This window comes from Aricia agestis, chromosome 2 (assembly GCF_905147365.1).
Source record: "Aricia agestis chromosome 2, ilAriAges1.1, whole genome shotgun sequence".
Taxonomy (NCBI): domain Eukaryota; kingdom Metazoa; phylum Arthropoda; class Insecta; order Lepidoptera; family Lycaenidae; genus Aricia; species Aricia agestis.
This window is the reverse complement of record NC_056407.1, coordinates 1,399,600-1,535,877: the sequence shown is the minus strand read 5'-3', so window position 1 is coordinate 1,535,877 and position 136,278 is coordinate 1,399,600. Positions and strand designations below refer to the sequence as shown.

At 36.3% G+C, this 136,278-nt stretch overlaps 3 protein-coding genes across 3 annotated transcripts in view; 1 reads left to right on the top strand and 2 right to left on the bottom strand.

Moving 5' to 3' along the window:
- Nucleotides 1-15,350: 15,350 nt before the first annotated feature.
- LOC121739157 (vesicular glutamate transporter 1) lies at nucleotides 15,351-87,027 on the top strand. Its single transcript, XM_042131504.1, has 13 exons — nucleotides 15,351-15,491; nucleotides 31,958-32,112; nucleotides 34,247-34,341; nucleotides 71,093-71,205; nucleotides 72,481-72,620; nucleotides 72,953-73,207; nucleotides 77,445-77,638; nucleotides 78,044-78,206; nucleotides 78,585-78,692; nucleotides 78,950-79,135; nucleotides 83,215-83,400; nucleotides 85,308-85,484; nucleotides 86,265-87,027. Exons 3-13 carry the CDS (start codon nucleotides 34,274-34,276, stop codon nucleotides 86,442-86,444), a joined length of 1,770 nt encoding a protein of 589 aa, XP_041987438.1. The 5' UTR covers nucleotides 15,351-15,491; nucleotides 31,958-32,112; nucleotides 34,247-34,273; the 3' UTR covers nucleotides 86,445-87,027.
- An 11,178-nt stretch (nucleotides 87,028-98,205) lies between these two features.
- LOC121736065 (phospholipase A1 member A) lies at nucleotides 98,206-117,266 on the bottom strand. The gene is made up of 7 exons (XM_042127114.1): nucleotides 117,198-117,266; nucleotides 105,309-105,450; nucleotides 102,854-103,079; nucleotides 102,135-102,315; nucleotides 101,576-101,767; nucleotides 99,996-100,164; nucleotides 98,206-98,317 (listed from the first exon to the last, which is right to left on the bottom strand). The coding sequence occupies exons 1-7, from the start codon at nucleotides 117,253-117,255 to the stop codon at nucleotides 98,206-98,208; spliced, it is 1,080 nt and encodes a 359-aa protein (XP_041983048.1). The 5' UTR covers nucleotides 117,256-117,266.
- A 12,502-nt stretch (nucleotides 117,267-129,768) lies between these two features.
- LOC121739741 (cadherin-related tumor suppressor) overlaps nucleotides 129,769-136,278 on the bottom strand; it is a 19,724-nt gene continuing 13,214 nt past the window's right edge. Inside the window, exons 8-11 of the mRNA XM_042132290.1 lie at nucleotides 135,529-135,777; nucleotides 135,257-135,448; nucleotides 130,149-130,317; nucleotides 129,769-129,857 (exon numbers count right to left, since the gene is read on the bottom strand). Coding sequence (XP_041988224.1) covers nucleotides 129,779-129,857; nucleotides 130,149-130,317; nucleotides 135,257-135,448; nucleotides 135,529-135,777 — 689 coding nt within the window. The 3' untranslated portion in view covers nucleotides 129,769-129,778. The remainder of the gene's footprint in view (nucleotides 129,858-130,148; nucleotides 130,318-135,256; nucleotides 135,449-135,528; nucleotides 135,778-136,278) is intronic.

Sequence of the window (136,278 nt, the reverse complement as noted above, 5' to 3'; positions counted from 1 at the left end):
GGCTGTCTAACACTGAAATATTTGTTCAAATTGGACCAGCAGTTCTTGAGATTAGAGCGTTCAAACAAACTCTTCCGCTTTATAATATTATATGATGAGATTAGTTAGGGTCTAATCACACAGAACACTTATTCAGCTTTGTTCAGCTTTAATACGATACACTGTAGCACTACTTTGATAATATTAGAAATGAAATTAGAAAATACAATACAACAAAGTTTTCGTTAGAAGCTTATCTTCAGTTTTGTTTTCAATTTTTCGTAGTGCTAACTGGTAAAAATAAATGAATTATAGATAGGTACTGCTACTTCATGTTATCTACGTATGAAATCGTTGTTAATTTATTACGCCTATCTAAATAACGGAGAGGAAGTCTCCGTATTTAGATAGGCGTATCTTTAATACAAATATGTAGCGTTTATTCAATTTAATATTTTTGTCCTAATGGTCGACATTATCTGAATCTGGAAACATTTCATCGATAATAGAAAAGACAGCTGTTGTACATCACTAGTATTAGTTCCAAATACTCCCACTACTGCTATCAGCGCCAATATGGTGACATGATGGCGACTTTCAAACGTCATTTTTACGTCAAATTTAGTTCCTCACCCTATTAATGTGCTGAGCAACCATACGGACATATTATTCCATGCTCTACAGTTTTTAAAAAGTGGTTATCTCGCTTTGAAAATATTGCATAACGGCCGTTCCCAATATTTGATCTATCTCTGGTTTTGCCCTACTAGAGATAGGAATAGCTCACAATTGACATAAAATATATGTCTCTAATGTCTAATGTGAGCTATTCCTATCTCTAGTAGGGCAAAACCAGAGATAGCTCAAATATTGGGAACGGCCGTTAATCAGCTACAAGTGATGCATATATGCCTTGTTTTTGAATTAGAAAGCAAAAATTGGATGATTTTTGGTTTTTAGTCCATTTTCATCATTTGACGGTAATCTGGTCAAATCCGGTCCGGATTGAAAATGACGCCGGATTGCAATCCCTAGATACACGCAGCTCGTCCAATAGTATCGGTTTTAGCGCGAAGCAGTACGCAATATGCGGCCGCGGCATTAAAATAAGCCAAATATCTTTTTGTAACTTTGGAGTTTGCAAGTATGAAAGTAGATTTAATTTCGTTTGTCTAGTATGTAGGTCGTAGACGCTTAGTCTCATCGCAGTTTCCTAGATGGCGCTGCAGACGCGAATAACACTGACCTCTATAATACACTGGACAGGCTATGCCGTACAAAATGACAGCTATTTCTTATGCCGATTTGAAGCGCCGCGGTGAGCGTACTGTGAACTAATTTATATAGAAAATGACAACCGCCATTTCCAAAATAGTAGTTCCAAGTACACTCACTGCTGCTTTCACATAGCAATCAGCGCCAATATGGCGACTTTCAAATACGCATTTTTTTTTTTATGAAATACAAAAGGCAAACGGATCACCTGATGGAAAGCAACTTCCGTCGCCCATGGACACTCGCAGCATCAGAAGAGCTGCAGGTGCGTTGCCGGCCTTTTAAGAGGGAATAGGGTAATAGGGGAGGGTAGGGATGGGAAGGGAATTGGGGAGGGTAGGGAGGGAATAGGGTAGGGGATTGGTCCTCCGGTAAACTCACTCACTCGGCGAAACACAGCGCTAGCGCTGTTTCACGCCGGTTTTCTGTGAGAAAGTGGTATTTCTCCGGTCGAGCCGACCCATTCGTGCCGAAGCATGGCTCTCCCACGTATAAATATTTTATTGATAGAGGTCAGTGCGCGAATCAGAAACGAATACGCGGATTCTTGTAAATGCTATTGTATTCTATTGTTGTCGCGATCACCGGTGCTCTTATGGGGCTTGAAGGAAACTTGTTAAAATGTAGTGTTCGCGAATAATAAATAAATAATCGGCTAAGTGCAAGTTGGACTCGCGCACGAAGGGTTCCGTGTCATTAATCATTATAGAGCAAAAATAGTAAAAAATTGTGTTTTTTGTATGGGAGACCCCCTTTATTATTTATTTTATTCAAATTTTATTATTAATTATTAAAATAATAAATAAATAAATAAAGTACACATATAGTTAAGGCCTTGGTGAAAATTCCAAGTGCCTACCTGTTGCCGTTATTGATAAAGAGCAAAAAAAGCCAAAAAATCACGTTTATTGTATGGGGCCCGCGCGGCGCAAGTGTGATATGACGTCACAAGCAGTCACGAGACTGTTAGCGGGACTCGATATTTTTCGAAACTTTGAATGCCTATAAAATTAAAATTACTAGATATTTTTGACTATAACAAAGCTAGTGTACCTGTATACATACAGGCTTTACTGTGACAAAATTTCAAGCACTTTGGCATACCTAGTAACATTCTCCATTATTATGATTTAGTTTTGTTATTAGCCTGTGTACCCAAAGCAAAATATACACACTACTTTTAAAATAAAATTAATCTCAATGGGGAGTTAGCCACTAGGTAAGAGAACGTGGATACAATGAAAAACCCAGCTCTAATGTAGTTTTGATGTTATCGGAGCGCTCGCTGTACAGAAATTAATGGTGTGACCGCCTGACGTATGGCCAGTGCAGCTGGGGTCAGACGATTGATTTTGGTGACATTTTTTACCGCTAATAGACTGGATCCTGGGAGCGAGTGTTTCGCTGACTGGATTGGTTGACACAGTGCGAGCAGCTGCGGTGACAGCAGGCATATAAAACTGTGCCTGTGTACTCGGCTCGACTCGCCTTCTACCGTAACCTATAATGTACAGCTGCAAAATTCGTTAATAACCCGGAAACCGTACGTATTACCGGGATAATAATATTATAATAAAAGTACTGCATTGTGTTAGTGTAAACACCGTTATCCTTGAAACCATAAAGAAATATAAAAACTCTTTATTCAAACAAACAAGACAAATCAATTTACACAAGTTATAAAAATAATTTGAATTGGCGGCCTTACTCACGGAGCTTTTATAGGGAAGGGTAGGGAAGGAATAGGAGCGGGTAGGGAAGGGAAAAGGGTTGGGGATTGGGCCTCCGGTAAACTCACTCACTCGGCGAAACACAGCGCAAGCGCTGTTTCACGCCGGTTTTCTGTGAGACCGTGGTATTTCTCCGGTTGAGCCGGCCCATTCGTGCCGAAGCATGGCTCTCCCACGGTAAAAATGAGCAATTAATTGAAAATATGGAACACATTGCTCCATATTTTCAATTAATTGCTCATATTTAATGAAATTCTAAAAACTGAGAATATTCCGGAACAATGGTTGTCCTCTACCATCACGCTGATACGAAAGGCGCTAAGGATGACGTAAACAACTACAGGCCAATCAGCCTTATGTCAAACATCTAAAATTTTCGCCAAAGTAATACTCAATCGAATAAGTTATAAGCAGTAAATTGGACGAAAACCAACCTCGAGAGCAAGCCGGGTTCAGGAACAATTATTCAACAGTAGATCATGTCCACGCGTGGTTAAACTTTCGAGAAATGCAGAGAATATAATTTCCCACTGTATTGCAGCTTTGTAAAGATTACTGTAAATCTTTCGATTCACTTGAACATGAAATGATATGGAGAGCCCTTAATAACCAAAGAATCGAAAACAAGTATAAGTACTAGAATACTTAGGAATATATACGAAAACAGCGCAGCAAAGGTAAAGCGAAAAGAGATTAAGATTAGAAGAGGCGTTCGACAGGGTGACCCTATCTCTCCCAAGCTGTTCAGTGCTGTTCTGGAAGAAATATTCCGAAAAATCGAGTGGAAAGAAAAAGGATTGACTATAAATGGCGAAAAGTTAACCCACCTTAGATTTGCTGATGATTTCAAGATTTCAAGATTTTTCTTAGATAAAAATGTTGTTTGTCTTATCAAAATGAAGCTACTCACAAAAAATTAGCTTGATACCTAGTAATAAAAAAATATGTTCTAGGGCTCCCGTACTAAGTATATAACTTGTTTTGCTTATAAATCGGAAACTAATTAACGTATCTAAGTCAGAGTAGACAGAATTATATCTAAGTTGTTCTTTCACTAGTATTTTTTATTTTTGACAGAGAATATGGAGTGCTAATAATAAAAATTAGGTGACATTCTTTTCCGCTATTCTAGATAAAGAAGCGATAAAGAATACGTCTTGGCTACAGGCTCTGTCGAGGAAGTAACGGGCGGCGGGGAAACTCATTGTTTTCGTCGGGCTATTCAATATAGCGAGATCGCGATAACGTTGTCACGGGATACAAGTTAACTGACTTTTTGTTTACTTAACGGATCTTTGCATTATAGATTGTTTAATTAAGTCTTGCTTAAAATCTTCGTTCAAGCACAAAATATATAATAGTACAAGGTTCAAGTTAGCCCTTTCAAATAATTTTCCCCGTTTTTTCCACATTTTCCTCTATTTCTTCGCTCCTATTAGTCTTAGCGTGATAAAATATAGCCTATAGCCTTCCTCGATAAATGGGCTATCTAACACTGAAAAAATCATCAAAATCCGTTTCGTAGTTTTAAGTATTAAAGGGAACAAAGGGACATGAAGGAAAAAAGCGACTTTGTTTTATAATATGTATAGAGATATACTCGTAGAAGTATCACAATATAATAAACTTTCGCCACAACTCAAAAATATCACATGACTTTTATACTCACCATGACTTGTATTAAAATTAGCACAGCGGTTTAAGCATACAGTGGTAAGTGACAGACAGAACTTTCGCATTACTATTAGTTTAGTATAGCGCTTACTAAAACAGAAGACCAACAAAATTACATTCCAACTTTGTGTTATAAAAAAAGTTTTAAATATCACAAAACAGCGTCAAGAATCCGACACTTCTCATTTTTATTGGCTCGTTCCCTTTGTAACGCTACCCGGCGAAATTTATTTCAATTTAAAGGGACCTTAAGTGACTTTTTCGCGATTTTTCCACTACTACTTTTTCACTTGCGAAGTAAGTCGTTAATTAAAACCTATCTTTGTTCCCGGTCTCCCCTTAATGAAGTACGCGATATGTTCACCTTACTGCTATGAGAATAAGGTTCACAAGGTAGTCCCAGGGGACAGTGGGCCCAAACGCGTCGACCTGTTAATAGGCGTTTAGATACGATATTGTCAACAGACTGAGGCCGTTTGTCCACTGTCGCCATCACCGGGACGTCAACAGACAAAAATTCAAATAAATTGCCATTTTATTACCTAGGCTACCTAGGTTTCATTTTGCACTACAAAGCAGCGGCGGCATGGGTCCCTAGACCAATATGTCGGTAGAAAATGAAACCTATATAGGCCTAAGGCTCAGCGCAGAGAGAACGGAGAGTAGCGGCGAGGATTTTACTAATCCACTTAAAAATAAACTTTAAATTTATTAAACTAAAGTGTGATAAATGATTCCCGCGCATCCTTGAGGATGCGCAAGCATTTTTTGTAAGGTTCCAGCACTTATGCACTTAAGTTTAATAATTTTGAAGTCTATTTTCAAGTGTGTTAATAATCCTCGAATTATCCTGCGTACATTTATCGATAATCCTCCTTAATGACGACCTCTGTGGCTCAATTGGTTGAGTGTGTGGCAGCTCAAACCGGGGGTCGCGGGTTCGAATCCCGCCGACGGAACAAAAAGTTTTCAATGGTCTGGGTGTGTATTAAATATGTGTATGATATAATAAAAATCTTAAATATATGTATAGTATAATAGTATTAAATATAATATTTCCGGGGCCAGACTGACGTGGTGTGAAGCGTCCATAGATATTATTTTTATTATTATTATTAATCCTCTCCGCTGCGCTCCGTTCTGTCTGCGCTGAGCCATAGGCTCTAGCTGGTTTCATTTTCTACCGACACAGAAACCGTTTCTAGCGACCCATGCCGTTGCTGCTTTGTAGTGACGCAGAGCATAATGAATAGGTAATAAAATGGACATTTAAATTTGACAAGTAGATAAGAATTCTCGTCGGTGACGTCCATGTAACACCTGCAGTGGGAAAACGCCCTGTGCGTTGACTTTGTACCGTGTTTAATGGAAACCCTGATGAATACGTAATGATTATGGGTAAGGATACAATTTAATTTACGGAGAAACACTTGGTTAACGTTACTGTAGCCCAGGGGTCGGCAAGTAATTTTAAGTGGGGCCCGGATACTGTGGGATTTTTTTTACGAGGTCCAGAAAAAACCTCACTTGTCCTATGTAGCGTAAAAATATTATTTTAATTAATAAAGGTATTACGTATACCTTATCTATGTATTCATTGGTACCACATTGGTACTTGGTATAAATACATTCCAATATCCGCGGTCCGCCTGTTGCCTACCGCTGCTGTAGCCAAACAAAATACTACTGAATATGTGTACCTGAAAACTGGTTCCATAAAAAACGGGTTAAAACTAAGGTTTTGAATGAAACCGAAAGAAACACATTAAATATTCACTCATAATATTATTATATAGTTAGATGAAACTAGTACTAAATGTCAAATTTATAGACAACTAAATGTTGCCCGCGACTTCGTCCGCGGCAATAATATTATAGTAGTATGTCTGCAGGCTGATATATCTCAAGCATGGCGCTAGCTGGAAAGTTGAAATTACAAAATATGTATGTATGAACAAATATAAAAATTTAAAATATATCCTCCTCCTTTATTGAAAGTCAGTTAAAAGGTAGCCTAAGTTACTCCTTATTATATACGCTATCTGCCAAAAAAAGTCCCGTTAAAATTGCCCCAGCCGTTTCAGAGATTAGCCGGAACAAACAGACAGACATACAGACAGACAAAATTTGTAAAAAGTGCTATTTTGGTATATGTACCGTATGTACATTCATATGCATGTAGTAAAAAAACGGTTCTTTCAATATTACAAACAGACACTCCAATTTTATTTATATGTATAGATTACTATTTCGTCTATTGTTTAAACCACCAAGTTCTGGAAAGTGCCAAAGAAAACTACCACTCAAAAGCATCCTAATCTGGTAGCCATTTAAGAATATTCTCGATACTCAACGTTCTAATTTACATAAAACACATTACGAGAATGTTAATCCTCGACATCAGCGTAAACAATAATCCCTGAATTAATCAAAGTCTGAAATGATTTCAATATTGACGTAACTCCGGGCGGGGGCGCGTGTTTGCTGACAAACAGGCAAACAGCAATATCCGTCGGCCCGCGGCCCTATGGTAATGAGGGCCTCGTTGATACACTTAATTGTTTTTCAGACATTGGTGGATTTTATCTTTCTTATTGCTTCTTAAATTAAAAAAAAATACAAAAAACTTGCGTTTCGCTAAAGCTGCATATTACTTAATTAGTAATTTACTAATTATTTACTTAATTAGTTAATTACTTAAATATATAGCTTTAGTTTTCCCAGGAAAAAAGAAATAATGAAAAAAAAAAACTTATGATGAACGTTACGTTGCAGAAACGTAGATGGTCGTAGTACGATCGTAGCTACCCGTAGCTTGACCGTATCAGACTAGATACGGCCGTAAAATGTAAATACTAAATTGTAATGTTTAAACAATAATTAAATCTCGACTAAATTAGAGTGTGACTCTTTCTTTGAAGCATGGCTTACGGCATAGTTTACAGTAAAATTAATTGCTCGAAACAGCCTTAGTATGTCATACCATTGAAAGCACACGTAGCTTCTATCTTATACCTTTAAACGAGCAATTCTTGTATATATATATAATTGGAATCTCGGAATTGGCTCCAACGATTTTCATGAAATTTAGTATATAGGGGGTTTCGGGGGCGATTAATCGATCTAGCTAGGAATCATTTTTAGAAAATGTCATTTTATTCGTGTTTTATCGAATACCGAGCAAAGCTCGGTCAAATAGCTAGTGAACATAAAGCGTTGCAAAACATATCATGTCTCTGCAAACGTATTATGTCCTCAATATTTAGTACGCTGTCGAGTATCGTGTAGAAGTCGTTAATCATAACTCAGAACTAAAACTTGCTCGGATAACCTTAAGCCTGTCATAAAAGTTGGGGGTAATGAAGACTTATGGGTCTGTCTGTCACTCGGGGCCTCTCGTCTCCCGGTGACGTCACCCCCTCCCCCTGTCATCGCGATTGGCTTCGTTACGTGATTAAGAGGAGATAATGCGTCAGCCTTTTGTAGAGATCTCTTCCGGGATGAAGTGTCAACTTTATGATTTTTATAGCAAGAAAATTGAATCTATTAGCTATTGTTTAGTGTAGGAAAACATCTGACATTTTCTTTTAATGCCAAGAAATATGAGTTTTTAAATAACTAGCTAAAAGCCGAGTTTTGTGAGGGCTCGCGTCGTCACACCTTGACTGACTCATGATAACACATCTCTTCATAATAAAAAACCTTGACTGACTGATGATAACACATGATCTACATTTTAATAAAAATTACTATGTTAAAGCAGAAATCAAAAGGCGTGATAGTTTTTCCGAAAAGTATACCACAAAATGTTTGGATTGTGGGATATACTAAAACTGATAAAAAATCATGCAGGGCAACAATCCTCCTGCTTAAACAGCTTAACCGATTTTAATGTCCGGCATAGAGATTGGATTTATCTGAAGGAGGATATTCTGAAGAAATTGATGTTAAATAGTGTTTATGCCATCTAAATTTACGCTTTCGATCGAATATGTATTGCTGCGTGACAAAATTGGGTGACTATTGAGTAATATTAACAATTTTAAGACATTCTTAGCATTTTGGCTCGCCCACGGCCCATTCTGTATTCTAAGAGCTTAGTAGCGACTTGTTAGTTTTTGGGAATATATACTAGGTTTTATTATCATTTCGTACCAACAAGATAAAAAAAACATAAAGCATTTTATATACGGATTACGTATATAAACACATAAACTGTTTAAGCTATCAGTTTTTCACGCTTCGAGTGTTTTAAAAGGTTTTGCGGCAAGTCAACCGGAGCTCTTTACTTCGAGTTCAGTTCATCCCCCACATATATCAGATATACCCGGGTTAGGGATGTACCCGTGTTAGGGATGTACTCGGGTTAGGGATGTACCCGGGTTTAGTCCCGGGATGTATCTGTCGCGGTTCCGCGTTAATGGGCATCAGGAACCATTCACTGCCGCCTCACGATTTACAGGTTTAGATGGTGATGGTATTGATATATCGATATGTCGATACTCGATAGTATTTGCGTTGACATTTAATCTAACTATTCAAATAAAGATGAATTTCAATTTTGTTAGTCTTGCTAAAACTTGAGAACCGCTTAAACGATTTGGCAGTCCTGAAATATTCGTGGAAATTCAGGGAAGGTTTATACGGCGAGAAATTTAGGAGCTTACGAAGTCATATCATTGTAAATAAAATGTATTAAGTTTTTAGATTATGAAAAAATATGTGGTATGTATACTGCACAGGTAATAATATCAATAATTACAATTTTCGATGAAAATAAAAATAAAACGAACATAAGTATAGACCACAGACATAAGCATATACCTACTTTGTAATACACTGCAAAACAAAGCATGAACTACTTAATCAAAAGAGACCAATAAATTTAATAAATTATGTCGAAAAAATTTATTCAATATATATTTACACATATTAAACATAATATGTGTAAATTAAAACATATAAATAAACAAGAGAAAATTACTTGAAAATATTGAGCTGTCACGTCTTATCGTACTATTATTAATTCAACATCGATATTTCATGTGTCGCATCCCTAGTCATCAGGCGGTAGTATCGGAGATTTGCGTCGTCGGCTCAGGGTGATTTCCCGCGGGGCTCGGACACCTCACTACGCTAGTGACGTGCTAATTATTTCCCCGGATTACACGCTAATGCCTCTAATAGTTTACTTGTTTATAGAAATGGGGTTTTAATTGATTTCCTTGGCCGTCTTGGGGTTTGACATTCTACAACAGGAAGAAAATGACAAAAATTTTTTGTCCTAATAGGAAATGCTTGTTAATTATTTTGCGAAGCGTTTTCTTTGTATTTACTATAGCTTTCAATTTTTAGGTAAGAGCCTCTTATTTTTTTGTTATGTTCTACCGTAAATGTGTGGTAGAAAATGTTTTTTTTGTCTTAAAAGAAAATTGCCGTTCATATTTTACTAAGCGTTTTCTTTATGTGGACTGTAGCTTTAATTTTCATTTAGTGGCTTCCTTTGCCATACTCATTGGATACCTTTTGAAATATAAAACAGTAATTGGTCTTGCGGCTTACAAAATATACAAATGAGAAATCCATCGCTCATTAGTTTGGTAATAACGCGATACAAATCAAACATCAATACGTATTCATCGCCATGGCATCATATAATCCACGGGGAACCCCCGGGGGGACGTAGGGGACGAGGGGGGGCGGAGAGGGGGAGGGGTCGAACAACGGGCTCGTTACGCCGCTTCCGCCGGATGTAGCGTCGTGATGCATTGTCGTGGCGCTGAGGGTGGACGGCGATATTTCGTCACCGTATTAATATATTCCCGGGGACATATTTTTATGAGTTTGTTAAGGCGCTTCCGCGAGGGGACTTCGGATGTCGTTAATTACAAAATGTTTTGTAAAGTACCATCGTAGAAATTGATTCACAGGCAGTTGACGGACCTACGTCATTTGGTCGGATTGTGACAATTCAATTTTAGCTGAGAGCTATCGGCTGGGTTTGACACAACGCAACCAAAATCCGTAGGTCCACCATCTGCCGATAAATTAACTTGTCTGATAGTACTTTTTTGTAAGGCTCTATAATTTATATGCGTCTGCCTGAACGCGTGGCTTTTTTTTTTTTATGAAATAAGGGGGCAAACGAGCAAACGGGTCACCTGATGGAAAGCAACTTCCGTCGCCCATGGACACTCGCAGCATCAGAAGAGCTGCAGGTGCGTTGCCGGCCTTTGAAGAGGGAATAGGGTAATAGGGGAGGGTAGGGATGGGAAGGGAAGGGAATAGGGGAGGGTAGGAAAGGGAATAGGGTAGGGGATTGGGCCTCCGGTAAACTCACTCACTCGGCGAAATACAGCGCAAGCGCTGTTTCACGCCGGTTTTCTGTGAGAACGTGGTATTTCTCCGGTCGAGCCGGCCCATTCGTACCGAAGCATGGCTCTCCCACGTATTAAACCACGTGGCTTGGTGGGCGGTGGCTACGGTACGTATGTAAATGAATCGTCACATACTATTGCTTGTGACCTCGCAGTGTGGCGGCCAAAACGCGCGTTCTTGCAGACATATAAATCCAACATTATCGAGCTTCGGCACGATTGGGCTAGCTCCGGCGTCGTTTGTGTTATATGCCGTTGCGTTTTAAGACGCAGACTTAAGAGGGGGAGGGATCTGTATATAATAATTCCAAATCCGATTAGAAATGTTTACGAAAATAATTCAGCGGAATAAAACGGTTACAATATAACAATAAATCGTATAAAATTTCCATGATCGTGTTAAAGTGAAACGTGATAAAGTTTTTCCCGACTCTAATTCCATATTTCACGAGTCAGCGTGGCGCTAAAGGGCTGACGCATTAATTAAACCGAGTCTCCTGCGCGTTGATGTAGCATAGCCGGGGACGTCGCTTCTAGACCTTACGAGCGTATTTCGGTGGCAAAATTTCGGATACCAGAAATTCTGTTGCTTTCGGTTTCATAGGAAGTTCTCACTTCATTCTTACAAACGTAACCAGTGTGAAAAAATATATATGACGCGACCGAATTCCTTTGTTCTCAAAACGCTCAAAATTGCATTCGTGTTGCCTTAAAAAAAAAAAATATTTTCTGATATAAAAATAGAAACACAAAATATGTACTGATGTATCATGAAAACATGTTTTTTCAAGTAGGATTATAAAAATGTTGGCTCTGTTGGTACAGCGTTGTAGCACCTTCATCGTGGGTATCGCAGCCAAAGACTTCTATTTAAAGAAGTCTTTGATCGCAGCCACAATAGATTTTCAATTGCTATGCGGCAGCCGGTCGTTTGATGGGTTGAAAGCAAAGTTGATGTCCTTTGAGGTTGGCAATATATCTAGTGGCCCTCATACTTTGACCATGGTTGCCACCATTACTGTGAAACTAGGTATAATCCACATAATCGATATCTGTCACGATGAATACGCGCGTCTACGTGTACATATATCTCTTGCATGTTCATCTTGGGCTAACGTAAAGAAGTCACAAAATATTTTTTGATAAAGTTTTTCTCGAATACCTGGTGAACGGTGAACTTCGTTTCACTTTTCTCCTAATATAAACCTTCCCAGGGAAGGTCAAAGGTGTTCTGATTTTAGTATTGAAATATTGAAATATTCGTGGAAGTTCAGACTTCCAAAAATATTATATAAAATCAGCTAAATCGGTTCAGCCGTCCTCGAGTTTCAGCGAGACAAAATTGAAATTCATTTTTTATAGATGTCATTGACTATGGTACGTCGATGGTCGTGGAAACCGATTTGCAAATGAATCCCGCGGCGCGGCGGTGTCGTCGACTCGGGACTCCCGCTCGGGACAACTCTTTGTTTTACCCGTGTTTTTTGCTCCACTCATTTTGTGATAACTTGCATATTTTCATGGTAATGGCAGATTAAGTTTTCAAATCGAATTGTGTGACTCCTAAATACAACGTATTATAATATTTTGAATCAGAATATCATGAAAAAGCAAAAATTAGACAAGTATTTGTAGTTAACTAGGCATATAGTCAGGTGATCATACAATAAACTGTTGTACAGTTTCCGTAACACATCTCATATCTAGTCATCATCATCATTACTTAGCGCATAATGATATCGAAGTTCGTCGTACTTTACATTTTCCGATTTTCGAATTTTTCAAATGTTGCTTAGCTAAAATTTTGTAGGTCTTCATCATCCCCTTCATGAGTGGCAAACTTCCACCGTGCCTTTTTGCCACGTACTGTAAAACTCTGGGACGAACTGTCGCCTGCAGTATTATACGACCTGCAAACCTTCAAGATGAGGGCTTCTTCCCTCTAAAAAGGCCGGTAGCTCACCTGCAGCTCTTCTAATGTTGCGAGTGTCCATTCCATCAGTTGACCCGTTTGATCGTTTGCCCCTTTGTTAAAAAAAGAGGTAGATAATGTTTATGACATCACGTAATGTATTTAAACTGTCGCGTGTGGCTAATTGTTATTTGTAACTTTACGGTGCAACTCCATTAGCTTTCAATATTATCTTTGATCGTCGCAGTCGTGTCACAGTCGTGATTTACCGGTATTTTGTGTTTCATGAAATATAATACAGCAATATTATTTTTGTTAGCACGTCATGTTTTATGATTTTATCAATGCATAAGCCGATATAGGGAACCTGCAGGACATGTGACAACACAATATCATGTTGAGTTATTATTATACAAATTTCTACCGCTAAAGTATAGGCGCGTTCCTTGTCTCAGATAGTGTACAGGATTTTTATCCCGGAAAAAATGCGCTTCCGCGCGATACACGAATTTCAGCGCAATGAATTTATGAGCAGCACTTATTTCCATAAAAAAAATCAAAGGCAAAAACATTGGTGCGCTATCTATAATTCAATATCTTCAGAGATAGAGGGCGAAACAAACTTACTCCTAGTTTATCTACCATCGAGAAAATTGATTCCTAGGTAGTTGACAGACCAACGTCATTTGTAACATTTGTTCGAATCATGTCAATTCAATGTTAAAGTTCGACAAGGCTTTAAATGGACGTGGGCGGGAGCGCTGCTGGTAAAGGAGAAATGTCAAAAATGACGTTTTTGTATGATGGCAGCGTTAGTTCCTTTTTTCGCTACGTTCATTTAAACTTTAAAGCCTTGTCGAGCTGTAATTATTGTGATCAGTCGGTTGGGCTTGACGTAACGCGAACAAACTACGTAGGTCCCCCATCTGCCTTCTCTGATAGTATTTATACGTGGGAGAGCCATGCTTCGGCACGAATGGGCCGGCTCGACCGGAGAAATACCACGTTCTCACAAAAAACCGGCGTGAAACAGCGCTTGCGCTGTGTTTCGCCGAGTGAGTGCGTTTACCGGAGGCCCAATCCCCTATTCCCTACCCTACCCTATTCCCTTCCCTTCCCATCCCTACCCTTCCCTATTCCCTCTTAAAAGGCCGGCAACGCACCTGCAGCTCTTCTGATGCTGCGAGTGTCCATGGGCGACGGAAGTTGCTTTCCATCAGGTGACCCATTTACTCGTTTGCCCCCTTATCTCATAAAAAAAAAAAAAAAAACTATCAGCAGCACATGAACTAACCGTATAAACATTTAGAAAAGCTTCACCCATAAAACAATAACAATAATTTATCATTACCAGTTGTATATCTCAACAGCACAGAGCTCGTATAGTGCCCCCGGCGCGTATCGGCTAAGCGCCTTATCTCTTCCACTCCACGGGCCACTCCAATATCAATTTATACTTAATTCCACTACACTACGCCCGATGAGTCTGCATGCGGACAAATTAACAGATATATTATACAATAATAATAAATAAATTAACAAAGATTTGTTAATTTATTTATAAAATTTAATAACATAAAAGGATAAATAATTATAAGTAGTATAAGTAGTTAAATTATAATTTGAAAGACTGTATAGCACGCCACCCAAAGAGCAAAATAAGAGAGCTTGATCACATAACATTAACATCATATTGTACCTTATTTCAGCAAATAAATTATTTATATTTCTATTTCTTAAAAGTAAGGAAACAAGTTAGCAAACTGGTGGCAAACGGTTTAAAATTTAAACAGTCACACATATATTCTTCCATACTAATATAGAAAAAGCAAAAGTGTGTTTGTTCTGTAACTTCTTCGAGTTAAAATGTTAAACTTTTTAGCTGTTTGGTGCAGAATTACTTTGAGTTTCAACTCACAAAAAAATTTTTTTAGAAGATATTTATGTGAATATATAAATAAATGTCTATGCACCGCAAATTGCAGATATCTAGTATTGCAAAAACCTATAACTATTACTTACTCAAACAAAACTATTACTCAAACGTCCCTTGTGTTTTAAAACACATTTTCCCTGGGCGGGAAAACGGTAGGGCGGCGGGGCGGGCGGGCGGTGTAAACAGCCTGCCGCGGCAGTCACGTGGAGCGCGCCGGAGGTGCATCACTCCTAGGGAGCTATCATCATCATCACTCCTATAGGCCGGCAAATTGCAAATGCGTTACTTGCAACTCTTCTGAAGTTATGAGTGTTCAGTAGTCGCTTTCGATCAGATGACCTGCTCGTTTGCAACATAATTTTAATAAAAAAATAAACAACAACAAAACAACAGCAGCAACCACAAACAACGGAAGCAACAAACAACAACAGCAACAAAAGTCCTTAAGAGTGATGCCCTCCGGTTGGAATTAGTAGAACGTATTGAATTTACACTTTAGAGAACGCAACCACTCTAAAGAATATCAATACAAAACATATCACAATAATATAACATATCTAGATCATAATCAATGTTAGTGTAAGAAAGTGTGTGCTGCCTATGTACTGGTAAGTTTACATTTATTGTTATTTATGTCTTGTTGTAGAAGGAAGTTTGTTTGCTTACAAACAACTTGAGTCTCTTATTTAAACGTATGTTTTGCTTTAAACTTTGTTCATTATGCTGCGATAAAAAGTAACTAATGTCCTTTTCGTTGTCTACTCTTTATTATGCTTTTTCAAAATGAATCCGGTGTCTTTGAGGTTTACTTGATGCAAACAAACAAATCTTTTATCTGTATAATATAAATATAGTGTAGTTAAAAGCTATTTTAATGCCTTCTTACTAAACTGGATGCTATTATTTACATTATCATTTCGGTTACAAGCTAAAAAATCGGCCAAGTGCGAGTCAGACTCGCGCACGAAGGGTTGCGTAACGTTATAGAGCAAAAATAGACCAAAAATTGTTTTTTGTATGGGATAAAAATTATATAATTTGGAAATTAATAAATATGGAATAAAATAAAAATTTAAGGGGGGCCCTTACATTTTTATTTTATTTTAATATTATTTTTAGTTATTGAAGTAGACATATAATTAAGGCTTTTGTGAAAATATCAAGTACATACCTATTGTCATTATTGATATCGAGCAAAAAAGGCCAAAAAATCACGTTTGTTGTATGGGAGCCCCCCTTAAATATTTATTTTATTTTATTTTTAGTATTTGTTGTTATAGCGGCAACAGATATACACAATCTGTGATATCAAAATTTCAGAAGTCTACCTATAGCGGTTCTTGAGATACAGCCTGGAGACAGATAGACGGACGGACGGACGGAGGGACGGACGGACGGACGGGCGAACGGACGGACGGACCGACTGACGGGCGGACAGACGGACAGACTTCGAAGTCTGAGTAATAGGGTCCCGTTTTTACCCTTTGGGTACGGAACTCTAAAAAACATTTTATGCAACGGGTGTGCTACGAGGTGCTACGCCGTAGAGCTAGTAACATTATTAAACATCATAATATTTTTTATTTAGTGTCAATTTGTTTTTAGGGTTCCATACCCAAAGGGTAAAAACGAGACCCTATTACTGAGACTTCGATGTCTGTCCGTCTATCTGTCTGTCTGTCTGTCTCCAAGCGGTAACTCAAGAACAGCTATAGCTAGACTTCTGAAATTTTCACACATTGTGTAATGTGTATATCTGTTGCCGCTATAACAACAAACACTAAAAATAAAAATAATAATTAAGGGGCTCCCATACAACAAACACATTATTTTCCGTATTTGCGCTCTATAAGGTACGGAACCCTTCGTGCGCGAGTCCGACTCGCACTTGACTGATTTTTATTAAAATTTTAATAAAACTCTGTTCCATTGCTATACCACATAACATTTATAAAATTAAAAAAAAATAGTTGAGTGCTGTTTAACCCATCAAGCCCAATAAGCTCACCGGTGAGCGAGACACAATAGAATAACAATAGATTTCCAAGAATCCACGATCGAAGGATTAATTATGTTTTGGAAAGTAGAGTTTTAGTAGAATACAGTTTGTGAGTTAAAATCTTTAGTTCTCAATATTAATGTATTAATCATTGATCTGAAAATAACGGAGCACACCGAAATACATTCCCTGCATTATGTTTCTCACTATTTTTAACATTAAGAAGAATTCCGAAATATTGCAATTAGGTGGGCTTGATTCATATATATTTTTATTAAAATTGAATTTGTGAAGTCAGAAAAAATGTTTTTATCAATGACGAGCTTTTGCCCGCGGCTTCGCTCGCGTTAATAAGTATTATTTTATACAAACTTTCATCCCCTATTTGAACCCCTTGGGGTTGGAATTTATCAAAATCCTTTCTTAGCGGATGCCTGCGTCATAACATCTATCTGCATGTCAAATTTCAGCCCGATCCGTCCAGTTGTTTGGGCTGTGCGTTGATAGATCACTATGTCAATCAGTCAGTCACCTTTGAGTTTTATAAATACAGAAGAAGATAAATGACGAAGCAGATCATATATTTTGTTTGTTTAGCATACTTCATAAGATTTAGGGCCTGTTTCACCTCAATTTGGTCAATTGCAAAATACGTGATATTGCACAATAAAATTGATCGTCTAGGAGCCCACTTAGGTTGATTTAAACATAGTACTTAAGCTTTGAACTAGTGAGGCATTTCATAAAAAAGGTAACCATTTTTATGAAATGCCTCACATGGTCACCTGATGGAAAGCATCTTCCGTTGCCCATGGACACTCGCAGCATCAGAGGAGCTGCAAGTGCGTTGCCGACCTTTTAAGAGGGAATAGGGTAATAGGGGAGGGTAGGGAAGGGAATAGGGTAGGGGATTGGGCCTCCGGTAAACTCACTTATTCGGCGAAACACAGCGCAAGCGCTGTTTTACACCGGTTTTCTGTAAGTTGTATTTCTTCGGTCGAGCCGGCCCATTCGTGCCAAAACATGGCTCTCCCACGTATACCTGACATGAATTCTGTCTATTGTGACCAATGATGAAATACTCAAACCAGATATGTTACTACCGCGCGCGTTGTGAAGATTCAAATACGGCCCAATTGGGCCGTCTGTTATTTAGTCTGCATCGAGCGCAGTCACGAACGTGCCGCGTCTTGTCTTACCTATATAAATTGAAAACATTTCGACGTTTAAAAATAGAACTGTCTCTTTTACGTAAATGGTTTTTCGTATCTTTTGTTTCACTCATCTGTTAAATTTGTCAATGTCTGCAATTTTGAATTTGAAAATTATTCGGAAGAGATTTAAGCCGGAAAATAGTATGGACGTAACATATCTGTATAAGTACAATATAATTGATTGTGACTAAAACCAGTAAAGATAAGAGAAGCTTTAAGAGATTTTTCGGTAAGTTAGTCGAAAAAAATCAGCAAGATCAAAATAATGTATTTTTATGGTAAAAAATACTCTATTCTTAACATCAAATATTAATTAATGATATTTAATTTGACTATCAGCATTAAAAATCGTTATGATTTGGTCTTACTTCAATAATAATTGCAGTTTTATAAAACGAAATTAATATTAGTATTCTGTGCCAGTAATATCTATATATTAATACGTGAGAGAAAAACTTTGTAACCCTTTTTACGAAAAATTGGGAAACGTAGGTGCGTGAAATTTCGCACAGTTATAGTTTATATGGTGAAGGAGTGCATCGAGGTAATATTATTTTAAAATAATGCTTTTATCACATATATTTTTAACAAATAAAACGTTACACACACTACGACACTACTACTAGGAAAAATGACAGATTTTTGAGTGACGAGCGTATAGATACGAATTATACTCTTTTATTTATGGTTGAAGTCTGCTGACAACAAGTTGACAAATTGAAAATAAATTATTGTTTTTTTTTATTTAATTTTAGATACTATTAGACAATGCTTAAACGGCCAGTCTGAGATCAGCTGAGTCTCAGAGACAAGAATCGAAAAAAACTATGATGAAGTCAATATTTTTTACAAAATATAGGTAGTAGTTTATTGGAAATTTTTATGTTTAAGAAATTTTAATACTGAAGAACAAATTAATGTAATAAGAAGATAGCAACAAGCCCTGACACAGTTAGGGGGATGAGAAATCAATAAAAAGAAAGGTAGTAGTCCAAATGTCGTTGCAAGTAGGGTCGAATTTCGATCATTGGGCGATCTCTAGTTTTTTTTAATCGAAATTTTGTAAAAAGCTTTAAATAGTATAAATAAAAACACTTATTTTACTAGTATAAGTAGGCATTTTGTGCAATATTTCAAGCACCAATCATCTCAAACAAAAAACATTTTACAATATTGACTTCCGACCCTTACAAATCCGATTTTTATACCCCTATCGAGATTACGATGTGCTCTCAAAGTTATAATTATCATTAAATCGGAAAGCTTTCTCGGGGGCAAGCATCCGCGCTAACGTAATAACGGGGGCCCGTCAGAGCTTGTTTGTGCCAAAACTTAATACTTATTACATTTGCGCTAATTCATTCAATTTTGAAACAATGGCGGGGGGGCGCGGCCTGTCAGGCCCCGCCCCTTACCTGCTCCGCTTCGAATAATTACGATGTAATGAGCTTATGTATATAGCTTTGATAAGTTATGTACATGGTTTTGAGCTGGCAAAGGATTCCCTTTTGGGGCTTAAGGCTTTCAATTTGTGGTGGCTCCGGTTGCGAAAATGCTTCATAATAAACATATCTTTTACGCTTTAAAATTCATTATATTTTACGATTTTTAAGATTTTAGATTCAGTACATAATATTATTCATTGGTCGAGCAAGACAAAATAAAAATCCCATTTGTTCCAACTCTAAGGGGGTTCCATTTTTCTTTAAAAACGGATTGTCATAAAAAAACTCTCACTCTCACTCATAAAAAAATGTATTTCGCCTTGATTAGAAAAACATCGGTTATTTTGATTTAAATGGTAATTTTGATTTTTTTAAACGCTAAAGATCCACTCTGATTACTTATCGCTTAGGCATCAAAACCAATTTCACGGTTTTTTTCAATAAACTGCGAATAAACATGAAATCGGAACGCAATATAGAGAGTACAGCGATCAAATAAAACAACATCTCGAGATGTTTGCCCGCGCCCGCCGCCGATCGCTCCGTGGGGACGGAGGGTTACAATATTAACGGTTTAAAAGAACAAAATACCTGGATTTGTGTCTTGAAGATTTTATTTTTTAAACGGCGTTTAGATATTGTTATTTTAAACTGTATCTCAACGCCGTTTAAATAAAAATAACCGTATTTTATTTTTTAAACGGCGTTTAGATACTGTTAAAACATTAACTTAGTTTTTTAACCCGCCGTTTGGATACTGTTAAAGGGTACAATATGGTTTTATCGGCAACTTGATGCTGTTTAAAACAAATTAATTTAAAGTGAAAAATTCGCAAATTCACGCACAGGAACTTATTGTAGGTACTACAAAAACATTCTCATTTCTGTGTCTGTAATATTTATTGTTATAATATAATGGGACTGCTTCTATACAGATTATAGTTATTAAAATAGGATCTAGAGCGCCTTATAGTATTGCAATGATCGGATTCACTGTGTTCTACTCAACCTCAACTTTAAACATTTAATTAATTATTATTGATAATTAATTAAATGTTTAAAGTTGAGGACACGTGAATGTATTGGAGTTTCTATCATGAGCAATCATATTATGTAGCCTTAATTATAGCCCCAGATAAGGTGGTAAAATCAAATTATGTTTGTCAACAACCATTTAGTTTTTTGCGAGCTTCCCCTTTGACTCATAAGTAATTTAATTACCTGAACGCCAGCATCAGTAAGTTTATAAAAATAGGGGGACACAGCAGCTATACAAGTGTTTTCGCGTGGCCAAAATCGGAACTTACGACGCCATGTTGTGAAGTGTCACTTGAGAGACAGCTGTTTCTCTCTTGCCTTTCAATGTCAAATAAATATGACTAGAGCCAGAGTTAACAGAACTAACGAATAGGTCAACTCAGAAGCTATAAGCTATTGTGCGCTTTTATAATTTTGGACGTGGCGGTAATATCGTGGACGTCCGCGGTAAAACGACAACATAGGGAAGTAAAATGTATGGAAATATATGAAGATGCTTTTAAATTTCCGTCGACGATAACCTTTTAACGTGCACGTTAGAGGACATCACGACGTCTACACTCTTTTGAACCGCACAAAACGTCCGCGGTGCGTAAAATCAAAAGGGCATATTTTAACGTACCCAACGTTTTATTGTGGAAGTCGGCTTCCACGATAACGTGACGCCCAGAATTATTAAAGCGCACATTTACCATAAAAAATATTCAATGTCCTTTCCCTTCTCTAAAAGTATCTCCACAGCAAATATAATTTAAATCGGTTAGAGATAACAGACTGACAGACAGTTCGCATTCATAATTATAGAAGGTCTACCAAATTCTGATGGCAAAAAGTGAGAAAATAAATTGAATCTAGCAATACCGGGGTAATAGGAATAAAACGTTTTGATCCTTTTTTCCTTTAGCGGCTTATTCTATGTGTGAAACATGCAAATATAAAAAATTATCCAATGATCAAGGATATTTTTTGAAAATCTGTTGTCAAAAATTACCATCAGATTCTAGTAGACCGATAGAGCCGAAGCAAAAACTCAAGGTGTCATTTAGGTGACATATTTTGCAGGTCATCGTTAATGTCATCCAATTGCCACAAAATCCTTGTAGGCCTATACCAAAAGGCTTTACCAAAAGGTACAAGTTTATCACATTTTTTATGAGAACATTTGTAGGGACAGAAAATGTAATATTTAACTCAACAAATATGTGAACCTATACCCAACGCTTGTCCAATTTTTATTACACGCGCAGAGTTATATCAAAGAGCCGAATTCAATAAACTGTCTATGAGTTTCGGTTGAGTTCACAATCTATATTAAGCGGGGTTGCCATGATACCAGTTAATAAGTCGTGTGCGAGCGAGAGGCGCGTGCGAGGGGGACGGACGACCCCAGGTGAGGCAATCGAGTGGAAAGATGCAGAGGTGTCACCCACCAGATAGTTCAGTGGGCGCTCTGTATTATTGAAATCGTGGGTGATGTGTGAAAGCTGGTTAAAAGGAAGCCCTAGCCTCAATACTAGGGCTATTATGGAGGCTTTAAAAAAGTGACGATAGAAATGGTTTTAATGTAACCCAATTTCTCTCGTAATATCGTGCGAGTGCAGCTTGCTCGTTCATGAGTTTTCTTCATGAACGAGTAAGCACTCGCACCACCACTAAAATAAAAATAATCGGCCAAGTGCGAGTCGGACTCGCGCACGAAGAGTTCCGTACCGTTATAGACGAAAAATAGGCCAAAAATTGTATTTTTGTATGGGATTTAATTTAATTTTATTTAAATATTATTATTAATTATTAAAGTAAACATATAACTAAGGCTTTTATGAAAATGTCAAGTGCCTAGCTATTGCCATTATTGATAACGAGCAAATAATCGGCCAAGTGCGAGTCTGACTCGCGCACGTAGGGTTCCGTACCATTATAGAGCAAAATTACGCCAAAAATTGTGTTTTTTGTATGGGAATTATATTAATTTAATTTCCCCTTAATTTTTTATTTTATTTTAATATTATTATTACATATTAAAGTACATATATAATTAAGGACTTTGAGAAAAATTCAAGTACCTACCTATTGTCATTATTGATAAAGAGCATAAAAGGTAAAAAAATCACGTTTATTGTATGAGAATAAATATTAATTTTATTTTGTTTTTAGTATTACTTGTTATAGCGGCAACAGATGTACATAATCTGTGGAAATTTCAGAATTCTAGCTATAGTGGTCGAAGTCTCAGTAATAGGGTCCCGTTTTTACCCTTTGGGTACGGAACCCTAAAAAAGACACCGAGTAAAAGATTTCTTGCTAGTCACTGGTCTTCGTTTTTGTAATTTTAGGTTGTGATTGAGTTGAATCAAAGTTAGAGTCATCATTGCCAGCAAAATTAATATTCTACGGACAATAAGTATAAATTCTGCTGTAATAAAATAATGTAACCTTAATTTTAATTCATCGTTATAATTTCACTTTTAATTTTGTGTCATCGTGGCACTCATGTTTTTTTAAATTTAAATATAAATGATAGCCCGTTTCATTAACACGTCAGATATTAAATAATACCTACTTGTAGTAAGTTTTAATTATATTTTAAACAGGCTTATAGTAAATGTTTACTTGTCCGATAATATACTATGTTGAGAATTGTGATGTATTAATTACTCCAATAACGGTAAGATAAATAGAAAAACAAAGGAAAAAATGTCTTAATATTTTGTCAACCGGTAAATTTTCCGATGGCAAAGAGTGTAGCTGTGCCATAGCCTACGAGACGAGCGACGCTCACATTAGAAAGGCTTATAGGTGAAAAGCCAGAAAAATATATATATTTTTATAATAATAGCATGTATATTTATTTTATCAGAGCGCCTAAACTACTTACTGAATAAAACAGAATGTCAATATAATATCTTTAAGTATACCTATGTCTTGGGTAATATTTAAGTGATTTAAGGTAACAATATAATTTTTGTAGTCGGGTAAAAGTTGCCTTGCGAGTTGTACGTGGTTTAATTTTATGACAGATTGCGACACAAGATCAACTTTTAAGCAAGTAAATTATAAAAAAAAATATTTTAAATAAGTTACAGAACAGGAAACAAAGCACTGAATCAAGTCCGAATTTGTGGATCAAATCACACAAAATATATTTTTTCACTGGGGATAATAATAATATATTATCAAGTTAGCTGTGTTAATACGAGTAAGGAACCCGAATGATTGTTTATCTTTGACTCACATACACTGAGTAATTATTACCCAAAACTTTAGCAACATAACAATCTATCTTAATGAAGTATTCAAAGCCACTTTGTTACTATTAAGCAGCTATTAAGCGTCACTTAAATAGCGTGTTACGTGATACAGACCGTGACGAGGGAGACCGGGGGCTAATGTACGTGGAGTGGCGATACGAGACGAGTGCGCTGGTCGAGAGTGCCCTCGTCTCCTCTCAAAAATCCTGTTTACAATAGATGCAAAAACGGTGTTGTGGACTGCTCAATTGGACTAGAGATGGATGTAGAATATATATAGAGAAAAAAAGATACATACAGCCGAACGTATTACCTCCTCCTTTTTGGAAGTTGGTCAAAAACAACTTACGATTGTAAATTTGAAGTACATAAAACCAAATTGTTCTTCACTGAGTGTACTGATAATGATGAACTATAGCTCGACTTGAGTTTAGACGTGGGAGAGCCATGCTTCGGCACGAATGGGCCGGCTCGACCGGATAAATACCACGTTCTCACAGAAAACCGGCGTGAAACAGCGCTTGCGCTGTGTTTCGCCGAGTGAGTGAGTTTACCGGAGGCCCAATCCCCTAACACCTACCCTATTCCCTTCCCTACCCTCAACTATTCCCTTCCCTTCCCTTCCCTTCCCTACCCTCCCGTATTACCCTATTCCCCTTAAAAGGCCGGCAACGCACTTGCAGCTCTTCTGATGCTGCGAAGTTGCTTTCCATCAGGTGACCCGTTTGCTCGTTTGCCCCCTTATTTCATTAAAAAAAAAAAAAAAAAGCTAAGAAAACTCTCAATGGTGTCAGCTTTCGAACTAGAAACACTAGATCGAAATCGGTCCAGCCGTTTGGATGCTACGATGCCACGGACATATACTTATAACACCCCTCGGGAGTGGAAAATAACCTTTATGTTTTATAGACTTTTTTCATAAGAAATCCAAGCTTGAAATAAATTAGAACAGACTGATGCTGCAGTTTCATAGTGTGGAGGCTTGTGGATGTAAAAAGACCGGAAAAACTTTAAACTTTTCTGTTTAAAGATTTCTAGCGCAAACGAGACATTAAGCCTAAAAATTACTCTGGCTGAGAGCGTACTTTATCTTTGACGGGTGCAATAATTTTCTTCATGTTATGCCCCCTACACACTGCAACGACATAACTGTACGGTTCAGTCACATTACGCCAATGAGTTTCTAAAATACTAGAGTAGCAATGTCTTACAAAAGATTCTCAGAAATGCGTAACCACTTTTTTGTTCAAAAGACAATGTCAAGTCATATATTCGTTATGTCATTATGTATGTGAGATATGCCTGCAGGCATCTTCTAAGTGGCAACGCGTTGCTACCGTAAACTTCCAATCAAGTTACGTTAGTAACATAGAATATCATTGCATTACGCAGTAAAAACATCTTTATATTTTGTACCATACTAATCGGGGCAGGTTTACAACGGCATTATGCTATCGAAGAAATTAATTCGTAAGCAGATGATGGACCTACGTAATTTGATCGCGTTATACGATAGATATATCAAGCGCAGCTGACAGATCACGACTTAATTGACATAATCCAACCAAATAGCGTAGGTCAGCAATCTACCTACTAATAAATCTCTTCCATGGTACAATGCTTTTGTAATCGTGCACCGGTTAGTGAGATATAATATGGAAAGTGATGAGGTTTTTTTGTGACCAAACTGTACAGTTTTATCGTAGTGTGTGTAGGGTTAGAGTCCCACCGCGGCCTAAAAGACCCCCTGCTGACGCAGCCGTATGAGAGAATGCATTAATCAGCGCCGAAGGGTTGTCCCGCCTAACCCGTCGCGGTTTTAGCGTTATTAAACCTAGGTACCCTGGGTAGCACTAATATGAAATTGTTTTATGAGACGAAAAATATTATGTGTTATGCCTTGTTATGCAGATTTCAAAACTTAGGATAGGCTGTAATGTACTTACTATACAATCTTCTGATATAAGAAACTTACGCCATCTTCTTGGATGCTGCTATGAAAGCAAATGTAACAACAAACCCTCAGTAGGTTTATTAATTTGAAAATATTTTATGAAACAAAAAATAATGCAGATTTTAAAGCTAATTGTTATGTATGACGGATATTTTTTTTATAAAAACGTAAGTCTTTTTGTGTATGCTGCGGCCTACCAAATGCCAAAATGGAAAAGTTAAAAGCTGTAAAATATTGAAACTTCCTAAAAGTGCAGATATTTTGTCCTTTGATATATATCTTAAAAATTGAAATTTTCTTATGTTCATAATATGACTAACAAAGGTCTATATTTACATACCATCCTCATCACCTTGATGAGTGGCAGTCTTCCACCGTGCGTTTTTCGCGTAACTTTCTGCCGTGCACTGTAAACAACAGTATTTCCGGACCTATACGACCTGCAAACCTTCAAGAAGAGAGCGTATTCCCTTTTAAAAGGCCGGCAACGCATCTGCAGCTCTTCTGATGTTGCGAGTGTCCATGGGCGATGGTAGTTGCTTACCATCAGGTGACCCGTTTGCTCGTTTGCCCCCTTATTTTATAAAAAAAATAGAACTTAACTTTTGAATGGTGTCAAAATATATAAAATTAGTACAGGTTTATTATTCCAATACTTTTAATTCAGGTATATGATGTTATATGTATAATATGAAGTTATTATGTGTTATTTTCATTAGATGATGATTTTTATGTTAATGATAAAAGTTTCTGCAAGAATATTATTATCATTATATCTAAGATTTTTTTGTTTGTCTATTTTGGTAATGGTAAATTTATAGTCCCTAGTCAACTGTTTTCCTGTTTATGAGAGGGTTTTTCTTGTGTTTTTTCTCTAATTTAAAAAACTCCAGTATTAAAGCATTTAAGGCGGGGATTAATCTCAATCCAAAACGATAACTTTGCACACAACCAAAGACCAAGCGTATTCGCATCGCAATAAGATTCATTTTAGCTTAGCATAAAACTGTAGTCACTCGAGCGGATCTTCTCTATTTTGCATGTTTTTTTAAATATCTTTGGAAATAAACATTAAAAAACAAAATTGTTCGGTTAAAGAATTTTTAATATAGATTTACTAACAATTTATTCAAATAAAATGTATAATTATCCTAGTTAATACTTATATTTCGATGAAATAGATTTTTATCGGAGGTGAGTTTGTAAATTAATTACAGCCAAAGTATTACGTTTTATTAAAATGTTTATGGTTTAAGGTATTTTAAATATTGTGCTTTATATCTTATATTTTTTAAAACTTCGTTATTAAATTGGAACTAGGTATACCGGAAGTCGCGGAATAACAAATTGGGGTTTATCCTCGCCTTAAAGCAATATTTTCTGAATCTATTATCCAAACTGAATTCTTTCAAAACGGTTTTGTATGCAAATTATATAATACTAGCTGTCCCAGCAAACGTTGTTTTGCCATATAAAGTGTTTCGCCTATAATATTTTATTGAAGTGACTAAATAAGTATGTTACCATGGCAACGTCCATCGCTATCCCGTCGCACAAACAATGGTCGCCGTCAGTCTCGAGTTGTAATAATTTACTATTATTAATTATTCAACAAATGCACTTATCAATATAAAAAGTACCCAGTAGCCGATTCTCAGACAGAATATGCATATATGGTAAAAATCAGTTAAGCCGTTTCGGACGAGTACGGTAACTTACATTGTGGCATGAGAATTTTATATATAAGAAGATTAAATTAAAACGTTACTCGAAAATGTGGCCTAGTCCCTAACTAACTAACTCCGCCTAACTCATCAACAGTATTGATAGATATCGGTATTCGAAGACAATCATCTAGTGGCATATCGTTAAGTATACAAAGAAATTACAAATGCGCATGATAGTAAAAATGAATGAATGTAAGGATGTATGGGCCATTTAAAGTTTTTACTTTATTTTTCTTTTCACATCTAGTTCATTTTAATAAAGGCAACGGTGATAAATTTTATTATTTTATTTATTCTATATCCCTACATCAAATAACTGGATTTCCCAAACCGCTTTTTTGCGCGGCAAGGCTGAAAGCTATCTTATTTTTTCAAGATATCGTTTTCATTTTTGGTTTTAAAAGTAAAACATAACGCATATAATTTGGGCCTATTTTTTTTTAATACTTAATAATTATTTTCCAAGAAAATAAACATAATTGATGGGCGATTTCCAATTTTGGTGGCTTGTCGCCGAACTATTTTACTCAATATCTAGACCGATTAACAGAAAACTTGATACTAGATTAGATTTTTATTTTTATGTAGTCGTTTTATATAGTTTACTCTTCATAATATATCAATTTTATTGTTCTAACTTCTGTAGTTGAGTTTTTATGACATAGTTTAGGTCTGTCGCGGAGAATTTTTAAATTTTGGTGGGATTTACGAAACGTTGTTTCTAAAAAATACAATTGATCCCTTAAGCATAAAAAATACGCCATTTACTTCATTCAGCCACACGCTAATCCGTTTAGAAGGTGGCTGTGGGCTGGGTCGTACCAGTTTCCAGCCAGAAATGAAAGCAAACCGTTTTATCACAAAACCCCCTATTTTCTGCAATTTTGGTGTAATTAAATTATCCTACTTGGGGCAATAATATCATGTTGTTATTTTGAATATCGGTAGAGTTTCGGTTTGTTTATAGTTAAGTTAATGTGCTATAACTTTAGTGCACGAATTTTTTTTAATGATTATTTTTGTCGCAAATTCCAATTTTGGTGGATAAGATTATTTTTACAAGATATTATGTAAAACATTATTTTTACAAGATACCATTGATTCTTGAAGCATAAAAAATACGCCATTCACCTCATTCTGTCATAAGCTAACTCGTCTAGGTGGTGGTTGTCGTACCAGTTTCCCGTAAACACCTAATCTCCAATTTTGGTGGAAACAAAAATTTCCACCAAAATTATATAAAAATGCAAGTTGTTGAAATCCACTCAAATATTGTAAAACATTTTAAAAATATTTTAATTTTATTTTAAGCACCCTGTTTTGATCAAAATAAATACATAAATATAATATTATAAAAATAATATTATCACATTCTATATTCACATCTGGATTAGTATGTCATTTCGGTGGTTAAGCTTATCATATCGGTGCACAGAAATAAAAATCGGTGCAGTGGAAACCAGAATTCAAACTGAATTTTCTCCTTAGTCTTAAATGATACGTTAATGATATTAAATTTGAGAACATTTTGTATCCTAAAGAATACATAAAATCTGAAAAGTATATAAAATATGTATAAATAAAAAAGTTCACCGATATGATAAAAAAAGGTCATTTGTTGAAATTCACCCTTGTATTTTTTATAGTTTATTAATTAAAAAAAAACATTTATTTCGGGCATCAGAGGCCCATAAAAAATACCTTAAAACTAACATACATAAATTATGAATTACCTATATAATAAATACCTTAAAACAAACATAGATATTTTATATCTTTTAAGTGAAAGATCTATACTGACGAACTTAAGGAACGAAAAAGCAACCAAGGAAAATATCATTTTCCTTAGTTACTTTTAAAGTAAAAGTTATTAATTAGAAAGATAATAATGTAATCTTACTTTTGGCTCTAATTTTTTTTTTACTTTTCATCCGAAACTGTGTTACCATGGAATGTTTTAAATCTTCCCTCACGGAGCAGGTCATGTAGATAGATATAAGAAGTCCAAACGCATCAAATTCGTTTTCAAATCAAAAGGACCTCATGTATAAAATTTTCGATTAAAAAGTGAACGGTCACAGTCATATTTGAGTTATAGCCCGGCACCGAACCCACGCCGCCCGCCGCGCTGGCCAGACACCGTAACAAATGGATATTGGGGGTATGATATTATACATCACTCTATCTTCATAATATAATATTCTCTTTGCTACTGTTTGATATTGTAATAATGAGTTCTATGTCGTTCAATTACAGTTTGGTAAACATAAAGACATGAAAAATGTTTGTGTAGTCAAATATAACCAAATAGGACCTGTGTTTTATTGTAGAGGGTACTAATAGTAGTTTATCCAGTAGATATTAACTCTATATACGAGATATATATCACTTTGAAAAAACTCGTCTCTAGGCACATTTTTTCAAATAGCTGCAATAATTATGACATTTTAAATGTTGGATACGTCTGGATCTATTAGAATTTCTCTATTTTAATGTAGGTCTCTAAATTCAAGAAAAGAGTTAATATTCTGTCTCCTCTGAATTTTGTGAATCATAAGAAATATAATAAAATCTTTGTTAATATGTAACTGGCAGATTTAATTCTCAAAGTCAAACCAAAACATGTATGTTTTTTTTGTTGTATGGATTCAATAATTAAGAGAAGCCGAATGTTATTAAAAAATAATGTAATTTACGCATAATTTTATTAGAAATTCGCTTCATAAGTCAGCACTAATAACAGTATACAAAGTGAAACGCTTAACAGTAATATAGTCAGGCGAGGGTCTGCTGGGCGGTTCATTTGTGAGCGCTGTGGCCGTGAAATGAAGTGGCAATATCAGATATGCCGCCGATATAATGTGGGGCCATGGATGTAGGCGGCAGCGGCAGCGTCGATGGCTGCGTTAAGGCGAGAGATATGAAACAGTTTGTGCATACTTACTGTAGTACGAGTATGTACTACTACTGCAGCAAAATTCATCGAAACGGTTGATAGTCAGTTCTTATTAGAAACATTTTTGCAAAAAAGTTTGTGAGCTAATTTCAAAAGTTAAAACTTTATAGGTATTTGAGGTTAAATTATATCATCCCTCCCGGTTTTTGTATCAAACCCAAACGTTAGCTTCCCAGACTGGATAAAGAGGACTGAAAATAATTAATGTAAATGACGTTACAAATACTGTGTAGGTTTTCTGTACCTTTCACATCACACGATTAACCTGACTTTCCATTTAGGATGTCTTTTCGTTGCGTTTGTTTTTGCCCCCATATCATAATGAGTCTTTAAACAGCCTAACGTAATACGAAATATTCACTTGTTTGATGGCCCCTTTAATTTGTTTTGCAAAGCAACGTTCTGTCTCAAGTAAGAGAGACAGAACGTTGCCTTATAACGTTGCGTTAAACATCACCGCTACCGCAGAAGTCCCTGGCCCCAAAATCGGAGCCTACCTCAGCCTCCACGCCGGAAATTGGATTGTGCATGACGAGGAGAAATGCCGCGACTCTCAATAATTGTTGTAATTTATCTTACCTGCCGCCATTTTAAATTTAGACATTTATCATAGTTGAGCCAGTTCGAAATTTCATTGTTTTGAATGAAATAATATATTCATATGTGGGTAATAATTGACCAAATTCAAATTTAATTTAAAATTATAAGAACAGAATAGTTGTTAGGAAAATGTAATTATTTTCCTGCAAAAAAATTTTTTTTCTTCAATTTTAAGTACTTAATTTTCAGCGGTCTCAGCGTGAAAAGGTAACAGACAGACATACAGTCAGACACAAAGTGTGTCTGACTGTATGTCTGTCTGTTACCTAGGCTTGTGATATCTGGATCTACTTTTCTAAGTACAAATATTCTTTTGTTTAGCTATCTAGGTTAGCTATGTAGAGTTAAAGAGAGTCACATCTTATATTATTTATTAGTGCCAAAGTCTGATATTATTTATTTAGCTACAATACATGAGAAGCTGCAGGCGTAAGCGAATTATCTCCTAGGAAAAAATACAATTTCTAAACAAAAAAACTTGCTAGATAGTAATTCACTAGATGAATAATTTTTTTTAAGTTAATGAAATTAAATTATATTAGGAGACAAAAGTATTTTGTTCGTATAGGAATAGTAACATTTGCTTGGTTTCATTCTCCTTCTTACAAATTTAAATTAAAATGTGAATAATTTTAATGAAATGCTTCAACATACATACATAATATATTGCTAGATATTAGTACAAATTTTAAGATATTACACAGAATACACATTTCAGCGGTACCAGAAACTCATTACAGTCCAAAATACACCCAGACCAGGTTGATGAGTCGGTATCGATTAATCCGACGATATGAACACTAGCACCAGGCCTGGGGGGGAGGCAGGGGTCCTATGTACTTTTGGACCTCCTGAAAATTTTCTGAAACGTTTCAAGTCCCGCCCCTTTGCAGGGCGCGCCGCCATTGGTCGCGGGGGCCGGGTCGCGCGCGGGGGCCGACCAATGGGCGCCGCGGCCCCGCGCAGTCGTAGCTCCAGCTGCTACGGCGCGGGGCCCCACGATCGACAGAAGCTACGCCGCTCCTGCTGCGCCTGGGGACACAAAAATGTAAGTATTTCATACTTTATCCTATACTATACTTATTTTTGTGTGTAATAAGTGAATTTTGAGTGTTTTCTTGCTATTTTTGGTAATGGTTGCCCGTGACCTATTTACGGCGTGTGTTATGTAACCGATGTGACTATAGCTATACCTACCTGGTACATATACATATATGTAGCATAATATCTATATATTATATATATGTAGATCAGCCTATTTGACTGCTTTTGCACTTGTCAAAAACTGCAATATTCATTTATCATTTTAAATAATTAATATAAATGTTAAAAGACTATTTTACCCTTAAATTATCTATAAAAATCCAGTGTTACAACTGTACTTTTCCTTATAGCGTAACCTTAATTTTTACAATTTTGTTTCTGCTTAAATTAATTTAGTATTCAGAGAAGTTTGAAAAATACAGTGATACGAAAGAAGACTAGAAACGTCTAGCTTCTTTTAAGTTTAATCTACTTTAATACTGAAAGTAACATTGAACATATTACATACCAAATCCAAGGAGCTAACCACCTTTCCCTCGCGATGGCCTATTGACAGACCTGACCCAAATGAGGAGATACCATCACCCCTCCCCCCCCGCCAGGTCACCGCAATCAATCACATACAGAGATTTAACGGGGATTTTCCTCATGCCTTAAAAGACGTTTCCACACTATTTCCTTATTACTCCTTAATAAGATCTTAATGGGATCACTATTTACTTACGGGATAAGCCATTGATTTGAAATTGTGGTGGTCCATTTTAAATCTTAACTCATCAGCAATTTTATATCTCATTTAAACGTGCTGTTCTAAGCAAATCCAGAACTAACAGTTTAAATAGGCCTACGCATACATTTAATGGGATATTTTGTTTGTCTGTGTGTAAAAATATGTGTACGTATACACTTACACAAGCATCTTCCTAAGAGATTAAATTGTCAACGTGCCGATAAGTGCCGGCTGGACGTCAAACAGATGAAAAAAATTGGTTTTGGTGTCTCCTCCACCACCACACGTCTCTTTTTACCACGCAGTGTTACTGATAGTGACATCTCGCTTGCTCAATGCTCAGGCCTTTGTTTCTCAATTCCGCTAGGTATATTAAATTTATGGTTTATTAGAAATTGCCGAAAGGCCTAAAACCTAAGGAGTTTCACAACTTTTGTTAGTCTGTCTGACGTAGATCCTATAAATGGTCGAATCTTCTAAAATATTTTTTTAAAAGCTGCCTATAATAATAATTCATCATTATCACCCTATTGTTTTATAATTCTGAGGTTAATTTTGTTTTGTAGGGGGCTTCGACATAACCACATGTGATTGTTCCAGTACCGTAGAACAATACCGAAAACATTTCATTAAAATTAAACAATTTTATTAAAGTAAAACTTCTTTAGACACGTGAGGAGTCTAATAATTTTAAAGCCGCGTCATGAAAAAGTGGGTCGAAGTGCGTCACGACTCACAAGTCGCGACACCTGCACCGTCACGTTTTTTGACAGAAGCTTTACTTCTGACACGTGTTCTCTACCCACTCTGCCCACGCTCTTTTTATCTACACCCACGCTCTTAAGTTTCCGTACCCAAAGGGTAAAAACGGGACCCTATTAATACCTCGATCGTGGGAATTGCAGACACCATAGATTTTCAATTGTTATGCGGCAGCCGGGTGCCGCTTGGGGATTGATGAGTTAATAAGAACACAATGAACACAATGATAACGCATAGAGATAAGAGTCGAGCATCCGTGGCACTCATAGAGGGTGCAGGTTCGATCCCGGGTAGAGGCGTGTACCAATGAGATATTTTCTGATCTCAAGTACATAATACTGACGCTCGTACGGTGAAGGAAAACATAGTGAGGTAACCCGCACATAGTTGGTCCCATGCGCCTAGTTTTTTATTAATAAGACTTCGATGCCTGTCCGTCTGTCTGTCTCCAGGCTTTATCTCGAAACAACCGCTATAGCTAGCTTCTAAAATTTTCACAGATTGTGTATATCTGTTGCCGCTATAACAACAAATACTAAAAACATAATAAATTAAATAGTTAAGGGGCTCCCATACAGCAAACGTGATTTTTTATTTCAGTTGATGTTGGTCGTTTCCAACTTCATAACAGCTATATTGTACACAGGTGTTGGTGAAGTGATCAGGGGCCGCCATGCAGGGGCTGCAGGCCGCCAAGGAGAAGGCCTCGGGCCTCTTCGCCAACAAGCCGCTGCTCTTCAAGTAAGTAGTAGACTAACTGATTAAGTTAATATGACCCGTAACATACAACAGTGATAATATAGGTAGCATGGAGAATTGGAGATCCATGCTAGTGTCTGTGAAATGTCTTCACATTTGAACTATGCCTTTGCGAAGACCCAAGGCTCCATAAATCGCACTGTGTGAATAGCAATAATTTGATTCGCAATATTTTTTATTTTTTAACAACTTCAGGAACTATATTTTTCTAACCTAAAACCTTAGCAGTAACTGGAACAAAGTGAAATGAATAAAATGTTAATTCTAATCTATAAAGTGAAATGAATAAATTGTAAAATACTTTCTTCGAGCATATTTAATTTATTACACGATAACGGTTCATTTTATGACAATATAAACTTTTCCTGATTTATATATTTTGTCCTATTAGGAACACAAAGTTACCCGTCCACACCTAAAATCGGCTTAGCGATTTAAGTGTGAATGGAAAATTATATTCAAAAAACTTTTTGAAAAAAGTTTTTATTTTAAAAACACCCTAAAATAAGAAAATAAATTTCTCCTTGAAATGTATTCCCGTGTCTTGGATGAGCCGCCATATTGGATGTAGAATGACAGTACATTCGTTTTCATGATACTCTCAATGAGCTCTTTCATTTGATACCCATATTGCAGAAGTGCATTAAAAATAACTATTCCCCTATCTTGGATGCGCCGCCATTTTGGATGTAGAATAAAATTACATTCGTTTTCGAGATACTCTCAAAAAGCCCTTTCATTTAATATCCATATTGTAGGACTGCATAAAAAATAACTATTTCGCCATCATGGATGGTCGGCCATATTGGATTTAGAGTGATGTCACATACCACATCGTGCATGGTCATCCAAACTAAACGCGTATGCAAAATTTCAGCTCAATCGGTTAAATATATCTACTTCAAAATTGAGTTCCAAAATTCCACCGTAACATACATACTTACATACATACAGAGCAAGTTAAATAAAAGCTTATAAAAGAAAGATACACTTTTGCATGTATGTATAACGTTAAAATTGGTAGAATAGGACTATACTAGGCATGAATATCAAGCCACTTTACTCATATCAATCACAAGTTATAATATCAACATTTCGTGAGCTGCTTCCATATGTGATTTCACGAGAGAAAATTGAAACTAAATCAATTTCAGCGAAGCGTAAGAGGAAAAACTAAGAAAAATATAGAATCAGAGCAATTTGGTAGCTGCGATCGTCAATAATATTGACAGGCGGATAATACTCGTGTAGCAACAAGAGGGATCCCCGCGCGGGACTTCCCCGCAGGGCCGCCACTTCAGGGATTATTGCTTTTGTCTTAGGGATGAGTGTTGAAGGGCTAGTGAAAGCTATGTTACACTGAGAAAATCTACGTTCGCTATGACTTAGCTTCGAAATACTATCGTCGTATAGTACCTGGCTACAATTAAATAATTTTAGTGATTAAAAAACTAAAACGAATGACTTACATGAAACATGATATTATTGTTAAAAAAATATATGTGATGAACAACATTTGAAACGAAAGTTCACACTATAAATTTAACCAATAACTTGTTTTAAACGCTAGCCCCCTTGCTAATAAAAACATTTATATAGATGATCATTTTATTAAAATTACTAATTACCAAACAAGGGCAGCTTTGCCTTTAATGTAACTTTATCTGAATCAAACAAACACATCATACCTTTCCCTTTATAAATACTTAACTTTAAGCCGCATATAAAGCGATCATTTTGCAAATTGAGTCACTATACTCACCAGCCCCGCCGTAATGCTATAAAATATGGTCTCAAATGGCGGCGATTGTGTCAGCCCTGCGAGTGCGTTTCGCTGATAGCGGCGGATTTGTGTCCTCAGCCGGACGGAGATTCGCAGACTGTTGTGGGACTCGCAATGCAGTGCGATTGTCTTATGGTATTGGTGTTTGTTTCTGTTTGGTAATTTAAAATATATTTTTTAAACCCCGAAAAAGAGGGGTATAAGTTTGACGTCTGTCTGTATGTCCGTGACATCGTAGCATCCAGGGTAGAACGATTTTGATTTTTTGTTTGAAAGCTGACATTATCGAACATGTTCATAGGTTCGTAAAATCAGCCCGCCCAGTGTTAAAAAAATTGAGTTTGATATACTGAATTTCTTTAAATCGGGGGTAGTTTTTTAATTTCTTAATTTAACGTTATTGGTTGTCATTATTTGGAAGTTTAACCGGATAGATATAAGTTAATTGTCTGTTTTTTTAGAGGACATAGTAACTGGAACTAGGACTAAGATAACACAAAAATAAATTGAATGTCTACACACTTTGCAGGAGCTACTTGTCTAATTAACCTCTAAGCGGGCCAAAACAATTGAGCTTCTTGCGGTAAAGGGGGTGCGTAGAGTAAATGTTAGCTATTTATGTGGCTAGTAGATAAACAGTGACAAGCTACTTAGAAAAACATCTGCATCATCGAAAATGTATTGAAGGCGACCGATTCGACAAAAACTCGAAGAATTGTATGTGACCGGCAACTATGACATGCAACAACACTAAAATGATTACCGATAAGCGAATTAAATTAAAATTGTTGTAGCCCGGGCATTTATAATGATTGAGTACTTAAATTATATTAATTTTATCAATTATCGATATCACTGGTAGAATTATAACTGTCTATCCAAAATAATTAAATCGAAGGTTATCATTCGATCTGGACTTAAATCATCATAGTTTTGTACCCCTAAAACAATAGCGCGTTGATGACATAGACATAATACCTGCACATAAAAATGTCCGCTGCCCCTACTCCCGAGTTTTAACGAAAGGGTTCATTATTTAGTCCGTTTAAATCGCTAAGTCCTTAAAAGACATTAGCAGGCTTTGTACCGTTATCGCAGTACACAAAAGAGATTTACCAGACGGAGGGACGGCACAATTATGGGGCTTAATGCTGCGCGGGGGATTTGATTCCTGTTGTCATATAAATATCATCTTCTGTATAGTTTTATATAACTACTTGATGGCGCCTGCTATTCCATTGAGCCAAAATTTGTTAATCGCTTAAAAACTGTACATTTTTCCGGGATAAAAAGTATCATTTGTTCTTTCCCAGGACTCAAAGAATATCCATGCCCAGCAAAATCGCTTCAGAGGTTAGGGCATGAAGTGGTAACAGACATATAGACAGACTCACATTAATTATAATATTAGTTTGGAAGTATCGATTATTATGGTGGATATACCAGGCGATGCTTAAAATCTTTTGCCGCTATGACCAGTTAAAGAAACAGCGCGATAAGGTACGAGTTTATCTTATAGCTTAGGACAATTAGAAACCGGGAGTTGACAGTATGTTTAAAATTTAAAAATAATTATTAAATTTTAAAGTATAATTGATAAAAACTCTAAAACATTACAAATAACGATAAAATAATTATTGATTTATTTTATTTTACATTGAAAAAAAAAAATGGATTTATTAACTGTAAGTGGCATGATTGGAAACGCTAATCTGAAGCAGTGACGTCATCGTTCAGTGTCAAACAAAATTGACAGTTGTCAGGTTAAACACTTACTCACTTTTGCTCTGTATACGCTTGTTTTGTTTCATGAACGATGACGTCACACGTGATCACGTGACCATAATGCCGCGTTTTAGTGACATATTTTGAATTCAGTATTTAAAATAATTTTTAACTCATTCTAGGGCATAATGATGAGTAAAATATGAATTTACAGGTATTATTGTAAACAACTGAAGTGCTTAAAACTATTTTTAAAAAGTTGTCAACTCCCGGAATGTTAGCCCAATATTTTAATCGCTAAGAACTTTGCTTTTATGGACAATAATGGCCATAATGAATTTAATCGACAACATGAAAATTCATGACCGAGCGCAGGTTATGTTGTAATGATCTCGGCTATTCCCCATTTTTATATTTCATAGAAGGCCAACGGAGCAACATAATATTATAGATGATTAGTTTATCATTTGATAATTATTAGTTTATTAATTTATTAATAAGTATGTTGTTTAAAACTCTTTATGCAAACAGCGACGGAGTTTTTAGATGATTTCGAATAAAACAATTGAAAGATGAAAACAGCATTATGAAAGTCAATTATTTTAGCGATGCTGAGTGGTCGACAAAAAGACTAATACGCAAAAACATTAATTGTCGGGTCCCAAGTGTTGGGGCAAAATGCTAATTGCGTATGGCACTCTCGCTAATTGTTTCTGCCATTTGAATATTGCGAGACAATCGCGGGACGGCCGAGCCGGGGCCCGAGCGGGGGCGAGCCGGGGCCCACCCGGTACGAGCCGGGACGAGCCGGGGCCCAAGCCAGAGCCCAATTAATTGTCCGTTGTTTTACCCCTCATCGGCGCTGATTAATACGCGCGAGTCATTTGCGCGATGATTCTTTGTTAAAAACATTTGCAGATTAAAATTTAAGCCCCGAGATTTGATTACAAAGTCGCTAATGAAATGAAAACGAGGTCATCTAGTTGTGAATGGTATTACAAATGTAGACAGTAAATCAAAACATAACAAGTCGGCCATCCTGCTAACAGTGCTCCGTAATCGTGGTATCTCATACAGTATACACCATGTGTAATTTACATGAAGACGAAAAATTAGCAATTATTATAATAATTAGCCAGCAGTTGACCAATTTGGATAGCAACATAATAATTCTCCCCACACCGGTTTCGGTGACGGTGGCCGGTTTCATTGAAACCAGGCCTGTTACACAGGAGTAATTTTTTATAGTGCCCAAGTGTGTGCGCAGTACACAAGAACACTCTCTATTCCTTTCACTCTCATAGCCCAGTGAGACGGAGGACTGACACGACCGGCGAGAGATCAGGTGCAGGACCGACTTTTTACATGCCCATCCGACGCATGGATCATCTTACTTGTCAGACAATCAGGTGATCAGCCTGCATCGTCCTATCCAAACTTGGAAATAATATGTTTCTAACGCGGAAACCGAACCCACGACCTCCGAGTCAAGAGCTACGCTCTAAACCACTAGACCACGGAGGCGTTATTTAGGCGGTAGCAACAGTTGATTGCATCATAGACTATGAAACGCTAAGTACTTAGAGCTAGAAGAGTAAGATTAAAACGAAAAGTTCATGCTGCATGTTTGTTTCTTTTTTATTTGTTATTAATTTCATAGAAACATTTCGCGTCCCTTCGTTAGAGCCTAATTAAAAACGAAGCCATGTTTCAATGGAGCTAAACTCTTTATGTTCAACACAATCGGCTATTGAAATGTTTGACAGTGCGGTGTAAGATTTCCTCTAGCGGCGGCTCGCGACTAACGAACCCCTGCGGCACTTGGTAAGATGTTGAGGCGTATACATAATGTCCTGTTAGTATGGGTTATTAATTCATAATGAAGCCTTTGAGTGACTGAAATGGACCGTCGTTGGATACATTTAATGTTTTTGAAATTGTAGAGTTTGTTGTGTTTTAAAATGTCTAGTTTGAATTATAAAAGTTATATAAGCTGCGTGCTTGACCAAAGCGAAAAGCACATTGAAACTGTTGAAAGTCATAAATCATAAACGCGCCATTCCTCGTACTATAAGTACTAGACCCGTGCAATTCATAAATTGCCGTTTTGAATAAACATGGCATCATCGTCAAACTGTAAGCAAGATTACTTTATTATAATTTTAAACTTTCATAAATGAATTTTATAAACACATCAAAAACAGATATTTGAGGAAGAACAATAGTGTTCTTCCTCAAATATCCTTATTATCTAGCTATCATCTTACCTGCTAATCGTAAATTGTGATCTATTAATTTCCCAGCCTACCTCCCAAAAAATGAGCAAAGCCAATCATCCCGAGATCGATGGTCGCCAGCGAGTCTGGCGTCGGTCGGACCGCGCGGCGCCGCGTCGGGCGCCAGGGGGCCGGAGATACACAAACTCGGCTGAGGCTGACGAAAAATAGGGGTTACTGTTTACGACCTGGGAGTCTCAGACAACAAGCTGAGCTTACAAAATTGTTGTACCAACTGTTGTAAAGCCCATATATTTTGTCATTGATGTTTTAAAGCCCAAACTATCAGGCGAGTTGCGTGTGCATGGCCAGAAAAATATCCATACTTACTTATTATTATAAATGCGAAAGTGTGTCTGTCTGTTACCACTTTTCGCCCAAACCACTGAACAGATTTTGCTGAATTTGGTATGGTCGAGATGCTTTGAGTCCCGGGAAAGGACATAAGATACATTTTATCTCGGAAAATATTACGATTCCCACGCGATATATGAATTTTTGGTACAGCGGAGTTGCGGGCGTATTTAATAGTTAGTAGTTATATAATATTTTACGATCCAGCTGGTGTCTCAGACTAGGCTGATATTAACATAGATTTCTTGATTGTTATGAAAAGGACACATATTGTTCCGTTATATTGTTTTACATGCATTGTTGCTATTATTTTATTAGGTTTAACTTTCAAACAACAGACTAGGTATATGCTTACTAGATTGTTATACTAATCTTATCTTATTTGAATTTGAAATTTGAATTTATATAAAGAGACTCATAATATTTTTCCTCAATCTACAGTAGAGCACGGAAACAGATATCGTTGTAACAAAAGATTGACAAATAGTTACAACGAAGTTTTAATTACAAAAGTCAGAATTTAATTTAAAAAGCGTGTTCATTAGGGGGGCCCTTTGAAGTGGGATTAGACCCGCCGCCGCAGATTAAATCCCGTTCTCATTATATGTACTAATTAATTGGGAATACGCCACTGGTAATTTGGGTCTTTCGTCATCGTCAACGCCCTGCCCGCTTTGAACGTCCTTTGAACGAAGACCACAAAGTTCTTAATTAAAATATCGGTCCGTTATGGAGCTGGCCGTTCCGAGTTACGTTTTGTTTTTTTTATTTAAAACAAGATTATGTATCTAAAATTTCTAAGTTTAGAAAAACATTTGTGTGATGTGATCATAGATACAGTAATGACGTTAACTACTGGATGATTGACTAGAAAACATGTTTACATACAAATACTGGATGCTTGGATAATTAACACTGATAATAAACTGCTGACCCCGTGCTTGTCCATGGTACCGACTACTAAATCAACGTCTGTCGAAATGAAGGAAAATACGCTTACTAAGCGCCGCACGTTATAAATCTGAACATTCCAGAATCCATACTAATATTATGCGAAAGTGTGTCTGTCTATTACATATTCAAGCACAAACCGCTGACCCGACTTTGCTGAAATTTGGTATTTGGATAATTTGGAACATGCGTGAGCACTGGAAAAATGTACGTTTCCCGCGCGACAAACGAATTCTGGTGCAACGGAGCTGCGAGCGTTATAGTTGTCAGTATTTTCCTTCATTTCGACAGACGTTGATTTAGTAGTCGGTACCATGGACAAGCACGGGGTCAACACTGACGGTGGCTACTGTATCACCATTCTTGGAAATGAAGGAAAATATCAATAATTTCCCCAATCGCCAATCGCGACGTGCACGCGGATGTCTGGCGCCAGACTGCTCGGAGTCTGGCGTCTGGCGATTTATTGCCGGCAGAATGTTATTCTGTATAGTTTGTGTACGCGCCAGATTTTATCATAATTTACTGGAAAGTTTTCAAGGGTAGAAAGTCAAATGTGTCATGTTTTCAAGACTATATTAGGGTATTCAATATTCATGAATATGGAAATAGAAATAGTGTATTATATTAAAAATGAGGTTATTTTGTGTCATGACTGAGAATAAATCCTAAATATTTTTTAGCTTATTTCTCCAATCAGTATGAAGTTTTATTATTTTTTTATAAAAACAATATAATTGACGTACTTGATATAAAACACTATAACGACAGTAAGCTGTATTATAATTGTAATTTTAATCTTAAACATACACGATGTTTCCAGAATGTGATTCCTCTATAAAACGCAAACAACTAATACCCTTCGCGGCAGTCGGGTAAAAGGTATAAATCCAACAGCACAAGAAACAAAGCCGCCCCACGAATAAGAGGCTGATCGTTCGATCTCGGTTGTTGGTGGACAAATATTTGCCGGCGATCGATCGCGAGCCCGCCTTCCGGCACGTCTCAAGTGCTACAAAGTGCTCGTAAGCGCGCCAGAGTGCTGGTAAGCGTGGCACATTGCACGTCAAAGTGCTGGTAAGCGCGGAAATTGATCGCTAGCAAATACTACTGTTTGTGATGTTTGCTCTTTAATAGAAAAAAAGTATGGACTGTGTTACGTACGAAAGCATTGATTTCACACATAAATTAACATTACAAAACATCCATACTAATATTATAAATGGAAAAGTGTGTCTGTCTGTTTGTCAGTCTGTCTGTATGTCTGTATATCTGTTAATACCTCTTTACGTCCCAATCGCTGAACCGATTTGGCTGAAATTTGGCATGGAGAGACTTGAGTCCTGGGAAAGGACGAAAAAGTCCTTTGTCCTAACTCCTAACAAAGGACTTTTGATCCCACAACAATGTACGGTTTTGGTAAAACGGATTTGGGGCCGTCATCAAGTTTTCTATAAGTAACTAAAAAACGAATAAAGATAGTTAAATATACTTACTTATTTTTCACGTACTCCACAGAAATTATAATCAGTTTTAAAGTACTTGGGTACATTATTTCAAACAATAAAGAGCTGATATAGAGAAATGTATACCTTGAAAAAAATTATAATATTATGTATATGAATTGCACATGACATAAATTATATTTTGTTTATACAGCAGGGTTAATGTGTGAAAAATCCGAAATTATGAGATACCGAAAATGCAAAAAATTGTTGTGAGTTTAGTTTTAATAACAAAATTAGAATAGTTGTGCCCCGTTAAAGAAGAAAATTTCAAAGTGAAATTCGAAAGGATAAATTAATTTTACTTTTATGTATACGACTTAAATAACACACATTAAATATACTATAAACACAAATAAAACACAATATTACGTGCACTTTTTCCACTATATAAGTGCACGTATTGTGTTTTATTATTGTTTAAAATGAATTTCCACCAAGAACCGACAGTACAATCAATTATATATAAATATACTATGTCACAAACAGATATCAAAATATAATAATTAGGTAAAACATGCAGACTTTTGTAAAATAATGTGCTTGCTACGAGCTATGTATGTGTGTTTGTTCTGGCGTAGACGACGGGTGTGAGTGCTACGTACTCGTGGCAGCTCGTAGCTCGCACGCTACGACGTAGAAATATAACTGGCCTAGTAAAATATTTAACTGTATATATTATTTTTAACTACCTTTATAATATCTAACTAGATAACGCCCGCGACTCCGTTGCTATCTCCTTATTCATAAATCGTTAACCGTTTAGGCTGTTTATGTATGTTTATCTATAAGACTTATTATTGATGTTTACCCATAGGCCATGGCTTATTATTATGCTAAAATGTCCGTTGAAGAATTTAAGAAACTCGTTTAGCCAATAGCCGAATGCAATAAGACAATCTAATATCGGGAATTTTAAACAACAATTGAGGTCAAGTGGAACAGAACGGGGGAGGTTGGGGGGGAAGTGGAGACTCAGTCGGGGAACTGTGCCAGCGATTGGATTTCCGCCGCCACCGGAAATACCTCTAATGCATGTCAATTGAGCAACTTCATTACGTTTCGCCGTTTACTGTGATGAAGTTAGTCATCAATCATAATGTCATTTATCCTATGGCAAAGCTGAGGGTATGATTTGGCAGTTTATGTATGTGTGTTTGTTCTAGCGTAGTGCCTAAATAAGAGATCAGATTTTAAACAATTAGCAAAGAAGTAAAAAGAGCCTACGTAGAATAGATCATAATATTTTTGAAAATTAACAGATAAAACAAATCCAGCTGCTTAAGCCTACAAATACTATACAGGGTGTAACAAAAATAAGTAATAATACTTTAAGGTGTGTACGTGTTCCTTGTAGAGTTCACTGTGAAAGTAGCAGCACTGAACAACCATTTTTTTTTCACTTTAAATATTTTTTCGTCTTTCAGCGCTGCTACTTAATAGTGAACTGCAGTGGCGAAGGGTGAATATTTTCGGAAGGAAAGCCGGAGTAAAAAATCTACTAACCTAAACGCTCAGCACTGATGTTCAACAATGTTCGAGTTTAATGTTTGATAATGATGCCTTTGAAAAATGCCTTCTGAGTTAAGTTGTATGCGTGACGACTGACGGCACATACGGACTACGGTCATTCAAAACTAAGTTTGGAAAACGAAGTTTCCTTCGACAGCAAGTAATCTGTCAGACAACAGTCTCAGCTGTACGAGTCAAAATTAACAAATCAAAATACAAATTAATTAAAATTCGCGACACTGCACTCTTCTTAACGCTAAAGCAAATAACATTCGACATTTAAACACAAAACAAACAAGTTGTTTACAAACACTCATCCGCCATTTGACTCATAACAATTTTACTTCATGAAGTTCATCTTTCTCGCTCGCACTTGTGCGTTGCTAATTACCCTTTCTCCGTAATAACTCGCCGAGTATCGGCTTATTTTCGAGTATATTCGCGCGTGCTAGAACGAGACAGAACATGACGATCAGTTCACAGGAATGAAAAGGACAGATGCGTTGTATGAAGAAATAACCCGCTAATTTATCGGCTTCTATCGGATCTCCGATAGAAGCCGATAAATTAGCGGGCCATCTGGCCTGCACGTTGCATTGCATATATAAATTTGTAGGCGATAAATTATTAATTCAAACTATTTCAAGTGAGAGAAAAATTTATTGCATATAAAATTTTGGAGGCGTTTAGTGAATTCAAAGGTTTTTTAAGTATGTAAAATATTTATTAGATAAAAATGTATTTGGCCCATAGATTCGATTTTCCAAAAGGGAAGCCGACGGGAATCGGGTTATATGGACTCTTCGCCACTGGTGAACTCTCTACAAGGAACACGTACACACCCTAAAGTATTATCACTTATTTTTGTTACACACTGTATACATGACTCAATATGTAATATTAAATTTATTTCACTAATGTTATCAAACAAATATTAAATGGTTTTATTATGATATATCTTCTTATTATGAATAATGCCACGTTCATTAATCAAATACGTTGATTAATGAGTAACACACCTCTTAGTGGATTACTTTTTAAGATCATTATGTCCCCCATAATTTTGACGCGAAAACTTTTTTATAAATGTATCCCATAACGTCTTAAACGATAATCGAATTAAAAGTTGTGAAGGAAGATTTTGATTTTGAGGGGTTTCGCCAATAATTAGACTGTTTACACAACGACGCTAATGACACCATTATCATATTAATATAGTTGCACAAGCATAGCTGTCTACAGTGTGCAAAATCAATTAAGAACTTTAGAAGACGAATATGAGTCTCTACACGTCTGTAATCTTCATTTGTCCATCATGGGCCAACGTAGAGAAGCTTCATAATAAGGCTCTTTGGTGAGGCAATAGATGCTTTCTAATGTACCTGCGAGCGCAGGCTGTCACATTCCTAAAGAACACGTTTAATAGTTGGGGAGGGGAAGAGGGGATTTCGGGAGTAGCTCTAGCGTGTCAGATTAAGCTTGTATAGGCTTTCGACATGTGTCTAGTTATCATGGTATAGAAATCAGATTTCTCTGGTGGTGGGTAAAAAATTTTTTTTGAATATTGAAATGTTGTCGGATCTGTCAGATTAAGATAGGAGATGTTTAATATACCCCAAAGAAGCTTCCATATAAAGCACTGACGATTCAAAGGTTAGGTAAGCCTGTAGGGACATTTTAAAATATAAAAAATAAAGCTTCATATTTTCTTAAATAAGCTTCGCAGATATTTTATTTTGCTCTAAACTAAACGATTTAGTCTTCGTTGTCTAAAATATATTTAAATGTTTACCTAAATAAGCAATTTTCTGGATATTTTTCTTTTTCGAAACTTTGAAATGGCTGCTGTTTCTGAACCCACCGCTAAAATAAAAAACGCTCTTATTATTTTTTTATCAGCTTTACCTAATGTACAAAACCTACTAGGTCTTCATAACGCTCGATTGACTACAAAAATAGCACCCTCCCCTCCTCTACTATAAGACTTTAACAATTTTCCGTGTAATCTTTCTAAGTTACCGTTGACAGTAGTGGCTTATTTCTCATGACGTCTCGAAAGACGTTTCAAGCTCAGCTTGCGATCGAAGTGACAATAACACAATAATATGACGACAACAGTCTCTACTTGCTCCTCGTATTATCTCGTTATATCAGTTGCGTTTCCAAGGTGTCAGTTTACCTTAAATTTGCGGTAATCAAATCAAAAGTTATGGGCTGGATGGTGATGGCGGTCTGGATTTCCATATATTTATGAGAACAAAAAATAACATGGTCACGAAACAACGAAAAATACTCAAGAATTTTTCAATACAAATAGAATTAAGAAATTTAAGGTGTTTGACCTGCAGATGTCAGAGTAGATCAGTCTGCAAGACACTTTTTCGAGGCCTTCAACATCATTATTCAGATACCTTTAAATCCTTGATAATCGAATTAAAAGTTATGGTGGAGGCTGGGTGGTGGTGGTGGTGGTGGTGGTGGTGGTTTTGGTGATAAATCACGGCTATCAGCGTCACCGTCCATTAGGCGATCAGCTGCCAACCCTTTGTCAACGCAATAAGGAAAGTGAACGCTAAGATAAGGGGGATGTGTGATTTTTCTTATATTTTAACCGACTACATTGTAACAGAGTGAAAATGTTAACCACCAGAGTTTGGTATGTATTTTTTTTTTTATTGCAGCGACCTAACAATTTTAATTGAGTGAAAAGAAAATGAAAATTTGATAATTTATAGTACATTGTGTGTTTATGTAATGTTCAATTCATATTTATATAGAGGTTATGTTGCGAATTAGGAAATCACGTTAAATCATGTTGCAATTTTGTATGCTGTTGAAAATGGAAATATAGGAAGCTGCTTTATGTTAACTTCAAGACAGTTTTCTGCACAGTACAAAAAACTCGATTTATAACTATGAGTTGGTACATAATATTATGTACTATGCATTGTATAATACATTTTAATATACATAATACAACAGTCATGAATAATTTTTACTCAAATTAAAAAAAAAGTCTTACAAAGGCAAAAGTTTCACTGGCTTTCACTCACAAGAGTCACAACAACAAATATTATTCCACTTTAAAATAAACAAAGTGGTTCATAAAATTATAGTAACGTCATTCCATTAAAAATAATCTAATGCCAAAGCTTCTTAGGGTTAAAATAAAATAAGTATGTCATTGCGTCCGCGGCATACTGACTTACTTAGCCGTAACAAGATGAAACATGCTAAACTCTATTACGGCCCCTCGTCTCCCCACAACACGCGACAACACGCGGGAACACGCGCCAATACACCCGATCCGAGTGTAGAGAAATAAAATCGATAGCCTGAGATGCATTTCATATATCAAAGACAAGATAACGCCCGCGACTCCGTTGAATAAGAATAAGAATGTTTATTTTATCACCACACAACACATGTAAATGAAACAATAATACAGCTGAAGAGCATATTTCTACAATACCTTCAGTACAAATATTGTGTGATGTCAAAATTGGCCCAGGCTCAGCTATACGCAGCAAGCTAGCTCGCTGCACTGGTATTCTGCCATGGCCAATGAGTGACTTCACCACAGAATAAGGCTTAAAGTCTATACTATACCTACTTACTCTACTAAAATTAAAATAAACAGAAAAAAAAATAAGAAAAACAAAACAATAACGAACATACAAAAAATTAAAATATTACTTTTTTTTTTTTAATTTGCATAGCCCGCTCGAAAATTTTAGAAGTAACAGGTATCATTGTAATGGGCCGATAGTTTGACATATCTGTTAAGTCTCCCTTCTTATAAATGGGCTTTACGATTGACTTCCTCATTCGACTAGGAAAGTGTCCCTGTTTAAACGACAAGTTTATTATATGGGAAAGAGGTGCACTTATGTACTTTGCCGAGAGTTTTAAGCTTGTTCTGTTGATACCATCATATCCGCTAGATTTAGTATTGCTTAGAGACATTATAATTTTGTAGATGTCATTTGGTACTAGTGGTGATAGATATATAGTATTTGGAATGTCAATGTTAGTTGTATTAATATGATTAGTCTTAGATGTGGTAATGTCATTTTTATTGAGTAAATTTTTATTGTGATTTGTATTATTATTAATGTTGGATTTTATTTGGTTTTTAATGTCAATGTAATAATTATTGAATAATTCCACGATTTCTATGGGATTTGTATGAAGTTTGTCTTTATTCATTATGGATTCAATGTTATGTTTATTATTTTTGTTATTTGCATTTTTATTAATAATTGTCCATATTGCCTTGCATTTATTTTTTGATGTCCTAATATAGTGACTGTTTTGTTTCTTTTGTGCTGTGTGTATACATTGTTTTAACATTTTAGAATAGCGAAGATATTTGTTTCTCAAATAATTTTTATGTAAGGCATCGTGAGTATACTTAAAATATAGCGTTCTCTTGGTTGTGCACGATTTTTTGATGCTTTTAGTTAACCAACGTTTGTATGTAGAACTCTTACTAAGTTTTACATTGATTTCTGGGAAACACAAGTAGTAGAACAATTTGTATAATTCATAAAAGGATTTAAATGCCTCTTCACAGTTTGTGCTATGATACACTTCTGAAAAGGTAAGTTTTGTGTCTACTGTCACTTTTAAATCTTGAAAATCGTCCGTTTCTAGGAATACAGGGCCTTAATAAAACCTTTATATCAACAACATTCTGACAATAAAGACATTTGAATATAAAATGAAAAATATTTTGTATCACGTAGGTGCTATGGCAACTTTATGCCGATAGGCGCGAGCGGCTATAGCCCGGCCGAATTTTATTTATGATTTGAATACAAAAAAAACTTCCCAAGTCTATCGTACAACTAAGATAGAATCATTTTACTGTGGGAAAACTACTATTAAAATTTCACGCAGTACCTATTAGAGCAGGTATTTTTTAAATACTTGATTCGACGCAGTATGTTTAGGTATTATTAATAATAATAATAATATTAGTTTTAAGGTGTTAGATATTTTTTAGTGTTAGATATGTTTCGGATCAGAAATTTCGGACAATGTGCGGCTGGGCTTAATCGGCATAGTCTCTTCTAACAATTATTATATCTGACTTAAATAAATATTAAATTAGTTATTATTTATGTAATTAATTATTGTTATTTTGCATATTAAATATTTCCTGTTAATGCGGTGTTGCAATAATTAGTAATATGAAAACTCGGATATCCAATACGTGATAATATGTTAGATATTTTTTAAATTTACAAAACAATATCACGGTTATAACTGATTGTTTTTGTGCCAACCCTACTTCAAAATTTCTTGCCAGAAAACAATGAATAATAAAAGTGGGACCAATCGCCAGATGATAAAATGCTAAAAATTCATATCTGGTCATTGGGCCCACTGGGCCTAAAAACCATGGTTGGGACGAAACACCAGAGTACTCGATCGGATGGTAGTTCATATGTTTCTGATCAGAAATTTGGGACAATTTGCGGCCGGCCTTAAAAATATATTTTCTATATTATACACAATCGTATAATATATTTATTTTCTTCTGTTATTTTCATGTTCTGAAAAATCCTTTCGATAACATGATAAATGGAATTATTGCGTATAATAAAAAGCTAAGACGAATGTTATTCCTTTCCTATTAGTTTCATATTATTTATCACATTAATTTCAAGCTTATTGTCATGATAGTCCATTCCATATTATGTATGTACTAGCTGATGACCCCCGCAACTCCCGAAATTTGTTAATCGCGCGGGAACCGTACATTTTTCGGGGATAAATAGTATTCTATTTTATTTTCCTGGTCTCAGAGTATTTACATATTTACATACAAAATTTCAGATAAATACATTCAGAGATTCGGGCGTGAAGGAGGACAGACTGAAAGACAGACACATTTTCCCATTTGTATATTAGTATGGATGTAGAATACATAATATAGTTTAAATATCCTATAACGATGTTAACAACAACCTCTCCCACATTCTATCGCCTGTTTGAAGCCCAGCAAGTACATCAATAGAGCTAAGCTCTCAAAGAGAAGCCTCGACAAAGGCGGAAAAGCCGAAACACATTACAGCAACAGCTGAGCTGATTCATTGGTATATATCGAGCTTTGCGTTGGTTCTGACTATTGTAAAGATGCAATTCAGATACCAATTTGGTACAATTTCAATTTTCAAGTTGAATATTCTGGATACGTTTTGTATACGAGTAATATTGATGAAGTCCCTGCTCAACTAAGAATACTATTACTAACTGCCCCTCGGAATATTCAAACACAAAATCCACACATCAAATGTAATATTATAATCTTCTCCTATTTTTGAAAGTCGGTTAAAGGTTAGCGCAACGTCTACAAAGCCAAAAGTGAAAAAAAAAATCGTGTGCAAAAAATATCTACATTCGTCATCCATATACCAGCTAATACGAGTATTATAAATGCGAAAATGGGCGTATTTTCTGTCTGTTACCTAACCGACCGACCCACTAACAACTGAAATGCTTTTGATGAAATTTAATAAGTATAGAGATACTTTGAGTCCCAGGAGAGGACATAGAATACTTTTTATCCCGGAAAAATGTACGGTTTCCTTCGAGATAAATTATTTTGGCGCAACGGGGTTGTGGGCGTCATCTCGTATTATAATATTATAACTGTGCAAAAATATATTATTTTATAAGATCAGACCAAGCATTGGTTGTCTTAAACACTGCGCGTATTTAAACCTAAGCTCGAAATGGCAATACCAGATATGCTAAATACGTCCATTCATCAGCATCAACCCCCCACTCGAGTCCTCCCAATATGCAAAATGATATTGAAACGTTGGGTATTTAAATGGGTTCCCATTTGTAGTGAACACGAAAATAGCGTGGCTCTTAGCGGCGAGGGGGCGGCGTAGAGTTTGTAAAGAGGTGGAGGTGGCAGTGCGATTGTTTTGCGTTTGAACTTTTGGGTTGGGTGATCTTATAAGTATTAATTATACATAAACTATTTGGATTTTTAGAACTTATTTACTTTATTCACATTTGGTGAGTAGGTATTGCTAGAATTAATGTTTATTTTACTGACATCTTCAATAACTACCTGAGTATTTTATAAAATGTCGAGTTCACATCTCGTCTTAGAAAAAGAGTACATACATTATTGTTTTGACCGAATTATTACAAAAACTGAAAACTACGACCTTTAAAACTGACACTACTGTAGAGGTAGTATGATGTAAAAGTATTAAGTAATTACTTTCTTTTACAGCTTATAGCAGTGTCAGAGTAGACAGAATGATAGAGTATGCCGACTTAGAACTGATGTTGAAATTTTTAAATTTGACGTATTATGACGAAAATCGTCGCTAGGGTTGTTAACTTGTTACCTACGAATTTAAAAATATGACATATTCGATGGATGTATTCCTCTTTGGTCGTATTGTTGTTTGTGTTTTGGCACATGCGATTAAAATTGTCAGAATCCAATTTTGAAATCTTTATTTTAAATATTTAAAAATAAATTATATCAGCCAGCGCGAGGCACAATCCGTTCATAATCCTAGTGAAACCCGACGAATTTGACAGATATTGAAACCTGTCCGTTTCTTTGCAGTCGAACTACTGGTAGTTATGTCTATTGTGGCAGTGTCACCGTGATACGGTCCGTCCGGAAAATTTCACGGTTTTTAATGTAGCTTTTATTTCACATCATAATTCGTAACTACCTCTAGACCTTATCTAGATCTGTATGAATCTTCTAAACTCTACAGGATATACTCATACATAGGTACGATTACTATTGTTGTTTCTCGATCCCGCGCCGCACACACAAACACTCACTCACACATACGCAGTGGAGTGTTTGCATACTCAAATGCTTACAAATCGTAAAAATGTAAATTTCATCTGACGAATCTTTATTTTTACGTCGTATTTTATTGCTGTGGTTAAGGGTGGGGTAATACCATTACGGGCTCATCATTATCAATCCGCTGAATCTTCAATCCCTTTTGGAGAAGAGATTTTTTTGCTTATCTCAAAGGATAGTTAGTAAAATTATCTCTTTTTATTTGCCTTGGTATAGGAAATATCGGATTTCTTAGAATGTTACTTGTATTTTTCTGGATAAAGTTTCCTGCTTGGATTATCGATAGACAACGTTAAAAAATCTAGTTTTTTAAAATGAAGTATATGTTGTCAAGCCCCCTTGGCTTGATAATCTTAGGGAAACGATGTATGAAAAGCGACGACTGCCAAGCACTATATTAAAGTTGCTATTACTCACATATTTCTTAAACTTTAACGACCTTAAAATAGACCAGCAATTTAAAGACATCCTCAGTACTAATAAATGTGTGAAGTTTGAAGTGGATTATCGTCTAGACTCTAGACATTAGTGATGTGCCATATGATGCGCCTTATCGACAAAAAGTTAAATAAGCGCGGAGCTAAGGCGCTGATCCCAACCATTGTGATAGCCATCAGCTAAGGCCGGGGAATCCCTGTGAAAAGACCCGGACCCATTCATGGGGCGATTTGATTTACTTAAGATCTCCTCTGATACCATCTATTAAGTGAATGGCGGACCGTCGTTTATAAAGAATGTATCATCAAATACAATCAGCGTTTAATGTATACGTTCTCGTTTTTCCTTATTAACTTCTCGAGTCTTGTTAACTTTTGATGATATTTTGTATGTTAGAATTTAGTAATTTTATTAAGTTATTGACGATAGTAAATGAATAGCAACTTTATTTTATAATATTTTCTAAAATGTTTTAATTCAGGCTGCTACCAAGCAATCTTTAATCCTACAAATCCGATGAAGCCCGTTTAATCCCTTTTAAGCTCCACTCAAAATTGTTTTTTATAGATTATATTTTCATATTATAATGTAAACTATCGAACCATTTACAAAATAAAATTCTAAAGTTTATCTTACATTACGATAAAACGTCGAATAATAAAATACTTAAAAAAACATATTTTACAAATATAAAAAATCTGGACGAAAATGTTCTATTAAAATATATAAAGCGAAGCAAAGGCGGTGTTTATAAACAGAAGCCCCAAAGTGAGTGCAAAAGTAGTTTTTTAAAAGCGTACGTGTAGGGGAGAGCGCGCGCGGTTCCGGACGAGCGGCCGACGATTTACAAAATGAGTTTGCGGTGCAACCAACCCGTGATACCCCATTGGTTACGTCTCACTTCTTTGTTAGGGATGTGCCGTGTCGATAAAATACGTGCGAATTTTATTGTGATTTTAAGTGCTTTACATTAAAGATATTGCAGTAGAATTCTTGATCAATACGGTATATTTATGAGAACATCGAGGTAAAAAGAAATAAAACGGTATAATTAAAGACATAATGGAAGAAAAATAATTTTATACAATACACATGGAATAAAACGACGTAATTTGTTGCGACTTAATTGAATCTAAAGAAACCTCAGTTCAGGCGACTTTAATGCATCCAATTCAAATGTAATATTTAGGTATAGTTTAAATTTTTTGTTTACACTAAGATTAAAATGTTTAAAAAATATCTTTGTCCCGGCTTTAATCCACAAAATATTAAGTAACCTTAAACGTACGTGTTAACCGTGATTCTCAACTTTCCACACAATAACAAATTAACAATAGTCAAATCATCGATAGAACCCCATCCCTACGTCACGGGCATTTGTCGCGGGCCGTCACCGATTCCCCGCCGCCATCACTGAAAAGTTAAAAGCATTGAAAGACGTGGGAGGGAGCGGGGCACGGGGAGGGGTGATTGTTCAGCGCCCTTTGTGCCCAGCGCCGAATGTTTTAATGTAATTGGCTTTGTTCGACTCCTATAAGTATTGGAAATGATATAGTTGACCCGACGTGGAAAATATTTGGGGACAATGATTGTTGCAAAAAATCCACAGCCGAACATAATATTATAGCCTCCTACTTTTTGGAAGTCGGTTAAAATATGACTCTATTTTCAGAGTTCAGGGTGAAGCGGGAAATATTAGAGACTATATTTTAAAGTTATATTTTTTTTTTCGGTTATTTTAAAGCGGAAACTTATTACTGATTTCGCTGTCTGTATGTTTGTGCAAGTCTTCAAATCCTACTCACACATTCGTGAAGAGGAAACTGATTCGTAAAATTAATTTGTGTGTTTTTTTTTTAATGAAATAAGGGGCAAACGAGTAACGGGTTACCTGAAGGAAAGCAACTTTCGTCGCCCATGGACACTCGCAGCATCAGAAGAGCTGCAGGTGCGTTGCCGGCCTTTTAAGAGGATATAGGGTAATAGGGGAGGCTAGGGATGGGAAGGGATTAGGGGAGGGTAGGGCAGGGAATAGGGTAGGGGATTGGGCCTCCGGTAAACTCACTCAATCGGCGAAACACAGCGCTAGCGCTGTCTTTCGCCGGTTTTCTGTGACAACGTGGTATTTTTCCGGTCGAGCCAATATTTCCTGCCCATTCCTGCCGAAGCATGGCTCTCCTACGTAAATTGTTGTGTAATAATAATACTATTTACTTTAAAACATTTTTAAATTATATCAAAGTAAAAAAATACTAAGTTATTATACGGATTCCGTAGTTTCAAAGTTTGGTGCAAAATAGGCATTCATAAAATTCTAAAATCTGTTTTTAAAATTCATTGGACAAGCTATTCTAAGAGCTATAAATCCATACTACTTACTTTCCAAATAAGATCGTCAAGTGCGAGGAATACAACGGTAAGAGGTACGAAGCCCTCCCCTCCTGTCGATCACCCCTTAATTACATTTATTGTCCCGCGTCTCATGAAATTAATTAGATTTCGCTAATTATATTATTTAATGGTTCGGAGAATGTGCTCGTTGTTATGATATGCTGCTGACTTTGTGTATCTGTAGGGTAGAGGTAAACCTATAATAGCTTTTTAAAAATAGAATTATACGTATAGCCCGCTATTTAGGGTCAAATTAAGTGTTAATATTTTTTTTTAAAGAGAATTACTATTTTATAAACAAAAATAATATCAACAGAGGTATGTGTACGTCCATTATAGATATTATTTACTACAATTGTTCACCTTACTTAATGTAAAATGTCAATTCTTTAATTAGTTTTATAATAATTATAAACACATCTTTAATTGGCTGGGGCAATTCCGTGCCACCAGATTGGTGTTTTCAATTTCTCATAAAATATTTCTAACATAAAATAAATTAGTAATACTATATTGTAAGTAACGTTGGGTCAATTTATAATATCCGGGCAGTCCACATATAAATTATTTAAATTGAAAGTTCCATTAAAAAAAATGTTCTTTAACTTACATAAACGTAGACAAATTATATCTAGCATCAAGCATGAAATAAATTTTACTTATTCAAAACAAACTAGCACAAGATCTTCCATCATATCGATACGCAATCACATAACCCATACAACTCATACAAGAAAATTCAATAAAACGATGGGAAAAGTCGTCCGCGTGATTATATTAAGTAGTGCGAGATGTTCCCCCCTATCCTCCTTCCCCCCACCCCGTAGTAAGTGAGTTGGATATAAATTGGGGCATTGTCTGTGAATCTGGAGCGCCCGGCGCCATTCCGCTACAGGGAGAAAAAAAATACGAGTTGCAAATGAAAAAGTTTTTAAAATGTAGCGCTGATATTTTAAATATTATTTATACGTGGGAGAGCCATGCTTCGGCACGAATGGGCCGGCTCGACCGGATAAATACCACGTTCTCACAGAAAACCGGCGTGAAACAGCGCTTGCGCTGTGTTTCGCCGAGTGAGTGAGTTTACCGGAGGCCCAATCCCCTAGCCCCTACCCTATTCCCTTCCCTACCCTCAACTATTCCCTTCCCTTCCCTTCCCTACCCTCCCCTATTACCCTCTTCCCTCTTAAAAGGCCGGCAACGCACTTGCAGCTCTTCTGATGCTGCGAGTGTCCATGGGCGACGGAAGTTGCTTTCCATCAGGTGACCCGTTTGCTCGTTTGCCCCCTTATTTCATAAAAAAAAAATATCTGGGAATATGAAATGGAGGATTTGGTTCCTAGCATTTTTATTCGATACAACAAGACTTACTTACTTACTTACTGCGGCGCAGCGACCCAAATTGAGTCTTGGCCTCTGACACAAGCACACGCCATTTCTTTCGATCCTGTGCGACATCTTGCCATGATTCGGCTCGTAACGCCTTCAGGTCCTTTTCTACCTCATCCCTCTAGCGGTATCTGGGACGGCCTACCGGTCGTTTGCCAGTCATTTGCCCCACATACGCTTTTTTAGCCGCTCGGTCCAGCGAACCGAGCGGCTAAAAAAGAAAAAAGAAAACAAATCTCACCGAATCCAGCGGATTCGGTGAGATTTGTATTCCCCGATAATATTGGGCGTTGCCACGAGTTCTTCAATCTCAAGGTTTTTCCGTGGCCTCCAACTGCCATCTTCATCCCTCGTCGGTCCGAGAATCTTGCGCAGTATTTTTCTCTCAGCTACTAACAGCTTTGTTTCCTCCTTTTGAGTTAGGGTCCAAGTTTCACTACCGTATAAGAGTATAGGTCGAATTACAGTTTTATATACTTAGGATCTTGGACACTAAAATTCTATGGAGTGCCGCACTACACCGAAGAGCACTTTGGATTCGGATGTCGATCTCATCTACTCTAGAATTTGTGTCGGTTATAGTGCAACCTAGGTACTTAAACTTAGCTGTTCCTGTGTATAAGATGTTATCTACTACAAGATCTTCAGGTGGTCGTCGTTTATCTTTGTATCTCCGCATGTGCAAGTATTCAGTTTTGCCATGATTGATTTTAAGTCCGTCTTTATTGGCTTCCTTCTCAAGGGTCCTTACCATATCCACGATATCAGACTTTTTCTCACTCATGAGAGCCAGATCATCTGCATAGCCTATTACTTGATGTTTTCCATTAAGCTGGACGCCCCTGTCAAGGTCTGTTACTTTCCTTATTATGTATTCTAACGCTAGGTTAAATAACATTGGTGAGAGAGCATCCCCCTGTTGTAGTCCAGTCTCTATGTTAAATAAACTCGTATATGACCTGTCTACCCGTACCACCGCATTACTCTTACTCGTAGCTGTCTTGATCAAGTTAATTAGTATCTCAGGGATTTGGAAATTCCTTAATATCGTGTATAGGGAAGCACGATCTATACTATCATATGCCTTAGCAAAATCTACAAATAGCACATGGATGTTCTGTGCATATTCCCATTTTTTCTCCATCAACTGCTTAAGTAGAAAGATCTGATCTACTGTACTACGGTTTCGCCTAAATCCGCATTGATAGTCCCCTAACAGATTCTCAGCATATGGTTCAACAAGAAATCTTATTTTTTATGTATCACTTGGAAGTTAGATAATTATTTAGTTTGTGGCTACGAATAATAAAAACTAAGGAAACCTAACTCCCATACTTCAACCGTTTTGAATTTGGTTCTTTTTCGCTTACTAAAATATTATGACAAAAGCTACAAATCTGTCTGACTTGTATAAAAACACAAAATTGTGTACCGAAAACATGCATAAAGTATGCATGTATCCGGGTAACTTTTTGTAGACTCGCGGACTAAATTTTTGACACAGTTACTCTTCCTTATTTTTATTAGGGTTCCGTACCCAAAGGGTAAAAACGGGACCCTATTACTAAGACTTCGATGTCTGTCCGTCTGTCCGTTTGTCTGTCTGTCTGTCTGTGTGTCTCCAGGCTGCAACTCAAGAACCGCTACAGCTAGACTTCTGAAATAATCTTAAATATATTAAATATTTAAGGGGGGCTCCCTTACAATAAACGTGTTTTTTTTGTTTTTTTTTTGCTCGATATCAATAATGGCAATACAATACATTGCATTGCACTTGAAATATTTACAAAATACTCAATTTTATTTGTACTTTAATAATTAATAATAAAATTTAAGTAAATGAAATAATTCAGGGGGATCCCATTCAAAAAGCACAACTTTCAGTCTATTTTTGCTCTATTGCGGTACGGAACCCTTCGTGCGCGAGTCCGACTCGCACTTAGCCGACTATGATTCCTAGGTTTATGGACTTGCAATAACAACACATATTAAAGGTTAATGGTTATACTTTTTAAATGTGTCACTTGATAATAAACAGATTCAGTTGAACTGTCAACTGTCAGTTTGACAGTAACGAGTAGCGTTGTTAACGTTATTTTGCGCTCCCGACCCCCGGCCGTATCGACGTCGTCGTTTATCTGACGTTCATTACGGGGAAATTCGTCCGCGGAATATAAGATCAATCGGCGGACCCATTCTACGATTATCGTTTATTGAATATTCATTTAGTTAATCTATTTTATTTATAGGACCTTACACGTTTAAAAGCATTTTGAGATAAGTAGCAGGACATTTAAGGACAAGTTCGTGAATTTGTTAATTTACATTGAAAATAAAATATAAACAGACTAAAATGAAGACGACTAGTTGAATATAAATATATGAAAAGCGTTTTGATGTATCTACATTAGTCTTCTAAATAAATATTTTTATACTTAGCACTAAAACATTCTAATGCCAATTTATTTTAGATCAATTTAATCGTAATATCTAAGCATACAAATAGACGTTACACATCATAAAATTAACACTAGATCTTATCAAAATAACACCTCTTGCATTTGACTATAGATTACTTTCCTATTTTTGTGTGATTGAAAAATAATTAACTCAAGTATATAACAATAAAATAATATTTCGTTTTGCAACGCTTGCGGAATGACCCTCGCAAGGAGAACAGAGGGAGCGCGTCACGCATTTCTGGCTAGTTTGATATCAGCGCCCGTGACGTCACTACCGCTCGCTCCCATTGAAGTGAATCGCGATTTCAACTCTCTCCTCTCGATATTTATCAAAAACGAAACCTCCTTTAACTCTATATGACTAAAACCCACTTTCTTCTAAAACATTGCTAAGGAAATCCATAAGTTCGGTACATTTCAGTGACTTAAAGCCTTTCGGGTTGTAATTGAGGTTAGGACGTGCGAATGTGTTAGTGGATGAGCCACAGGTTGTTTCGCGTGTGCCGCGGGAATTTCGACTCTGTGCGGACGAAATAGGGGCGAGGGAGGTTCCTACCTGTTGCGAGTCCGCGGGGAGCATGCTGTGGGAGCGGTTCAAGTAAGTGAATTTCGGGGAATCCGTGATAAATAAACTGGGTAACCCCCTTGTTAAAATGTGTGTTTGTGACGTCATTATTTCGACGTTAAATACTACTGTTAATTCAATTGACTGATGGACTGATGTAATTTGTTGATGGATTTGTTTCTATAATAAAATATATTAAATAAAGAGGTTAAAAAGAACACAAAGTGTAACAGAAATTGTGTGTCTAAAAAATAACTCTTGCAGCGCTGCTACTTTCACAATGAATTTTATATAAAGTACTCACCCCTAAATATTATCACCTGTTACAATTTGTATATTAACACATATTATTCATATTGAAATATAAATGATAATGCATTCGTATTGTTAATTGTTATGTGAATGTGAAGTAATTAAGTACCTTCAAGCGAATTTGAACTGTGTGTCCTGACAACAAGCTTCGAAACTGCGTGTGTTGTAATATTAGTACACTGATAAAAATTTTGCCACTCAGGCAATTATTGATGGCACTTTTGAACTCTAGTAACGAAAATACACTAAGGAAAATTGATATGAATGAATTGATAGGAATTTTAAGTCTCAGATGGCAGGACTCAGTCGTTTATTGGAGTTGGTCAAAGTAGATGTGTGTTTAGCCCAAAAGTTTCTGAGTAACTTGTGCAACTTTTTTTATATAAATATTTACTGACGCATTTAAGCTATGTCGAGTGATGACAACATTCTTAATTCTGAACATGAAAGCCCCAAGTCTGAATGTAAAAACGTAAAAATCGGGTATGTAGATAACTATATTACCTAAATCACCTTCTAATACATATTTACTCACTTTTTAATGTATGATTCTAGAAATTAAGTTTTTTATTATTACTTAATATTGTTTGGCATTTCCAAATACATACTCTTTTTCAATGTAAAACAAAAAAAGATAAAGAATACTCTCAATAGAGTATTATAATATCAAGAAGCTCTATGCCTTATATCTCATTATAATCCAATACAAAACTAGAGCCCAAAACAAGGAATTAGTTAAGCACATAACTTTTGACATTTAATAAAAAAATTATGCCTTCTCGTGTTTTGGACCTTAATATTTATAAAAAAAATATAATTATGTTCTGCTATAAATGCTTTTAATCATTATCTTAACATTAAAATGATGTCGGTACATCAAATCAATCTTGTTTAGCAGATAAAAAATAATATGGATAGTCTAGCAATATGATATTTAGTACATACTTATAGCTTTATTATATCAAATCAATCGGAACAGTTAAAAATGTTCCGTTGACGAAATTAATTACGTTCGTCTGGAGATCGATATCGTCGGGGGATTTGGAATATTAAATATCGGGCCTCGGTACCCCAGGGACGAGGCCAATTGTGCCATTTAGGCCGTTCTGCCTTTTGCCGTTTAGAGGTAATTTCTTTGTAAAGGTTCCGTCAGGTAGTTTAGGTTAGGCTTTTTAACATTTAAGGCCTTTTTCACCACTTACCGATAACCGTGTCACAACTTATCTGACATATTATACTCTACACTCTATCTGTCAGATAAGTTGTAGATAGCCTATCCGGCACTTATCAGCAAGTGGTGAAACAGGCCCTTAGAGTTTTGGTGAATTGCTAAAATGCTTTTGATGATCAGATGTTTCTTGAATATGACGGTTTTATTTATTGCTTAGTTGTAATGTTAAATGATATTTCATAGGCTCAAGAGCAACATATATGAATCTCTTTAACTAGTCATCAGTCAAATAAATGATTAATTATGATTAGGTTTAGTTTTGTTATATATAACCTATTATTAGCTCGTTTATCGCCTATTAGTCAAGAGTTTCCATGTTTATTTCTGTTTATCCAAAATACGTATTTGTTTTCATATTGACCAGCAATCACCACACCATAATAACAAACAACTTCTTAAAAATACGTTAGTGAAATGCGCAACATTTCTTTAAATATATAACATAAAATGTCGATAAACGTGAGCGAAGCCTTACGAGGCTCGCACAAAGTAACGATATTTCGTACAATTCCCGCCGACGCCAGGTACGAGTATATTTCATCTTATTTCTACGGTTTCGGCCTTATTACAATGACAAATTAAACGAAAATACTTTTCATAATATCTTTGAAGAAATGTTTTTGTTAACTTTATCTCTTCCATAAGCTCTAAAAAAAGTTTGCTTAAAACTTCCTTCAGGTAATCCAACACGTAATTAAAAGATTTGTACCATTGAAAAAATCTATACTAGTATTATAAATTCGAAAGTGTGTCTGTCTGTCCAGACACCTCTTCGCGCCCAAACTGCTCAATCGATTTTCTTAAAACTTGGTATGAAGATACTTTGAGTCCCAGGAAAGGACAAATGATACTTTTTATTCCGGAAAAACGTACGGTTCCCGCGCGATAAACTGATTTTGGCGCAACGAAGTTGCGGGCGTCATCTGGTAACCTATAATAGACAAAACAACATTTTCCGGGTCAGCTAGTATAACCATAAAACTTTAAATTAATTTAAATATCGGAAACACTCACAAAAACAATAGTACGGTGACGCTACGGGGGGTCTACGACCCGCTGCGGGGCGTTACGGCGTGCTACGATGTGCTACGATGTGCTACGGCGTGCTACGATGTGCTACGATGTGCTACGGCGTGCTACGATGTGATACGATCTGTCATCTGCCACGGCGTGCTACGATGTGCTACGATGTGCTACGGCGTGCTACGATGTGCTACGGCGTGTGCCGCGTGCTACGATGTGCTACGATGTGCTACGGCGTGCTACGATGTGCTACGGCGTGCTGCGGCGTGCTACGATGTGCTACGATGTGCTATGGCGTGCTAAGGCGTTCTACGATGTGCTGCGGCGTGCTACGATGTGCTGCGGCGTGCTGCGGCGTGCTACGATGTGCTACGATGTGCTACGGCGTGCTACAATGTGCTACGATGTGCTGCGGCGTGCTACGATGTGCTGCGGCGTGCTACGATGTGCTACGATGTGCTGCGGCGTGCTACGATGTGCTGCGGCGTGCTACGATGTGATGCGGCGTGCTACGATGTGCTACGGCGTGCTACGATGTGCTACGAACGAACATATTTATTATCCTTGGAACACACTACAAAAGTAGGTTATTGTTAATTTAATGTGGTTTAATTGGTCACCATGAGAAGTTTTGAAGACTATATTATGAAGATTTCAAATACCGAGACTAATAAATTTGTTTAAATTATTACTCAAGTAGATAAGTGTCTCCAAAGTATTAAACAGATTATACTATAATGTGTTATAATACAACTATTTTGAAGCAAAAATTTAATTAAAAAAGAACAACAGCATTAAAAAAAAACCTACTCTAAAACACTCTCAATAATTCTTAAAGGAATCAGTCGGAGTGTGTAAACAGCTTTACTGTTCCAATAATACATTAGCGCGAAGCCGGGGTATTTGCGTAATTGATATTTACTTGTAACCTGTATCCCGGGATTACGGGGTTCCCCTGGATCCACTCTTCAGCATTAGGGCCTTATCATACTAGCAGTTGGCGAGCGGCCAACGTAGCGGATACGTCGCGAATGCGCAATGGGATATCAGTGTTCTAACCGCGCGATTTAATCGCACACATCTTATTGCTCAAGTGTTCTATTCCACGTTTAAATTATACCACGCGATTTCAGCAATGGTAACGCGTGGTTTCTGCTCTGTCTGACTAGTGCGTAAACTAGCTGCAAACACGCCACGAAAACATACCTTATAAGTACCGTGTGTTCGTGACGTTCGTCTAAACGCGGCATATCCGCGACTTATTCGCTGTGCCCTAAATCCGCTCGCCGACAGTGTAGTAACGGCCTTATTCACCCTAATCCCGCAGTTTGAATCGCGCTCATCGTATTACCGCGTTTACTGCAAAGGGTAAATAAAACTACGGGAATCTCCCCGTAGAATCCCGCTGTTAAATAAATTAAAGCTAAAACTTAGAAAAAAGGGTATCTTTGGAACCCAAAATCAGTGCATCGATCATCGAAATACAATAATATGAATAGCGGAAGAGTCGCTTATTTGCTGAATTCCTAACACTGTGCTGTTTAGTTTTTTTTTTGTAAAATTGTTAATCGTGCAAATTAATCAATACGGAAGTGTCAAAAATAGTTCCAATAATTGACACTGAGGCGTACTTTAAGTAAGTACGGGTCGATAATGTGATTTTCGTGATCTTAGCTATGATTTTATGAGTAACTAAAAGTATGGGTGGTCCAATATATCCAATATATCCAATATATCCTACTTTATTGCATTTCAAAGGCATCAATAAACAAAAAAAAACGATTCTGCTGGCGTCGAATATTGAAATACGAATAAACAGAACGTGCTTCGAACGGAGAGTTTTTATTATGCGAGTCAATAAAAATATGATATTATTGGACAAATACCGCTGTATTTGCCTGTCTTATTCTCTTTGCCGCCTAATCTGTTGGGGACGGAGGAGCGCACGTTTCGCTACATTTATTGTTTCTTGATTTCCTCGGGATTTTACCCCCCTAGTGTTGGAATGTTGTCCTCGCGTTTTTTTGCTCCTGAAACTATCGAGATTACGAGTCATCATAACTGTCTAATTCAAATTTTTAGAACGAATTTTTTAATAGTAAGGAAGTAAAAAAATCAAAGGTATATTAAAAATACTAAGGGCTTTTTTCCAACTGCAAGAAAGTATTGCAGTTAAAACTGGACAACAAATCGTATTTAAATAACAATATACTAATTACTATTGTTTGTCTTTTTCGAGGAAGCCAAGCACAATAGACATAACTACATTGTGACAGAAGCCTCCGTCAATAAAGAACTATCATAAAAGAACTGTCACACGTCGATAAGCCGGCGCGGGACAAATTGGTTTGTTAGTTGTTACCGAAGTTTATTTGGCAGTAACAATCGCACCCTAACGCGGCTTCCTCCGATCGGCCATAAAATAAATATGGCCATAAATAAACGCAAGACGCTAACAAGCGTCTCGGGTTCCGTACCGCCATTTTTGTCATAACTCTATTACGCCAGTGTTGATATCCGAGACCCACTGATTTATTTGGACGCTTTTTCTATTTTCGTCTCATTGGAATAATTATGTTAATTAAAAAAAATAGATTTAATGTAAAGAATCTGATTAATTATAAATGAGGTTAGGTTAATTTCGATTAATAAGAAGCTGTGAGCTTGTGACGAAGTATTGCGTCTGGATTTTTAAATGTAGTAAACAATAACTTTCAATTCTTAACGTTTAATATTATAGTTGTAGGCTACGGGAGGAGGAATAATAAAATTCTGGATGTACGAGTAAAGTCACGGTATATTAACGGAAGACCACAAATATAAGTACACTTCAGATAAAACTAAAATAGACTGCCCAAAATCCGCCGACAAATCTCTTTTATATCATACCACGAAAAAACAGTTGAATTCCGAGGCGTCGCTTCGCCATAGACAAAACATAACTTAGTTTCTTTTTTACATTTCTTAAAGGTGCAGTACGGTGGAGGTCGCGTCGCCAACAATAGTCATTTTTCTAAACTTTATTAAGTTTAGTATCTATAAGTACTAATTTATTATCAAAAAACTCCAAATATAATTACCAAAATGACCCACTTTTGTTCATTGGAGTTATTCTTATAGGCTTCTTCGTGTATTGCATGTTTTATTCACTGGCGTCTCGGTGACGGGCAGGGCCGGATCTACCATATAGCTTCTTGGGTTTAAGCCTAGGGCCCCGAGAATTCAAACCCAACCCCGTGTGTGGTTAAACATGTGATTTTGGAGCCCTGCAAATCCTCTGACTTAGTCAGAGGATTTGCAGGGCTCCAAAATCACATAAACCCATTAAATTTATTTAATTTGAACTAAATAAACCCATTCAATTTATTGAATCTGCGTTTAGGTGTTGGTACTTTGAACTGACAGTTAAATCTTATAGTCCTAAGTAGTATTAGCCAAGGGCCCCCTAAACTCCTTCTCATCGGCCAGTCCCACATAACCCCGGGTTGCTTCGGCTTAACTGAGGCATATCCCAAACCCGGGGACAGGTCCCCGTGTTAAAGGTTTCTTAAATAAAAAGGGGAACCCGTAAAGGGTTTTTGAAAAAATAGACCCTTCAAACTCACGATCCGGCCCTGGCGACGGGCGCATTCCACCAACTTTTGTTCAGGCTCATTTGACGAGGAAAAAGACGTCAACTACGTACAAAGAAATTTCTGACTCCTTTGAATCTTACTTATGTCACAACTTATCGCATTCTTAAAGTTGCGAGAAAAAGTTCTTGTGAAGTCCTTTTTCTTCAGTCTTAATAAAGTCGTTATGCTAATTTATGGTATGAAGAATGCTTGAAAGGATTTATTATAAAAAATATAAGGCTAAGTATTCAATCAGTAAATAACTTTCACCTAAAGAATAAGCATATACGAGTAATTTGAGTTTTTCATACATATAATCGGTTAAGTTAATTAAAAATATAATATTACTAAGTGTCATTTTTATTCCTAAAGTCTACGAAACGGTTCTGGCGAAAATAAATGAACTGCTGAGTCAGTAGGTCGCACGTTACACCCCATACTGAAGTTATGCAGTTAGACATCACGATCGGGAAACAAATTTAGTCGACAATTGTAAATCAATTAGAGGGGGTGGATGAGAGCCCCGTCCCCCCGGCGCCCCCCCATTATCCCCCTCGGTCGACGCGGTCTGTTAAAATATATCGCTTTAAATATTTTAAACTGTTCGTGACGAAAATATCGATGTGGTAACAGAAAGAAATAAAGTCGTAACTTTGTATCCCTAAAAAAGGATTTTCAATAAAATCGATGATGAATGTAGACTTGCTATTAGCTAGGTATATAACTATATTCTTTTTATAAGTTGCAAAATGCTGATTTAAGGTTGTACTCAAAGACCAATAAACGATTTTGTGAGAAATTCTTCATTCAATTAAAGTCATTATTAATATCTGAATTAAAATGTCGTAAATCTTTCGGCGCATTTGGACAAAACTAGCTATAATTTACTAATTATATTAAATGACTGAATTTTTTTCATAGCTGATTGAAGCCATAATATCTAAGCTTCCCGTTTCAAAAACAGCTATTATTAGTTTGTTTGCATTACTAATAAACTGAATTTAACATCTAATTTTCGTAGTAAATTGTATTAGTCAATTAATGAATATAAGTTCCACCCTCGTGCTCTCGACGTCTTGCACAGGCGCCGCACTCCGCACTCCGCACTCGCCTCTCAAAACTGTTTATTACAACCTCGATGTTAATAAAGAATATATTTATTACATTTTGCAGGAAAATTTAAATTAAAATATGATCTAGATAGCATTATCGTAAAAGTTTTTATGGACGTATAAGACTAGTAGAATAAGAAAAAGAATGTAGTTTTTTTACACAAAAACACCTAGTCATAATATGTGATTAAACGAGTTTTTACTGTAATTTTACTTAGTTCTGATAATGTGACTAAATAATAACCACAATGATTGAAATATACTATACGAATCTCATCTATTATTTTAATAAATTGAGTATCAAATGAAGTAGGTGACACTTCGAATTCATAAATGAAGTGACTGCTTTAAGTGTGTTGTGGAAGTGTGGAAGTTGGGAACTCGACAAAGTGCTCCTGTAGTGCTAGCACGGCGACCAGCGGAAATGCGAAAGTATGGACAAACTGTGGAAATAAACCTAAGGTGCCGTTCCGATCTTTTTTCGTTCCGAAAAATTCAATTAAAATGACACTTTATGACAGACTATAGCCACAAACTGTGGAGATAAACTTAAGGTGCCGTTCCGATCTTTTTTAGTTCCGAATAATTCAATTAAAAAGCCACTTTATGACAGACTATAGTTCTAAAAATTCAAATAATATCCTACATTATCACATATACTATAGTGTGTCATAAAGTGGCATTTTAATTGAATTTTTCGGAACGAAAAAAGATCGGAACGGCACCTTAGGTTTATTTCCACAGTTTGTCCATACTTTCGCATTTCCGCTGGTCGCCGTGCTAACACTACTGGTCACTCTAACTTTAGCCCAAATTGACTATTACTCTGGATTAAGTCACTGAACTATAATATCTCCGATGAATATCCCTTGATAATAATTATTGTTATGAAAATCCCCTTTAGTAATAAAAAAACTTGAGAGGTGGGGACACTCTAATGGAACGAAGTTATTATCTTATGTTCAAAATACCTGTATACATACACTCAAAAAAAATATTAAAAAACGCCATCTTTTGACGCCCAGGAATACTAACAACGTGTTGCTATTGCTTTTAAAAAATGCCATCTAGTTTACGCACAGGAATACTTACTATCAGCGCCGTCTGCAACATGCAGGCCCTAATAGAAAAGTTCGAGGTCAAATCAAGGTCAAATATCGTTCTGTCTAGCCTTCAGATTTACGCCGAACGCGCGATAAGGAACTTCGTTCTAATATTTATATATGTAGAAAACAACTATAAAGGGGCTGCTTTTTTGACTCATATCTGGTATATTGGAAACGTAACATGACATACATAGACAGTGGTTCTTAAATAATTATGGGATAGGTATACAAAATCGATTTCATTATAATGGATTACGTGTAGTTATCTAAATCCTTAGGAAAGATTAATTAACTTTATTAAACTTTGACTTAAAACCTCTTAATACCAGAATTTAAATGCCAAAGTTTTGTTAACTTTGATGGTCTGCTGTAATTATTATTGATGATCAAAAGTTGATGAGATCGAAAAAACGGTGAAGAAGTATACATCTTATAATAAAAATTATACCCAATTATACAAAAAAAATGTCGTCAAACATAAGATTTTGTCGTTAAAATATAATCATTCCTACCACACAAAGCTTTAAGGTCAAGTCAGACCGCAACGTGGCGAGGCGCGGCGCGGCATAAATGTGTATGGATTTGACAGATTTAAATTGCGTGAGACGTCTTGCGAATCTGTCAAATCCATATAAATTTAGAAATACAGATGCATTTCTAAATTTGTATCGATCTACGCGTCGCTTTGCGTTCTGAATCAACCCTTAGTAGAAAACCAAGCATAATAGGGCGTCCGTATTCATAGATTATTATATTAGTTACAAGCCATTACCGATTAATGTATTCCGAAATCAAAAGCGAAGTTAGCTGCACATTAAAACTCCATTAATAGCTTCATTCACGCCATGGATGTCACCAAACTGTAATTACACCATTTTGTACGTAATGGTACCTCCGTGTTAGTAAATTCTACCTATACCACATCCTTATGACCACGGGATAGGGTTCATTTTAGGAGGGTATTTTAGTGATAAGTCTATAATAGTAGGTGTGGGCAAGGGGAGGCAGATAATCACTGTTTGGCACCCTCGCGATACGCACTGCATATTTGTCATATCAAAATATGAATTTTAAACGATTGCGATTCGGGAACTAAAAGGTTTTAAATTCGTTTTGGTGTATGGTGAAAAATTGTATATTGTATAGTATATGTATTATGTATTGCAATATATTATGGTGCGATATCAGCAACTTAAGGGTAGCAGGAATGCAATCTCAGCAGCTTCAGTGTTGTTGCAGTTTAAAATGTTAAACTTATTTTGCAACAATTTCATATAATTTTAACTGACTTCAACAAAAAAGGGTTCTATATTTCACTGCAACACTTTCCCCGCGTTCCATTTGATGTTTAAAACGATCAAAACGCTCAAAATAAATATTTTGCGCGTTTTGATCGTTTTAACATCAAATGGAACGCGGGGTTTTTTATAACATCTTACATCGTTTACATCACATCTAATTGTAAATGCGTAAACAACTGGTGATGTTCGACGCGTGGTCCAGCACTACCCCAGCGGGGGATTCCAGTTGCTTATACCGGAGGGGCCGCGTTTCCACTTGGTTATGCCTTTTATCCGACGATTCATTACCGGGAGGGGCCGCACTGATAGCCACATTTATTACTTTTGTCAGCGGAAAAATGAATTTACGCGCCAGTAACCTTGATTTTATGAATGTTAAGTATAGAACCCCGACGCTTGGAACCCCTGACAAGTTTGCAAACTTGCAATTTTTAATGGAGTCGAAGAAAGGGCCCGTGTATATATATAGAATGGTCTTAAGAATATACTTCGATTTAGATTTCTTATAATACACAACAATAATTAAATCCTTTATAATACATTGTTATATTTAGTTAATGGAATCAGGCGTTACTTTGCGGAAATCCATAGCTTAAAATTTTGTTTGTTATTATTTTTAGCAATATTCCGCGAAATAAACTTCCACATTTAAGTAAATAAGTGAGTGTACGCATAGGCATGCGTACAGCACCTCCCTCCTCCCACACTGCCTATGCGTACACTCGAATGCAAGAACCTGAAAACACCACCACTACACAAGCAATAATGTTGGCAAATCCGTGCAAGTCCCCTCACCACCATGTGGGTTGAAAACCTCGACGCGCGCTTCGCCCCAACACCGGAGCATCCTCAGGATGTGGACTCTACGAACAACATCCGTTGAGTCAATTAATATAAACAATAACTTAACGGATGTTGTGGTGTTGGTGTTTGCAGGTTCTTGCATGCGAGTGTACGCATAGGCAGTGTGGGAGGAGGGAGGTGCTGTACGCATGCTTATGCGTACACTCACTCATTTACTTAAAGGTGGAAGTTTATTTCGCGGAAATATTGCTAAAAATAATAACAAACTATTTTTTTTTAATTGTTATATTTGTTTCGATTCCAACCACACATTATTGTAACATACGTAAGATACTCGTAAAATAACACACACTTAACAATACGGCAGCTCGATTTCAAGTAGTTGGTACTTGAAAAGTCTCCATAACCCCTTATTTTCTGAATCTGCCTACATTGTCGCTAACTATGCTAAAATGGATATAATGGGGCTTATTTTTCCCCTTATAAAATGTACAAAATGCACCATTAGCTCCGTCTGAGCTGATTATCGGATACACACTAATTGATCGAGCGCAGGTGCACGCCGGCACTTAACTCTATTCCGACCTGTCAGAGCTGCGCCGTGTAATTACTACGAGATGGGACGTTTTTTGCATCGCTTTTTTGTGAGTTATTACGGGGAAATTGTCTAGAATGCAGAACTTGCGATAAAGTGCTCGTCACGAATAATTTATTCGCTAAATAGAAGAGTTCTGTGACGACACAATATCAAAAAAACTTTATCAGTTTACCAACGGGGCCAGACTGACGTGGTGTAAAGCGTCCATAGATATTATTATTCTTCCAACAATTCTGACATTCAGTTTCTTCTTTGTTGCTAGTTTTCTCTAGTCACTTTCCTACAAAGCTGTTTGTTGTCTGATAAGAAACGGACTGCACCAAATATTCTGAATGAATCTTGCATCAAACTAATAAAATTATTGGGCCACAGATAACAGACATTTTTCTCGGTCTCATAATTTACTTTTTATTGTTTCAGAAACAGCCAATATGAGAACTTCCACGTGGAGCAGAAGGGCTACGACCAGATGTACGATGGGGAGGATCTGGAGACACCACCTTCTCCAGAGAGACCACCGCCGAGGAAGATCGGTAATTCTACTTGTACCAATAAATTGATTCATAGGCGTCAGATGACAGACCTACAACATATGGTCGGGTTGTGTCAATTCAATGTTAGTTATGATGATAAGCAGCATATAATTAAGGCTGGGTTTAACATGATATCCTAAGATCCGACCGTAAAATTCTGCATGAATCGTTTTTTTCGATCAAATATATTTTAAAATAATCCTTAGAACTTATAGAATGGATTAATGTTGGGTTGCCTTGTTAAAAGTAGCCGCAAGTACCTCTAATTGAGCAAAATGAAAGCCCGTAATACAAACTTGCGTGTATTCAATAGTAAGAGAATTAAGAAGGAATGACATTGAGGAATGACATTACAATACACATAAAAATAAAAAAGCCTGTTAAATAAAAATAGCAATTTTGCGAGTTCTCGACGTCCTCAAATAATGCCAGGCATAATAATTGTAGGCCTGAACATTTGTCAAATACAAAAGTGATGGCAACCCCAGTTTGCGGCTATCGTGCAACTGGCAACCATGGATTTTCATGTACAAGATGCATAAAACTTTAATTTGGTATCAAAATTATTAAAAAAATTGATGCTTCAATTTTGATGATGAACTATGTCTGTTTACGGGCTGGCAACCCTAGGTTGCGGCTGACTTAGAGCTGGCAACCATTTATACCTTATTTTCTCACGTCATTTTCTTTCAAATGATGTAAAATTTACTGAAAAAAAAATATACATGCGAATTATGCATTTATCTGATGAATATTCAACTTAATTAGAGGTACTTGCGGCTACCATTGACAAGGCAACCCAACATTAATCCGAACGAATTCTATAAATAAAAAAACGATTCCTGCAGGATTTTATGGTCGGATCCAATACTATGAACAGACATCTGCCATGTGAATCAACATCTCAGATAGTACTTACAGAAACTAATACGATTATTATATTCATTTAGTATGGCGGCTTTTTGGACAGGTAATTTCTTGGACCTATACTGATATTTCTGACTGACTTACTTCCTGACCTACTGGTGTCAACTACATCCATTTTGTCAACTTTTTGACGCGGGAACCGTACATTTTTCCGATATCCTTTCCTGGGACTCAAAGTATCTCCATACCAAATTTCAGCAAAATCGGTTGAGCGATTCGGGTGTGAAGAGGTAACAGACAGACAGACACACTTTCATATTTATGATATTAGTATGGAAGTCTTCAAGATCTTGCTGATCCTCTTGCTGATCCCACTTCTGATGGTGACGTCACATGTGTATTGCTTAGACAAGTACGTGCGCGCGGAGTGTCCGTGCCTGAGCGTGCGGTACACGGTGGCTCTGCTGGCGTGCTTCGGCTTCAGCATCATGTTCGGCATGCGGTGCAACATGAGCATGGCCAAGCTCAAGATGACAGAGAAGCATAACGTAAGGAAATTACTTTATTAATGGGTGGTTACTCCTTAGTTCTTGCTAATAAAGATAATAGCAGTGAATTACTATACAAGGTCTGGTCGTCTTCGTCTTGCATATTAAAATTGTGATAATATGACAAATAGAAGCCTATAAAAGTTATAACGCTGCATTCATAATGTCTAGATTTGTAAGGTAGAATATCAAAAGCATTGCTTGAAAATCTTGCCTTGTATAGTTGCAACAATATTTTGCTAATCGTTCACAATACTGATTGACACAGAAACTTTATAAAACCTAAACTACGATAAAACTGACATTGACCTTAATTTTGTTCTTTCCACCAGACGTCAGTAGGAGTAGAGGAGGAAGCGCCATTCAACTGGACGGTGAGCGTGGAATCGTCCATCGACTCCTCGTACTTCGCCGGCTACCTGGTCACCCAGGTTCCTGGCGGTTTCATGGCCTCCAAGTACCCAGCCAACAAGATTTTCGGCGCCGCCATCGTCGCGTCCGCGATATTCAACATGGCCATCCCCGGTGCTATGTCAATAGGCCCAGCTGCTGTGGTCATATTGAAGATCATGCAGGGGTTGGTTGAGGTGAGTAAGACTAACGGCCACACTCAGTGATATCAGATACGAGTATGTAATGATTACTTGACATCAAATTAATTTAGAGTTTCTCAGAAAATATATGGAACTTAGGTCAAAATCAACATTACAGAGAACTGAACTGAATTTTAACATATTTTAATACTAGCTGTCCCAGCAAACGTTCATCGTTTCTTTTTCGTTCATTCGTTCAACATCATTAATTTCGCCCATATTATTTTATTGAAGTGACAAAATAAGTACGTCACCATGGCAACGTCCATCGCTATCCCGTCGCACAAAAAATGGTCGCCGTCGGTCTCGACTCTCGAGTTTTAATAATTTACTATTATTTATTGAACAAATGCACTTATTAATATAATAAGTACCCAGTAGCCGATTGTCAGACCCACTGAATATGCATATAAAATTTGGTTAAAATAAGTAAAGCCGTTTCGGAGGAGTACGCGGCCTAAAATTGTGACACGAGAATTTTATATATAAGATAATAAGTAATATAATTGCCGATTGAGCATTGAAATTATGGTACTCACAATTAGGCTCACGTCTTGTTTAAGTTAATTATGTAATATGTATTAGGAATCATAAAATCATTAACTTGTTATTTAAAGCAAACTATATAATATATTTTTTTAATAATAGATTAACGGTAGCCCTAACTGGAGCAAGGAAGCCTAGAAGTATAGTGAAAAATTATAAACTATTATTAATAGTAATATTATAATAATAATTACCTATTAGGCATATTCTCGAGCTCTACCTAAAAATTGTTTTATGTAAGTACCTACCCCGGTAGATGCGAGTTCAAAAGAAATCATATCGACTTACTGTTTGCTTTTCAAATCTTGAAATCTTGTTTTTCGTCCCGAACCGTAAGTTATCCAACCGATTATATCACAAAAGTTGTATCTGTTATCGTAATTGAAGGGTGCGAAGTGCAGAATATGTGACGTTTGAATTTCGAATGTTTCCGTGCCGGCGCATGATGAGACTTATTACATGTTCTGTCGGCCGCCCCTCTAACAATTTGAACGATGAATATTCATGTACCAAACCACCATTAAACGGATTACCAGATATTCTGTTACTGATCGTGACACTCCCAATCAGATCGTACTGTTGAATATGAATATTTTTATTAGATGATGTCCCTTTTCGGGACTTAAAGCGTTAATTTCTTTCAAATCGGTGCTGGATTTATGCGTCGAGAGTAATATTTACGTACTTAATAATTATTTAGTAGTCTGCGATTGTGTTAACATTTTTAGTGTTCCGTACCCAAAGGGTGAAAACGGGACCCTATTCATGAGACTTCGATGTCTGTCTGTCCGTCTGTCTGTCTCCAGGCTGTATCTTTTTTTAAATGTTTACAATGGTAACTTATACATAAAAAATCGCTAAACTGCACAACAGTTTGTTGGCGATAATTTCGTTGTGCTTAATAAACTTAATGTTTTTTTTTATTCTAAAATGAATAACACATTCCCAACCTCTAATAAAATAAATATCTCAAGAACCGCTATAACTAGTGCTCTGAAATTTTCACAGATTGTGTATTTCTGTTGCCGCTGTAACAACAAATACTAAAAATAAAACAAAATTACTATTTAATGGGGGCTCCTATACAACAAACGTAATTTTTTGGCCTTTTTTGCTCGTAATCAATAATGGCTACAGGTAGGCACTTGAAAATATCACAAAGCCCTTATTTATATATTGTGTACTTTAATAATTAGTAATAATATTGAAATAAAATTAAGATTTAAGGGGCTCCCATACAAAAACACAATTTTTGACCTATTTTAGCTCTATATTAACGGTACGGAACCCTTCGTGCGCGAGTGTCGTACTCGCGCACGAAGGGTTCCGTACCGTTAATATAGAGCTAAAATAGGTCAAAAATTGTGTTTTTGTATGGGAGCCCCTTAAATCTTAATTTTTTTTTTTATGAAAACTAAAACTTTTTAATATAAAAACAAAATAAAGCAACACTTTTCTTTAGATCAAACTGTAACTACACGAAATAAATCTTGAAATTACTTAGTTTTTATTAATAAAACACAATTAATACAAATTTCCAAGCGTTGTTCAGTTCACGCAGGTCTCTTGGATTTGGAACAAAAAATATTTACTTTTTTGTCATTTTTTCGAGGACACAATGTACATCGAGCAAGCTTTGGTAATTTGGCAGGGGGTTCGCTAGCTTGAACTTCTTCGGGAATATTTAGAATGGACCCTATATTTCTCGATAGTAGTCGAGGTAAATTCGACTCTAAACGCGTCGTTTCATGTGCGGCTCGCCTAGCTGTATTGCTAGTTTTTTTTTAGGAGATTGCTTCTAAATTTGTTAGCTGGCGTGTTTAGCTGTTTTACTTCTAGATAGAGAATCATATAATTAGAATCGGAAACAATATCACCTTGGTCAAAATGCACGCAGACGTAATATTCATTTTCAGAAGGTTGCTCGGCCTATAATGGCTCTGTTTCACTCTCAGCATCTTCAGCAATAGTAATTAAGTACCGCTCAAGCTCTTCATCATTACAAAATGTCATTATGAACTGAAAATAATGCATAAATAAAATACGTGAACAAAAAAATACCTACGTAAATAGTAACAGGGGTGTCGCATCACCCCACACATACCTGCAGAACGAAATTGACACGTGCTGCTTCCACCACGCAACGGCTACTGATGAATTACAGTAAAACAAAAGAATACACAAAGTGCTAGACCAAGATAGAAAATAATTTTCGAGAAATCGGCGCGTGATTGCTTGCGTGGGGTGTTGGGGCACCCCTGTTACCATCCTAGGGTTAAGTTGTAGTAATATTTCGCATTTAAGACACCTGTTAACTTTATTTTTTGCTGTTCAGTTTCTTTTAGTATAATATAATTAAATTTACGTAGGGTACCATGGGTTGTTAATCTAGGCTTGCTGTATAAAATTGAAAATCTATCAACATTTTCGTCATATATTAATCTTTTGAAGGTTTAAAAGCATTAATGTACGTTTAGATATAAGTATATATGTATATCTTGATAACATATCCGCGTCTCGCTCGGAATCGTTTTCCGATGTATAAAGCCTCTTTTGGATTAGCGGGCCCGTCGCCATGGCAACCGGTCCACTTGTAGCCGGCTTAGTCGTGAATGCCTCGGTACCCTATTAAGTCTCTCATTCAGCGAATTCTATGATCTCACGATTCAATATGATAAAAAACTATCATAAAAGATCTCAGATATATATTAAGTTACTGAGCTCGAACCCGCTTACGGAATACGGGGTTACCGGGTTTTGTGTTCTTTTGATGTAGCATTCTATCTAATACTTATTTGGCAATTATAAAAACCATCCATATAAATGCAAAAGCGTCTGGCATTTAGTCTCTTCACGCTTCAACCGATGAACCCTTTTTTAAAATATAATTTCATATGGAATTTATCCCACAAAATTTACAGTATAATGCTAAGGTTGGGTTGCACTAACTAACTTTAACTACAATGCAAAATGTCAAATCTTTGGTTAAAGGTAAAAATGGACGCCATCAAGACGCCATATTTAACCATAACCATAGATCTCGACAAGGTTTTAAATATGCACGTGGCGAAAAAGGAACTAACGCTGTCATCATACAAAAACGCCATTTTTGACAGTTCTCCTTTACCAGCTGCGCCCCCGCCCACGTTCATTTATAACCTTGTTGGACCAGCTGTCATCTGTCAATTGCTCCGGTCAAAGTTAAGGTTAAAGTTAAAGCTAAATTTAGCCTTATCTATAACCATAACTTTAACCTTAACTTTAACTTTAACCACGCCTCTGGTGCAACCCAACCTAAGTACTCACATACGGTTTCGCTCGATCGAGCAATAACGTCGAGCAAACCCGCGGCTCGGACTTTCATCCACACATTCAACATTGCTCGTTCAGTTTTACTCTAAATCGATATATTCAATTCCATCGAGCTGCCTCGATGCGAGCCCTCGAGCTGGCTCGATGCGAGCCTTCGAGCTGTCTCGATGCGAGCCTTTGAGCCGTGAGTATTGCGGTCCACACAGTAATTATTACTCGATTTGGGGTAAAACTATCGAGCAAACCCGTATGTGAGTACTTAGCATAAGCGCGACATAGAAAAGGTGCAACGAAGTTGCTTTCAACTGTAGTCTTGAAATGATTTTTTAAATATCTTCGTCACTTCTAGCGTTAACATTCTGGGTACTTGTAGGGCGTAACGTATCCATCTTGTCACGGCATCTGGCGCATGTGGGCTCCTCCTCTAGAACGTTCTAGACTGGCAACCCTGGCGTTCTGCGGCACGTACGCTGGCATCGTCATTGGCATGCCACTGTCCGGCGTCCTCACCGACTACATCTCCTGGCAGACGCCCTTCTACTTCTATGGCATCATGGGTGTTATTTGGTAAGTTCTACCCCATGTTCAGCGAATATTTTTAAATTTCGTTGAGGATGAGAGAAGTTTACTTGCTCTATTTTTTTAAATTAATTAAATTTTCAAATTTGTATAAAATGTATCCAACGTGAAAAAAAGTCGGATTATCGATTGGGAAACATACTTTATGACAGCAATATTATAATATAAGCCAGATGTTAACATCATTTTTGCAAGAAGCATTGTGTAATTCTCGTACAAACTCCTGGGATCTTTTACCAATTCATACTGAAACCAAACACCCAGAAACGAACTTCAATTTAGAACTTTCTATTTCTCAAATCATAAATATAGGTATCTCCTCCTATATCTCCAAAACGCCAAGAATCGTCCTTTAAATTTTAAGTTCTTATGGCTCCAACCATATTCCACTAGGTACGCAGCCTGGCTGTGGCTGGTGTTCGAGCGGCCGTGCAAGCACCCGCACATCTCGGGCAAGGAGCTGACGTACATCGAACAGTCCCTGGGCACCGCCTCCCAGGCCGCCATGCCCAACTTCTGGTCAACACCCTGGAAGGCCTTCGCCACTTCACCACCGGTGAGTGAAAAAGAAATACCCCATTCCACCACCACCCCATCATACTCCATCAACAGTATACAAAATTTTAACAAAGCAAATTTCTGAGCAGTGAGCAAGTAAGTGTTAGGCGAGGAATGTGTTTTTAAGATCCAATAGCATCGCCGCGCTGAGCGAGGTCACGTCAATGAAGCAATTCTATTGGTTCTCAAAAACACATTCCTCGCAACATATCTCTGGTGGAATCGCAGCCTTAGTGAAGGCTTATCTCAAACAAAAAAAAACTAGATCATCTACAACTCGCTTAAGCGCTACCACGCCATGAACGTCGGACATATTCGTATATGCATGCACGTGCACAGACGGAAAGACATGGGATAAACTTTATCACTTCGTCAGGTATACGCGATCATCGTCGCCAACTTCTGCCGCACGTGGAACTTCTGTCTGCTGGTAATCTTCCAGTCCGCATACTTCAACACCAGGTTCAACATGCAGATCACTGAGGTAATACCAATTTACTATCGTAATATACCTACGCCCTTTTTGGTATTTTTGCACGACTTTTTTGCCATTTTTCTATAACGCTTCTTAGTATCTTCTTTAGTTTTTATTGACCTCAAACGATTTACTACGAGTAAGCGTAACGTAACTTATTCAATACGAGTGAAAAATACATGACGTATATTATGATTGGAGCGCTTTTGATTCCAGTGCACTTCGTTCATCATTTGAAATCTAAAAACTTTTAATTCTTGATATAGTCCGGTTTCGTGGGCGCCATCCCTCACCTGATCATGACGTCGCTGGTGCCCATCGGCGGCATGATGGCGGACTACCTGCGCAAGAACAACATCATGACCACCACCAATGTGCGGAAACTCTTCAACTGCGGCGGCTTCGGCCTCGAGGCGTTCTTCTTTGTACTCATCGCCTACGCTGATAATAAGGTCAGCAAAATTATAACATGATATGGGGCAAGTGAAAATAATAGCTCCTGTTGACTTGGTGACAACGGTTATTAGTAAATTGAATCGCTTATTTTCCAAAGAACACAAGTACAAAATAGTAAGTTTACAGTATTAATATAAAACTGCATAGCTTTGATTCCTTATATGGAATAATAATAATAATAATAATAATAATAAAACACTTTATTGCTCACAAATACAAAAAATTACACAAAAACACAAGCTTAAATTAAAACAGTTATTTAAATATGTGGGCAAAGGCGGTCTTATCGCTAAAAGCGATTTCTTCCAGACAACCTTTGTGTTAACTGGAGAACTTTAATGTAAGCGGAAGTATAGTTATTTGTTTCAGAAATAGGGACGAAAAATTTAAGTATATACGTATATTATTAAATATATAATTATTAATACTATATAGATATATACTCACTATAATAAATACTTAGATACATACATAAAATATTAATACGAATATTAAATTAAGAAGTTACAATCTATACTTTTTCTAAAATATATTTGTGCAATTTAGATTTAAATATACCAATCGAGTCAGAGTGTCGTATGTCAGATGGTAGTGAGTTCCAAAGAGTTGTGGCCTTAACGGTAAAGGAATTATAATAGTAACCAGATCGAGCAAGAGGTGTTTCCAAAATATTATCCCTATCAGAGCGTAGGCAAAAATTATGACTAGCACCTAGAAATTTAAAGCGTTCCTTAAGATAAATTGGTGCACGAGGGTCATACAGAACTTTGTAAAGGAGAGTGAGAATGTGCTCCTCGCGCCGTAATTTGATGGGTAACCACTTCAGTTTTCGTCTGTATTCGGTAACATGATCAAACTTGCGCAACCCGTAAATGAATCTTATGCAGAAATTTTGGATCCGTTGGAGTTGATTGATCAGTTCCTCACTGAGATCAATAAGGAAGACGTCTGCATAATCAATTATTGATAAGAGAAGTGATTGGGCAAGTTCGATTTTGGTTGTAATCGGTAAGAAATTTTTTAACCTTCTGAGTGACCCAGATGCAGCATAAACCTTACGGCAAATTTTAGAGATGTGCGGAGCCCAAGACAGACAGGAATCAAAGCTGACGCCAAGGTTCTTGACGACACTGGTTATATTTAAGGGTACATTATTCAAAACGATTTGAGGAACTGTAAGATGTTTGAGTTTATCTAGTTGCTTAGTGCTGCCAATGATTATGGCCTGAGATTTTATTGGATTAATAGTTAGTCCATGAAATATGCTCCAATTAAAAATTGTAGTAAGATTTTCGTTGATTTTGCGGATAAGGGCATCAATTTCAGTAACCTCAGCTTGGGAGTAGATTTGAAGGTCATCTGCGTATAAATGGAACTGACATGAGAGCAGAGGTGTTATAAAATTTATAAAAATCGAAAAGAGTAGGGGGGAGAGGACTCCGCCTTGTGGCAATCCGACATCTACATCACACAACCCAGAGTCTTTGCCATCTACGCGGACGCATTGCTGTCTGCCGGCGAGGTAGCTCCTAAACCACGCGATCTCCTTGTCTGAGCCAAATACATCTTTAAGCATAGCCAGCAAAATATCGGGGTCAACAGTACAAAAAGCGTTGCTAAAATCTAGGAGTACCATCGCAGTCACAAGTTGGTCTGACATTCCTAAACGAATATCATCTGAGACGTTGACTAAAGCGGTCGTAGTGCTATGTCCTGGACAGAACCCAGACTGATATTTGCTTAGTAAGTTAATTTTTCTTATGAACGAGTTGAGCTGGTTAGAGACTAATCGTTCCAGAATTTTGGAGAGGTATGGAAGAATAGATATGGGCCTAAAATGGGACGGATGTGTTGGATCATTAGTTTTTGGGATAGGAATAACTACTGCAGTGCGCCAACAACTAGGAAAGGAACCTGTACTAAGAGAAAAGTTGAATATGTGACAGAGTACTGGAATAAGTATCTCAGAGCCAATTTCAATCATTTGGCGGCTAATGCCATCGATACCTTCTGCATTAGATGTGATACCGTTCATGCATGTTCTAACTTCGCGTTCAGTAACAGGTTTAAATGAGAACAAAGAATCTTTAGGTTTATTATTGCTTCTTAAAGCATGCAGTGTGGCTTGTTTAATGTTTTTGGCAAAAGGTGGGACTGTAGTAAAGTGGTGATTTAGTGAGTCAAGGTTGACCTTAATTTGCGGGGCAGATCTGGATTTACCAATACCTAATGTCTTCAAAAATGACCAAACTTTGGTAGGATTTCCATTTGCAACAGTTTCATGTATATAGAGACGCTGAGCGTCTCGACACATTCTATTGCAGCGATTACGTAATTCTTTATACCTACGACAATTCTCTTCAGATGGATTATGTCTGTATTTCACCTTCGCAGCATTTCGTTTGGCCATCATGTCTTTAATGTCGTTCGTGAGCCAAGGAGCGGGGAGGTGCTTAAGGCGAACAGGTCGAAGAGGAGCATGAACGTCGAACAAGCGGAGTATAGTATTGTTAAAATTCTCCATCATCGAATCTATTGTTGTAGCACTTAGCACCGCATCCCAGTTTGCACTGCGTAGGTCAGCCATAAATTTTTGTCTATCAATACCGTTCAAACTACGTCTAAGTGTGATTCGTGGCTTAGGCTTAGGGCATTTGATTTTATAGGACAAATAGACAAGGTCGTGATAAGAAAAGGCTTCAGCAGAAAATTGTCCGTGGCAAGCAACGTGTTCGAGAGAAGACACTATACCTAAATCCAAGAGTGACGGCAGGCAGTGAGGTGCGTGATGTGTTGCAGCTGACGGTAAGATATTAAGATTTGTACTTTCAATAATAGTAAGTAATCTTCTAGAACGACTGTCCGCTTTGAGCAGGCACGTGTTAAAATCACCGAAAATTAAAGTGTGTTCGAAAGTCGGGACCAGTGACTCCAGCGTAGACTCAAAAGAGCTAAAATAATCAATGTGCATGTTGGGGCTGTATAATACTCCCAGTAGTATCTTTGTATGTCCTAAAAGAACCTCCAAAAATAAATGTTCGGCTGATTCAGAGTATTGCGATGGTGATGCACTGACGATGTTATACGGAATATGGTTTTTGAGATATATTGCTACTCCACCTCCACCCTTGCCCGTTCTGTCATTGCGGATTAAACGATAACCTGGTAGGCAATAGGAGTAGGAAGAAAGGCAAGGTTTTAAAAAGGTTTCGGACACAAGAATAGCATGCAAGTTTGATATGTCAGAAAAAGTACTTAGTAAATCCGGATAGTGAGCAGGGATGCTTTGTGCATTTATATGCACAACATTAAAATTTTTAGGAAACGTGGAAAAGGTGGAGCTCAGCTGGGAATCTAAGGATGGGGGCAAACTGTAGAAACTATCGTCTGACGATGACTCGCTTTCTGAATTATTGTGACATTGTGATATATTATTATTAGTTGATTGTAACATAAGAATAAGTTAAATTATCTTTATAAATTTATAGTTTCAATTATATTAAATACATAATGATAGTAAACATATAATGATCTTGTAAAATAGACATTAAGTATATATTATTTAAAAAATTGGACTTGTGTTGTTTGGAAAACAAACTTGGACAAGTGTTGTTTGGTAGCTATATTTTCCTTTGACAGAATATTATGTCAGATTTGTAACTAAAAGCAATTCTACGTGAATTGCGTTAAGTTACAATACAACACTAGTCCTGGACATATTGCGGGGCTTAGGAACAAAATGCATATACGAACTGTAGAAAAAAAGAACTTTGGAAAAGTTTTAGTGTTCTTTGGAAAACAAGCGATTCAATTGTCACAATATTGTTCCCTTAACTTTTGCTTTGAATAATGGCAAAACTAAACAGATTCCATTTTAACACGTTTTTTTATTTAAGGAATCAGACCTTGTTAAAGTTTAGATACAAGCGTATACAATTTAAAAACGTTTGCTCTTACTGCAAGGCATTGACGATGATACAATTTCGGGAATTGTATCGTCAATGCCTGGCATTATGAATATACACACGAATTCTGCACATATCGATATAGAAATTTCACAAGCCACTAATTCCAGTACGTGGCAACGATTGAGCTCACCCTCGGCGTGGCGTGCAGCGGCTTCGCCATCTCTGGCTACAACGTCAACCACTTGGACATCGCGCCGCGCTACGCCTCCATCCTAATGGGGCTGTCCAACGGTATCGGGACACTGGCCGGGTTCCTCGTGCCCATTGTCATCGACTACATGACGCAGGAGAAGGTAAGTCCAATACCAACTACATCAAGGTCGAGGGTACTTAGTCGGCCGGATGGCCACTCAGCTACCACATCCACATCATCCTCATGGGACTGTCCAACGGTACCAGGACACTGTGTGGCTTCCTCGTGCCCATCGTCATAGAAAGTAGGCTACCACCAACTTCAGGAGGATAAAGATTTGAAACTCAGCTTTTGAGCGTTACAAATTTTTCACTAATTCTATTTGTTTAGTACTTTATATTATACTAAATATTTTTAACAAACATAAAGTAATATTCCATTACTGTCCGACGAGAATACGGTATCATATTTTGCTTTATTCATCAGCAAGATCTGTATACAAACAACCCCTCCCCATCACAAACTCGATAAGCGGAATCTATTTATAAAATTTTTGTGCAGTTCAGCATATTTCTTTCAAAGTCATCGATGCGGCACATCTCCCTCGCTAGTCGCTACTCGGAAACAAAGGCGCTGGGGCTAATTTCAAAAAGAGCACCGAGACTGACGCGTTTTGAATGTGAAATGAGCGGGTGCGCGGCGATGCGTTGAGAGCGAACCCATATTCACGATCCGATATCTGATATCGGATCCAAGATTGACGATACCACCGATTTCGTTTGTGGTATTTTCCGTGTATTTACTAATAGAAAAGTAAATAAGAAGATAACACTCTCGTACCTCGTGTAGGGACACGAGTACGCAGGCGACAACTTTGCTTGTTTATAAGTTTTTATTTATTATTATTACTGATATCAGAACAATTTTAATAAACAATATTTATATGTGGCAACGTCACTATTAAAATATATCGATACCGATATCGTATCGGATGATGTAAGAAAGCTCTCACGCACTGCGCGAGTCGGGTATCGCACTTGAGCGACGGACCGACACGCCAGTTAATAAAACGACGTGTTTATTATTCCTTTTGCGATTTATTTGAGGGAGAGTTTGCGTTCGGGCTTAACGGGTATATTGCGAACTTATAGCGTTTAAATTGCATCTTAACAGTGGGTATATTACTTTTTTCATTCAGCCAGAGCGGAAAATGAAACTTATAGGTGATTCGATCCATTATATTATGTTTCCATCCCTTTAAGATCAAAGTATTTTATGTCTGAATCTGCTTTTGTTTATAAGAATAAGAATAAGAATACTTTTATTTCCAGCATCACACGAAACATCATAATAATTAAACAGTATTCAGTGGTACAGTTATTATGATCTAGTCACAAACAGTATATATAAGATCTATAAATATTATTACAATGCTGTGTGATGCCAAAAATTGGCCCCAGCTTATCGCTAGATGACGCCCGCAATTCCGTTGTGACTTGCGCCAAAACTTGTTTATCGCGCATGAACCGTATATTTTCCTGGGACAAAAAGTATCATAATATGTCCTTTCCCCGGGACTCAAAGTATCCCCTTTCCAAATTTCAGCAAAATCGGTTCAGCGGTTTGGGCGTGAAGAGGTAACAGACAGACAACAAACTTTCGCATTTATAATATTATAAGTATGGATTGCAGACGTTAATATGATGCTAAAGTTATAATTGTGGTCAACCATTTAGTAACCGGCTTAATTGTAATGGCGCAGTGCGAGATTAAAACACACAATAAATGCTAATGACCATTCTACTGATATTAACAATTTAGTGAAAAATATGTCTATTAATTTCACACCCCTACGCCATGAAAACCATACATGCAAAATAAGTTAACAAAATATTAAAATCATTTCTTTAATTTAACGCAGATTATTGAATTTTGTTTTACTTATGATAGAAGTCTGCGAGTGTTCGTGGACGACGGTAGTTGCTTTTCATCAGGTAACCCGGTTGCTCGTTCGCCCCCTTATTTTTTAAGAAAAAAAAGGTGTGACAAAATCTTATCCCTCTACAGGACCAGCTCGAAAAAGCCATAACGGAGTGGCGACAAGTGTTCCTGATGGGTGCGACGGTCCACTTCATCGGCATCACCATCTACGGCATATTCGCGTCGGGCGAGCTGCAGCCGTGGGCCGAGCCGCCGCCAGAGTACGAGGAACCCATGAAGGCGCTGGACCAGGAGACCACCTTCGTGAGTATCTGGAGTATCTCTAGGATGCTGTATATAATGCAAAACTTTTGATAATGTACTATCGAATAAATTGACTCATAGGCAGTTGACAGACCTACGTCTATTGTTATTGTTTTGTTGTTAATTCAATGATAGCAGCTGTGATCTGTCGGATGGGTTTGACACAACGCGACCATATTTTTACGTAGATCCGTAATCTGGCTATGAATCAAAATTCGTTATATTATATTCATGAATAGTCATGTATACTCTACCGCAAGCTCCTGCAACAAGAACTGTTGCAGTGGAGAATGCGGGTGTTTTACGATAGGCCACGCAATCCGCATATTTTGTCAAATTGTCTCCGTAGTCGTAAGGAACACTGTAATATGCCCCGATTCTTTGGAGGCTGTCCGCGGAACAGTGCAGATGTGTTTTATTTACTTTTGTTGATTATACACATAGTCTACAGGAACTTACTTAGGCCATCAGATAAATTTTTTAGCAAGTGACTTTAGACTCAAGAGCCTCGCTATCATCTAACTCAGTACTCAACGTTTTTTTATTCGGGTCAAAAAAACCTTTTGATCTTGGTGTCGCCGACCGCAACCAAAATTGGTAGGGTTAAAAAATAACGTTTTTCAATATTAGGGTGGAAAACTTTTTACGACTTTAACTACGACTACACTATTTTGCCAGTGGGCGTGACTTTTAAAATGGCTCAACATAGTGCGGGCCACAGCTGATAAAGTTAGGCCGCAGATTGAGTATAGCTGATCTAACTGATTATTCTCCCACCAGACGGACAACACATCAGCGCCACTCAAGAGCGGGGAGCCACCCGCGTACGGCGCGATGGCGGCGCCGCCCCCGCGCCCCGCGCCCCCGCAACCGCACGTGCCCAACAACCCCTTCGTCTCCGGCGCCCTGTACCAGGCCGAGCCCGTGCAGCCGCCCGCCCAAGACGACGGGACGTACTAAAGCAGTCGCTGGAACGAAATTCGTACATTGACCTTGGAAATTGGGATTGGTTATTAGGGACGGCAGTTGACACAGAGTACAATTGAACTTTAGATAATAATAATAATTAACGTTAGCGGTCGATTAAAGATCATACAAATTCGCAAAAAAAGTTAAGGATTGCCTTGGTCTAGCAGCTGATGAAAAGTACCAAGGAATATCAGGTAAGTGACCTTTTCTATAGGTGCACCAAGTTAGTATACTACAGAGAAAGCGTTTCTTGTAATCCTAATGGACAAGAACTCTAAGGCTTACTGTCACACTGTCATGTGTACTGGATTACAAAGATAAATAACATAATAATAAAGCTCGCAACATAAGATGTTTGCAGTCAGTGTATCTATGCGAATAACACAGCAACAGCTAAGGTCATAAGCAGACAGAGGTGTGTCAATGTGCAAATTTCAAGGTCTCTAGCGACTGGACTTTAGAGGTAAGCCCTACCCTCCGCCGCCACTCGCGAAGTCAAGCGAAGCTCTCCGCTTCGCTCAATATCTACTCGACCCGGGCGACTTCTGCCTGCCTAGCATACGTCAACGAGATATCTCACTCTACATGTTTTCTCGATGTTTGATGGTTTGTCTCTTCATCTCTAGCATGACAAACATTTTTTCTCGCGTAGATCTATCATCGAATAATAATCACATTTTATAAAGTTTTGTCGAGATAATGTCGAGATTTTGACATTATGAGACAAGTTTTAATTATCTCGAGAGTGAGATATCTCGTTGGCGTATGCTAGGCAGCCTGGTAGTGCTACGAAGCGCCAAGTAAGAACACTATAATCTGCAGTAGCAGTGTTCCGTATTCTACTTCGAAGCGACTTTGCGAGTGGTGCGGAGGCCTATAGCTAGGTAGAAAAATTGCATTTATAACATTGTTTCGTCATTAGCTCATAAAGGTTATAGTCGACTATACTGGTTACGTTTGTAAATTCTATTCCTCTCGTTGTTTGCTTTGACTCGTCCGTTCGTGATATTGGTTGCTCAAGTACAGATGTATATACACTCTGGCATATCATATTTGATTAGTTAGCTCTTTCGTTAGCTCCGACGAGCACAGCACTGGGAGGCATCGGCAAATTTTTGTTTCTACGCCATAGGCTGTAGTTACCAAATAGGGAGAAGTTTTTAAAACGGTAAACTACTATTTGTTTGATAAATCAAACAAGAGACCAGGATTATTAGACCTCCTAACCGAAATTTCTCTTCATGCAGCCAGACTTCCTCCTCCGACGAACCTCCAGCTGCTGTGCTCGTCGGCTAGTAGGTTTTAGTTCGGTATCATTCGAGTGTGAGATGTTATATTTCCCTAAAGTTTACCACTTCGATGACCTACCCAATGGTTTCCAACGGCGCTTGCGCATATATAACTATAAATAGCCTCTCAAACGCGATTGGCGAAGACTTTCGCGTTGGCAAACCTTTCTCGCTACAACGCGAGATAGATTTCTCCATGCGCAAAATATAGAGTAAATATTTATTTATTTTCTAGACTGTGGAATACCACGCACAGATACAGAAAAAGTTGCTTAAATTCTTGAGTATACTAATTAAGAATATATTAAGGAACTTTTTCTGTGTTATCAACTTTTCTACTTAAATTACAAATAGATTTAACGCCGAAGGCTCTTTCCTTTCAGGAATCATTTAATTTCAAGCCTTCTAAGCTATACTATGGCGACGCCATTATTGCGAAACAGCCGAAAATCGTTGTACTTAGATATTACTTGTAATATTTAGAAGTGTATTCATTCCCCAGTCTTGAAAAGCAATATTCATGTTATGTTTCCTGTACATTCGTCAATCGCGCTAGAACTATTCGCTTAATTGGCTTGAAACCGTTGTGTGGGTATTTTTACAGAGTAACATAAGATACTTTCTATCGTCCTCGTTGTATCCTGTTGTTGTGGACTGTTTATATTGTATTTACGAATTAATTTATATCTAGCGACGTACGATCGATGTACTATATGAATACTAGTCGTAGAGTTTAAATCGAAATGTTAAACAGGAAGATAATGGTATCGGCTTCTAGTCGTAGTCTTAAGTTGATGGCGTTATTTTCTAGTCAAAAGTATACATGTATGAAGGTATGTGCAATATGAGTTAGGTTTTATTTTTAAGACTACGTCACATGTACGTGATGTGGACATCCATTAGTTATTCCTTATTGTTATTACTTCTAAATCACATTTTACTATGTGAAAATTTAGTAGTGCTCAATAAACTATTCAATACGAAAATAAGAAAGCAATGTATGCAACAAATTTTATTTAAGAAATTAGAAAAATCAAGTGATGCGGAGTATTTAATTGAATATGATTTCTCTCTTGGATATGATGATGATTTTTATATTACAAAACTAATTATTATGCTCTCAAACGAATTGTATAAATTCTGACTCTTTCAAATTTTAATCAATGTAGTGTTATACATATTTAAACTCGAATCGGAAAAGACGTACAAACTGTATATTATTAAAAGATTATATTATTATTATAGTATAAGTCTAATGTAAATATTCATGTGACAAAATATTACTTATATCAATCGTACCTTGTTTTGAAGAACTTAATATAAAAGTTAGTAAAGAATTACTCAGATTATTATTACTATTCTTAGTACGCATACAATATACATTGGACGTAAAGAACAGGTACCTAGCTCAAATAACAAACATTGTAGCAAAATTTGTAAAGAAAATACAAAAGAAGAAACTTTAAACAAATGTTTACAATTGGACACAAAATACTTATAACACTAGTTAATAAATAGGATCAAAGATTTATTTTATTTTATCTTACTAACAACTAACAGGTTATCAGAGTAAATAATATCTAATATATTATTTATTATAATTATAACCTCTAGTCATAAAAAATTATATTATAAGAATTTATCTAAAACGCCCAAAAATTTTAGTCTTTACGTAAAAAAATGCTTAAAAATATTTGTGATATAATTAAGTAAGTAAAATATTATATTCCTAGAAGTTGAGTAATTTCTTTCTGTAGTTTAAAAATGTATAATAAATGATTACTGAATAATACGAATGAAAGATTAAATCTAAAACTTGGTAATAATAAAACCAAAGCTATTGTAATAGAGAGAGAGGTTCATTTTCACAAGCTTATTGTGATTAGAAATATTAACACAAGAGAATGAAAAAACAAGTCCGAAGTCCCTTAAAAAAGTGCTTAAAACCTGCAAAAACCTTTGGAGGTCACAGAGAGAAAGGTTCATTTTCACCAGCTGATTGTGAATAAAATATTAAAACAAGAGTATGAAAAAACAAGTCCGAAGTCCCTAAAATCTGCATAAACCTTTGGAGGTTTTAAGCACTATTCTATCTTGAAAATTTCTAGTTATTAAAACTATGTGCACTGTACGAACGATGCAAATAAAGGAAAAACCGGCCAAGTGCGTGTCGAGCCACGCGCAATATAGGGTTCCGTAGTATCGCTAGTTTTTGATAATTTTTGTATGGAAAATGAATGTACATTTATAATGTGTTTTACACTACTAACAACATCATCATCAGTTACGTTCAAAGGAATTTCAAGCACGAAAACTTCCTTTATATTTCGCCGAATTCATTTTTTTAGTTGATCGACTATTATCAATAACTTATGAAGTCTTCTTAGCCGTGATAGTTTTCTTTTTAAACTTAGCATATTTCCTGCTCTCGTGAATTTTTTCACAATTCCAGAAGTAACAGTTTAGCAGTTCGCTGGTAGAAGGGGGGTACACGTCTGGACTCTTAACGATTTTTTCCACCTTTATATTTCACAGATTGATCCCTAAAGCGGAAAATGATCAATGAATATTCATAATATTTTTAAAAAACCTCTGCAATGCAATCATCCCCACTTGAGGTACCATAAAATATATATTTTTTAGATTTTATATTCCATTTTGTTCGGCATCATATGTGCAGTCATGCCGAATCACAGCTTTGTAGGTGTTATAGTCTCTGAGCAAAACCGCGGACAGGCAGACGGACAGACGGACCGACAGACAGACGGAAAGACAGACGGACAGAACGAAACTATAAGGGTTCTTTGTTGACTACGGAAACCTAAAAAACTTGTGTAAATGAACCGAATAAGTGATAATATGTTCTATAGTCTAAACTATATAGGTATCAATATTATTTGGTATTCATTACGAAATATTTAATGGTCTATATAAGGCTTCAAAAATATTTACTGCATGTTGTATATTCGTTTGGTTAGTATTAATATTAAGACCAACTTGAATTGACAATAATTTTGTTAAAAATGACAATAATAATTTTCGGCTGTACTTATAACAAGACATAATATTATTGGGTAAATTTGGCTTACAAGATTGATTAAGATTATATTTGGCTTGGTTTTGTTTGATAATGCCAAGATAGAAAACAACTCTATATAATTATAATTATAAATGCTCTACAAAGCATAATAATATTATTAGAATTTGTAGAGCATGGATCTAGTAAGCATTTTTAGACATAATAATATTTTGTCAAATCTAGCAGTGAATTTTTCGGTACACTATGAGTTACTTATGGCAATGTTGATTAAATAACATTATGAAATTCAGAGATAAACACCGAATAAAAACGTTTAATTGCGATTAACTAACGACCCAATTTATTTGCATACTATTTAAATGTAGGTTATATTGCATTAAATGATATCGGATTATAAAAAAAATATTCAGCTTTTACAAATAAATTTGGCTGCTCAGTGCTCAACTTATGCTTAAGTAGTGTAGAAAGCTTGTTCATAACTTCATAATAATATTATTTTGATAATATTCGATGTGTAAAAACAGTAGTCCCTAATCGTTAAAATATACTCTACAAATGTAAACGACAATATTCGTAGTATTAAAATAAAGATATTATGTATACTGTAAGAATTTCTAAAAAAATTGCAAAATAAAAAAAAATAATATTGGACATAGGTGAGAATTAGCGTGACAGGTTACTTTGCCCTCTCTTTGCCATGTAGACGCTGTAGTAAAGTTTTTTGCCAAAACCGATGCACTAGAACCTTAGAATTAATAATAACTTAATGTTAATTTAAAGAGTCTCTACGCCGTCAATTCTGTGTTGTAAAAAATGAAATTGCGACCCTATGGCAAGGGCATAGCCAGGATTATAGATGTAGATGCTAAAAAAGTGAAAAAAAATATATCCAAAATAAGCATCTCCTCTCCTCTACTCTACCTGGCCAAGCTCTTGGTTTATTAGTTGAGTAGCACATTGTGTGTTTTCATAAATGTAACTGACATATAAACTATAGTGTATTAGTGCTTAATATTTTACATACTTTTCTCGAAAGGTGTGGTTTATGTTTTCCCGGTTAGACACTAGACATAGACTAAAGAACTAAACATAGGTAATGACAAAGTATGCATAGGTAACTACGAATAATAAAAACTAAGGAATCTTAACTCCCATACTATTACCGTTTTAAATTTGGTTCCCTTTGATCTGTCATGTAACGGCAGCCTAGTACCGCTCAAGGTCACCTAAATATTGCAAATGTATTGAAATGTACACTTTTTTGACAAGTATTGTGGAGCATGTTTTTTGACGGAATTACTTTTCCTAGTTTTTATTATTCGTAGATAGGTAAATATTATTTGCATATCATTGAAAATATAACGCCCAGATATGTTAGTTTGGTCCTAATTTAAGTTTGGACAGTAGCATTTAATGCTAAAGCAAAAAGCCATTCTTGCCAATTATTGCGTTAATAAAATTAGCATTTGACCTTACACTAAATAGTATTACTTATTTCAAAAAGTTTTCAGGCTGGTTGACTACTTTATAGGCCCAACCAACCTAACAACCGAATGGCTTAAAGAAAAGCACTCAATGAAGTCTTGGCTCGATTTCAATGAGAGCTTTTCAGTCCTAAAATTCCCTATTTTGTTCCACTATAACCAGGGTAAAAATTAGTTCTATCGGTCTATACATAGGTATTTTTTAAGTTATTGTAAAATTTTGTGAAGGCACATGCCGCCTTTTGGCCGGGGCTTGTGCATTAGTGTAGTTTATCTACTATTTTCCATCACTTTATACCACTTTTTACTGGTTTTTACCAGTTTCAATAATTGGTTTCTGATAGTTTCTGCCATTTTATAGATGTTTTTACCATTTTATACTGGTTTTTACGAGTTTCTTTACAAGTTTCAACCAGTTTATACTGGTTTTAACCAGTTTCAAGCAGTTTGAACTGGTCGCTTGACCTGTGCTGGTGATTGTCACCGTGTCCAAAGTATGGCGGAAAGGGTACGGATCCCCCACGCACTTGTTGTATGAGCACTGTATGGGAAATGTATTTACAATATGTATGAAAGAGTAATCATAGAGATTATCGTTAGTAGTATGAGAGAGAATGCATGATATTTTATAAAAAAATTAAGAAAAAACAAAAAAAAAATGATAATACGTGTTTCCGGAAAGCTGAATATTGAGATCTAATTTGTTCTTGAATTTTGAATTATTATGTTTCATAAATAGTATAATGATGATAATAATTATATTATAATCATAGACTTAGACGGATTCGTTGATTTTACTACTAGACGTGACATTATTTTAAGCAGTTTTGGTTATTCTTTCCATGTACAAAACATAGCTATATAATAGTACGAATGTATGTGGCAAATATATTATATGTGTAGGTTGTTACTAAGTTATAATATAAGACAATAAATAACTTACACGGGGTGATCTCACTCTATAAGGCTGTGTCGACAATAATGCGAAAGCGACCCTAGTTTGTAACAATAAATACTTATAAGGACATTATAACAATAACTAGTAATAAGGAAATGTAAAAATTTCAAAAGATATATATTTAGGTATATCCAGGATTACTTGGGTCAGTCTCGGTTAAAGTTGATCTTTAGCCCGGCCGCACATTATCCGAAATTTCTGATCAGAAACAGTTGAACGTGCGCGCTGTCTCTTACATTTTGTACTGAGCCGAGTGAGCTCGAACTCGCCGGAAGGATATTTCGGATAGTGTGCGGGGTGGCGGTCCGGCGAAATTCAATTGTTTCTGATCAGAATTCCGACAATGTGCGGCCGGGCTTAATCAGTTCACACAAAACGGTCTGATGAAGAACGCGTGACGACGATGTTAAAGAAATGTCAAACAGTAGTGCAGTAGCGCAGTTTAATATTTTAATTTCGTATCGCTTATGTGCATAGCCGTTATTTCTTTTTAGGGTTCCGTACCCCAAGGGTAAAAACGGAACTCTATTAGACATCTCCTTCTGTCTCCAGGCTGTAGACTTCTGAAATTTTCACAGATTGTCTATATCAATTGCCACTGTAACCACAAATACTAAAAAAAAAAAAAAAAAATATTTAAGGGGGGTTCCCATACAACAAACATGATTATTTTGCTATTTTTTGCTCGATATCAATAACGGCAATACGAGTAGCACTTGAAATGTTCACGAAATACTCAGCTGTAAATATAGTAATTTATAATTAAGCTTCCGTTAAAAAAATAGGCATTTGGCCGATTTTTTCTGTTTGTGCAAACTTTTAGGTTCGTTATAATATATTTATATGTTAATAATAATACGAAGAACGAGATAAAAAATGTATTAAATAAAGATTAACTTTAATAGAGATCGGCACAAGTGGGCCTCTCATAACTATGTAGAGTTTATTTTTTATTTTTCAGTCTATTTTTATTTTTTACCAATGTCTTTTGGTTTTATTAGGTTAAATATTTCAGAATAAAGTAAGAATCAGGAATCTCAATGCTTACAAAAATTTATAAATATAATATAATATTATTTTATTTCTTAATAGTTTAGCAATAAATGTACATAAACATATTAACATGCAATATATTACTAGATGTAAAATACACTATTTAACTTATAGATCTTATCAATAATAATACGAATAAGTAATTTAAAACTCATGTCAATTTATACTAGTGCAGAAGCAAAGCAAAGTAATTCTTATGTCCACCATAATGCACATTTTCTTTCTGAAGATAAAGCAAGCCATTGGCTGTACCTACTATACTACAAAGACACATAATAACTATTACCCGGACTTCTTTATATCTCAGAAGGTAAAAAAATATAGGCATTGCACTTCCGTCGTAGATTTAGGGTTGATGTTGCTTTATTTCCTCTTACTCTCCTTGTTTCGTCTCGGCTCTGTGCTAGTACAATTTGACACTAAAAAACCTCTTATACGTGGAGGTAGATCCGTAGATCGAGCTCGATCGAACTGACGCAGGCCGATGCGTGTTACCGTGTTTCAAGAGGCATACACATTACACACGGCCGGATCGGTCTCCACGTATGTGGGGACTTTAACATTTAGGTAAATGTAAGTAAAAGTATTCTTGCGAAGGCACTGATTTGTCAATTACTGATTAGAACGATGTTTAGAGATTTGCTTTGAGTCTTATGCCCCGGCTACACGCTCCGACTTGCCTGTCACATGTATGGAAAGTTACAGCTGATGTTAATTTACAATAAAATATATTTTATTCATTTCATTTAGCTATAACTTGATCCCACAGCAATAAGAGTCCGACTCCCATAATAACAAATGCCAGTCGCAAAAAGCTCTTTTTAACGACATACGTCTGAGTGTTATTGGTCGTGGGCACATTCTGGCAATCCTTTGTTGCGTTTTCAGATAAATTCATTCAAAGTCAGTCTATGCGGACTACGATGATGGATAGTCAGTATCAGTCGTGATAGAACTTCTGGGCAAGACATGGCCTGATCAAATCCTTTGTTAAAAAAAATCCATCTAATTTGTCCATTGATCCATTCATCTTATATTCTGCATGCAAGACGGAGCTTGTAGGCAAAGTTTTAGAGCTGTAAAATAGTGCTTCTCATAAGTAGACTTGTAAGTTTTTGTTAAATTCAATTTAAAAATATTACTTTGCATGTAATAAAATATTTTTCATTAGGTATATTTTTAAATTTAGATTATAATAATATTATAATTGTTGAGTCCTCTTTATATTATAGTACTTAATTACATTTTTGTCACTTTTATGATTTTTTTTAATTTGGTTGCTTGATGTTTGAGTTAATTTTATCTATTTAAAGGCAATGTTTCAGAAGGCCTATGTTTTAAGGTTAAGCATTTAAATGTTCTTTATGAATTTTGGCAAGAATACATTTTTGGGTAGGCTAGGTGATATTATGATATACCAAAAATTGTATAATAATAATTATTATTATTGTTGTTTAAATGTATATAGTGGAGACTATATACATTTAAACAACAAATTTACAAATAATATTGTAGTATTATTATGCTAGAGAAATAAAAATACATAATGTAAAGATATATTATTAATATTTTTATCTGCTAATCAATTCTTCCAATTCATTGTTACGAAATATATAATTATCACATATTTCGTTTTTAATTATTATTAAATTATAATAATATTAAAGATACCAATACGCTAATGAGTAATTAGTAATTAGACACAATTTCTAATAATTATAGTAGACTGGTCGGTGAACAACTTCGTAATCAGTTTGTTCAGACTCCAGATCTTGATTATAATATTATATTTGTTCTGATAAGACTATGATAAGTTATAAAGCTTGGCTTAGGTATAGTTATTTAATTTATTTAGGACAAATTCATTCCCAAAAATCACTTTCCACGTATTGTTTCATCATTCATGTATGTAAATTGTAAACCAAAATTACGCACAACATAAATCTAAACAATAGTTGAGTTACTTTACATCTTCTTAACTCTCATTTGTAACATACCAAATTTTTGTAAATTCTTGTATGTAGATTAGTATTTTTGTAGGTATAAATAGATATTTATTGCTTAAATCCTGACATTCACAACTACATAGTTTGTAGATGTAAAAATTGGTGCGTTGTTTCTTTGTAAATTGGCTGACATATTTACATGAATCTTTGCAAAACATCCTTCGACCCAGTGCCGTAAATAGTCTTTTTCGCGCCCTGTGCGAACTTCTATAGCTGCACCCTTGTCTTTTAACCGACTTCAAAAAAGGAGGAGGTTATATTATGTTCGGCTGTGGATATTTTTTACTACATTGGGAAACATCTCTGGGGCGCAGCGGGTACTTATTGGGAGCAAACCGAAAAAATAAGAGTCCTCCCTGGTCCTGGTGCCTGGGCACCGATGGCACCGCCCTATTTACGGCACTGCTTCGACCGTATTATATTGCTGGAGTACCGAGTACATAATAATTTTATAATCGAAGGAACATCCAGTATATTATATTGCATTAAAGTACTATCCACTAATTCTTTCAATAACAAAACCCGGCTATCGCGTAGATACTGAGATATATTTGTATAAATGTTACGCCTATCCATGAAAACGAAAAATCAGAAATATTAATATTATTATGAAATTTTATTAATTTTTACCAAAACTGGCGCTAGTGGCGTAAAAGTGGCGTTACCTATAATATACATTGTGTAAATAGTAGAATTTTGTGAATCTTAGATATTATAATAGCTTTGTAATTAGAAATTATTTATCAACGTTAATATCATTTTGCATACCATACACGTAAGTAGAAAAATTAGATTTTTAGTAACTGATTTTTAGAGCATATCCAAGAGAGAAAACACAATTTTCAATAAAGTATTTCAATGGTCACTACAATTTTTCGTTAAATAAAAATTTTAGTCTAAATAGTTGAAAGATAATAATTATTTGGACAATTAGGTACCTTTAAGCGAAATTTTTTATTTAATTAAACATTAAATAAGTCATTGCTTATTTTGTGCTTTTGGTTTACTTATAGGTGTTGTTTCTGTTGGCTGTGAAACAGATAATAATTTTGTTACAATTATTTGTATCGTTAATAATAGTTGAATCTAGTAAGTTACTGAGTTTGTAAATAATTATAAATGGGATATCATTATCTTCCTAAATATATGTTTGAAACTATTCGTGTTTAATTTATAACAAAATAAAACAAATATCAACATTGTATGTACATTTATTACCGATTTAATTCTATACCCGAAATCACCAGCTGCGAATAAATAATAAATTACTTAAAATATATTTACAAAACATTTTGCCAACAATAATCCAATTTCGAACGAAGTAAAATGGAAAAAAATTGTCATTTAAAGAATAATATAGACTTCAAATCGTATCAGTTTTTGATCTATTAACAAATTAAATTAATAGTAAAACTAAGATAATTTGAATTATCTACTTATTTATAAAATCACAATTCTATAAATTATAATAGTTCTAACACTACTGGTAACCCTTTGTATCGGTAACAACTTATAGCTATGTACTTAACACTATAAAGAAATTACTTTAATGACTACTTATTCCACACTTACTAAGAAATTCTATTAGTTAGTAATATTCCATACCAAAAACATTCATTCGTAATTTTATTCTATCCTTTTGATCATGTATTTGAGTATTCAAACTTTGAGGTTTTATAATTTACAGGTAGTGATGCGAGGATTCTGAAAAATATTATAATATCTATTATTGAACTCAAAATGAAAGCTAATATGAAGTCAGCAGCAGCAGCCTGCTGATGAAATTCTGAAGATGATTAACAAAATTATCTAGCCACATAGATCTAATGAAAAGATCATTAGATCTATGTGGCTAGATGTAGATAGGCCACCTGAGTTTTTTTACGCGTAGAATAAAGGGTCTGAAACACTTAAGTTTGGATTTAATAGTAGTATCTATATGGCGGTGCGGACCGGAGTCTCCTCGCTTTTCCCGGGAAACCTCTCGCGTACGGTGGGTTAGCGTTTGTCGTCACGTAGTATACACCTCGAGCTCTGAAAAGGAGAAATGCGGTAAGAACTTCTCTATGTCTACAATTCATTTGTAGGTAGCTCTGTTTTCTCTTAATTATTCAAAACAAGTAATACAATCCAACGTTGGATTGCTACTGAATTAATGTAAACTGGTACTGGGGTACACTGGAATGCACTAAATGACATTAAAGTGCATTCCAGAGCCTATTTAAATTATTCCAGTATCTAGTAATCCAGCGTTGGATTGGATTACTGGATTGGAATAATATTAACCGGCCGTTATACTCAGTACGTCTCATGCCTGCTACGTAAGTACGACAGACCAACCAAAATTATGTTAAAAAGTTATGACACCTCGTGGCAAACCTAATTCAAACTGTAGGATTCTTACAACTGTTCTTGGAACAAAAATGTACGATTCTCAGCATGTTCTGTTTTTTTTTTTTTTTTTTTTTTTTTTTTTTTTTTTTTTTTATGAAATAAGGGGGCAAACGAGCAAACGGGTCACCTGATGGAAAGCAACTTCCGTCGCCCATGGACACTCGCAGCATCAGCAGAGCTGCAGTTGCGTTGCCGGCCTTTTAAGGGGGAATAGGGTAATAGGGGAGGGTAGGGATGGGAAGGGAATAGGGGAGAGTAGGGAAGGGAATAGGGTAGGGGATTGGGCCTCCGGTAAACTCACTCACTCGGCGAAACACAGCGCAAGCGCTGTTTCACGCCGGTTTTCTGTGAGAACGTGGTATTTCTCCGGTCGAGCCGGCCCATTCGTGCCGAAGCATGGCTCTCCCACGTATGAATATTGATAATGCAAGCCCATCTATAATCTGAGCTGTCAATACTGCACTTTCATTTCAATTGTAGAGTGGTGCAGAAGAAGCATAGTATTGCAGTTGAAGCGAGGCGGTATCGACTATTTCTAAATTGATAATCTTCCAATGACGATTGACACATGGCCGTTCTCCGGAGACAACCAGACTAATAATAATAGTGAATTGAAATGAATAATTGTTAATTATAATCCTGAGGCTCAATTTTATCAACCTCTGTTAGTGTTACCAGCTTTTTAAAATGTCATGTCTTCTCTCTCATTCGTATGAAAAACGAAAGAGGTAATATGACACTAATTCGAGCATCTATATAATATTAATACGTGAGCCAAAAACTTTATATCCTTTTTGACGAAAAATGGGGAAACGTAGGTGAATGAAATTTTGCACAGTTATAGTTTATATGGTGAAGGAGTGCATCGAGCTAATATTATTTTGAAATTATGCTTTTATCATACAATTTTTTAACAAATAAAACATTACACACACACTAGAAAAAAAAACGATTTTTGAGTGACAAGCCTATACATACGAATTATACTCTTTTATTTATGGTTGAAGTCTGTTGACAAGAAGGTGACAAATTGAAAATGGATTATAGTTTTTTTTTATTGAATCTTAGATACTATTAGACAATGCTTGGCTTACACGGCCAGTCTGAGATCAGCTGAGTCCCAGAGCCAAGAATTAAAAAAAAATATGATAGTCAAATATATTTTTTACAAAATATAGGTAGTAGTCCTAATGTCGGTGAAGCTATTAATATCGAATTTCGACCATTGGGCGATCTCTAGTTACCTAACTTTAACAGTCGTTGGTGAAATTGAGCCTATGATTGATACAGTGACAGACATACACGCTAATAAACTTACTTTTGCGTGACATGTTCCCCCATGAGCACGTACTCCGTGTCCCTGGGCTCACACCATCCCACCAGGTAGGAGAACAGGCTGGGGCACGGCCCCGCCCAGAAACCCGTCCGGCTGTTGATGGACTCGATGAAGTACGGCGTCACCTTGGTGTGGTCGCAGGATAAGGTTTCTAGAAGATGCAAAGTGGGTTTAGAGCACTGGACCCTATTACTAAGACTTCGATGTCTGTCCGTCTGTCCGTCTATCTGTGTGTCTCCAGGTTGTAACTCAAGAACCGCTATAGCTAGACTTCTGAAATTTTCACAGATTGTGTATATCTGTTGCCGCTATAACAACAATACTAAAAACAAAATAAATTAAATATTTAAGGGGGGGCTCCTATACAACAAACATTATTTTTTTGCTATTTTTTGTTCGATATCAATAATTGAAATATTCACGAAATACTCAGTTTTATTTTGACTTTAATAATTTATAATAAAATTTAAATAAATGAAATAATTAAAGGGGGCTCCCATACAAAAAACACAACTTTCAGCCTAATTTTGCTCTATTATGGTACGAAACCCTTCGTGCGCGAGTCTAACTCGCACTTGGCCGATTTTTTAAGAATGTAGTATCTTGCGATACTGCAAGCACTGCACCCGTTTGCTCCTCGACCGATTCCTATAATAGCTGCGTGGAAGCGATTCTTTATATTTTAATTATTAATTTTATGCTTTAATTTTAATTTTAAGCTTTCTGCCAGACAACCTGTCTGGCAGAAACTGCTGCTAGCAGTAAGACCGCCTATTTGTACATATTTTTCCTTTATTGTGTTTTTTAAGTTTAAGTTTAGTTGTACAAATAAAGTATTTGCTATTCTATTCTATGCTACTTCCTAACAACTACGTACCTACCTACGTACGTAGTTATTAGGTACTTACTACTTACTAACATGAAATTGATAGGTACTAGCATAAGATTGACGTGGACTCTAAAGTCCACGTCAATCTTCTTTTTCGAAAACATTCAGGTATCCGGGAACAATGAAAGTTTCTCCATTTCTATTTACTATGTAGCGACATCTATGATATTAAGCGTGAACTAACTTCATAGATAATTTTGTGTGTTGCGTGTATTCATTTGTGTCATGACGTGTGTGCCGACGGTACGTAACGGCACTCCGCACTGCCATGCCGTATGCATTCATTCGCATGACAACTTAGTGTCCTAATATTTTAATAGAGGGCAGCACCGACTTTTTCATTCGGCTTCAAAATAATGTTGAGTTGTAACTTGTAACCTTTGCTTGTAACTACAGCTGTTGTACGTGGTGTTGTACTTGCCGTGATAATCGACTACAAAATTATGATTACTCGAAAAGCAGAAATTACACTAAAGCTAAAAATAAATAAACTAAATAGGCATTATTCTATCCATAAGCAAAAATTCAAAAACTTATTAATTTTTTAAACTTAACACTTCAAAACAGTCTACTCTCGCAGGTTTGTTGTTGTTAATCATAATATAAGCAGACCTTTTTATTTTAACGACCACTTTGCATTCATTGCTTGCCAAGTAATGGTCTTAACACTCACGGAATATAGTGTCATGCGCGCAGCCAGGCTGGCTGGAGCCGCCATTGACGTAGAAGTCAGCGTGTCCCGTCGGACCCCACTGGCCGAGGATACCCGCTCCGGTGTGCAGCACGTCCACGAACAGCGCGTCAGTGTAGTCCAGGTCGCGGGAGCGGTTGTTGCCCATGTAGAAGAAGATGGTTGGGTCCAGGCCTGGAGGTTTGAGGGTACGTCTTTGAGTTTGACAGCTGAGATTAATCAAGAGTTCGCAGGATAAGTGAATGATATTCATAGATAGATTTTAAAGTGACTGTTGAATAATATCTAAGACTTAGTATAAAAACTAGATACATTTTTAGTGGACTAGTGGTTCGATCCTTGATCGCATTAAATAGAACACACAAAATACACTGTATGCCACATTTGTCACTGGTTTCCGTCAGGAGTTCAAATGAAAACGGAAACCAGCTTTAGGGCACTTAAACTGGTTCCCATTGATGAGATTTCCAAAGTCAATTTTCTGAAAGAAATAATTTTACGTCCGTCCATATCAGAATATCAATACTAAAATCATACTCACCAGTAATCCTTCCCAGTTTCCCCTCGCTCAGATGATTAGCCACCAGGCCCAGGATGTGGGCTCCTACGCTGTACCCTATGGTGTGTATCCTCTCCGGGGGATAGGGTTTCACCGGGTGGTACTGGAGGTATTCCACCAGCTGCGCGATACACATGCTCGCGAAGCGGGGGGCCCACTCTATCTGGAAATGGACGGCTTAGTACTAAAGTGTCTGGGAGGATTAGTATCTGCAGTTTTAAATGCAAAGCCTCTCTACACGGAGCGGCCGCATATATTTTTATTACACCATACAAGACGTACTATTAGTAGCTACCGGATATATCCTTACTATAATTTTATTTTACCATACATAGGACTAGCCATTTAATGAATAAGTACTTCCTACCAAACTTTAAAACATAATCTTTGCTGCCGCCTGCCAGGCGTTACCTTCTTGCAGAAAGTTATTATTTCAGTCAGTAGGTGGCGCTATGTGTACCATTTGTAACAAGTTATTAGTTTAAAAGTTGGTGGATCAGCACTATAACTGTAGAAAACCTTACTGTTTATTTTATGTATTTAAAAGCACTTAACCCTGCATATTTCAGGTCTATAACTTGTATGTATCCTATGCCGGGATTCAAATAATCTCAAAGCAAATTTTATTTAAATCGGTTCAGCGGTGAAGATCAAACAAACAGACAGATAGATAGACAAATAGACTGAAAGCTAACAACAACCTGTCCCAAGCAGGGCTCCTTGACTAGCGTGCCGTAGTCCACTATGATGATGTTGTAATCTCCTCGCTGGAAGTACGCGTTCCTCATGTCTGTGCTAGGGGAGAGGTTCCTGCCACCGCCGAAGCCGTGGACGACAATCTTGGTGGGATGCTTCACGTTGAACTTGGATTTGGTGAGGGACTTGTTGTCCAGAGTGTTGATGAGTTCTCCCATCTCTTGCGTTGTCCTGAAACATTTTAGTTAATGCGTTTTTACGGCGAAGTTAAGATAAAAGGAAGGGTAATGACAGGGGTCACCAAATGGCGGACTGCGGTCCGCATCCGGACCGCCGACCCGTCGTGTGCGGACCAAGCCTGTTCGAAGATTAACTTCGTTAAAAATTAATTTCGGTCTCGATATACTGATGAACATGTAGCAACAAAAATTGTCACTTTCCTTATTGATACAAACAAACACATTTGTAATTTTCGTAAAATACATATTATCTTGTTTAATTTTTTTTGGAATGTGTGGACCGCGAAGGTCATTTTATTTCTTAAAACGGACCCCGAGCGAAACTAATTGGTGACCCCTGATCTAGCATGTCTAAACTACTAGTTTGATTTTAATAATGCAGGATGTATTGACACGAATAGGCCCAATCCCCTACCCTACCCTATTCCTTTCCCTACCCTCCCTTATTACCTGATTCCCTCTTAAAAGGCCGGAAACGCACCTGCAGCTCTTCTGATGCTGCGAGTGTCCATGGGCGACGGAAGTTGCTTTCCATCAGGTGACCCGTTTGCTCGTTTGCCCCCTTATTTCATAAAAAAAACATGCTACATATTTTGTATTGAACGTACGTGACATTTACGTAGTCGAGAATCGGGTTAAGTTATTTAAACTTATACTATTACTCCTTACTTATATGTCCAAAAACATGAATCCTATGAATTCTAGAATGAGATATAAGGCTAGATGGACGCTGTTAAGCATTCGTGTACTAACTCACATAAAAATTACGTATTGAGTTATGAATGCAGTTATGTTCTATAAATGATTTAGAACAAGACTGCATTCAAAATTTATTAAAAAAAAATTGTGGGTTAGGACACTAATGCTTAACAGCGACCAGATATACTGTGTATGTAGTGTCTGAAATTAACCACAAGGTATCAACCGCGTTTCTATGTTAAACCAATTTGTTCATTATTTCTGGAAATATTTTATTTTTCCTATATAAATGAGTACGATGTATAAAAAAATTCAATCATAATATATTATACAATATGTAATAATTAGTATAATATGAAGATATAATGAGGCAATCAGGGCGTGTATTTTTATACCTCTAGCGACTATAAAGTCTACTTATTTGATGTGATAAAAATAAAAGTAGTTATCAAGAAAGTGCTCCACTGTCGAACAGTTTAACGTAAATTACGTTTTGATTGAGGATGAGAGATTTGGACAACGTTGCATAATGAGCTGTTGTGGTTTGTAGTTCCATTTGCAATCATATTATTGTAATGTAACGAAAACACGAAAACTTTTCTTAGTATCCAATATTTACAAAACATGTTTTATTATAATTAATGCCCAGATATTATGTGAGAAGCATTTATTTACAAAGCTTAGTGCCTAGTGGTAAATTTTAGACCTAAATATTCCTTTACATAATCTAAACCTCTGTAAGAGGTCAGAGCTGAAGACGGTTAGGAAAGGCAGTATAAGATATATAAATGTAAACTATTTGGAAACTACTTAAATGGTTGGTAATTAACTGCTTGTGTTGTCATGACTTAGTAATGATAATATCACTTAGTGATACACTTAGCGATATACTTTATAATACTATAATATTATAAAGCGGAAGAGTTTGTTAGTTTGTTTGTTTGTTTGAACGCGCTAATCTCAGGAACTACTGGTCCAATTTAAAAAATTCTTTCAGTATTAGATAGTCCATTTATTGAGGAAGGCTATAGGCTATATTTTATTACGCTAAGACTAATAAGAGCGAAGAAATAGAGGAAAATGTGAAAAAAAACGGGGGGAAATTATTTGAAAGGGCTTATTTGAACTCGCTAATCTCAGGAACTACTGGTCCGATTTGAAAAATTCTTTCAGTATTAGATAGCCCAGTTATTGAGAAAGGTTATAGGCTATATTTTATCACGCGAAGACTAATAGGAGCGAAGAAATATCGAGGAAGGCTATAGGCTAGATTTTATCACGCTAAGACTAATAGGAGCGAAGAAATAGAGGAAAATGTGGAAAAAACGGAGGAAATTATTTGAAAGGGCTTATCTCACGAACTACTAGAGCATTTTTTCTGTTAATTGGATCAAATAAGAAGTAGACCACGTGAAGGATCATAGGCTTTTTTTGTGGACTAATTTTTCTGTGAAATATCTAATTTACGCGGGCGTAGCCGCACGGAACGTCTAGTTACTAATAGTTTCTAGAAGCTACAAACCTGGTGTAGAGGTAGTACTGCATGCGGGGGTGCGGGCAGCGGTAGGGCGGGGGGATACAGGAGGAGGTGTTGAACAGGTCCCGGACTGACTGCGGCTTCTCTGTGTCATCGCGCACCGCATTCTGCCGCTGGCTGTTCGATACTGAAACAAATAGTATTTTGCTAGAAAGGAAGTCCTTCTTTTACACCAAACAACAGGATTTAGATCGGAAGATCTGATTTGACGAATCTATTATTCGTTACGGCGCAACAGTTTATCGCCAGCCGAGCACACAGAACACACTACGATAAAAGTACCACAAAACTTGCCATAGATATCAGTGCCAAAGTCTGGAATCTAATTTTGGTGCCTCGAATGAAATATCCAAGGCACTAAAATAATAATACAGACTTTAAGAATCTGAAGCTAACAGGAAATAGTTAAATAATTATTACGCTTAAAAAGCAGCGATATCCCCAAACAACTAATAAAACTTAGTCATTTTAGTCAATTTTAAAATAAGTTTTTTTAACATACGATATGACAATTGTTTAACATACATTTAACTAAAAATACTTGATTCGCAGTCTTTATAATATTATATTAATTTAATATTATATATGAGCGTAGCTTGGTTATATCTTATGATACCATGATTGTTAGCATATCGTCAATTATAATATTATGACAGAGAAATATTTTAACAATCGCAATATCTTTTGGGTGAAAATTATATTATTTGGGAAAGTAGAAAGCGGAAATTTTATAATGTGTTAATAACAGTTATTAAAATAACTGTACCTATAGTCAAATATCTTGTCTCTTGAACGTATTATAACATGTAGAAGCTATGAAACTCTATGGAAGCAGGTATCGAGCTAAATAATATTGCGTATCAATTTTTTTTAATGATTTCATTACCCGTGACCCGTTTGCTCGTTTGCCCCCTTAAATAAGCAAACGGGTCACCTGATGGAAAGCAACTTCCATCGCCCATGGACACTCGCAGCATCAGAAGAGCTGCAGGTGCGTTGCCGGCCTTTTAAGAGGGAATAGGGTAATAGGGGAGAGAAGGGATGGAAAGGGAAGGGAAGGGAAGAGAATAGGTTAGGGGATTGGGCCTCCGGTAAACTCACTCACGCCGGTTTTCTGTGAGAACGTGGTATTTCTCGGGTCGAGCCGGCCCATTCATGTCGAAGCACGGTTCTCCCACGTATTTAAGCCTTCATCAATTATTGCGAGTATATTATATTTTAAGCACTTAGTAGAATGTTTAATATATAACACCTTACATGAAAAGTGAAAACCAAATAACATATTTGAGATAGAGATGAGAGTACTGCCGATACGAACTAAGGATAGTAATCTAAGTGCGCCTAATCTTGTCATCACTACTAAGCCCTATTTAAAGACAAGCTCTCGATGAGTTTTCTTAGCTACATGCGCAGTGACAAGTCACAAACATGCCGCACTTGCTTGACGAAGCTCTATATTTGCTTTTTACCCTTCGGTTGCAATCTGTGACAGTTTCGCTGCAGAGACAAGTGAATCATTCTCACAGATGACGAGAAAAACAAACGAAAGTGATTCCCGTGTACGGTGCGCGAGTTGCTCCACGTTCATTGTATGCGTGTCGCAACCGTAATGAGACACCGGTGGAGCATACTGCATGCCGATACGTGATGCAATGCCTTTCGACACTATTATACCTTCTGGAACATCCGTTCGGCCGAGGAAAATTGCTCGAGTGGACAATGCGGCTGCCCTATTTCAAAATCTAGTAAGGGTCTCTTTTTTTTACAAAAAATCGTTTTATTGCATAAATTTTTAAACCTACTAGATCCCTACCGAATACAAAAACACTAGCATTAAAAACTCTCTTAAAAGTAGATATAAGTATTAATACCGACTAAGTGCAGCATCCACTACTGACCTATATTACGTTTAAGCACTCTCCTATTTTCATTTTAAATTTATTTTATGATATAAGAGGGAAAACTGGCAAACAGGTCACCTGATGGAATGCAATGGTAATAATATGTGAGCTGCAAAAATGTTCAATATTTGCCATAGATACCTCTAAAACTTTGTTTAGATATATTAACGGAAGAAGCATTAAAAGGATTCGATTCTGTCAAATTCTGCCACCGAAGACTCGTTGTTCAATAGATGTTACTAATTTTTGCTGTCCGATTTTTTAATGAAGCTTATATTTTCAATACCGTTGTTAATTGATTGACTTTTAGACGTTAGCCACTAATTTCTGTCAGAAATGTAAAATTGTATTTTAAATACCCAAAGTATTGGACCTATATTGACTGCTATGCCAATAATAAGCAATATTATATTAATGTACCTAAATGTAATTCAATAAAATGTATTTATAATTGAGAAACGTAATTATTATAACAAATTTCCAGTTCCACTTGTACCTTTAACGCTTGGCCTCAATTAACCTTTATATTATAAGTTACAAGTTACAACCACAATAATAATTCCAAAAGTATACATAAAAACGCTAAGTCATACAACGCAATACTAGACCCGAATTCTGTAATTGCTGTTTCATAATTTATCGCATCGGAATCTCATGTGAATAGTTTACAACATACTCTTCGTCTAAATTCGGATTGTGATTACAATAGGGAATATTGCGTAAAGGTCGGAGCAGAGGGCGTTGCTAGCACATACAGTACACAATCCGACCAAAATCCCACATGTTGCACACGTCCTATCAGATATTGACAGAAACGTTGAACAAAACTTTTATGATGGTGCTGCCGTTCAGCTTGAAATCATTGCAGTAATACAAATTATTATATTTAATAATATTATCAAACTATACTATATTATAGTTTGATACTTGTCTAAATATAATAATTTGTGGAAGGAGATGAGGTATTTTGTAATATTCGTTAACGTATTTTCCATCTATATAGTATATAGGTCACATTCTGATCTCCGGAGTAAGGAATTACGGTCTAGTACGAGAGGACGCTCTCCAGTGTCAGAAATCTTTTCTACCATTTGGACCTGGCTCTCGATCGAGTGATGACTTTAACCGATTATGAGATGACTTATTTTTATAAAGTTTTTGCGATTTCTAGAAGTTCCAAGGGTTGAGGATTTTAAGGACCGGGGATGAGCTACAATCAAAGGAGTTTCAAGCGTAGCACAGAAGCTACCGCTTTATATCGAGTGTCCATGTCCAGCATTTATCGCATCGATCTATCTGCTCGTTTTCTGTTTATTTAATACACGATGTCAAAGGTTGTTCTGGTATTGTAAGAAAAGCGTGCAGGTCACACTTTCCCTGCGCCTCGCTTTCGACCGGAGGTGTCGCTCGCTTATGAAATTACTACTAATTGCAATGCGGTAAGATGTCAGTTGACACTTGACAGTGGTTAAATTAAAACAAAGGCCGTGTAATCATCTTATGTAGCCAAAGTGTGTGCGTAATACAAAAGGATAGTATATTTTGTTTCTCCACTCAAATAACTTTGACTGTTGGCACAACTAGCGGAACAACAAACTGATACATTATTGGATCTTTTTTTCCTCTGAGATATTCTAGTGTACTGCTTCCAACCAAACTTGAACCCACGACCTCCGATTTAAACGTCATAATAAATACCGCGGATGCATACTGGCAGTAGGCGTAAAATTATTACGTGGGAGAGCCAAGCTTTGGCAGGAATGGGCCGGCTCAACCGGGGAAATACCACGTTCTCACAGAAAACTGGCGTGAAACAGCGCTTGCGCTGTGTTTCGCCGAGTAAGTGAGTTTACCAGAGGCCCAATCCCCTACCCTATTCCCTACCCTACCCTCCCCTGTTCCCTTCCCTTCCCTACCCTCCCCTATGCCCTTCCCTTCTCTACCCTCCCCTATTACCCTATTACCTCTTAAAAGGCCGGCAACGCACCTGCAGCTCTTCTGATGCTGCGAGTGTCCATGGGCGACGGAAGTTGCTTTCCATCAGGTGACCCGTTTGCTCGTTTGCCCCCTTATTACATAAAAAATAAAAAGTTATTAGGTACTTACTTATAGATAGTGACTGACAAAATATGGCTTCGACTCGGGAAGTTTTATCAAAATAATCACGAGCTAGTAACAAACCGTTTGACATTACAAGCTCTATATCTTAAATTATGTATATAAAATTCTTGTGTCACAATGTTAGGCCGCGTACTCCTCCGAAACGGCTTTACTGATTTTAACCAATTTTTATATGCATATTCAATGGGTCTAAGAAACGGCTACTGGGTACTTCTTATATTGACGAGTGCATTTGTTGAATAAATAATAGTAAATTATTACAACTCGAGACTGACGGCGACCATTGTTTGTGCGACGGGATAGCGATGGACGTTGCCATGGTGACATACTTATTTAGTCACTTCAATAAAATGATACGGGCGAAATACTTTATATGGCAAATAAACGTATGCCGGGACAGCTAATATAATACATAAATTATGATAAAAAATTAAATATAAATAATAATCTAAAGTCTAGCTTGAAAATTTCATAGCTAATTTTGCTACAACACTGTGAGCAAGATGTTCTATTGTGTTATTTTGGTATATAATCTGTTAGTTTAGCGTCAGCGGCAGCGCGGTTGAGTAACGTAGAGTAACAACTAACATTGTTATGCGGACGATTGCGTTGTGCGTTACATTAATAACATAAGACTACATTGAGGATTTTTTTCTCCTGTAGTGTTGTAGGTGCTTTCATTATAAAGTAATATACCTACTACAAAAAGTGTATCAAAAACTAATGATTGAATTTGATGGTAAATTATTATAGGCGCTTTTAAGCATTTGTGTCTTTGTTCTCTCTCTGCCTCTGCCCACAATTTTTTTTGTTAAATTTTGAATGCAGGCTGCATAACGCGATAATATGTAATTTTTTGTGGGTTAGTACACAGCAATTAAAAATGTATTCAGACCAAGTGAAGTGTTAAAAAATAGTTGATGGACATAATAATTATAGTACTCTTTACTTATCGTGATAGTACTTCTGTACTTATACATTTTATAGCATTATACTAACTAACGAGTAACTTGTAATTTTGCAACAAGGCCTTTTTCAACATGTATTTAAAGCCTTATACAAATCAATCGTTATCAAGCTTCTGCCTAAACTAATAAAAACTCTAGACCTCACAACATACTCGAAAAGTATTTGTTAATTATATTATATCACAACAATATACAATATTATTATAACGAGCTTATAAGAGGCGTATTACCTTCACCCAGCAGCAGTCAGGGCTACAAGCCGGTGTCATTGCCAAATATAATGTTATATTATGATATATGATACCACATTAAACACTACGTAATAATTAATCAGAAGTTTAACATGCCTATAAATAATTAAATGAGAGTTTAGTATGTTTTTCACATATAAACATTGTGTTTAAGTTTAATTTCTTTATGTTTATTCAATTGATTAGTAACGCTCCATTTTTCTCCAGTTTACATAGCATTGCTAATGTGTCTATACAATATTGATAATAATTTGTTGTGAGTACATCCAATTCTATGTTTATTGCAACATAAATTCAGCTTACTTGTTCAGTCCAGTTTGTTTCTTTTATTCTTTAAAACTAAAAAATATTTTTGATCAAAAATACCTGAGAAAGACTTCAGAGGAACAAGGAGCGTACGGAAACAATTTAAAAAATATCAAAAACACACTGTTACCAAAATAATTTATAGAACGGTGGCTGTAGGTTACATATCTCGGTCAAGTTTTACATAACACCTCCTTGGTCAACAAAAGGGCAACCAGTTACATGGCCGAGGACGGAATTTGTTTGTTTGTCTGTTTGTAGCTTGTGAGAGCGACACGTCGCTTGCGTAAGAGCAACGTAACATCGGAAGTGGCGTGTGAGAGGACGGTCGGCAAAATGGACAGACATTAAATTATATTTATTTATTTTACATTTATTGCACACAAGAAATGTTTACATAAAAGTTGACATAAGTAGTAAGACGACACAAAGGAACTGCTTTATTTTTAAATATTTGTTAAATATATTAAATTGTAGTTTTATTACGTAATTTTTTTAGGGTGACCTCTTTACTAATAATATTATAAATTTGGATGCGCGTCTGTCTGTATGTTACCTCTTCACGCCCAAACCGCTGAACCGATTTCGCTGAATTTTGGGCGCAACGAAGCTGTTGGCGTCATCGAGTACAATTTATCATCTTACACAGCGAATGACCATTCATTTTAATTTTGTATTTGTCTTGCATATTGGAAACATTACATGACAGACAAATTCCTCGTTAAATATATACTATATAATATATACTATATGATATAATATATTATCCGAAAAACGTTTCCTTATAATAAATTATATTATAATTGCTAAAATTATTACATAACTGCAATGTTGCTTAATACATACCATAGAATAATAATAATGAGACGCACAAAATTTTTCAATTATCAAAAAAATAACCTTGCACAAAAATAACCATAATTATCTAAAAGGTTTCCGTTGTGCTTCCTACAACATAATTTCATGAAGGAAATTGCGACATTGAACTATTAAACGATGAGTAGACCTTCAAAATTTATGCATGTTTTTATAAATAATTAAAATATTATATTTTTATCTGAATGTTAATTCTTGTTGCTAACTAATTAGGCCAAACAGGAGTACACCGGATTTGATATCGAGTGTAGTGTTGTGTATAGAACACTATACTTATTATGTTATCTCTACTGCCTTTATAAAGCATGCTCTAAATATCTATAATATAGAAACAAACACAATATTAACAATCACAATTTTTCTTTGACATAATTACTTAAGTATATAATATTGTTATGTTGTTATGTATATCAAAAAATCAAATTATTTATTTCTAAATACATAGGTTAACAAAGTTAAACACTTTTAGAACGTCTACATGAGGCCTACGACCGGTTCGGGAACTAACCCGGCGAGGAGAACCGGCGTAAGAAACTCGCTCGGGGCCACCTTTTACCAAAAAGGTTGAAAGAATTTTCTTTAAAAAAATATATAATTTCAATGCTCTATAAAACAATGCACAAAAAAAAAACAAACAAAAGCTTAATTTGCTGTCGCTACAACAATGAATCGTCACGGTTGAATTCATTTAGCAATAGTATCGATAACCTCAGAGACAGGCGGAGTCATATGACGCGGTGAGATAATACTATACGCATACACCATCATATTAAACTTATTTAGGGTTCCGCAGTCAAAAACTATTACCCTATAACTAAGACTCTATTGAGTGTATGTTCGTCTTTTTAGAGATATTACGAAATCAAAGACTATGTATTTACACTTAAGTTTCTGTCTGTTTTTTGCCATGCGGAATTTCACTGTCGTAGCTAGAAAAAAATATCTAAGCAGAGGGTCTAGACAAGCGGCAAGCGATTATCGTAAACGCCAACGCCACAAAACGTATGGGATTTGATATTAGTATTCGCTAGCGAAGCGATGACTTATGTCAAATCGCTTACCTTTTTTTAGCGTTTACGATAATCGCTTGCCACTTGTCACTAGGGTAGATATTAAAACGTGACAGCAATTACATGCATCATAGAAAATACATACTGGTTGCCGCTAAATTAAATTTAACATCAATATATTATCCACAATTTGATAGCATATATGGTTATTAGTAAGTGTTTAAACAGAAAAGAAAACATATCACATTTTTAAGAGGAGCCTTTATATGTAAGCCCAACTCGCACTTCGCCGATCGTTAAATATTGACTTTGGCGATAGCTACTTGAAGTGTTTAAACTAAACAAAATTACGCCGAAAAGAGGACACTTGAACCAAATTATGCCAATACAATGAGTAAATAAAGTACACTCTTATTGTAATAATTCTGGCAAATATTATATTTACCACGGCAACCTACTTCCTTGGAATATAAAAAAGTAGTTTTAGTACAAAATAACAATGAGCAAAATATTTTACGCGTTACATAATAAGTAGAGAAAGGAAATACGATACTATGTAGTTCTTTTGTATAATTACAATTGCTATTTAAATAATCACTTTACGTTTAAATTTAAACAATAAATAAAACTAATTAGGTCGTGCGAAAATATAAATTAATTTTGATGAGAGTATTAAGTGAAAAAAGTGTTATTTTATTATTTATTACGGCTATTAAAACAACGAGTGTATCACAAAACATTAACAATTTGCATACAAAATATTATGCATATTAATATTTTTATAAAGGTGCTCCTTCACCGGGAGAATTCGCGTGTAATATAACATTATAATATATTCGTCTTTGAGCATTACATTACAATACCACCTCCCTGACTGAAGATCATTCGCGTGTAATATAATAATATTATAGATTCGTCTTTGAGCATTACATTACAATTCCCTGACTGACGAGAATTCGCGTGTAATGTAACATTATAGATTCGAGTTTCGACTTTGAGCATTCCATAGCAAGTTTACTTCACTGTCACGTGGTATTGATGTTACAAGTTGTATCAAGATATTACACATTGCATCATTACAAGGTGCGCATGGTAATGATCGGTTCTCCTCCATCACTGATGTAATGCTCGCCTCTGTAACGTTACATTACAAGCGAATGCTCCCGGCGAGGGAGCACCTTTACGCTGCATACAATGTGTATTATCAATCTAGATGCACCTATAATAAATAAAGCAGAGAATATTATAACAAGTTAGTTATCTTATAATATATATATATATATATATATATATATATATATATATATATATATATATATATATATATATATATATATATATATATATATATATATATATATATATATATATATATATATATAATAGTCTTATATAATAGTATTATAATATATAATAGTCATAGACGACTAGATGACGCCCGCAACTCCACTATACGAAAATTTGTTTATCGCGCGGGAACAGAACATTTTTCCAGGATAAAAAGCATCCTATGTGTTCCCGGGATTTTTCACGGGGGAACAAATTTCAGCAGAATTGGTAAAGCAGTTTGGGTATGAAGAGGTAACAGACAGACACATAGACTTTTCCATACATAATATTTGTATGGATTCGACAAACTGTTTTCGACCTTGTAGGCTCTAGAGGTACACTGTGGTGAGATTATAAAATCTTATATATAAAATTCTCGTGTCACAATGTTAGGCCGCGTACTCCTCCGTAACGGCTTTACTGATTTTAACCAAATTTTATATGCATATTCAGTGGGTCTGAGAATCGGCTACTGGGTACTTATTATAATATTATTAAGTGCATTTGTTGAATAAATAATAGTAAATTATTACAACTCGAGACTGACGGCGACCATTGTTTGTGCGACGGGATAGCGATGGACGTTGCCATGGTGACACACTTATTTAGTCACTTAACGTTTGCCGACGACCGAAACACTTTATATGTCAAAGAAACGTTTGCCGGGACAGCTAGTATTTTATAATTAATATATCTACTGGAAATAACCTATAAATGGTCCATGGTCCTTTAAGACCAGAGCGGTACCATGACAATTGGGCGCTGGGCATTAAACCTATTAAGGTATCCAACAAAGTTGTTTGGTCAGTGATAATCGTTGTATATGGCTCTGGCATGAAAGCAGTTTGTAGCCGGCCGTGTTCACAAGTTCAATGTATATAGACTGGAACCAATACTTGATAAACTATTTATCTAATATATAAAATTCTCATGTCACAATGTTTGTGCGCGAACTCCTCCAAAACGACTCAACCGATTTTAATGAAATTTTGTATTGTACCATCGAAGAAATTGATTCCTAGGCAGTTGACAGACCAACGTCATTTGGTCGGATGATGTCAATTAAATGTTAATTGTGATCTGTCGGCTGGGTTTGACGTAACGCAACCCATATACGTGGGTCCCCCATCTGGCTAGTAATCAAATTCTCTGATAGTATATTCCTTAGGTCTGAGAATAGGTTTTTATCTACTTTTAGGGTTCCGTACCTCAAAAGGAAAAAACGGAACCCTTATAGGATCACTTTGTTGTCCGTCTGTCCGTCCGTCCGTCTGTCAAGACCCTTTTTCTCAGGAACGCGTGGAGGTATGAAGCTGAAATTTATATCAATTACTCAGGTCTACAGTCCCTTGAAGCTGTGAAAAAATCAAACTTCTAAGCCAACGCAATCAAAAGATACAGCCGTTTATGCCGCAAATTTTCGACACTTGCAAGGGAATCAAAACCTACAGGGTGCTTCCCGTGAACTCAGAATCTTGAAATTTGGTACGAAGCAACGTCTTATAGCATAGATAAAGGAAAAATTACGAAAACCATAAATTTTTAGTTACATCACATAATATATTTTTTTTTAATAATTTTAAACTTACTACCCATTTCCTCATAAACGCGTAGAGGTATTAAATTGAAATTCATACCAAATACTCAGGTCTATAATACCTTTAAGCTGTCGGAACCCTCGGTGCGCGAGTCCGACTCGCACTTGGCCGGTTTTTTTAAATATTGATACTAGAAATAATTTATATGACCATACATTTGCCGGGTCAGCTTCTTTATTTAATTAGGCAAATCATATAATTTATATGACAAGCAACTTTGCTGTACAACATAGTTTATGTGATAAATGGGATTTGTACATTTTACGATGGTCGTGTCCTTTTTCAGGATTCTAAGTCCTAGCCTAATATTATATATTATATTACTCAACGAAAAAACACAAACATAGTATAACGTGCCCACCTTTAATAATAATAATTTTTTCTCATTTAAATAATATCGTGTACTAAAAACTGCAAACGTATAATATTATAGCAAAATTAAGTATTACAAGAATTCAATAAATATTTAAATTATGACTTCCAGTTTGTCGGAATTCGTTATTCAATAATGTTATTTACGACTGCAATAAATAGTAAGTTATTTTTAATTGACTAATAATAATTGTATACTTTAATAAACAAGAGCTTTTAATATTAATTATAACCCAACAAAAAATATTCATTTAGACCCTTAAAAATATTTATAATACACACTCGAAAACTTAAATTTATCCGTATTAACTATACCATATTTATTGAATTCTTATAATACTTAATTATGCTGACATAATAATATCCGTTTGCAGTTAAAATCACTTGAAATTTTACTCTATCATTAATAATACGAATTTAAGACTTTTTAGAAGATTTAAGACAAGACTTAAGACTAGAATAGACTTAAGTCTTAACATACTTTTAAGTTCTTTTATCATAGAAAAGGATTTAAAAATACTTACAAAATATAATTTAAAATACTTTAATTAAAATACATATTGTAGACTCTTTATACGCTGGCAATGACGACTATGGTTCGGTGGTAGTTTAAGGTGTTAATTTGGATGACATTCGAGACCTATTCGGTGGTATACTGTATAATGTAGTTTCGAAAGTAAATGCATATGTATAAGCTATTATGTATGTTATGTCATTGAAGTATTTTATTGAAGACATTATGAATGACCTACTTTTGTATAATATATTCTAAAAAATACAACTTTATAGTTACAAATAAAATCTTGCATACAATGTTTTTAGAGCAACATTACAATTTTTTGTTTATTGTTTGTTTTAAATAACGTAACTCCAATATTGAAATGACCTCTTTTTTAAATTCTGAGCATAATATAAGAGTATACCAAATTATTCTAAGAATAATATAATTAATGAGACAGAATTTTTATGTATGAGTTTCATTAATCAAAGTATAATTTCAAAACAAAACAAATGGAGCAAAACAAAATAGTTCTGTTTAATTATTCAATTAAGTATTCCACTGTAGAAAGTTTAAAACTAAGTATACTTAGTTAAATTCTTGTAAGAGTGCAATTTCTATATAAACACTAAAACAAACTTACACGAAATCTGCAAAGCTGTGATTCCGATCAAAAACAACCATTGAGCATTGGGCACCATTATCACTATCACAGAATATCACAAAACTTAAATAAATACTATTTTAAAAATAAAGAACTTAATTTTAACTAAAGTATTCGCAAATTAAAGTGTACTTTAAAGTTTAAATGTGTTTGTTTGATCGTCCATACAAAAGACTTGAACGTGTTGAACGCTCGTGCGTCGCGCGACCACTGGAGCCGTCGACGGCGAAAGTGTTCCCGCCACCGCAAGGACGTGGGATGACCTAAAACATTATATATTCACGTAAAAACCTAGGTCTTGAGGTACTCACTAAAGTTTTAACTGAGCAATCAAACTTACATGAATATGTTATATGATAAGCTTGCAGAAATATGAGTATTACGATATTATGCTAAAGAATATTTCAAGTTTTATAAAAAAAATATCTACACTTTTTTCTTGTTCATCTTCAATTCTGCAACCAAGACCTTTGCTCTGCGTCCTATCTGTTTTATTGAACAATAGTCTAATTTGATGTATTGTCATGTGTAAAGTACGTTTTGAGCATCTGAGCTGCGTCTAGTGATGAATATTGAACAGTCCCATTGATTCTCTACAAAATATTCTCTCTTTGAGGTATTTGATGATAATAGTTTTGGAATATTTTCATTGCAATTCTAGAATGTGACAGTGAGGGTTTTCCACTCGCACACCCGGACCTCGTCCACCACAGCCTGCGGTGTGCCTTATCTAGTTGTAGTAGTTGTAGATAAGGTACTTCCTGCACTGAGGAAGTACCTTATCTAGATGTGGCCGGACAACAAATAAATATTATGTTGTTTAGTGTCAATGTTTATACATCTAAAAAGTTTGCAAAAAACTAAAAAATGTTAGTAACTTACCTACCGCAATAATAATAGTATGAAGGAATTTACGACTTACCGAATTTGGTTGGTAATGTAAAGTCTAGCTGTTAGTTCTTTACAACATTCTCTTGATAAGTCTTACTGCCGCAGTCCGCACTCAGAGACGAACACTAATTACTTAAATCTAGGCCATTAATACTATGCGTTTAAAAAAAGAAGATTTTTAAAGCGGGAAAAAAGTTAAAGGTTTTCGTTATTTTGATGGCAAATTCGTTTGAACGCTTTTATCTCAGGAAATACTTGTTCCAATTGGGAAAATTATTAAATATTTGAACGGACTTGTCTCATGAATTACTCGAGCGATTTTTTATTTTATTTGTCGTAAATAATAGAGTGGACTACTGGAAATTAGATGGGCTACTTTTTTTCGGGAAAAGGTGCGGTACCCGCGAAATCTCTTCGTTAGTTGGTGAGGCCGCGCGAAAAGTCTAATTTTTCATACGATTTGGCACATTCTTATAGAAAAAAAATGAGATGTAATGGAATGAATAAATATTATATGCAATGTTAGTAGAAGATAGCTAGCTATAAACACAAAAAAAAACACATTTAAAACCGGGTACTATAGTGCGTCAAGAAAGTGAAGAAATTAAAAAGTGGCGACATCATAGTGTCATCCTTTTTTTCTAGATTGATTTGAAAGGGATGACACTACGATGTTGCCACTTTTTAATTTCTTCACTTTCTTGACGCACTGTAAATATTGTTTTTCATTTGTAACGCAGTGTTACTTAACTGTAATTAAATGAAAATGTTGACATGCATGATCTGTCAAACTCTTCATTTGATTACAATTTTGAAATTGACAGAAGCATTATCACAAAGACACAACAAGGGGTCATATTCATATAGAAACTTCGAGAAATAACGGTACTCTGAAAGCAACATGATGCAATGTGATCTATTCGGTCATATCCGAGATATTACCACAATAGATTTTTCTGACTGGTTTGTGAAATGTTTTCAAATGGTTTCAATTTGTACATGTCCACTGAATTAAGATTCAAGAAAAATCGTTGTTACGTAACAATTTTATAATAATTTTAAATTGCAAGTCAAAAGTTGTCGATTTTTCTTTTCTTATGCAACGATTACAATCACGATCAATGTATCTCCAAATTGACCTAAGAATAGCTCATATACATCATAGTAGCTCTATTATGTTATATTGTAATATTTAACGCCTCCGTGGTCTAGTGGTAAAGAGCGCGGCTCTTGACTCGGAGGTCGGGGGTTCGATTTCCGCGTTGGAAACATGTTATTTCCAAGTTTGGTTAGGACAATGCAGGCTGATCACCTGATTTTCTGACAAGTAAGATGATCCATGCGTCGGATGGGCATGTAAAAAGTCGGTCCTGCGCCTGATCTCTCGCCAGTCGTATCGGTCTTCCGTCCTACTGGGTTATGAGAGTAAAGGAATAGAGAGTGCTCTTGTGTACTGCGCACACACTTGGGCACTATAAAATTACTCCTCGGTAGCTGGTCTGGTTTCAATGAAACCGGCCACCGTCACCGAAACCGGTGTGGGAGCTATTATTATTATTTTAATATTTACTTATATTTTATAAAACATATAAGGTTGAAACACTTACCGATTTTTGTCCCGACGTTTCGGGCTTTCGACTTTACAGCGGCCGTGGTCACGGGTGACGAAACGTCGGGATCAATAAAAGTGCTCCGCGACAAGAATCGATGTTTCAACCTTAAAATATCATAACCCCCATCTAGACACGCGATAGCGTGTCAAACCAAGTTCCAGGATATCAAACCTGGCGAGCAGCACCATCTTTATTTAATTGCAGTTAAATGAAGATCTACTCGTATTAAAATCTTCATTTGATTACAGTACGAGTATCTGAGTGTCGCGGCAGTTAGTCACAGTTCTCCCTTTGCAGACAACCCTATATACGAGATGCAGGTATATAGCGACGCGCTAGCTATAAATAACTACGAGCGATGGACACTCATTATTATTTTTTTTTTTTTTAATGAAATAAGGGGGCAAACGAGCAAACGGGTCACCTGATGGAAAGCAACTTCCGTCGCCCATAGACACTCGCAGCATCAGAAGAGTTGCAAGTGCGTTGCCGGCCTTTTAAGAGGGAATAGGGTAATAGGGGAGGGTAGGGAAGGGAAGGGAAGGAAATAGTTGAGGGTAGGGAAGAGAATAGGGAAGGGGTAAGGGGATTGGGCCTCCTGTAAACTCACTCACTCGGCGAAACACAGCGCAAGCGCTGTTTCACGCCAGTTTTCTGTGAGAACGTGGTATTTATCCGGTCGAGCCGGTCCATTCGTGCCGAAGCATGGCTCTCCCACGTATAAAATTGTAGCGCTAATGATATTTCTGTCTAGTATATCAATGATAATAATAGTATGTAGCAAAGGTCGGAGTCACGGCTGTTACCTAACACACTGTTATTACTGTAAATGTAACACAACTGTTGAACCAAGGTGATGTTTCGTCACAACCTGAGCACGTGAAGAAAGCTCTTTTGATTTATATCAAAGCAGATTTAACTTTTGACGATAGTAATTTCTCCAACTTGTAAAAGCTCCTAAATTTTTTAATTCTTTTTTTTTATTATATATTGTCACCTGATGGAAAGCAACTTCCGTCGCCCATAGACACTTGCAACATTAGAAGAGCTGCAGGTGCGTTGCCGGTCTTTGAAGAGGGAATACGCTCTCTTCTTGAAAGTTTGCAGGTCGTATTGGTCCGGAAATACTACTGGCGACAGTTCGTTCCAGAGTTTAACTGACAAAATGCCGTACTGTGTATTCAGACGTTGTAAGGCTTAATATTATGTTTTGTACTTTTTGATGTTAGAAATGCCGCTAGATAGATAAGATAAAATATTACAACGAACTGCATGTCTACAAACTTTTTTTTTTAAGTTTTTACCCAACAGACAGCTGATGGTTTTAGTAAGCTAGGTTTTATTGTGTTATGATTATACCAGTAAATTATACACTAAGTTGCAAGAACTTGATACTATACCATACTTTTCTTTGCCTCAGTAAAGTAGAGCATGATAGTGATTTTTTTAAAAATGAAGTAAGGGGGCAAACGAGCAAACGGGTCACCTGATGGAAAGCAACTTCCGTCGCCCATGGACACTCGCAGCATCAGGAGAGCTGCAGGTGCGTTGCCGGTCTTTTAAGAGGGAATAGGGTAATAGGGGAGTAGGGATGGAAAGGGAACGGAATAAGGGAGGGTAGGGTAGGGAATAGGGTAGGGGATCCGGTAAACTCACTCACTCGGCGAAACACAGCGCAAGCGCTGTTTCACGCCGGTTTTCTGTGAGGACGTGGTATTTCTCCGGTCGAGCCGGTAAATCCGTGCCGAAGCATGGCTCTCCCACGTCAAATTATACGATTACCGTAATATTACCGTATATGGTAGAGTGCTGAGGCGTAATGGTTTTAAAGTAGATTAAGAACTGATGTAAACTATAAACCTTTGTTCGCAAACAAATTATAACAGAAAAAGGATATGGGCGAAAAAGCCATAGACGACTCCAACTATCGAAATAAAAAAATGGTAGAGTTTGTACACAAGGTTCTTATTTTCTCTCGTAAATTATTAAGACAAACCGTTGACATTTCGCTCATCGTATTAGGCAATACATTTAGAGCTTTAATCATAAATAGCCAAGCCCATTTTGATGAAGTTGTAAATGAACACCGGCCTTAACACACATTTTTTTAGAATTTGACATAATATCTAAAGAATGGCCATTTGTGAATTGAAGAGAAGGCCAAACGCGTTTTATCAATTCATTTTTAATTTGTTTTTAATGTAATTTGTTATGGACATGACATTTTTGCACATAATATGCCACATCGACAGAGACTGTATTAAAACTCCGTTAGCTATAACTTCCCTGAACAACCTTTTCTGATATTCTGTGTACTGGCAGGCCGTGGGCGGTGGGTGTGGGTGTAGTGGGGTGGGGAAAAAGTGGGAAAAAATGTAGGCTCAGCGACTTTAATTTTTTTTTCAAGCAGTTGCTCTGTACTTACTGTGCACCAAAAAAATTTAAATCGATCGGGTGGTGGTAAGGGGTTGCCAGCGTTAATTACAAGTAGGAAAATATTATAACATATTGCATTCTTCGTAGTCTTGAAAAATAATGTGTCACCTTCATCGGAGCGTTAACAGTATAATCGCCTGACATAACATAATAATCACATAAGTTACAACTGGGTTCTTAGTCAAATTGTATTCGCTAGTTTTGGCTCTACCAGATATCAAAAAAATTTGCGGGTCCCAAGACAGATTTAGCTTGTCCCTCGGGCTCTCTTAGATCATATCAAAGGGTTTTTATAGTTGGTTACCACTGTTGCTCGTGGCAACACAGAATTTGCAGAGGTGCGGTGGTGTGGTGGGCCAATTTCCTTAAAAAAATAGCGCTTGTGACACCTCATTTTCGATATCTACTTATTTGTCGAATCTAATGTTATTTGACTAAGTACCAAGTTTCAAAAAGTGACGATACGGATGCAGACGATTCCCAATTTCCCAAATTTCTCAACATCCTCGCAACCATGGCTAGAGGTTGCGACAACCACTTATCATGTTACTGGTTATTAGAATCCTTGGTTGTTGCCGCAACCACAACCTTACTGGTTATTATTGTAGACGGTCACCAAAAGCATAATTAAATATTTTGTAACCGACCGCTTAGTCGTGTGACTCGCTTAATTGTTTATTAATCCATACTAATATTATAAATGCGAAAGTATCTCTGTCTGTCTGTCTGTCTGTCTGTCTGTCTGTCTGTCTGTCTGTCTTGCTTTCACGCCAAAACTACTGAACCGATTGCAATGAAATTTTGTACACAGTTATTCTAGAGTCTGAGAAAGGACATAGGCTACATTTTGATGTGGGAAAATATCTTATTTCCATGAAAATATCGATGAAAATTTATTCGCATTGCGCAGGCCAGCGCTCATCCCGGGGGTCCTGGGTTCGAGTCCCGCAGGCGGAACAAGTTTTCAATGTTCCTGGGTCTTGGATGTGTATTAAAATAATATTTCAAAAATCTTAAATATATTTTATGTATAATATTATAAAAAATCCAGAAATATATCGATGCAATTTAGTTCTAATACGATTCAACAGATGGCGTTTTATTTTATTTTAGTTCTAATACGATTCAACAGATGGCGTTTTATTTTTTACTTAAATATATTTTATGTATCTATACTTCTATACTAATCCATACTAATATTATAAATGCGAAAGTATCTCTGTCTGTCTGTCTGTCTGTCTGTCTCACTTTCACGCCAAAAACTAATATTATAAATGCGAAAGTATCTCTGTCTGTCTGTCTGTCTGTCTGTCTGTCTTGCTTTCACGCCAAAACTACTGAACCGATTGCAATGAAATTTTGTACACAGTTATTCTAGAGTCTGAGAAAGGACATAGGCTACATTTTGATGTGGGAAAATATCTTATTTCCATGAAAATATCGATGAAAATTTATTCGCATTGCGCAGGCCAGCGCTCATCCCGGGGGTCCTGGGTTCGAGTCCCGCAGGCGGAACAAGTTTTCAATGTTCCTGGGTCTTGGATGTGTATTAAAATAATATTTCAAAAATCTTAAATATATTTTATGTATAATATTATAAAAAATCCAGAAATATATCGATGCAATTTAGTTCTAATACGATTCAACAGATGGCGTTTTATTTTATTTTAGTTCTAATACGATTCAACAGATGGCGTTTTATTTTTTACTTAAATATATTTTATCCATACTAATATTATAAATGCGAAAGTATCTCTGTCTGTCTGTCTGTCTGTCTGTCTGTCTGTCTTGCTTTCACGCCAAAACTACTGAACCGATTGCAATGAAATTTTGTATACAGTTATTCTAGAGTCTGAGAAAGGACATAGGCTACATTTTGATGTGGGAAAATATCTTATTTCCATGAAAATTTCGATGAAAATGAATTCGCATTGCGCGTGGCCAGCGCTCATCCCGGGGGTCCTGGGTTCGAGTCCCGCAGGCGGAACAAAAAGTTTTCAATGTTCCTGGGTCTTGGATGTGTATTAAAATAAAATTTCAAAAATCTTAAACATATTTTATGTATAATATTATAAAAAATCCAGAAATATATCGATGGAATGAACATTTTAGTTCTAATACGATTCAACAGATGGCGTTTTATTTTTTACTTTATTGTAACATAGAACTAATCATACTTATTAGTTAGTATTGTATTTGTTTATAGTTTTTAATACGTTAGAATATTATCTATACTAATATTATAATTGCGAAAGTATCTCTGTCTGTCTGTCTCGCTTTCACGCCAAAACTACTGAACCGATTGTAATGAAATTTTGTACACAGATAGTCTAAAGCCTGAGAAAGGACATAGGCTACTTTTTAACTGGAAAAGGGGGTTGTAAGGGGGTGAAAATGCGTAAATTTGGTCAAATTAAGTTAGTTCCAAAAACTCAAAATAGATGGCGCCAAGAGTCCCCTAGATCGCGCTATTGCTTGCTCATGCGTATTTCTATAAGAGGTTGTACCATGTTAAACATGGGTTTTCGATTCTTTCGATTGTTATTTTTTTTTTATAAGAAATAAGGGGGCAAACGAGCAAACGGGTCACCTGATGGAAAGCAACTTCCGTCGCCCATGGACACTCGCAGCACCAGAAGAGCTGCAGGTGCGTTGCCGGCCTTTTAAGAGGAAATAAGGTAATAGGGGAGGGTAGGGATGGGAAGGGAAGGGAATATGGGAGGGTAGGGAAGGAAATAGGGTAGGGGATTGGGCCTCCGGTAAACTCACTCACTCGGCGAAACACAGCGCAAGCGCTGTTTCACGCCGGTTTTCTGTGAGAACGTGGTATTTCTCCGGTCGAGCCGGCCCGTTCGTGCCGAGGCATGGCTCTCCCACGTTATACACGTTCTATACTAATCTATACTAATATTATAAATGCGAAAGTATCTCTGTCTGTCTGTCTGTCTGTCTGTCTCGCTTTCACGCCAAAACTACCGAACCGATTGTAATGAAATTTTGTATACAGATAGTCTAAAGCCTGAGAAAGGACATAGGCTACTTTTTTACTGGAAAAAAGGGTTGTAAGGGGGTGAAAATACGAAAATTTGTTTAAATTAAGTTAGTTCCAAAAATTCATACTAGATGGCGCCGTGCGTCTTTTACATCGCGCTAACGCTTGCCCAACATCTTTCTATAAGAGGTGGTATCATCATACACTTAAGTTTCGGTTTTTTTCGATTGTTATTTCTTTGCGTTATTTAATAAGCCTTATATATTTTACATTATATTACATAGGGTGACGTAACCTTAAACCTATCAATGATAAATAGTTTATGGGTAAAGTTGTGTAATTGGGGGGCTAAATAAGCTTTAAAATTTGGCATAATATATAAAGTTTAATTTAAAAAAAATGAAATATTATGTACACACTGCACAGCTGTTTTGATTTAAGGGGTACCAGGGTATTTTTTATAATAGCTTTTGACACCAATTTTGTTGACATCGCGCGCTATAAACTGAAGTCCACGCGGACGAAGTCGCGGGCAACAGCTAGTGAGTATTATAATTGACGACGTAAGTTGATGAAATGGCTAACAAAATATATGAAAATTTTCGTTTTTTTAAATAATCTGACGCCTTAGGACAAGGAAAATGATTATAAATAAATAAAATGTGGATTTAGTGTGTAGTCTGATATATTAGCCAGTTCATAGAGTAGGAGATTTACAAGGTTTGTTGAAATTATAAGGGGAAAAATTTAAGTTATCCGCTTCATCCACACGTCTTATACTTAGGTTATAATTGTCATGTCTTAAGTAGAGCAAACCAAAATAGCTGGGCGTAACTTGTGAGGTATCTAGATGTTTCCATCATAATACCAAAAGGAAATAATATAGTGTTAATAAGTCATACTTATTTTGAAAATTAAAAATACGTTGTTTAAGTTTTTTTGGAAATTTGTGTGTTTTGCAAATTTATAATTATATTACATTACATAATTAAAATATTTCAGCTGTTTATAATCAAATGCAGCTGAATTTAAGACCCTAATGTTTTTTTGGAATTAATTTCTGTTGACCGTCAGGCGTGAGCGGCAGGATTGATTTTTGGTGCGAATAAACAGTTGACCACAGAGAAATGCACAAATCACCTTTTATCGCGGAAAAATGTATGGTTACTGTTTCATTTTTGTGATGCATAATATGAAGTAGGAGGAAATAGCTAGTATTGAATAATACTTACGGTATAGTTACAGTAATTTAAGACAGTTATGACTATTATGATTTATTTAATAATATTGGAATACAAGAACCTGTAGAACAGCTTTCGAAATTTAAATTCAAGGAAAACCGTCGCGTCAACGCACTTTGACTTACGTGCTACAGTATTCTACAGAGTACAGAGTTCCTGTTGTAAATCAGCTATATCTATATACATAAAATTCAAAGGTGATTGATTGACATAGTGATCTATCAACGCACAGCCCAAACTACTGGACGGATTTGGCTGAAATTTGGCATGCAGGTAGATGTTATGACGCAGGCATCCGCTAAGAAAGGATTTTGATAAATTCCAACCCCAAGGGGTTCAAATAGGGAGTGAAAGTTTGTATATAATAATACTTCTTAACGCGAGCGAAGCCGCGGGCAAAAGCTCGTTATTATATAAAAATGAATCCATATATCCCATGGTCACGTCATCACGCGTCAATGGCTGAACCGATTTTGCTGAAATCTATATATATAAAACTCAAAGGTGACTGACTGACACGGTGGTCTATCAACGCACAGCCAAAACCACCGGACGGATTGGGCCGAAATTTGGCATGCAGGTAGATGATATGACGTAGTAGGATATACTTCTTAACGCGAGCAAAGCCGAGGGCAAAAGCTCGTCTTATATATAAAAATGGATTTTCAAATGTATTAGTCACGCTAAAACTCGAAAACGGCTTAACGGGTTGGGCTGATTTTAGTCTTAAAATATTCGTAGAAGTCCAGGGAAGGTTTTAAAGTGACACGAAGTTCACCGGGACAGCTAGTTTAGTATAGAGATACTTTGAGTCCCGAAAAAGAACATAGGATACATTTTATTCAGGAAAAATGTACGACTGCACGATAAACTAATTTTGGAATTGCGGGAACCATCTAGTTAATTTATAAGTTAGAGCAGAGTTCTATATTATCTAGTAACTAAACTCGTGCTGAAGCTCTGAGGGTTCATAAGTTTAAGGGTTAGCTCCATCTAACGTGACGAGGCGATGCGATCATTTCAAGTAATTCAAACGAAGAACACCGTAACACCACGGCAGGTGACTAGCTTATCATTTTAATCTGTATCTTCTGTTAAGTAATATAGTAAGTTCAGTTAGACGACTGTGAAACAGAACTTTATGTTTTGTATGTCTTGCTTATCCAAGATCCTGGTTTGGCTACTTCATAAAAGTAATAAACAATGAAGTTTCCTCACTTAATATTTACTTGGACTTCCCCAATGTAGTAATCCGGTACACGGAGATCCTACAATAAATGTGGGTTAAATGTTGGTTAAGTTACTCAACCAACTTAAATTTGATTGGACATTGATTCCTTATATAACGCTAAAGCTGGACTTAAAAGCGTCCGCGCGGACGAGCCGTTTGGCCGCTACACCTCAAGGTCAAATCGTAAGTAAAGATTCGCCTAATATCTTCCTTAACACGATTTTAATCATAGTATGTGAATTTAGTAAAACTTTCATGCAAATGGAAAATGCCAATCGATTACTTACTTTTAAAGTTTAAAGAAATTTTATGTAATTTAACCAACCGAATGACCTAGTTTTAAAGTTGGTCACCCCTGAGATAATAATAATATCAAATATGTAACACCAAAAGTTGGTCACCCCCGATATTATGCACAAGTTATATAATTCAGAACCGGTTCGTCATTACGGTGATGCGCCGGCCCAGCTGGATCTGATTGGACTTTTAGACTCAATGAAATGAGCGTGTTTGAAATTCTATTTGCCACCAGGTGCCGCTGTAGCGTTAGGGTCTATCGTGTCAAACTGCTGTCATATGTCACGATATAGCTGTCATATGTCACGACATTATGCCTATTTGACACGATATACGATAATAGGATTTCAAACACCCTCATTGTTACAGTTCAAGCCATCTTGATTCTAGACCGAATCCAGAAAAACTTGAAGTTTCAACTATTATTGTAGCAATGCATATGCTTGTAAAGCTTGTGTTGAAAACTTTTAATTTTAAAAGCCCTGCTAAGTAAGACAAATACCCCGTTTATGTTATGCAAAAGTCTTCATGCTCTTTTTTAGCTTTGACCTTTTCAAATGAACTTAGTAAAAAAAATTTGTACGCCTTGAATACTAAACCGTAAGACTATATTATTATAATAATACGTGAATTACCTTTAGCGTGACTACTTCTGGCAATGTTAAGTTTCAGGATATAACTGCAAATTAATTGGTTATAACTTATAAATAACCGAAGAGCTTACTGTGAAGGTTAGCTGGAGGTTGAGGTTCTTACATTGAACCGAAGGTTAAATATTTTGATACATTAAAAAAAAACTAAAACTTAAAGTATTTTAATTCGTCATATTTTTATTTACTATCGAGTAGACTTGTAAAGCGAAAGTTAATATTTTGTAGTTTAATAAACCTAATTATTATGATGAACTGTTTAGTTATTGCAATGCTGCCCAGAAGTTATCTATTACTATTGTATATGAAGATTACACCTTAAATACTTTCAGACGTAAAATGTTAATAATTAAGTTATACCATGCAAATATAGAACTTATTATTGAAGCATATTAAAATGTGACTTCCTCTCATCAGCATAATATATCACATGAATATTACGTGTGTGTAACGTAACATAATCCAATTAAGTTAAGTTTCCTATAAGTTGTGTTGTGACATATCCGCCATAAAGGCCAGACGGGGGAATTTCGGCAAACGACTTATGTAACCTGACCCGTACCCACTTCGTTGGGTGTTAAAACTGAAAAACGTTTTTAATCAGACTGTACTCGTTTTCAACTTTTTATCGTAGATGAAATCTTAAGATTATAAAATTCTCGTGTCCTCTCCGGAACGGCTACACGAATTTTGGCGAAATTTTGTTCACTTATTCGGTTAGGTTTGTGAATCAGTCAAGGTCTATTTCTCACACCTAAAATAACAAACGGACCAAACAACGCACAATTCTGAATAGTGCTATCGAAATTGAATGTGTTCTAGTTCTATAACACATTGTGGGTTTTAAAAGGAGTTGTCACTACAACTCATCGCTTGAAACGACAATTCATCGCTTCGAGATTGAGAGAATCTTCTTTTGAGGCATATTCTCATAACGAAGATGGTAAAATAAAGTGTGTAAGGTTAGTGTAAATACTTTTTTTATATAAGTTCGTGTCACAATAGAACACAACACAACATTGCCCCAATTCATATACCATGACGAAGACTATTAAGTTGAATATAATAATGTATAATAAAAATAATAATTATAAATAATAAAAACTATTAAATTTTAAATCAAACATAATCAGTCCTTATAATAAATGAAAAGGCAGTATATTAGCAGTTTTATTTACACAAATAAATAACTTCACATTTTAAGCAATTTTACGTATTCCTTGCTTTCGTAGATCCTTTAGCGAAGGGCGGCTCCGAGTTAGTGCTGAAGAAGAAAACGCCAGACGTGCTGCAACGATCACAAAATATAATAATTTATGTTATAATATACTCATAAATCATAATATAAATTCCAATAAAGTAAACAAGCATAAAAATTAACTCACTTAAGATAATTAAAATCGGCTGTTGCGAGTGTCCATGGGCGATAGTAGTTGCTTTCCATGAAGTGATCCGTTTGCTCGTTTGCTCTCTTATTTTATAAAAAAAGTAACTCTTATTCCTTTTGACTTCTGGTAACAGTCAATCTGGTCGGTGTTGCTAATTTTACAGTAAACTGCAGAGTTTAAACTACACTCACTTGTAAGACACATGCTCCCCAAACAGCGCCTCGTCCGCTGTTGTCAGCTGGCACCAGCCGACCACGTGTAGCAGCCAGGAGGAGCAGCGCGCGCCGTAAAACCCCGTGCTGCTCACTATGGACTCCGCGTAGTAGAGCGGCGCCCGCGCGTGGGCGCAGCTGGATGCCGCTGTTGATGATGATGATAGAGTTAATGTAGGCATTCGTAAGCCATTACATAATATGTAATATGAATACTGGTGTGATATGATCTTGGGGTCCAGAATATAGTAGCTACTGAGCCTATAGCAAAGACGTTTTCTTTATCGCTTGTTTATCTAATCGCCGATCAAAATGTATGGAATTGACATAACCATTCTTATTTTCTCAGTCTTACTCTACTTATTACTCAGTAATAATCTATCTAGATCTACTGTCTATACACGACGTAAATAAATGAAATAAATCTTACTACATGACGCCCGTAACCGAACCGAACCGTACATTTTTCCTGGATAAAAGTATCCTATGTCCTTTCCTGGGACTCAAAGTACTTATGTCCACACTATGCGCTTTCGTCTTCAATTTTCGTCATCTTTTTTCATTCAAATTTCGTTTTGGCGCATTCAATAACTGAATGCGTCAACGAACGCAACGCCAACATTGTCATTTTTGTTTTTTGGATACGGTCAAAGGGCATGCGTCGCGGGCATGCCTCACGTTCGCTGTTGACTGTGCTATAACGTATACCCTTGACGAACAGAAAAAGGCACAGTGTGGACAAAGCTACACCCAGCAAAATTTCCAGCGGTCCAGATCCAGCGATCCAGATTTGGGTGTAAAAAGTTAATAAGAGACAGACAGACAGACAGACGGACATACAGACACACAATGGCATTAATTATTATATTGGTTTTTTTAATGAAATAAGGGGGCAAACGAGCAAACGGGTCGCCTAATTAAAAGCAACTATCCATGGACACTCGCAACATCAGAAGTCGCCCATGGACACTCGCAACATCAGAAGAGCTGCAGGTGCGTTGCGAGGGAATACGCTCTTTTCTTGAAGTTTTGCAGGTCGTATAAGTCCGGAAATACTGCTGGTGACAGTTTGTTCCAGAGTTTTACAGTGCACGGCAGAAAGTTACGCGAGAAACGCACGGTGGAAGACTGCCACTCATCAAGGTGATGAGGATGGTATATTTTTCGTGTGGGACGATGGCGAAAAGTTGCAGGTGATATGATTCCCAACAATTCCTCAGAGCACTCCCCGTGATATAACCGATAGAGGATACAGAGTGAAGCTACATCTCGGCGTAATTCCAAGGGGTCCAAGCTATTTGAAACACTATGGCAGTCAACAATTCGAGCGGCTCTTCGTTGGATACGATCCAGAGGGAGCAATCGGTATTTTGGCGCCCCTGCCCAGAGATGAGAACAATATTCTATAAGAGGCCGAACCTAGTTTGGATAGACACGTCGTTAAATAAAAAAATATACATAATATTATTCTCTAAATCGGTAAAAACTGTAGATTATAATATAATATATTATTATATCTATCTCCATATATATAGGTATCTACACCACACAGTAAAAATATCACGCCAATCCACAAGCATACAATATTACGGTCAGCACTAACTTCTCGGCATCATACCGATTGGATATTAAAAACCTTTTAGCATACAATATTATCGAGGCTACTAGAATATTATAATTTAATTACTATTTGTTATAAACTACAGAGGTAAGACGTTTATTATAAATACAAGTAAGAATATCATCTTAATTATAATATGAACGATTAGAACTCAGAAGTGTATAATTCTATTTAAAAACGCACTATAGTGATAAATGTAATAAGAGATATATAATTTTTTCTTTAAAGAAAACACTTATATCTCTCAGAGGCGCCTCTACGCATGATGCGCGGCCCGCATGCGAATGAGATCCCCAAGTTTTTACTGACGCGCTATTCAGTTGGAACATTACATTAACGCCGTAAAAAGTACCGTGTTCCCATGGTTTGTGCTCACTGAGTGCATGCGTGGGAAAACTATACAGACTTGCAGACTTGTACTTCTGAAGCAAAGGTTATTTTTCCTTATTTTATAATAATATAGTATGTTAGTGTAAATGTCGCAGCCGACTGGCTTAAATAGGCGTTCAATCAAACAGCTAGAGTTTTTGTCTCTTTAATAACACTTGTAACTTTTATTAACTACTTTATTTCCGAAAAACAACCACAAACACCAACAAACACTTGCTAGTTGACGCCAAATTGTAAATAAAACGCACCTAGCGCCGCAGCGGTGCGCGCTGAACTACTTCAATTAGACGGCGGCTTTTGTATCAGCTGTAGTGTTGAACGTTTTGAGCGACTAAAATATTCAATATAAAAGCTAGACGTGTGATTGAATGGCGTTGTTCAGTCAAAGGGCTAGCTGTTTGATTGAACGGCTATTTAAACCAGTCGGCTGCGACATAAACACCGTTATCCTTGAAACCATAAAATGAGCCCGTAAAAATGAACAACTTTTTCTATGAGAACAATGCTGGGAACTCAAAAAAAATGCCGTCTTCTTATCCATACGGATGCCCGGATAGCCAATTATTTGTATGAGTATGAACTATGAAGACGGTTTTTTTGAGTTCCCAGCATTGTTCTCATAGAAAAAGTTGTTCATTTTGACGAACTCATTTGATGGTTTTAAGGATAACGGTGTTTACACTAATATCTTATATATAAATCACTAAGTTTATGTAGGAAAAACTTTCAATTAAATTTTCTCTGAAACTCTGAAATTTTTACACAATGTGTAAAAATTTCAGAACTCTAGCTATAACGGTTCTTGAGATACAGCCTAGAGACAGACAGACGGACAGACAACGAAGTCTTGGTAATAGGGTCCCGTTTTTACCCTTTGGGTATGGAACCCTAAAAACGGTGACTTTATAAGTAATGGAATTGAAGAAACTCCTAGAAATTTACAACGACAACCAAAGTGATTAAGTACCAAATCTAGCCAAGGTTGAGCTTTAAAACTTTTCCTAATATTCGTAAACGATTATCCAAATCCTGGATGGATATTGACCACTGCGTATCTCAATTCGTTACCGGCTATGGAAATTTTAAAGTCAAACTTAACGGATCTAAGTTACTAGCATCGGTCGAGCACATAGGTAGAAATGGTAGAATATGTACGACCGAAGGCAGTATGTTTGAATAAACCATGTATATGCTATTTCTGCCAAGACGAAAGAACTACAATGCTAGACAACCTACAGTGTAAATCTGATGTCGCATACTACGGTGATATCGTGGACATCGCTAGAGGAACTTAATCCGTGCCTTCAAGCATTTTTGTCATAATTATTATTGGCAACAATCTAACACAACAAATTCCAATATTAATTTAGCTATACCTAACTCAGTTACAATTTTTATTATTATAGTTTATTTTCGTGGTGCATTAAAAATTTCGTGTGTAATATAGATCCAAAAAAAACAGTCGTAGATGGGTGTTCCATTTTCTAAATCTCGATTATAATAACATACATTCACGCGGATGAAGTTGCGGGCAACAGCTAGTCTAAAATATTTTTTTTGATAAGTGACTGCTCAAGTATTGAAAGGTTTAGCCAAAAATTATGAAAAAATATAGCTGAAGATCGAAAACAAATTCAACACATTTACAGCCTTCGGGACGATGAGATAAATAGTCGATGATGATTATATCAGTGCCTTAGTTTGACTACATAGCAATTTCTATGTTCGCATTGGCTCATCGTGTTGATAAGTAATAAATAAGGCATGTATTTAAATCAATATCTGTATATTCCCTTTCCTCGATCAAAATAATTGAAAGTTTCACCAAAAATACTGACTTGCACACTAATTATGCACCCTAAATAATGCGAATTCAGCATACTATTTAAAGTTATTTGCATAACTGTTTTACTGAACGAATAACTATTTTTAAAATAGTATATCTAATAATTCCTTACTTCAACAAACATACTACAACTTTTTAAAGGAAAACCATCACCTAAATTACTTTTAGGAACATCATTTATTCTAAATAAAACCCAATTTAATCTGTTATGTTCATATAATAATTATGAACACATAAAAATCATCAAGTGCTAACTTAACATGGACTAAACTTTGGCACAGTGAATGGTAACTCAGTTTATAAACAATAATAATAAACAATCGGCAAAGAGCGAGTCGGAGTGAGTCGACGGACTTCTGGGTGGTTCACAAAAAATAACCACGATGGCTAAGGCGGGAGCTACGCTGCGCTACGCTCCCGCCTTAGCCATCTAACCTAACCCAATCAAGTCGTATTGGGCGAACATTGCTATTAATTATTTAAGAATCATTATTAAATTTATTAACCCATACAATTACAATACAGTAGTAAATTTTGATAATTTTTCTCAATTTTTATCAAGAAACCTTGAATTATATAGTTTTGGAATGATAAAATCTTTCACCATATCTCATCATAAAGTTGCACGATTTGTCCATTTGTAGACTTGTTTTGATAATAGAAATTGATTTTATTGTGGTGCACCTTTCGATATTGTTTTTAGAAATTCCGTTGTAAGATTGTCCAATTTAGAGTGCAAGTTAGTATTTTTGATAAACAATTTCAATTTTAGTTTTACAAATAATATATCCGATGTATGAACCATATTTTTGGTGTGAAATGTGAATTCGGTTATTAAGGTCGTCTCGTTTTGTATGATGTTTAAGTTTTTTTTGGAGGACATGTTCAGATAATCAATTGTTTTTTTTTTTTGATCAGCATTAGTTTTTCTGGTATGCATTCAGTTTATTAGCGGAGTTAAGGTAGTGTGCTGAAAAATTATTCTGATGTGCATTTAATAATATCCCATAAAATAATACAATGAGTTATACTTAAAAAAAATAGCTTATATCACCCGTACTGTTATATTAAGCTTTTCTATTAACACGTCTACATAAATTGCTGAATTCGGATTAGTAGCTTAGCCGTTATGAAGGCATTATATACATAATATTATAGAGATAGCCAAAATTACCCTTAATTTTAACGTTGCCGTAGCCAGGTCCAAATAATAATAAGACTTCTACATACACTGCTCTTTCGTGGTCTTGCAGCCCGGCTGCTGCATGCCGCTGTTGGCGAAGAAGTCAGCCACACCACACGTCTCCAGCTTGCCCCGCTGCAGCGCGTTAGTGTGCAGCACGTCCACGAAGTTAGCGTCGCTGGCGTCAATCTTCCGGCGGTTGTCCTTCGTCGCGAATAGCGGCAGGGCTGGGTCCAGTGCTGAAACTTTTTGGATATCACTCATATTCCCACAAACCATACAAAACTACAAAACGACGTCTTTGCCATGAACCACAAACCTGTTATCCTCTCCAGCTTCCCCGACTGCAGGTAATTCCTGACGAACCCCGCGACCTGGCCGCCCAGGCTGAACCCTATGATGTGGAACTTCACCAGCTGGAAACCTCTCCCCACCATGGCGTCGATCAGTTGCGCGAGGCACATGCCGACCAGCTCGGTATTGCGAGCTGACTCCAGGTAGCAAGGCTCTAGGGTTATGGGGTTGTAGTCCACGGTGATGATGTTGTAGTCGCAGCAGTCGAGGTACACTGAAATTGGCATATTAAATAATTCGATCATGCACAGCACAAAATATTATAGACACCAGCTGTTTGAGCTTTGCTCGGTATTCGATAAAACACGAATAAAATGACATTTTCTAAAACAATTATGTATTTGTATGTCTAGATAGACATATATAGACATATATACAAGAATTGCTCGTTTAAAGATATAAGATTGTTTGATTCATTTCGATATTCTTAGAAATGTACCTTTTTTTTTTTTTATTCTAAGAGCAACTTCAGCTTCTTGTTTATCCATTTCTCTAATGAAATGGATAAATAAGAATTACGTTACTTTAAGAAGGTAATATTAGTCGTGATCGATCAGCTTAACCAATATCCGACCAAATTGTGATTCTAAATTAGCAGTTTTTTTGTCAAATCTTACTGCTACACTCTATTACATAAGTGTAAACAAATTTTTAGGCTTTTTCAAAGATTTAAATTTCAGGAAAAATTTAAGGCTTATGTTAAAAATGTTAGTTA

Coding starts and splice junctions, on each gene's coding strand:
- LOC121739157 (XM_042131504.1), top strand. CDS start 34,274: ATGCAGGGGCTGCAGGCCGCCAAGGAGAAGGCCTCGGGCCTCTTCGCC. Junction 78,207..78,584: donor CCTTCGCCACTTCACCACCG/GTGAGTGAAAAA, acceptor TCACTTCGTCAG/GTATACGCGATCATCGTCGC. Junction 83,401..85,307: donor ACTACATGACGCAGGAGAAG/GTAAGTCCAATA, acceptor ATCCCTCTACAG/GACCAGCTCGAAAAAGCCAT.
- LOC121736065 (XM_042127114.1), bottom strand. CDS start 117,255: ATGGTGCCCAATGCTCAATGGTTGTTTTTGATCGGAATCACAGCTTTG. Junction 100,165..101,575: donor CGCGCATGACACTATATTCC/GTGAGTGTTAAG, acceptor TGCATCTTCTAG/AAACCTTATCCTGCGACCAC. Junction 98,318..99,995: donor GGGGAACATGTCACGCAAAA/GTAAGTTTATTA, acceptor TCTCCTTTTCAG/AGCTCGAGGTGTATACTACG.